The sequence below is a fragment of the Haliotis rubra genome, unplaced genomic scaffold (assembly GCF_003918875.1).
Source record: "Haliotis rubra isolate DU_JTF1 unplaced genomic scaffold, ASM391887v1 Scf598, whole genome shotgun sequence".
Classification (NCBI taxonomy): Eukaryota; Metazoa; Mollusca; class Gastropoda; order Lepetellida; family Haliotidae; genus Haliotis; species Haliotis rubra.
The window spans coordinates 112,593-227,733 of NW_025767299.1; the positions used below are offsets into that span (position 1 = coordinate 112,593).

Consider the following 115,141-nt stretch of genomic DNA (forward strand, 5'->3'; position numbering starts at 1 on the left):
AAGAAAGTTGATCTAATAGACACGTTGTTAACTGTGACTGACGAATCATTGTGTCCATCTGAAGGAAGTTGATCTAATAGACACGTTGTTAACTTTGACTGACGAATCATTGTGTCCATCTGAAGAGACTAGACAAATACATCTGTCAAGAAAATGATTCAGATGATGGGCTGTATTTAGCAGACCCTATGGCCTCGTGAATCCAGTAAAATATTCTCAAAAGTCTGTTGCACAGTCAGTACAAATCGAGTACAACCTGATTTTTTTAATTGCTTGTAAATTGGATGAATCTCTAAGCGTGACTTTAGCCAGGTTTTGAGCCACACATTGTCTTGCCTTGGCCTCTAAAACATCAAAGGAAAATCAATTTGGACAATATCTCTGTGAAACACCACCAACCATCAACAGATCTCTAGATATCCGGTTTAAAACGGTCGCTCGATGATACCCTTTATCAGGTGATCTGGAGATATCTGGTTTATGGCGGTTTATTCAGGCTCTTCGCCAACAGACCTGGAGATATCTGGTTTATGACAGATGCTCGATGATGTTCTTCACCAACAGACCTGGAGATATCTGGTTTATGACAGATGCTCGATGATGTTCTTTACCAACAGACCTGGAGATATCTGGTTTATGACAGATGCTCGATGATGTTCTTCACCAACAGACCTGGAGATATCTGGTTTATGACAGATGCTCGATGATGTTCTTTACCAACAGACTTGGAGATATCTGGTTTATGACAGATGCTCGATGATGTTCTTTACCAACAGACTTGGAGATATCTGGTTTATGACAGATGCTCGATGATGCTTTACCAACGATGATGTTCTGGTTTTACCAACAGACCTGATGATGTTCTTCACCAACAGACCTGGAGATATCTGGTTTTATGACAGATGCTCGATGATGTTCTTCACCAACAGATATCTGGTTTATGACAGATGCTCCTGTTTATGACAGATTCTCGATGATGACAGATGATGATGTTCTTCACCAACGATGATGATTCTGGTTTATGACAGATGCTCGATGATGATGTTCTGACAGATGCTCGATGATGTTCTTCACCAACAGACCTGGAGATATCTGGTTTTATGACAGATGCTCGATGATGTTCTTTACCAACAGACCTGGAGATATCTGGTTTATGACAGATGCTCGATGATGTTCTTCACCAACAGACCTGGAGATATCTGGTTTATGACAGATGCTCGATGATGTTCTTTACCAACAGACCTGGAGATATCTGGTTTATGACAGATGCTCGATGATGTTCTTCACCAACAGACTTGGAGATATCTGGTTTATGACAGATGCTCGATGATGTTCTTTACCAACAGACATGGAGATATCTGGTTTATGACAGATGCTCGATGATGTTCTTCACCAACAGACCTGGAGATATCTGGTTTATGACAGATGCTCGATGATGTTCTTCACCAACAGACCTGGAGATATCTGGTTTATGACAGATGCTCGATGATGTTCTTCACCAACAGACTTGGAGATATCTGGTTTATGACAGATGCTCGATGATGTTCTTTCCAACAGACCTGGAGATATCTGGTTTATGACAGATGCTCGATGATGTTCACCAACAGACCTGGAGATATCTGGTTTTGACAGATGCTCGATGACCAACAGACCTCTGGTTTTATGACAGATGCTCGATGATGTTCTTCACCAACAGATGCTCGATGATGTTCTTCACCAACAGACTTGGAGATATCTGGTTTATGACAGATGCTCGATGATGTTCTTTCCAACAGACCTGGAGATATCTGGTTTATGACAGATGCTCGATGATGTTCTTCACCAACAGACCTGGAGATATCAGATGCTCGATGATGTTCTTCACCAACAGACCTGACAGATGCTCGATGATGTTCTTTACCAACAGAGATATCTGGTTTATGACAGATGCTCGATGATGTTCTTCACCAACAGACCTGGAGATATCTGGTTTATGACAGATGCTCGATGATGTTCTTCACCAACAGACCTGGAGATATCTGGTTTATGACAGATGCTCGATGATGTTCTTCACCAACAGACCTGGAGATATCTGGTTTATGACAGATGCTCGATGATGTTCTTCACCAACAGACCTGGAGATATCTGGTTTATGACAGATGCTCGATGATGTTCTTCACCAACAGACCTGGAGATATCTGGTTTATGACAGATGCACGATGATGTTCTTCACCAACAGACCTATAGATATCCGGTTGATAACGGACACTAGATTATGTTCTTCGCCAACGGACCTGGAGATATTCGGTTTATGTAGGTTTATGCAGACCCTTCATTAACAGATCATGAGATATCTGGTTCATAGTGGATGCTAGATTATGCCCTTCGCCAACAGACTTGGAGATACCTGGTTTATGACGGACGCTCGATGATGTTCTTTACCAACAGATCTGGAAACATCTGGTTCATACCGGATACCAGATTACGCCCTTCACCAACACATCAGGAGATATCCGGTGTAAAACGGACACTGCATGATACCTCAGCAGTACCATGTAGCGATCTAGCTGAGTTAATAACACATTATCACAGAGATAATACCACTGGCCATCAAACCCGTGTCAGATACATGTCAGCTAGCTAGACCTTCCTTGTTGTACATGGAGGATCGATTCCGTACACTATAACTGTGGTATAGACATGGGATGTTAATCCTGCCGCTCACTGGACGGTGGGCAGGCTCTAATCAAGAAATCTCTGCCGGCAGGGATATTTGTTATGTTGTCTGAGTTGAGATTTGAGGATTGTTTGGAAAATTCTGGGCAGGGAGAATGCCTCCTGAATTAATGGGAATCACAGTGCCCGCTGTGTTGCTCAGCATGGGAACTAGCCGTCGATGTGGACAATTGATGAATGGAATAGCCTGGACATAGAGAAGGACTAATGACGCTGTCACTGTACTTTCACTAGCCGTTTTGCTCGATCGTTTATTATACAAACATTGTTTAGATATGATCAGGAGTTCACAACGAAAAAGTAAAATATGTCCGTAAAAAACTAGCATGGAACCAACAAACAAAGAAATGTAGTGTAATATATTCTTTATTCTAATATTAACTAACTTCATAAATCAGTACAAATTAATACAAATTTATTTAGGTGATAAAATACAAGAACAATGATAGCAGCAATGATGGTGATAATAATGAGCAATAGTATCCGAACTTGGACGAAAGGGCTAGGCACAGTGTCCAGGGTATACTGATCATGACATAGAATGCTGATCTTCTTCTGGCTTGGCATGTATTGTGACACAAGAGGCAATAACTCTCTCTCCTTGTATACAAAAGAAAAAGGCTACTTTCTGAGCCTGAATAAGTACCTTGCAGTACATTCCTGATCCCTCTAATATACTATTAACACTTTACTAAGGATCAAATAATTGTTCAACAGAACACATTGATGTGGGGTCTAATTTGGTTTAAATATCTAAGCTTATTGTAAGCATGGATCCTAGGTTTCAGTATGTCACTGCATCTTGTGGATCCCATACCTGCTATTAACAGGTGTTGTGTACTTAAATAATAATAAGTCATCTTTTATAGCGCACAGTCTCCAAACACCAAGTGGTTGCTCGCGGCGCTTAATCAGAATCTGATGATTATTACCCCGGATAACCCAAGCTTGTCAATAATAAGGGCATTTATAAGTGCATGTATAATGCGCTAAACTCCATCCACTAGGTGATTGCTCATAGCGCTGACAAAGTCCACTGGTATTTACAAAGTTTGTAATTTGTAGATTAGGCAGTGCTGTAAAACTGTTTAAACAGGTAGGTCTTTAAAGCCCTTTTAAAAGTGCTGAGATTTTCAATTCTTTTCAAGTCACAAGGCAGTTTATTCCACAATGTTGCTGCGTTGAAGGAAAAGGATCTTTTCCCAAACCATCTAAGCTTTGACTTTGGCACACAGGGGAGACAAAGGTCTGCAGATCGTAATTGTCGTGGTGGTTCATTGCGTTTTGTGAGTTCTGACAGATAGGCAGGAGCAAAATGGTGATAGCATTGATAAGCTAAGGACAGTATCTTGTACTCATTTCTTGCATGAACAGGAAGCCAGTGAAGCTGGATCAGAGTTGGAATTATGTGGGATGATTTCTTGCACCTCATCACAATCCTTGCTGCTGTGTTTTCAACACGTTGCAACCTTTGGAGTTGCTCGTTTGATACGTTGGCCAAGAGACTGTTGCAATAATCCAGTCGTGATAACACAAAGAGCGCACAAGAGCATGGGCCGCATTTGTGGGAAGGTGTCTGATAGCCCCGATGCTTCGTAGCTGATAGTGACAGGACCTGATCGTCTGACTGATATTAGCTTCCCAGCAGAGTTCCTGGTCAAATAGGTCTCCGAGGTTCTTGACTTTGTCTGAAAACTGAATGTCAGACTTCCCCATACGTATCTGAGTTTCCCTCACTTTGGTACGATTGCTACGAGTGCCCACTAGTAAAGCTTCTGTCTTGCTGGCATTCAGTTTGAGCATGTTTGAGTTCATCCATCGCTTTATGTCATCAATGCAGATCTCCATGTTTAGAAGATTCGACTGAGAGTGTAGGGCACGAAACATCTTCATCAGTTGAGTGTCATCTGCATACAAGTGATGACCTACTTCATTGACAGATATCAGTTGACCTAGCTCACACGTATACAGAGTAAATAGAATAGGGCCCAGAACTGACCCCTGTGGAACACCATACTTGAGAACAGTCTGATCTGATGTGTGACCCCTGACAATCACAGATTGTGTTCGGTTGGACAGATAGGATTCAATCCAGCTGAGGGCGGTCCCAGTCACACCAATGTTAGTCTCCAGAGTTCTGGTGTCTTTCGTGGTCTATCGTGTCAAACGCTGAAGACAGGTCCAGGAGTATGAGTAGTCCAACTTGCCCATTATCAACAGCAACTTGCAGATCATTGAGAACACGGAGTAGTGCAGTTTCACAGCTATGACCCTTTTTGATGCAGACTGAAATTTGTCCAACAGGTCATACTGACATAGATGTGCAGACAGATGGACCTTAACAGAACGTTCCGGGACTTTCGATATAAACGTCAAGTTAGACACAGGTCTGTAGTTTCTGAATTCTGATGAATCCACGTCATGCTTCTTTATGAGGGGCTTGACAATGGCTTGCTTCATGGTGGTAGGGACAGATCCTGAACTCAGATGTTCATTGACGATTCTTGGGATAACCGGAATCAAAACGTCAATATACTTTAAAAGAATCTTGGTTGGAATGGGATCAAGATCACAAGATGTTGGTTTGCTTTCAGAGATAAGTTTGCATATCTCCTGGTATGAAAAGACCCGAAAACAGTTAAAGACGTCACCTTCAAAACGACGAAAGGTAGAGTGTAGTTTTGGTGCTTCATTAGAGTTCTCAGATGCAAGGTAGGTGCGGATATTTTCAATCTTATCCAAAAAATAAGTGTTGAACAAATTTGCCAGCTCCTTGTCATCATCTATATCCGGCAGAACTGTTCCTACTTTCTTACCCATCAACGAATAGACAAAGTGATACAGGGCATTGGCTTCACTTGTACACTCATTTATCCTCAAATGACAGAAGTCAGACTTGGATTTCCTTATTTGCATAGTAGCAGCGTTCCTTGCATGCTTTGTATATTTGCCGATGTACTTCTAACTTCGACTTTCTCCGCTGACGTTCAGCTTTACGTCTCTGGTTCTTAGCACAGACGACATCCTCGTTTTACCAGGGAGACCCCGATCTCTGGGACATCTTTTTCATGGCTCACGGGGCATGTTTGTCCAACAGTCCAGTTAATGTCTCGTCATATGCCTGACACAACTCATCTAGATTAGAGGGTGGGTCTGTTATAAGCACAGAATTCATAAGGTCCTTCCTAAGCGCAACATGATCAATGTTCTTCAAATTACGACACTTCACTTCTATTTTTCTAGGTTTCAGTTTTGAAATAGACATCCTAAATAGAATGAAGAAATGGTCAGACATTTGTCTATCCAAGACAGACAAGTCCGTGATAAGACTACTTTTGCTTCTCACAATAATCCAATCTATAATGTGTCCATAAATAGGGGTAGGGTCCTTTACGTGCTGGGTCAAGTCATGGTTATCAACAACTTCACCAGCTTTTTCACTTCTGGGAGATCAGGTTTATCAAACTGCACATTGTAGTCTCCCAAGACAAGTAAGTTTTGATGTGAGGCAGTTTCTAAAAACAATGAAAGTTCATCATAGAACTGAGAGTAGCTCTAACCATTAGCTTTTGATGGAGGTGGTCTGTATAAGCACACAGCATGAACAGTGACACTTGATGTAGATATCTGTATCTCCATTCTCTCAAACGAATGATAGTGAATTTTCACAGGACACACTTTAAGCTTAACAGAGTTTCTAAAGATTATGGCAATTCCCCCACTGACAGAATGTTTGCGAATATATATCCAACTGGTACCATTTCTGCAATAACAGAATCGTCTCCAACTTCTTTAAGCCAAGATTCTGCGATAAAGAGAATATCAAGATCATCATCAATGATGGTATCATGCATGTCAATAGCTTTATTGCGTGAGGACTGGGCATTCCATAAGGCAGCCTTGAACACATCACATGGTTTCCTTGGATGAACTTGAATTAGGTTAGCAAAGTTTACATGGCTAGGTTTGGGTATGACCTGAGTTTGTATTAATCCAGACTTTGATACAATAACCTTAATCTTCCTTTGTCTTTTCCTACCACCACGACAGCCTCTTTGTCTTCTTGATTGATCTGACTGGGACACCAGTCTCGATAAGCCAGTGATGTAATGGGGGGGGGGGCTGAATTTTTTACAGAAGCTGAGGTTGATCTGTCTCCGTTCTGATGGTAAATAACTCATAGGTCGCTGATTGGTCTCCATTGTATGCCGTGAGTTGCTCCAGCTTGGGTCATCAAGCATAGGTGAACTGATTTCAGTGAAGGTACACAAATGTAAAGAAAATATGAACAAAGTCCACATTTCCAAACATGAGATCTATCAAATGTGGATAAGTGTCCAGATTCCTCTTACAATTCTGTAGTAGTAGATGCAATTTTCTCATCCGTTGAAAGTGAATAACACAGTGAAAATGCATGAAGTTTGCAGAGCTCAGTACACTTGCTGCCTCTCATTGCAGGCACACTCTCTCTACAATACGTTTGTCTCAATGACTCGTTCCATGATTTGCAAAATGGTTGATTGGTGCCATGAAAACCATTTTTATGGTTACTCATGTATCAAGTGCATAACGTAAGGTTAAAGTGTATGTTCACCTAAAGAGGGGTTACCATATCATTATTTATCCAGTTTAAATGAATACAATTTCAAATTATACATCTATGTTTAAGTAAAGTTGGGAATATTTGTGATCCTTAGCAAAGTGTGAGTAGTATATTCTGTGGGTCAGAACACGGCAGAAACCACAACCTAATATAGCACAAGTCTAAATATAGAGCACACCAATGTCCACAATAGAATGTCAACAGATTACCTGAATAACACTGTCACATAACAACACGTATACACACACATACACACACTAGTACACGTAGTACATAGATGTATACAACACACGTTCACACACACACATATACACACTCGTACACGTAGTACATAGATGTATAAACACACGTTCACACATGGATACACACATATATACACACTCGTACACGTAGTACATAGATGTATAAACACACGTTCACATATGGATACACACACATATACACACTCGTACACGTAGTACATAGATGTATAAACACACGTAACGAACACACATGCAGACAGACAGACAGACAGTACGCGTAGTACACACACATACAAACACACGTAACGATCACACATGGACACACACACAGACACACACACACACACACACACACACACACACACACACAAAAGCCGGGTTGTGTTCAGGTCGAGTTGACAATCTGAAGGAGATGGAGGTGGCAATCTATACTGCACGGACACACTGATTCATATTCAATATCACCTGAATTTATCTTTAGTTTCTTATCCTCGTACAAATACTGGCCTATTGATTTGGTAGCGGAGAGAACAATGTATCTATATACCACGTGTGTTCAAATTACACATGACCGTTTTGACTGATAGGTGCGGAGGACGTGCCATGTGTCGTGACACCGTGTTGTTTCGGGGTGATTAGGTGTTGTGGGAATGAAAGCCACCATCGGCAACGCCGTTCCAGAACATGATGTAGCACTCGGTACATTACCAATGGGCAGAACACCTCTTCCAACGTTACAGACACATCGGCGAGTTGACACCACACCCATACAGGAGGAATGCTGAGTATCACCAGGGAATGTGTAATTCCTCCGAGAAGCACATCCTGCTCGCGTTCGTGCGCACACATGCCGGAGAAGCAGACCAAGTCAAGATGTACATGAAGATAAACAGTCTGTACTTATACACTCACGCGGACACGCAGACGTATAACTGACAACTGTTCTTTAACGGACGTCGATTAAGAAGACATGTGATGCGGATTAAGCTGGAGATCGTGAGAAGTCCCACTATAGGCTGGAGCCGACGGAGGACTTGGGTTGATTCCCAATGGAGGTCAACCACAGACTATAGTTTACACGAATGAGCTGGGTTTAACGCCGCTTTCTACAATATTTCAGGTATCTTTTTCGGGAAGAAGATCCGAAGTGAAGCAGGTCTCTAATGTTTACCGCAAAGATGACACCCACAAGCACAGCCACGCTGCAGATCAAACTGGACACGTGATTGTGAGCGATTTGCTCACCATTACGGAAGCACTGTATAAAGCGGCATTAAGCCACTCACTTCCCTACTAGACGTGAAATATTGTCCAACGCGGTCACACAAACACCCAGTTTGTGGGTTTGTGAGCTATGGACAGAAGAACTTCTCGTTGGGATCTATGCCTTATCTCGAAGTAGCGTGTGGTGACAGTGTTCTATGCCACACTTATCTCGAAGTAGCGTGTGGTGACAGTGTTCTATGCCAAAGTTATCTCGAAGTAGCGTGTGGTGACAGTGTTCTATGCCACACTTATCTCGAAGTAGCGTGTGGTGGCAGTGTTCTATGCCACACTTATCTCGAAGTAGCGTGTGGTGACAGTGTTCTATGCCACACTTATCTCGAAGTAGCGTGTGGTGACAGTGTTCTATGCCACACTTATCTCGAAGTAGCGTGTGGTGACAGTGTTCTATGCCACACTTATCTCGAAGTAGCGTGTGGTGACAGTGTTCTATGCCACACTTATCTCGAAGTAGCGTGTGGTGACAGTGTTCTATGCTAAGTAGCGTGTGGTGACTTATCTCGAAGTAGCGTGTGGTGACAGTGTTCTATGCCACACTTATCTCGAAGTAGCGTGTGGTGACAGTGTTCTATGCCACACTTATCTCGAAGTAGCGTGTGGTGACAGTGTTCTATGCCACACTTATCTCGAAGTAGCGTGTGGTGACAGTGTTCTATGCCACACTTATCTCGAAGTAGCGTGTGGTGACAGTGTTCTATGCCACACTTATCTCGAAGTAGCGTGTGGTGACAGTGTTCTATGCCACACTTATCTCGAAGTAGCGTGTGGTGACAGTGTTCTATGCCACACTTATCTCGAAGTAGCGTGTGGTGAATGCCACACTTATCTCTGAAGTAGCGTGTGGTGACAGTGTTCTATGCCACACTTATCTCGAAGTAGCGTGTGGTGACAGTGTTCTATGCCACACTTATCTCGAAGTAGCGTGTGGTGACAGTGTTATATGCCACACTTATCTCGAAGTAGCGTGTGGTGACAGTGTTATATGCCACACTTATCTCGAAGTAGCGTGTGGTGACAGTGTTCTATGCCACACTTATCTCGAAGTAGCGTGTGGTGACAGTGTTCTATGCCACACTTATCTCGAAGTAGCGTGTGGTGACAGTGCTCAAGAGTGTTCAGAAGAGATGCTTCTCTTGTCGCATGTATTCACAACAGCAAAATGGATTTACCGAATTAGAACTGGCTGTACCCACCGCGCTCGTAGAAGCTCGTGTTAAAGCACTCTCACTCATATGCAGTATGAAGTGATTGAAGCTGTTCTATTATCTCATGAAATCTCTTTATTAATAAAACTTAGAATAATCGATTATTCAGAGCCGTGTTGTCTACATGAAGCTGAAATATAAATAAACACATATGACTTTTATCAGATCCTCCGGTATCTCGAGCATGATAAAAAGGTTTGTTGTTCCAGACAATATTAATCCAACATAGGGTTGGTATTGATCTATGTGTTGTAACAGAGCTGTACCAAACGTATGGTACACATGCCCAGTGTTCTATGGCTTGCCATACGGTCTTCTTACATGGCATTATCCATAAAGGTTTCAAATCAACCGCTGCATCACGTTAGAATATATAACATGTATTTTGTAAATATAAGAAAAGGCATAGTAAACAGAGGAAATAAACAACAGAGCACAATTTGTCGCGTGATTAAAACAGGTAAAAAATAAAGTCAACGCATGTCTAATTAAACAAACCCGGCGATCTTTACATTATTAAAAACATGTGATATTTAACCAAGATTATCAATCTCTGTATCAGATCTCGGGCATGTTTACAGGGCTCGGGCGAACATATAACCTGTTAGATGAACAAATATTAATCACCCTCCTACCCATCTCTGTCGAGATGAAAGCTCAGTGCTTTTTACGTAATGATTGCAAGCTGGGATTGAAGCAAGGCATTCTAAGTTTGCTGGTCTCAGCGGCTGAAAGATGAGCCATGCTTTATGAGATCATACTCACAACGTTACTATGTTTAGCCAAAGAAATCAATATGAAAAGCCTGTTGAGATGTCCCCTATGGGAACAGCGAGGGCTGCTATGGCGAGAGTCAGCTATGGTTGTATAAATGTGTATCTATCACGAGTTTACATACATGTTGACGTGGGTAATCCCGACTGACAATCGATAATAGATAAATATTTCATCACGGCAGACTCGCGGGGTATCGTACAGATAGCACTGCTGTATGTGGGACTATCTGGGCTGAAATGCTTGCAGAATGAATTGAGATGCGAGGCTGGGTTAAGCGGCACAGTGCACTTCCGGGCATGTTTGAGGACTTCTAAACCAGATTTAATCTGGAAATATTGGGGGTTTCGATCCGGCTCATTTTTTAGGGGATTTATTACGTTTAAACTGTTAGGTGCTACAGTGTAGTGAAAATCAATTTCATGTGTGTAAATGTAACATTTCTTTCGTTTAGGAAATATTGACAGAATTATGGTCTCATGGCCAGGCAATTATCGATATAGAACGCATATTCAGCCTATTTCTGTGGGCGTATCTATGTGCATTTGCGCAAAAAAAGGGAAGACGCTTATGCATAGTTTAAACATGGGTAATGACTCCAATGGAACATTGTGTTACTGATGTACTACACTGTGTGAGTGATGTGGTACATTGTGCTATTGATGTACTACACTATGTGTGTGAGTGATGTGGTACATTGTGCTATTGATGTACTACACTATGTGAGTGATGTGATACATTGTGCTACTGATGTACTACACTGTGTGAGTGATGTGGTACATTGTGCTATTGATGTACTACACTGTGTGAGTGATGTGATACATTGTGCTATTGATGTACTACACTGTGTGAGTGATGTGGTACATTGTGCTATTGATGTACTACACTGTGTGAGTGATGTGGTACATTGTGCTATTGATGTACTACACTGTGTGAGTGATGTGGTACATTGTGCTATTGATGTACTACACTGTGTGAGTGATGTGGTACATTGTGCTATTGATGTACTACACTGTGTGAGTGATGTGGTACATTGTGCTATTGATGTACTACACTGATGTGATGATGGATACATTGTGGTGATGTGCTACATTGTGCTATTGATGTACTACACTGTGTGAGTGATGTGGTACATTGTGCTATTGATGTACTACACTGTGTGGAGTGATGTGAGTGATGCCATTGGTACATTGTGCTATTGATGTACTACACTATGTGAGTGATGTGATACATTGTGCTATTGATGTACTACACTGTGTGAGTGATGTGGTACATTGTGCTATTGATGTACTACACTGTGTGAGTGATGTGGTACATTGTGCTATTGATGTACTACACTATGTGAGTGATGTGGTACATTGTGCTATTGATGTACTACACTGTGTGAGTGATGTGGTACATTGTGCTATTGATGTACTACACTGTGTGAGTGATGTGGTACATTGTGCTATTGATGTACTACACTGTGTGAGTGATGTGGTACATTGTGCTATTGATGTACTACACTGATGTGAGTGATGTGGTACATTGTGCTATTGATGTACTACACTATGTGAGTGATGTGATACATTGTGCTATTGATGTACTACACTATGTGAGTGATGTGGTACATTGTGCTATTGATGATGTACTACACTGATGTGAGTGATGTGGTACATTGTGCTATTGATGTACTACACTGTGTGAGTGATGTGGTACATTGTGCTATTGATGTACTGACATGTGATGTACATGTGATGTGAGTGTGGTACATTGTGCTATTGATGTACTACACTGATGTGAGTGATGTGATGTATACATTGTGCTATTGATGTACTACTATGTAAGTGATGTGGTACATTGTGAGTGATGTGATACATTGTGCTACTGTGTGAGTGATACTTGGTACATGATGTATGTGATGTACATTTGCTATTGTTGTACTACACTGTGTGAGTGATGTGGTACATTGTGCTATTGATGTACTACACTGTGTGAGTGATGTGGTACATTGTGCTATTGATGTACTACACTATGTGAGTGATGTGATACATTGTGCTATTGATGTACTACACTATGTGAGTGATGTGGTATATTCTTTTATTGATGTACTACACTATGTGAGTGATGTGATACATTGTGTTTTTCATTTAATACAGTATATGAGTTATGGTGGACATTGTGTTATTGACGTTATTGTTGTCATACACTATGTCATACTTATTGAAGTAATACATGAATTGAGTGCTATGGCATATAGCATGATCAATGCAATACAATATCGAGGTAGTGTGATACAATGTGTTATTAATATAACACAGTACCTGAGTGATGTGGAACACACTATGTGATCGAAATGGAATATTGTATGTTGGTTCAATCAGAAAAGAAAATCAGAAATGAGTTACACACATCGTACCCATGAGGGGAATCGAACCCGGGTTTTCGGTGTGACGAGCGCTGATATGTGGGGAAGACAGGTACACCATGTACTGACATATTAATGAACAGTGTTCCTAGACTTCACTGGGTCACGATTTGTTTGTTTGTACTGTATGATGGAATCCTGGTATATCAGTGGTTCCCAGACTCATGCCCGTGATTTAGTCGGACTCGTACATCGGATTATGCTTTTGAGAATTCTTATAATTATGGACAGGTTTTGTCGCTTTTATTGATTGTCTAGCGCAGCACATGCAGACAGACGTTGATAACCAGCACCGTATTTCCAATGAGAATTAACGTGGATGTAATGGATTTCATATTGTTCGGCATGCAACCTGAACAATGAGTTTTCGCGTTCAAATTAATCTCAATACCAGAGTATATAATCTGATATTTATACGATTATACGCTTTGGCTGTGTCAAATTTAAAACATAAATAACAGACTCAGGAGAATATTGACAATGCATGGTGTCTAGAGCATGACATTATCTGCAGCACGTTTCTCTATCGTATAGCACTCAACGTGACGGCAGTGAAATAACTATTTGATATGTTCATGTTAGACCTGTGCGCCATTTCCCATCTCTATCCTTGTCCACATAGAGCATGAGTGAAGAAGCTTATAGTTGAGTGTAGGTAGAAGCCACAGTATTGATTGAACTACAGCGGATCGGAGAGCCGGCTCGGCTTGGAAACATGTGTAAAGGTTCCTCCACAGAAGGAGTTTCCTTGTTAACGATTAACATGAGATAAAACACAACCAAAGGTTTTGAGAAACGGGTTTATGTTATGTACTCATTCAAGTCGCGACATGAAACACCGAGCACCAGATTTGACAAACGAGGTATTGAATATGTCGGAAATATGGATGTTGTGATCATAATCGACACAAGACATTATGGAAGGTGGGGGTAAATAGGATTGCAACAATCATTGCACTGATGTAGCCACGTGTGTGTGTGTGTGCGCGCGTGTGTGTGTGCGTGTGTGTGTGAATGATATTTTAAAGTGCAAGAGTACTGAGATAACATGCCACAGTCGGTTTCCAAGGTTTCCAAGACAAAACTTTGAGACATAAAGAGCGCCAGTATACATATAGCACGAACACCAGTACATTGTAAAAATGTGTGAAAATGTCAAAAGACCTAAATATTGGTATGTTCTATCTAGACACGTTGAGGGTCTATCGTCTCACAGCCTAAATGCCTCCTGAACACAGAATCCCAAAGATCTACACGACGAGAGACCTATGTTGTATTACCCTGGTGCTGTAAACATGTTTGGATATAGTGTATATTACTGGGCATTAAGTCACACAAAGAGAACATGTATAATGTATTGAAACCAGATCAGCAAATGCTATTTGCAGGTACTTCCATGGCAGGTTTCTTGAAGACACCCCCGGCATTGCAGAATATGATGGCCATAACATGTCCAACTGACATGGCAGCCTTTATATATATATATATATGAACATCCTTCACGGGTGTTATATCTTCATGGCTGGGTTTTCGTTTACCCTTTTTCTGCAAGTACTCGGTCTCTGCCCATTTCTCGGTTTTATCCATTTCCAAAGTCTACAGATCCCTGCATGTTTATCTGTCATAGAGAAGCCATTAGCAGAACTGACTCAACTTTCTGAGGGATGTGCACCATGTAACGCCCACAACAAAGATTCCATCATTACGAAATCCCTTCCATGTTCGACTTACAACGTTCCAATCTGCCCTCGTTTATGTTTCCACGGTATTCAGTAGCAGAGATGAGCGTGGTTGGAGAATATTATGTTGACGGCAACAGTCATGAAACTCTCGTTTTTATAAGAATTAATGGGAGTTAATATAAGATCCGTTATTTCAAGGAAGAGATAGTCACGAGGACATCCATCCCCTATCTGCAAAACAAGACAATGCATTTTTTTTGACGTACTGAAAATGTCATCCCGATTTAATCTGCCTCTATTTCCTCACAATATTCGAGTCATGAGAATGATAGAAAGGCGTCCTTTTGTTATCTGGCCTCGAATGTCCTAAAGCATGTTGATCACGCTGGTGTTCCGAACACTTAGTTCTAAAGGTCATTCATCCTCATTTCGTAAAGTAATGACAGCATCGTGCTCTGAACACCGACAGAATGTCTTCTACAAGAACAGGTGACAACACTAACATTGTTTTATAATAGCCCTGAGAGGCCACTTCCTGTAGACTGTTATTTGAAAGTGGAGGCTATGAAAGTCACTATTCCAGCAGTTTTATGTCTGTTTAATGATAGTGGCAATAAAGAACACTTTTACAGTAAATTTACACCAGTGTGAAACTGTTTTCTGCAGTCATGATAGATAATTCACCTTTGCAGTTATTCACATGTTAACAGGAAGAAAACATCCACATAAATTTAAATTTAATCACGTCTCTCGCAAGCATCGTTTGTTTGCCAGAGGGATATTTACTGCACCAGAAAACACAACATGGCCTGAACGCGGACCGGACAGATCAAAGGCTACTTCCCATAATAGAACACCACCGAGTATACTTCACAACTGCTCCCTGCAACTCTAACCTATAATTTATTTTGCTTGTGAAAACTGAAGAGAAAAAACCCTGAGATATGACTCACGTGACAGATATGTCAGTGTGACCTGGAGTTGCCTGGAAGTGGAAAGCTTACCCACGACGTTCGCCAGTGTTCTACTGTGTTTGTAGTAGGATTAGTAACCAGAGCAGTCGCAAAGCTTAGACCGTCAGTTTTATAAAAGCTGCACATTAAGATGAACCGCTTATACAGCTGGAATGGTTGTGACTACCAAGTACTGGCATATTTATGTACATTATTATAATTATCCTTATGTTTCCATATTGCGTATGATTTCATATTCACGAAATAGGAATTCTTAATTGCCATTCGGTATGTGCAGGGGCGAATGTTGTATACATATCTTTAACACCAGCCTATATTTCCTTGTCATTATTGTGCCTTAAGTATATCTACAATATCAATTTACGAATATCAATGAAGTATATGAAACTATGTACGCATCAAACACTATTTTTCTCAACATATTCGTACAGTACTAGTTTTATACGTGTTATATGTGCCTAAAGGTCGTGGACGTTGGAGTCACGTGGTCTGACTAGAAACACCGGTCCACTTCATCCTGGTACACTGTATTGCTACAAGTGAGTGAGTGAGTTTAGTTTTACGCCGCACTCAGCGATATTCCAGCTATATGGTGGAGGTCTGTAAATAATCGAGTCTGGACCAGACAATCCAGTGATCAACAGCATGAGCATCGATCTGCGCAATTGGGAACCGATGACATGTGTCAACCAAGTCAGCGAGCCTGACCACCCGATCCCGTTAGTCGCCTTTTACGACAAGCATAGTCTCCTTTTATGACAAGAATGGGTTGCTGAAGACCTATTCTACCCCGGATCTTCACGGGTCGTATTGCTAAAAGTAATCCGGATTGCCCAGATCGCATAGTTGAAGAGTTTAAAGTAGTGACCTGTGGCGAACTTATACGTTCTTCCACGTTCACCTCTTCCAAAAGTAACTTGACCCTGGAGTTGATACAGTGACCTACCTTACAGTTGACCCATGTTACGTTAGACTACAGTGTTACCTTTCACTTTAGTTGATTTATCTGGCATTAGTGAGGGTGTTTAGTTTTACGCCGCTTTTGTCAATGTTCCAGCAATATAACGGCGGGGGACACCGGACACAACCCATGTGGGGAATCGAACCCGGACCTTCAGAGTGACGGGCGAACGCTTTAACCACTAGGCTACTCCACCGCCCAATCTGACATTAAACAGTTATTTTACACTTGTGTTTATCCATCGGGCTTTTCACAATAGTGTTACTTTACACTTTAGTTGATCCATCTGACATTATATTTAATGAATAACATCAAGCAATATCTGACTCTTTGTGTTTGAAACTGTACCTGCCAACACCCATATCTACAACGAAGGAAACGACGTTTCCTTCTCAATGGCCAACATCACAGACAACAACCCCATGCAGTTTACACTTCACAGGAGTCGAGGTGTTTGAGGGCAGGTTTCTCTTTCACCGACTTCAACCAACGTCACATCTTGCTCGTTAGAAAACTAGTCAGTCAAGTACATAACATCACGAGGCTCATTAACGAAGTAAAATGCATAATTGTAAACACTCTGGCCTAGCCTGAGACCGGTGTCCCGTGACATGACCCGCGGTGACGTCAGGAATGAGTTACACTGCCATCTTGACAGGTGTGTGCATGGCCTGTTTCTACAAGAACACTTTCCACTATAACACAAGTTCTCAATGCTTTATTTTAAGACACCCGTGAAGATCCGGGTTAGAAGTGATCTTCAGTGTCCCATGCTTGTCGTAAGAGGCGGGGCGGTGGGGTAGCCTGGTGGTTAAAGTGTTGATTCGTCACGTCGAAGATCCGGGTTCGATTCCTCACATGGGTACAATGTGTGAAGCCCATTTCTGGTGTGCCCCGATGTTGCTGGAATATTGCTAAAAGCGGCGTAATACCAAACTCAGTCAGTCGTAAGAGGCGACTAACGGGATCTGGTGGTCAGCTTCTCTGACTTGGTTGACACATGTCATCGTGTCCCAATTGAGTAGATCGATGCCCATACTGTTGATCACTGGATTGTCTGGTCCAGACTCGATTATTTACACACCGCCGCCATATAGCTGGAATTTTGCTGAAACTAAATTCACTCACTCACTCTGGAATGAGTTATATTTGCGTGCATAGCCTATTTTTAAAAAGAACACTTTCCGCTATAACACAAGTCATAAATGCTCTGTTTAGAAGAAATAGCCTAGTGGTTAAAGCGTCTCCTCAAAGCAGGTTCAAATCCCCAGATAGAAAGTATGTGTGACGCCCGCTGTGGGTTCCTGTCGTCAGAAACTTAGCCCCGTAATCGGAGAGTAACTGGATGCACACACAAAGACACATGTTTCTCATTATTGTCAGTGAGCAGTTAAATGCCGATTGAGCAAACCTACGAAACCAAGAGAAGCGGATCCTGGCATGGTCGCAGTACAAGGTCTCTCAACGGAGCATTAAACTACTGGCTACACCCGACTGATGAAGGCGGGGTGTAAGCTTCATCGGTCACTTCATGTGTGGGGTGGTGGGATAGCCTAGTGGTTAAAGCGTTCGCTCGTCACGCTGAAGATCCGGGTTCGATTCCCCACATGGTTAAAATGTGTGAAGGCCATTTCTGATGTCCCTCGCCGTAATATTGCTGGAATATTGATGAACGCGGCCTAGAACCATCACTTCAAGTGTGTCACATACATCTTACCGTTCTGTCGCAATATCTCAGCCATCAGTGAAAAATGCCTGTGTTGTTCTCCATTAAAGCCCTGTTCATCACAATGCATTACGAATGCATGCATGTATATGGTTGTATTCACACCGTGTGATATATGTGCCAGATAAGTCAACAGCAGTGAACCCGCCACCTGTCCTACACGCCATGTCTGTACATAAAGGACAACATATACCTATGCAAATTGAGTGTATACGTCAAACAATCCCTCTACGAATGACACGCGCGGTATCGACGCTGCTATTTACCGCCTGAGATAAAACAAACCGCGACGCTGAAGCAAATATCCCATTGACGTTTGCGTACTCCGCTTCAACACTGTTTGAATACCGTCACACTACACGTCTCGGCCACGTTTGTCAAACGAGCGTTATAGTTGAAAACAAATTTACTGCCATTAATATTTCATATAAAAATCAATTGTCAAGAAGTACAGTAGCTATTTTGTGATTGAGAATTGTTAAAACGATGTAGAGATTCCGAGGCCCCTACGCCTGCAGTTAAGGGATAACTGATCCAACATCAGGTGATAAAAACGCACTATCTTCTTTATGGGTCGATCTGTGGTGTCAGTTTCTAGCCCACTGCTCCAGTGATTGAGCTGGATTTAACAACACTTGGAGCTATATTGCGGCAGCTGAGTGATGGAGGGGTGATGTCAGCTGACGATGGCGTCACGCAGATTGGTCATGTGCCGCACTCTGCTGGTGGTGGTGTGTGTGTGTGGTGGTGGTGATGTGTGTGTGTGTGTGTGTGCGCGCGCGCTGTGTGTGTGTGGTTAGTGGTGTGTGTGTGTGTGTGTGGTGGTGGTGGTGGTGGTGGTTGTGCTGCTGCTGCTGCTGCTGCTGCTTCTTCATCAGAATGATTATGGACTCGAACTACAACGGGTGGCACAGTGGTCGATGACGAAGCTGTTATGTGTACTGGGTTGCATCCCTTAGCCGTGAAAGGATCTGTTAACCATTGCTTTGAGTCCCAGATTTACCTGGCTATGGTACTTGATTTGTCTTATTTTCCGTTTGACCCCGCATTCAACAATACTGCTACAATATGACCGAGGTCTTTATATATTACATTCTGGACCAGACAAACATGTGATTGGAATGGCTATCAAACCATGCCGTAGAAATGTACTGACATTCAATTCGGTTCTCACCAAGAGAAAAGGTTGCTGGTGACATATATTCTTACCTGAATCCCAACGAGGAGACAAGCATGTGTTACAGGAGAATACTATAATATCACTCACGGGAAGACAAGCATGTGTTACAGGAGAATACTGTAATATCACCCTCGGGAAGACAAGCATGTGTTACAGGAGAATACTATAATATCACCCACGAGAAGACAAGCATGTGTTACAGGAGAAGCTATGTGTTACAGGAGAATACTATAATATCACCCACGGGGAGACAAGCATGTGTTACAGGAGAATACTATAATATCACCCACGGGAAGACAAGCATGTGTTACAGGAGAATACTATAATATCACCCACGGGAAGACAAGCATGTGTTACAGGGAGACAAGCAGACAAGCATGTGTTACAGGAGAATACTATAATATCACCCACGGGAAGACAAGCATGTGTTACAGGAGAATACTATAATATCACCCACGGGAAGACAAGCATGTGTTACAGGAGAATACTATAATATCACCCACGGGAAGACAAGCATGTGTTACAGGAGAATACTATAATATCACCCACGGGAAGACAAGCATGTGTTACAGGAGAATACTATAATATCACCCACGGGAAGACAAGCATGTGTTACAGGAGAATACTATAATATCACCCACGGGAAGAGGATAATACATCACCCACGGGAAGACAAGCATGTGTTACAGGAGAATACTATAATATCACCCACGGGAGGACAAGCATGTGTTACAGGAGAATACTATATCACCCACGGGAAGACAAGCATGTGTTACAGGAGAATACTATAATATCACCCACGGGAAGACAAGCATGTGTTACAGGAGAATACTATAATATCACCCACGATGGAAGACAAGCATGTGTTACAGGAGAATACTATAATATCACACCCACGTGGAAGACAAGCATGTGTTACAGGAGAATACTATAATATCACCCACGGGAAGACAAGCATGTGTTACAGGAGAATACTATAATATCACCCACGGGAAGACAAGCATGTGTTACAGGAGAATACTATAATATCACCCACGAGAAGACAAGCATGTGTTACAGGAGAATACTATAATATCACCCACGGGAAGACAAGCATGTGTTACAGGAAGACAAGCATGTGTTACAGGAGAATACTCATAATATCACCCACGGGAAGACAAGCATGTGTGTTACAGGAAGACGGGAAGACAAGCATGTGTTACAGGAGAATACTATAATATCACCCACGGGAAGACAAGCATGTGTTACAGGAGAATACTATATAATATCACCCACGGAAGACAAGCATGTGTTACAGGAGAATACTATAATATCACCCACGGGAAGACAAGCATGTGTTACAGGAGAATACTATAATATCACCCACGGAAGAAGACAAGCATGTGTTACAGGAGAATACTATAATATCACCCATGTGTTACGGGAAGACAAGCATGTGTTACAGGAGAATACTATAATATCACCCACGGGAAGACAAGCATCACCCACGGGAAGACAAGTGTTACAGGAGAATACTATAATATTACAGGAGACAAATGTGTTACAGGAGAATACTATAATATCACCCACGGGGGAAGACAAGCATGTGTTACAGGAGAATACTATAATATCACCCACGGGAAGACAAGCATGTGTTACATGTGTTACAGGAGAATACTATAATATCACCCACGGGAAGACAAGCATGTGTTACAGGAGAATACTATAATATCACCCACGGGAAGACAAGCATGTGTTACAGGAGAATACTATAATATCACCCACGGAAGACAAGCATGTGTTACAGGAGAATACTATAATATCACCCACGGGAAGACAAGCATGTGTTACAGGAGAATACTATAATATCACCCACGGGGGAAGACAAGCATGTGTTACAGGAGAATACTATAATATCACCCACGGGAAGACAAGCATGTGTTACAGGAGGAGAATACTATAATATCACTCACGGGAAGACAAGCATGTGTTACAGGAGAATACTATAATATCACCCACGGGAAGACAAGCATGTGTTACAGGAGAATACTATAATATCACCCACGGGAAGACAAGCATGTGTTACAGGAGAATACTATAATATCACCCACGGGAAGACAAGCATGTGTTACAGGAGAATACTATAATATCACCCAGACAAGCATGTGTTACAGGAGAATACTATAATATCACCCACGGGAAGACAAGCATGTGTTACAGGAGAATACTATAATATCACCCATGGGAAGACAGTTTAAAGAAACAAGTGTCCAACAAGAATTCTGCACCATTGAGGTATTCTGGTCACAACACTGCTCAGGGTAAAGAAACAAGTGTCCAACAAGGATTCTGCACCAATGAGTTATTCTGGCCACAACACTGCTCAGTGTAAAGAAACAAGTGTCCAACAAGGATTCCACACCAATGAGTTATTCTGGCCACAACACTGCTCAGTGTAAAGAAACAAGTGTAAAGAAACAAGTGTCAACAAGGATTCTGCACCAATGAGGTATTCTGGCCACAACACTGCTCTAAAGAAACAAGTGTCCAACAAGGATTCCAACAATGAGTTATTCTGGTCACAACACTGCTCAGTGTAAAGAAACAAGTGTCCAACAAGGATTCCACACCAATGAGTTATTCTGGTCACAACACTGCTCAGTGTAAAGAAACAAGTGTCCAACAAGGATTCCACACCAATGAGGTATTCTGGCCACAACACTGCTCAGTGTAAAGAAACAAGTGTCCAACAAGGATTCTGCACCAATGAGGTAGGACTTCAGTGTAAAGAAACAAGTGTCAAACAATGAGGTATTCAACACTGCTCAGTGTAAAGAAACAAGTGTCCAACAAGGATTCTGCACCAATGAGGTATTCTGGTCACAACACTGCTCAGTGTAAAGAAACAAGTGTCCAACAAGGATTCTGCACCATTGAGGTATTCTGGTCACAACACTGCTCAGTGTAAAGAAACAAGTGTCCAACAAGGATTCTGCACCATTGAGGTATTCTGGTCACAACACTGCTCAGTGTAAAGAAACAAGTGTCCAACAAGGATTCTGCACCATTGAGGTATTCTGGTCACAACACTGCTCAGTGTAAAGAAACAAGTGTCCAACAAGGATTCTGCACCAATGAGGTATTCTGGCCGCAACACTGCTCAGTGTAAAGAAACAAGTGTCCAACAAGGATTCTGCACCATTGAGGTATTCTGGTCACAACACTGCTCAGTGTAAAGAAACAAGTGTCCAACAAGGATTCCACACCAATGAGGTATTCTGGATTCCACACCAATGAGGTACAACACTGCTCAGTGTGTCCAAAAGAAACAAGTGTCCAACAAGGATTCCACACCAATGAGGTTATTCTGGCCACAACACTGCTCAGTGTAAAGAAACAAGTGTCCAACAAGGATTCCACACCAATGAGGTATTCTGGTCACAACACTGCTCAGTGTAAAGAAACAAGTGTCCAACAAGGATTCCACACCAATGAGGTATTCTGGGTACAACACTGCTCAGTGTAAAGAAACAAGTGTCCAACAAGGATTCTGCACCAATGAGGTATTCTGGGTACAACACTGCTCAGTGTAAAGAAACAAGTGTCCAACAAGGATTCTGCACCAATGAGGTATTCTGGTACAACACTGCTCAGTGTAAAGAAACAAGTGTCCAACAAGGATTCTGCACCATTGAGGTATTCTGGCCACAACACTGCTCAGTGTAAAGAAACAAGTGTCCAACAAGGATTCCACACCAATGAGGTATTCTGGTCTCAACACTGCTCAGTGTAAAGAAACAAGTGTCCAACAAGGATTCTGCACCATTGAGGTATTCTGGTCAGACCACTCATGGTAATGGCACAAATGCAGAACAAAATGTTTTTGATAACGACCCCCATGCACAGGTCAAGGCAGAAGTCTACAATATCAGAACAAGTACAGTATCTGTCCAACAAACGCCGTCCTTGAATATGTCACGATATGAGATGTTTGGTCCTAATTCGGTCAAGATGCTGACAGGCATCGCTTTATTAAGGGGATGGTCCACGAGCTGCAAATGTGACATCTTGTGCCCATTAAATGCACAACGAAGCCCCTCGAAGTGTGCGAAGCCATTTCCTCACCCCTGTGAAGAATCCCTAAAGTAGACCCAATCATCCTCTGTATCCATGGGAACGGAGAACCACAACGAGGCTCTAACGACATTAAGAGACAAAAACTCAGCAACCTAGATATAGGGCTTACAACTTCCTGCTCCTGTCATTTTTTTTCCTTTTCTTAGGACTACACTTCTGTCATGTAGGAAACTCGGGCGACATCTTGGACAGGTGAACGTATACATGATGTAGATCAAGTAGAAGACTCGACATCCCGTCTTAGGGCACAAGTGTGGGTAATTAAAAACAGAAGTATACACATTGATAATAGTGTACGTAGACCCACACTACAATATCTAGTTTAACACTGTACACCGACACTACAAGACCTAGATTACCATTGTACACCGACACTACAAGACCTACATTACCATTGTACACCGACACTACAAGATCTAGAATACCATTGTACACCGACACTACAAGATCTAGATTAACACTGTACACCGACACTACAAGACCTAGATTACCATTGTACACCGACACTACAAGACCTAGATTACCATTGTACACCGACACTACAAGATCTAGATTACCATTGTACACCGACACTACAAGATCTAGATTAACACTGAACACAGACACTACAAGATCTAAATTAACATTGTACACCGACACTACAAGATCTAGATTAACACTGAACACAGACACTACAAGATCTAGATTAACACTGAACACAGACACTACAAGATCTAGATTAACACTGTACACAGACACTACAAGATCTAGATTAACATTGTACACAGACACTACAAAATCTAGATAAACACTGTACACCGACACTACAAGATCTAAGTTAACACTGTACACAGACACTACAAAATCTAGATTAACACTGAACACAGACACTACAAGATCTAGATTAACACTGAACACAGACACTACAAGATCTAGATTAACTCTGAACACAGAAACTACAAGATCTGGATTAACACTGTACACAGACACTACAAGACCTAGATTACCATTGTACACCTACACTACAAGACCTAGATTAACACTGTACACCGACACTACAAGATCTAGATTAACACTGAACACAGACACTACAAGATCTGGATTAACACTGTACACAGACACTACAAGATCTATATTAACACTGTACACCGACACTACAAGATCTACATTAACATTGTACACAGACACTACAAGATCTAGATTAAAACTGAACACAGACACTACAAGATCTAGAAAAACATTGTACACCGACACTACAAGATCTATATTAACACTGAACACCGACACTACAAGATCTGGATTAACACTGTACACCGACACTACAAGATCTAGATTAACACTGTACACAGACACTACAAGATCTAGATTAACACTGTACACCGACGCTACAAAATCTAGATTAATACTGTACACAGACACTACAAGATCTATATTAACACTGTACACAGACACTACAAGATCTATATTAACACTGTACACCGACACTACAAGATCTAGATTAACAATGTACGCAGACACTACAAGATCTATATTAACACTGTACACAGACACTACAAGATCTATATTAACACTGTACACCGACACGACAAGATCTATATTTACACTGTACACCGACACTTCAAGATCTATATTAACACTGTACACCTACACTACAAGATCTATATTAACACTGTACACCGACACTACAAAATCTATATTAACACTGTACACCGACATTACAACATCTAGATTATCATTGTACACCGACACTACAAGATCTAGATTAACACTGAACACAGACACTACAAGATCTAGATTAACACTGTACACAGACACTACAAGATCTAGATTAACACTGTACACAGACACTACAAGATCTAGATTAACATTGTACACAGACACTACAAAATCTAGATAAACACTGTACACCGACACTTCAAGATCTAGATTAACACTGAACACAGACACTACAAGATCTAGATTAACACTGAACACAGACACTACAAGATCTAGATTAACACTGAACACAGACACTACAAGATCTAGATTAACATTGTACACCAACACTACAAGATCTAGATTAACACTGTACACAGACACTACAAGATCTAGATTAACATTGTACACAATATACATAATTTCTTCCATTGTGCCTTTGAATATTTGCATCAAATCCATAATTGAAATTCATGTCATTACTCGAATTTGGAAACAGACTCGATCAGAAGAATGAGTGAGAGAGTAAGGGTGCTAGTGCTGTCGCCATTTAGCCGTTATCGCGGTTCCACTGGGTAGCAGACAACATTGACTCGGCAAATGCTTATTCTGATTAATCAAAAAACGATGCTTATTTGAGTGTGATACTTAAACGTCACAGGATATCTGTACACATCAATCCTAACCTGGTAGTTATGAGTGGTTGCTGAAACTATGCCGGACTATGATGGACTGAGTTGATGAGGTAATAATAATTGGCTTGTATAAGGCCTATAGTTTCCGTCACAGGTGCTCAACGGTGCTGCACACATCGTTAAAAACAGAGTAAGTGTAAAAAGAGTTCTATTCAAAAGCCATCTTGAAGAAGTAGGTTTTCAGCAAGTTCTTGTAAAATGACTGAGACTCAGTTCGTCTGAGGGTGACTGGGAGATTGTTCCATAGAGCTGGTGCTGCTACAGAAATACATGCAGTACATGCAGATGTACAAGCTGGCGAAGGTAGTCACAGGACTGATCATCGTAGAGGCAGCTATGCGTCAGTAGCAGAATCTTGAAGTAAATCCTGTACTTCACTGGAAGCCAGAGAAGGGATTTCAGAACTGGCGATATATGCTCATGGCGATGGGTTTGAGAGACCACACGAACTGTTGCGTTTGGATTTTCTGCAATTTAGAAAGTGTTGAAGATGACATGTTGCAAAAGAGCAAGTTGCAATAGTCCAGCTTTGAGATTACAAGTGTTTGCATTAGGAGCTTTGTTGTCTCGGTATCTAGGAAGTTGCGGATCTTGCCGATGTTTTACATGTAAGTGGTTACTAATAATTTCGCGACAAAATCTCCACCGAGGTCTAGGAACTTCTGCCACTTGTGTAGGAGGCTTCCTCTTGGTGTGCGTAATAAGCCCTCCCGACGTCTTCGTCATTTGTATTGTGTACATCCTTTATGTTCTGGGAGAGGTGGAAATCAGACTGCGCCAAATCTGGAGACTATTCAAGTACTTGAAAGTCACAATCATGCACTGCAACCATGGCGTCAAGAGACGCACACGTGCACAGGTGCATCGTCCTGGTGGAAGAGCACACCTTTTGTGAGCTTCGCACGACGTTTATAACCACAGACAGCTACCTAAGCAGATTAGTAAAATATTTGTGTCAGTAAGTGTCTGACCTTTCAGGAGAATGACCACCAATAGGATTCCGAACACTGATGCAATCACCTTGCTAGCACATGTAGGGGACTTTGTCTTCTTCTTCAGAGGAGGGGGGTGCGCCAGATAGTCCCACTGTTTTACTGTTGTTTCTGGGTGGTAATAGTGAACTGAAGACTAATCTGTGGGTACAAATCTCACAACAAAATCAGTTTTCTGCTACAAAGCTATGTAAAATCTCTTGAGAGAAGATGAACCTGGAACGTTTCAAATCAGAAGTCGGAAGTCTGAAGCCCCTGTCATGGACAGTTCTTTTTCATGGGTTTCCTTCGTTCTCAAGTCCGTCCATTTGCCACAATACATGCTGACTTCTGCTTAAATACTTGAGATATATCCTGTCGAAGAATTCCCACAGGGAGACAAACATGGATACATGAGATATATCCTGTCGAAGAATTCTCACAGGGAGACAAACACGGACACTTGAGACTTATCCCGTCGAAGAATTCCCACAGGGAGAGAAACATGGATACTTGAGATATATCCTGTCAAGGAATTCCCACAGTGAGATAACCAAGAATACTTGAGATATATCCCGTCGAAGAATTCCCACAGGGAGACAAACATGGATACTTGAGATATATCCTGTCAAGGAATTCCCACAGGGAGACAAACATAGATACTTGAGATATATCCTGTCAAGGAATTCCCACAGGGAGACAAACATAGATACTTGAGATATATCCTGTCAAGGAATTCCCACAGGGAGACAAACAAGGATACTTGAGATATATCCGTCGAAGAATTCCCACAGGGAGACAAACATGGATACTTGAGATATATCCTGTCAAGGAATTCCCACAGGGAGACAAACATGGATACTTGAGATATATCCTGTCCAAGAATTCCCACAGGGAGACAAACATGGATACTTGAGATATATCCTGTCCAAGAATTCCCACAGGGAGACAAACATGGATACTTGAGATATATCCTGTACAAGGAATTCCCACAGGGAGACAAACATGGATACTTGAGATATATCCTGTCCAAGAATTCCCACAGGGAGACAAACATGGATACTTGAGATATATCCTGTCAAGGAATTCCACAGGAGAGAAACACAAGATACTTGAGATATATCCTGTCAAGTTATTCCCACAGGGAGACAAACATGGATACATGAGATATATCCCGTCCAAGAATTCCCACAGGGAGACAAACATGGATACTTGAGATATATCCTGTCGAAGAATTCCCACAGGGAGACAAACATGCATACTTGAGATATATCCTGTCAAGGAATTTCCACAGGGAGAAAAACAAGGATACTTGAGATATATCCCGGCCAAGAATTCCCACAGGGAGACAAACATTGATACATGAGATATATCCCGTCCAAGAATTCCCACAGGGAGACAAACATGGATACTTGAGATATATCCTGTCCAAGAATTCCCACGGGGAGACAAACATGGATACTTGAGATATATCCCGTCCAAGAATTCCCACAGGGAGACAAACATGGATACTTGAGATATATCCCGTCAAGTTATTCCCACAGGGAGACAAACATGGATACTTGAGATATATCCCGTCAAGTTATTCCCACAGGAGGCAAACATGGATACTTGAGATATATCCCGTCAAGTTATTCCCACAGGGAGGCAAACATGGATACTTGAGATATATCCCGTCAAGTTATTCCCACAGGAGGCAAACATGGATACTTGAGATATATCCCGTCAAGTTATTCCCACAGGAGGCAAACATGGATACTTGAGATATATCCCGTCAAGTTATTCCCACAGGGAGGCAAACATGGATACTTGAGATATATATCCCCGTCAAGTTATTCCCACAGGGAGGCAAACATGGATACTTGAGATATATCCCGTCAAGTTATTCCCACAGGGAGGCAAACATGGATACTTGAGATATATCCCGTCAAGTTATTCCCACAGGGAGGCAAACATGGATACTTGAGATATATCCCGTCAAGTTATTCCCACAGGGAGGCAAACATGGATACTTGAGATATATCCCGTCAAGTTATTCCCACAGGAGGCAAACATGGATACTTGAGATATATCCCGTCAAGTTATTCCCACAGGAGGCAAACATGGATACTTGAGATATATCCCGTCAAGTTATTCCCACAGGGAGGCAAACATGGATACATGAGATATATCCCGTCAAGTTATTCCCACAGGGAGGCAAACATGGATACTTGAGATATATCCCGTCAAGTTATTCCCACAGGGAGGCAAACATGGATACTTGAGATATATCCCGTCAAGTTATTCCCACAGGAGGCAAACATGGATACTTGAGATATATCCCGTCAAGTTATTCCCACAGGGAGGCAAACATGGATACTTGAGATATATCCCGTCAAGTTATTCCCAACAGGGAGGCAAACATGGATACTTGAGATATATCCCGTCAAGTTATTCCCACAGGGAGGCAAACATGGATACTTGAGATATATCCCGTCAAGTTATTCCCACAGGAGGCAAACATGGATACTTGAGATATATCCCGTCAAGTTATTCCCACAGGGAGGCAAACATGGATACTTGAGATATATCCCGTCAAGTTATTCCCACAGGGAGGCAAACATGGATACTTGAGATATATCCCGTCAAGTTATTCCCACAGGGAGGCAAACATGGATACTTGAGATATATCCCGTCAAGTTATTCCCACAGGGAGGCAAACATGGATACTTGAGATATATCCCGTCAAGTTATTCCCACAGGGAGGCAAACATGGATACTTGAGATATATCCCGTCAAGTTATTCCCACAGGGAGGCAAACATGGATACTTGAGATATATCCCGTCAAGTTATTCCCACAGGGAGGCAAACATGGATACTTGAGATATATCCCGTCAAGTTATTCCCACAGGGAGGCAAACATGGATACTTGAGATATATCCCGTCAAGTTATTCCCACAGGGAGACAAACATGGATACTTGAGATATATCCCGTCAAGTTATTCCCACAGGGAGGCAAACATGGATACTTGAGATATATCCCGTCAAGTTATTCCCACAGGGAGACATGTTTGATGCAATACATGTGATATAGTCTATCCCGGAATTTCGACAGATATAATGTAATTAAGCCGGTTCTATAATCTGCCTTGTCGTATATCTGGCACAACCGCATGTTTTCGTTGTGAGTGACTGTCCATCTTGATAGCCAGCCCACCCGCCTACCCAACTTCACGGATAACAGCTAAGTCACCGACTCCGTCTGGTCTGGTGACAGACTGTCTAATATATTGTGTGTGCGTGCGTGCATGCGTGTGTGTGCGTGTGTGTAGTCTCTTCACACATCTGGTACGTAAGGTGTTAATGTTAAGCTTTCACTGAATAATCACTACTTTGAGATTGTTGCAAACTGAAATAAACAAATGCGTCTATGTTAAACTACGTCATTGTTGTAATGAACTATTTCATGTGCTGCCATGTGCGGAGGGGTGGATTCTTCGAGCATAACGTTGTGATGTCGTTGTCTGAATGAACCATCCCTAAGTTCAGTCCCTCGTCTACAAATACAATACCAAATACAGAAGGAGAGTAAATTCACTGTCATTAAAACACACCGTTAAGTCCAACAAATTACATACACTATTATTAAGCAACATCTTACATGTCAAAATAGTTATATGAAAAGCGCTGCGAATCCTAGCAGCTCTGCTGCATCACCGAGAACAAGAGCCGACTGTCCTGCCTGCCGACTGTCCCAAACACCGTGGCACACTTTCAGCACCACGTGTTTACAAACCAGGCTACCGGCACTGTATGAATGTGTGTGCATCAGTCGATCTAGGTCAGCCGTACTCCAATCTTACTATACAGTCGCGGGAGTAAGTGAGAGAGAGAGGGAGACTCGGCTGGTAGTCACAGGCATCAAGTTTGTCAATGAACACAGGCAGAATCACCAACTGTGACGTCACTGGCATGTTCCCAACACGGGAGCGCAGCTGATTGGTCAGTTGGATGAGGAATGCAAGAAGGGGCGTGGCTAACTACGTTTCGACATATTAGCTGATGACACGATTCCTGCCAGGTGTGAGTTTCTTCTGAACACGTGAAAGGAGGGGACAACTGATGAAAACTGAAATAATGAACAGAAGGCAGATGCAACCTATATTAGAAAACTGTATCATTTCGTTTGTTTGATTTAATATGGTACTTAGATAATGACTGACTGACTGAGTTTGGTTTTACGCCGCTTTTAGCAATATTCCAGCAACATCACGGCTGGGGACACCAGAAATGGGCTTCACACATTGTACCCATGTGGGGATTCGAACCCGGGTCTTCGGCATGGCGAGCCAACGTTTTAACCACTATGCTACCCCACCGCCCCACTTAGATAATGTGTGTTATGGGTACCACCGTATAATGCTTCTTGTTGGCCAGTAATAAGAAACAATCGTGACAATAATATGTCATCACTTACTGTTTTGAAATAACCAAAATAGTTTATCTGGTTCGACAGCTGCATCACATCATCATCATCATCATCATCACCACCACCATCATCATCATGAACATCACCTACTCACAAAACATCATCCACCCGTGCACAAGATAAAATGGTAAATGTTACTCTGGATACATCTTCAGGCATTTGGACTTAACATACAGTTCATGGTTTGTTTATAACACAACCCATTTCTCTCTCAAAAACAATTGGCTAGGCTTGCCTATTTATGTGGGGTTTTTTTGTTAAATGGCGGTATTTGGTCAAATAAATAAATGCACCTTCTACCTCCTTTCCGTAAGTGTCCAGTAACACGTCTACTTTCACCAGTGTTAGGAGTGTTAATTGTTTCTATGTGGGTAGGATCCCAGTGTATTAACCATGTATTCCATCATAACCAACAGATGAGACTGGGGTGGTGAGACATCCTGCTCCAACTGTATATTGTTGCTGGTGCTGTTCTCCCTTTGTTAGCCCGGAGACTCGTATACTTACAGATGCATGTGACTCTGCTTGAATACAACTGGCTGCGGTGCAAAATAACATTCACAAACCAAAGGCATATGTGTATTCAGGCAGAAAAACCTGAAGAATCTCTATTTGGCGAACAACATCAACCGATCCAAATACTAGCAGGAGCAACATCAACAACAACCACTCCACTAAATAAACAGCTTGTACTGCAGCAAAATCCATGGAACGAACAAATGCATGGAGTTTACAATAAGATGTTTTTGTTTTAGAAATGGTGTTTAAAGTGTCAGCGATTCAATGTTGTTTTGACTTAAGAGCACACACAAGACTAGATCGTCACACTAGTAATTAAACTATGCCAAATAAGACAAAGGCAATTGTGAAACGAGCCTGGAAACATTCATATTGTCTGGAGATGATGTAAATGTCAGTAAAGTCATTTCACTGTCTGTTACGAATATCTTCATCAACCTTGGGATGCAACTTGCCATGATTGACGGTCGATTGCTGATGTCAATGACCAGTGTATTGTATGATTCCCCTTCCCATACACATACATCGGTCGTCCAGGTACAACCCCGCCTGCCGGTGAACTGAGTTTGTGAATAGTGTACACCTTAGCCAGTTATCCCTAGTGCAGCTAAACTATCTATATGTGGTTGGTAGCGCTGGAGTATGTATGTTGGGAGCGTGGGAGAGGAACTTCGGCGGCCTCATTCACACATCACGTGGTCACGTGCCATCGATTACGTTTCAGTGAGTGCGCGGCCGAGAGGAACTACGATCTCTACTACCGTACTGCCGGCAATACTACGACGTTACTCGCTATCATTGATTTTATCTGTGCTTATTTATAGAGGCACCGGCCCACTGTATTCTTCTACAGGGGCTATCCTCGTGCTATTTATAGAGTATTTAACCGCATTATCTAATATTCGTTGGTGTAAACAGATGTTGACACTGTGGGATAGAAACACAAAAAGTTTTGAGTTGCAGCAGAAAGTTACAGCTGCGCCGTTTACAGCCCCCCGAGTTGTACACTGTTCGTTGAACTTCTTACCTGTCTCTCATACACAGAGACGGAACCGTACTCCGAGGAATGGTGGACCATTCTTATTTCATTGAATACCTCCTTATCGAAATAATTTTACGTTTTACGTATACAATTGCTTGTCATACGATGATTACAACTTCAATAAATATTGTTTACCGAAAGAAACCATAAACTAGTCGATCTAATTTATTATATTCCATGAAGTATTATTTTTATCATTTCCTTTAGCAATAGATTAGGGTGTGTACAGAATGAGTAACCTTGTGGGAAGTATAAAGAATACATTTACATGTAGTATTAATAAACGAAGACGTATTCAATGTTTCTACTGCATTGGGTATAAAACTTGCAATTCGTGAACAGTTTGTGCGTCATTTCACATATATTTCTCGGAATTAAAACACAACATCTGTGAACAAATAAGTAATGAAACAAAGTAAAATAAATTATTAAAAGTTTACCAAACGTATCAGTAAGCCACAATAAACAAAACTAATGTAACCCCTGGTAATTATGAAGGGGTGGGGCTGTTTTGATTGGCAAGAGTTGTCGTTCTTAGCGCACTCTGGTCACTCGCTTCGCCAGCAAGGCAGGTGCCTTTGTTTGCAAAGAAAGTGATGTCATAGTGGAGCATCGCGTGCACAGATCTAATTGAGCACATGTCTTTAATGCACTAAAATATATCAATTTTGCAACTGTAGTTCCTATAAACTTTAATTGTCTAAGGTGATGCATCTCGCTTGTCGCGGAAGCACCTCATGGACTCCGCCATATTGGCTAACGGCTTCGAGGCAATGAGCAATAGCAGGGACCCCTCTAGTGAACAATCGCATTTCGGCATGTTCATTATGTTTTTTGTTAGGATTTTTGTTGAATTTAGACGCGTATGGACAACGATGATGGCTCAAGGTTAAACCAATTAACTAATATCCAGGTATATTAGGATCTGGATAACCTTCTAGGTCTGAAATTAGGCCTAGATCGCCCGGATTTGTGCTCATTTTGGACTGAGTTTGTGCACAGGGACTGGTCAGCGTAGTCGCGAGTTCAGCCTCAGCCAGCAAGGATATGTGGAATCCCCAAAATATTGAGGATTTACCCCGCAGTTCGGTGTAATATTATCGATGTCGCCCACGTTGCAGGCTGATCGTACTCTTTGAGGTGCTTGGGGAAACAATAAGTGTATATTATTGTGGATTATTCAGTTTCAAAATGGCTAACCTTTTGAACAAAGACCCTTTCACGTATGAAGAGGAACGCCGCAGCTTTTTGCAAGATTTGCAAGGTTTTCACCAAAACAGAGGGTGCGTATTTGATTCATTTTGTTTTCATGTTATCGTTATTGTATTCTGACTTCAGTTTAGGACAATAATTTGCAAAATATGGTTGTCGTGTCTCGTTTCAGAACACCGTATGATCGCATTCCCCAAATAGGAGGAAGAGAGGTTGATCTGTATCGCTTGTACCGACGTGTGATAGAACTTGGGGGATTCCAGAAGGTAATCTTAGTTTGAATTTACCTCCGTGGTCTAAAATAGTATATCAATTGCTTCTATTTTCTCTCCATCGTGTTTCTAATCGAAATGTCTGTATTCAATATTCAGGCGATCGCGTTGCAGTGAGCGTTTGGCTCGAGAGGTCGTCATCATTCGCCTTCGTTAGAATGTGTTTCTTCCGATCTGTGGTGCACGTTGTCCTTTGTTTATGTTCAGGTAGATTCAGTGTCAACACGTGCACTTATCGGATGTAAACATCATTGACTGGAGCGTCGCGCTTGGCCAAATTTGTTATTATTCGTCTTTTGCTAGATTACGCAATCAATTAATGTTGTTAATTCCTTCAATTTGTGCTTATCTAAATGATCTGGAGTAGCTTTTCTGACAGGTCTTGTTTGCCTCTTGTCATTCTATGTTCTTGTTCATTTTCACATTTTTGTCATGGAAGCAACTGTTAGTGACCTACTTTCTTGTTGATGATGCTTTACTAGATTTGTGTACTGCTTCAAATTGTATTAATCATGTTTGCAATTTTATGAAATGTAAGTGCAAATTACATCTTCATTTCGTTTGAATATACATAATAAATGTTCTAGAAATAAATGAATTGAATAGTGTCAGGAAGCTCCATCAACCACTACATCAAGGAACCGCTGCGTGAAAATTTGGTTGCAAAGTTTGATGTTTCTACTGTCCTCTGGTGACATACAGTATTTTTGAGATTATCTTCACTGTGAACCATCAAAAGTTTAAAGAAATAAAGTGAACCATCTTTGCATGAGAGTACTGGATCACTGAATCATCTTGGAAGAGAGAACCATCGGAAGTATGGTTCTAAAACTTTAGACATTTCAGGGTACATACAATAAGTTGTTGGGGTTTTAGACTTAATAGAAGTATAATGCATCAATATGTTGTTATCCCTGACCACAGATTGTTGTCAGTGTTTGAAATTAAGCAATGACAACAGTATCACCCTTTCATTTCAAACATGACAAATTCACAAGATGTGAAAACTTATTTACTTTGAAAAACGTGTGACATCAAGATTTGTGTTGTACCTTTCATGTGGACAATCAGTATGTTCTCATGCAAAGATCCCCAGATAGGAGATACCATCCATTACACTACTATGCTTGCCATCCCTTAATTATGTGTTTTGACATTTTTCAAACCGATGTTTAAAATGACTAGAATATGACAAAAGATCAAAATGTATGCTTGGTTCACGTATGTTTCGGCCAAATATAAAAATTGAAGAGAAAACCCACTTCATAGTAATGTTAACATAAAGCTTTTTCTCAGGAAATTGCTGTTTTCTCTCTTCCACTGATAACTCCAAAGCTCTCATCTGTATGAGAGTCAACCAACCTCCTGCCAACTCACACACACGCTTGAGCACTTTTTCGAAGTTAACTTAAATTAATGGGTATACTTATGAAAATCTTTTTAATTGATCATTTGGTGATGTTTTCAATAACATTGACACAACTACCAGAATAAGGAAATATCAAAATTGTGAATTTGTCACTGGGTAAGTGTTCAGCAAAATTTCACTTGTCAGAAGACAGAGTCTGCTTGTCCAGATATTTGACTAACTATAATGTTTTTGGCATAAAATTGGTCTTTACTAACCATGGTATTTGTTTTGACAGTAATATACAAGTTTCCATATTTTGGTGGCTTTCCCAATGTGGATGATGAATGCATCCACTGCAAGGCTATAATCAACTGAAACCATAACTTGTGTATTGGTGTTATGAGGTGATTCCAAGTCGAAACACAAAGGTTAAGACAGAAAATGGTATGTACAGAGCTAAATTGAACAATAAGTAACCACACAAGATCTATTGATAATTAACAAAAAGATATTGCAATACACCTGATTAGGTCTGCAAACACAATAGATTTTTACAATGGGTGAAATATGTGGCTGCAGCAATAAGTAGCAGGTCCTATAACAAATGTCAGTGTACTTATAAATGTCCAGAATAATATCACTGTTGAATTTCTTCATGTTGCACATGATTTTCTTAACTTAAGAATGATATTGAGAGCTGGCAAATTGTCCATGTTTTCAGATACTTGTCCGTGCCTACATCAACATGTAGGTAAAGTAGGTGGGAGTCTTTAAAGATAAAGTGTTCCCCGATATGTCCAGTTTCACAGTATGTTGACTTCAATGTAATACAATGCCAGGAATAGAAACAAGTCCAAATTCATTGACAGCTTTGATGACTTGATTGATGTCATTGATTTTGTTAAGTGTTATTAAATGTGAATGCAATAATACTCTTTAATCAACAAGCTTTAATCAATGTTAAACCAGTCATCCGCACCTTTACTGGTCATAACTAGTCTGAAATGCAGGTTTAGTAACACATGTAGTAAGATCAGGTTATAAATGTCATGTGATAACAGTTAGATTTGTTGAATATGATGCTAAGTGCCAAGTTGGTCTAGTGGACTCAAGAGTTTTCTTGCAGACTGTTAACCACAAACGGGCTGAAAGCTGACCAAATAAAATAAAAAAAGTTTCACACAAAGACGGTAAAAGTTGTGTTTCTCAATATGTGTTGTATCATGATTGATGTCATAATGGCATCAACTCACGAAGGAGGTGTATGATGACAACTTATTTGATGTGAGTATCAATGCTTGGTGCCAACATGAGCAGACACGATCGACCAGGCCCAACCTACAATTAGATGCAGAATCTCATTCAAATTGGATCTTAATGCTCGCAACTGTTGCACAAAGATCTGCTGATATCCCATTACTGGTCACGTCATAGTGACCTTTCATCCTTCCAATCAGAGGGTCGCTTACGAAATCATGAATGTGAAAGATGAAATGTGTTTTCGTATCATGCAGCCTCAAGAATAACAAAGCACTGTGAACTACAGTTAAGGGCCGTGTCACTGATTCCAACTGCTAGTATTGTCTATGTTTTGGTCAATGAGATAATATTTGAACTGGAAGACTTTCCATTTGGAACAAGGGATATAGTTCTGTGGATATACAAATTCTTTCATTACAATATGTGCAGTACCTGTAAAGATTCGGGTTAGAATTGGTCTTCAGCAACCCATGCTTATCGTAAAAGTGACTAACAGGATTGGGTGGTCAGACTCGATGACTTGACTGACACGTGTCATCACATCTGAGTGTGGCGTTTAACAAACAATATATGCAAGGCTTCAGTGTAGATGCTAGAATCGTCATCAAGCGAGTAATGGCACTGAAAAGAAGTTTTCTATCTAGAAGTGCTACCACACTTTCTCTATTTGTCATTCCAGAATATTTTTCTATTCAGTTTATAAACTTTGAATTCAGATTTTGTCAAACTATTTTGTCATGTGTAGTCTTGATTGGATGTCGCCATTTTAAAACTAGTGTTGTGAAGTTTGGATAGCTGTTTTTGATTGGTTAATGTTGACTGTTAGTCATTTTATTGGTTGGTTAATGTTTGCAAAAGGTTGTTCTGGCAAGATGTTAATGGGATGTCCTCAGATCTTTCGTGTTGTGGTATTTGCAATCACATTTGCAGCTGAGACTATTTCTCTCTAATTAATGCCAATATTAAAACAAAACGCCAGGATTCCAGGTCCCTGCGAAGCCTGTGTTGGTTAGTAAAGGTGGCCAAATAGATCAAGTGATCAGGCTGAGTGACTTTCTTGGTTGGATGTACAAAACCACTCAAATCTTTTTCAGCCATGCATGCTCTTGTGCAGAACTTTTATCGCCTGATGAAGAAAGAAGTCAATGTTTGCTTGGATTTCTTGTACATTTTTATGTGTGTGGTGTAGATGTACTCTCAAACCTGCTGGTCCTACAACCCAAATAAACCAAGAGTATAGCTGCCAGTGACAAAAATATGTGTGTTCAGTGCGGGGCAACTAAGTTGTTAATAGATATGGAAAGAATATCCCACTTTGTAAGGAAAAGCAGATATTTTGTGAAATTTGTGCTTCAATTATTATTTTACATAGTGTTATATTATAACAATGTTATACTTTAACAGAAGTTATATCATGTTCATACCTTTTACAACAGCATTATTCCTGGTCCCAGGGACCAACAGCATATATAATCCTCAATCCAAGTTAATTTTCCCTGTCAAAAATGGAATCAGCAATAAATGGAAACCCTGCCACTATATCCACATCTCAACTCACCATGAAGATGTGTTTTGTTACATTTTACACATTTTAAAACCTTTTTACCCTAGGGGATTCCAAAACATGGTGACTCTCCAATGCAAACCGACACTTTACTAAAACTAGGACTCAAGGGATTCTCTGTGGGTACAATATATCACGAGACAAAGTGCTGGTACACCAGCATTGAGATCATCCATTGGTTCAAAATCGTACACAGGGAAATGTATATGAAGTTATGTAAGATGATTTCATAATTGCTTGTGAAATACTGAACACTATGAACACAAACTCTCAAGCCATTGTAAATTTTGATCTCCAGTCACTAGTCCAAAGCTAGTTATAGTATTAAATTGAACTTGACTGAAAATGATACAGAGGTACAGATAAGCTGCGTATCTGCGTAAATTACGAAAATATTTATGTGAAAACTCAATTCCTATTAAGTCTATTGCTTGAATTTTTGAAAATACTCAATACATTTGATCTTACATGTGTACACACAAAAATGTCAAATCTTAGCTTGTGTACCGGTGGATAGATAAAATAACAGGTATACTGAGAGCCTCTATTTTAGCACATGAACTTGGCGACTTGCAGTCTTTCTTATCATTTCTCATTTTACAGATCAATATAAATAACAAATACGTAAACCAACATTTAAATTTTATTATATTTTTACAATTAATGGCAAAATACCCAATTGTGTTTGAGTAAGGTGGGTACAATTTGTTTGGTTACTCAAAGGAAAATTAGGATACCCAGTTTAGATGAACACAAGCGAGTATATAACTCAATGACCCAAAAAGTTATCTGTAGCTCTGTGATAACCAAGTTCAGGCTAGTAGTCTCAAAAGGTTTTGCCACGGACTGTGATTGCCAAGTGATTACAGTGTGTGAAAGTACACTGTCACCATCCTAAATAGTAGGACTGCATGATGTTACTGGTATATCGCAATACGCTTTTCAAACAATTCTTATTGCAATAGTTTTTCTGGGTATATCAAGTTTTGTCAATATCTGTATGGTTTAAGTTAAAATCCAGGGTTTTACCTCGACTTAGACTCGATTATTAGTTTCTGGGACCCCCAATTATTAGTTTTAGGGGTCCTTGTAGGCAGAGTGAAGGTCCTGTGAAGTAACGGTGTAGAGAACTGTACGTTATGATCATTTATTTAGAGCCTGGAATGAATCATTGATCATATGGGCTGGTAGATGAAATGATACACGTAACTGCTCTGAAAGAAACAACCAAACACTTAGCAAAGTCATAGATGTATTGTCGGTAGAATGAATTATTATTTTGTGCGTCGATCCTCTACATTTGTGTGTATTGGACGCACATTTGCATGTCGCGTAAAACCCTGAAGTCTATATAGACTTTCATATCACCCTGATATTTCCCAGTGATAAACAGCATACTTTATATGCTATGAATTTGTATAAAAAGGAAAGTATCATTAAGTATCCAACCTATATTTTAGATGGATGTTAAAAGAACCATATCATTTTTTTTAGGCCTTAGTAGGTAGAAAATAAGATCTTCATGTACAATCAGTGCCAGGAAGTCTAAAACACTCCCGTTGCATGGCAATATGTATTGTAATACGTATACCAGTATCGCAAAATATTGCAGTGCAATTTATTTGGCTGGTGCGTTAATCCTTAATATATGCAAATAACATTAACATTATTGAGTGACCTTGCACTTTTATTCAGGGCAATGGGGTAGCCTCATCTTTAAAGAGTTAGCTTGTTGTGCTAAACACCCGGGTTCGATTCCCTACATAGGTTCAATGAAATGTGAGGCCCGTTTCTGCACTTTTATTCACTCAGCTGTGTGTTTCTTATTAATATTATGATAATTATTATGGCAAGCATGTGAATCTGCCTATTTGTATAAATCGAGATATACTAGGATTGTTGTAAGGTACCTACCATATTTCCCTTTTTGGGCTAATCAAAAAGTGATATTTATAAACACCCCCTGTTTGTACTCGCCATTGCAGTCTGTATTGTTTTTGGACTCTACATTGCAGTCTGTATTGTCTTGTGTTTATAACTGACTTCTTACAGAAAGCAACAGGGTAGGATAATGTAATTGTAATAATGTTTACAAGCACTGAAATTATCCTAGGCACTGCAGTCTTCTAGCCAGAATAATGATCACAGATAGCAATACCCTCCAAAATGTTTGAAATTCCACAAGCCCTCAGGACACCTATAATAGTAAACAAAACTGATCCTGGCTAGGGATTGGTTCTAATTTCTGTCAATGTATTAGCTGAAAGTATAAGCTTCATTGACTTCAGAACTCAGTTTGTTTTAAGAAGTGTGCCTCCTAAGTACATGGGAACCGAGGGTTGCTCTCTGATTGAGCCACCTATTTGCCACCACACAAAATCAGCCACCATTTTTTTAATGGTATTGTGTATTCAATGTAAAGTGCATTTGAGTGATCTTCTGTAAATTTCACCTGAGAGAAAGAACTTACAAGTACTAATATGTTGATGGAATAAGTTTAAAAACTAATAAGCAGAAGATGGTGTTGAAGTGTAGTGAAAGGACACTGTGCTTTGGCCTTGTTGGTCTGCATTGTGTTATCCTGTACTTGTGGGTATGGATGAAAGTTTGTACTAGACAAAATGGGTTATCAGCCATTGCATGCACATTGTCAGAACTATAACCATCAAAAGTGCAGAATATTCCACAACTCTACAGATGGCACATTGACTATTTCTTAATATGTCTGACTACTGGGAATGATGAGATGTTTTAGCACAAATGTAAGTACTATTTTTAGTCTACTTGTCCTTAAAATGATAGCAAAAACCCTAAAAAAGGCAAGTTTCTACTTGTCCATATGATACCTTAACCATTAGAAAAATTCACGACGACAAGGGCTGTTTGATATTGCTGTATGCAAAACTCAAATAATTTGTTGATTGTGTAGTAAGTTGCTTCAGCAATTACTTTCTAATGTCCATATATTATGCAGGAACAAGTCTGCAGGAAAGAGAACATGCTTACAGCCCAATGCGTCAAATTAGTGTTTTAACAGTGTATAGTGTAGGCAGGAACACTGACACTTTGGACAGACACAAAGGAAACTTTCACAATGGAATCAAGGGCAGTCCTTGACTGTTGAACTAATTACTGTTCTCCTGAAACTATTTACAGGTTTTTTATGTAAGTGTAGTTGTACGTGATGTTATTCGATATAATGACAACTAGACTATTGAGGAAATACACATGTGTTCAGTTCAAGAACAGGTTCCAGGATACTAGGAGTTAATTTCACATTAGAAGTAATTTCGTTACAATACCATTGGTGTTATGTTTAGATAAGAAATCTAAGTAAAGCTTGTGGCAACTCCAGAGTATATTTATTCCCTAGCAACCCATGCTGGTCGTAAGAGGTAAAAACATGGATTGGGTGGTCAGGCTTGGTGACTTGGTTGATTGCGTGTCATCACACCCCAACAGTGTGGATCGTTGCTTAAGGAATTCAATTGCTGGATTGTCGGGTTCAGACTTCAGAGTAAATTAAAACATTCTTTACATTAGTTTATGTACCAAATTATGGATGACACAATCTTCATATTAAAGTAAGGACCACCATATAGGTTGAATAATGCTGAGTGCATCGTTGTGTATGTGTGGGTATATTTTTTTTTTTGTATTCTGTTCTAAAGCTAAAGATTGTTCCCTTGTGCTAGGTTCACACTGTCATGCGATCCATTACAAACACCAGTAATGGCCATTCGTGATCATGGAATCTCTCTGAAATTTCAGGTCTGGATACGAGGTGATGCGAGTCTATACGTTCTGATATGATTTGTTGCGTTTGGATGAGATATTATTCCGATTGGTCAGTTTAAGGTGACACAATCTGTCACGATCTGGTCTCATGTTCAGATACGATCACATACCTTGTGATCGGATTGTCCAGATTGAGTCCACGAAGGATCATGATCATGGTCCCCGATTTGGGACGATCTGGTACATGTAGGTATCAGGGACCGATGTGCTCTGTTGTGATAGGATACGATTGTGGTCGCAATGTCTTTCACGATCACGATCAAGGGTGACCACAATTCGATCTACGATTGGACCCCAACGGGTATATATACAGACCGACTGAACATGGACTTCATTGTTGCTTGAACTTCTACAGAGTGAACGCTATAACCCACAATCATTGATGATGGCAGTAGTTGAGGATGATGACGTGTCATTTGCAGTATTACTGTGTGCTTACATTATCACCAAAGGTGAAGGAGACGAGCAGCAGCCAGGCCAGCTACAACCACAAAGGGCCAGGAGAGTTGCAGTCAGGCACTTCTGGGTGCAACCACGGCTCACAGAGGAGAGGAGACAACAGTTTGTCTCCTAGACACCCATTTGATGCTGGAGGATCAAGTAGTGTTCCAATACTACACAAGGTTAACACGACAGCTCTTCAATGAAGTCTTACAGAGGGTGGCCCCAGCAATCAATAGGGAAGTCACCAGTTTCAGGCAACCCCTCTCACCTGGACTGAAATTGGTGGTGACACTGAGACACCTTGCCACTGGAGACAACAATCGGTCCCTTGTGTATGCCTTCAGGTGTGGAGTGTCCAACATCTCAGAGATGGTTCCAGAAGTGTGCCAGGCAATTGTGCAAGGGTACAATGATGTGGTGTTTAGCCTACATGTGAACCCTGTAGCCTGGACAGCTGTAGCTAACCAGTTTGAGCAGAGATGGAATATCCTCCACACCATTGTGGCCCTGGGTGGCAAACACATTGCTATTCAGGTTCAGAGGGTGGGGCAGCCTTGCCCTTTCCCTTCTTACCTTGGGTACCATTGGGTGGTATCTTTCAAACACTCCAAAAATTACTAACAAAAGCTAACGATGTGCTCTCTTCAAGGGTACATAGCTGAATGAGGCGCATGAATTCTGATTTCCGGTACATATATGGACGCCAGAATTCGTAACAGATCATAAGCGTCCGTGAAAAAAGCGTCAATATAGGTCATTTGTAATGCGCTTGAGTCCACATCACTTGACCATGCTCTAAGCGCAAACACAAGACAGTCAGTAGGGAAAATAGAGGAATGTCTTTAGGTGAGATTTTAAGCTTGAGAGAGTTGGAGCAGATTTAATGTCTGTAGGGAGAGAGTTCCACAGGAAAGTAGCTGAATGTTTGAAGGATCTATGACTGAAAGCTTTGAGTTTATCTGGAGGCACAACAAGAAGTGATTGGTCGCCAGATCTGAAAATCCTCGATGGGAGTAGGGTGAGACAAGGGCATGGAGGTAGAGTTGAGCAGTTCCATAATGCTTGGTAGGTTAGAGTTGAAATCTTAAACTCTATTCTTTCACTGATTCTCAGCCAGTGGAAGAACTTCAGTGTAGGCTGGATATGACTTGTTAGTTTTGTGCGGGTGATCATCCTGATGGAAGTGTACTGCAGTTGGTTGTTGGTAATACCAATCAAGAGACTATTGCAGTAGTCTAACCGCAACAACACTAAGGATCTCATCAGTGTAGCTGTGGTGTACCCGGGGAGAAGGTGATGGATAGAACCAATGTTCCTCAGGTGGTGGTGGCAGATCTTCGATAGGTGGTTAATATGCTGTTCCATGGATCAATTCTCTTCTAAAAACACACCTAGGTTTTTAACACGATGAGACTCAGGAATCAATTTGGAGATGATCAATACCACATTTCTGGATTTAGAAGTGATAGTCATGAGTTCAGTTTTTGCGCTATTTTGTTAAAGTATGTTCAAAGACATCCCGCATTTAACACCTTTCACTCACAAATCTCAGTCTGACTGGGGGTCACTGGTGAAGTTATCCATGAGCTGAGTGTCGTCAGTGTAAAAGTGATGGGCAATACGCTGGTCACTGATGAGAGAGTCGCGTGGTTTGGTTTAAAAGGTAAACCGGAGTGACCTAAGGACAGAGCCTTGGAGTACTCCACACTTCAATACAGTAGCAGGTGACATGGTGTTCTGTACACATACAGACTGGGTTCTGTCCTGTAGATAGGAAACACAGCACTTGAGGGCCGTCCCGTGGATACCGTAAACTTTTTCCAACTAATCTGCCAGAAGTTGATGATCCACAGTATCAGAGGTGGAAGACTAAAAGAATTCGTATCTACTTGCATCTACTGAGTCATTAGTGTCAGGTCGTGAGCAATGGGGCCCGACAGCATGACAAATCGTGGGAGATCGCAACACATCTCAACAGAGCGTGGTGGTGTTTTTTGGTCCACGATTGATTCTGATTACCACGATTTGAAAGCACGATTAGATGTCACTTTGGTGTTTTTGAAACTTTTGAAAGTTTTCGATGATCAACACGAGTGCCAAGACTCAAGACTTGATAAAATCTGATAGTCTCACCATGATTAGTCCACGATTAAGACCATGATTTCAATCGTGGCACGAATTTTGATAGTGTCAACATAGCATTAGCTTTTTCTGTGAATATGTATCTTGGAAGGATTTTATTTTGGTGTAATCTAGGGGTATACCACAGTAATTTGCCTTGGGTTCAGTATACCGTCATGCAATCCAAAATTTGGTATTTTCGGTTTTTGTACCGTCATTTCTATCTAGTCATAAAATGCCAGTTTTGTTCATTCAAAAAAAACAAAGATTATAGTTGTCTTTTTTCCATGTTATTAAACAATGTAATGTTTGGCTGTTCTTGTCAATGTTTTGCATTGTGATCATATCTCATACACCGAACTGAAGGCCTTGTACTGCAATACGAACCATCCCGTGGTAGGAGTGTACTGTTTCACCCCTAGTTTAATGTGAGTTCCTGTTCATTTTGATTGGGGCGGTGGGGTAGCCTAATGGGTAAAGCGTTGGCTCGTCACGCCGAAGACCCGGGTTCGAATCCCCACATGGGTACAATGTGTGAAGCCCATTTCTGGTGTCCCCTGCCGTGATGTTGCTGGAATATTGCTAAAAGCGGCGTAAAACCAAACTCAGTCAGTCATTTTGATTGGGATGGATTTTGTCACTGTTGATCCTCTATCATAATGTTTGCAGTTTCTTGGTAAAACATGCTGAAACTGATACTTTTCTCACTTGTATAAATCTCCTCATCAGCATCACAACTAGATCAGTTCACCAGATTGTCAGGTCACACAACTGATTTTTACACATTAGTGACACATGGAATTCCAGTACAAATAGGTCCCCAGTACATCCTCAAGTTTGTTGATGATGAGACAATTCAGTGACTTGTTTGTCTGGTCGCTACACTGATCTGGACTTTGATGTAGCTACAATATTGCTGACAGTGGCATTACTTAAGTGGATGTCCAAGTGAAATGAACAGATTCCTATAGAATGATAAGGTCACACTGATCCAATGAACTATTTTAGCTGATGGAATGGATCAGTGATCCCACTTACTGATCTTGGTTACATCAAGTGGGAGGCAATGGGCAAGCAGGTGTTTTGCTGCCTGATGTTCAACAGGATCACTTGATGTTTTGTGTGTGAAAACTCTTGACTTTTTATCCCCCGCAAAACACATGGTATTAAAATGGACTCCATCCGTGTGTGCGCCCGTGCACATTTGTCTTTTCCGGAGCAGAACTTTAAAACCGTTCACTATTTCTTCACCAAACTTGACGCATAGATTGGTCTAGTGGTGTACTGGTGCCTTTTGGTAGTTGGGGTATTCTGAATTAAATGTTTTTGGTGTTCCCTTGGCAACAAGTTTGACTTAGACTAAAATTGGTGGTAGTGCTCTTCTCCGGAGCAGAACTCTAAAACCGTTCAATGTTTCTTCACCAAACTTTGCAAATACATACATCTGGTGGTGTACTGGTGCCTTTTGGTAGTTCTGGAATTCTGAATAAAATATCTTTGCATTTCCATGCCAACAAGTTTGACTTAGACTGAAACTGGTGATAGTGCTCCTTTTTTGTAGCAGAACTTTTAAAATCTTTCAATACTCTCTTCTACGTTTCTATATACACACCAAAACATTTGACAGTCATAACTCGTAGACATATTCATGGAGAGTATTTTGCAGTTGCGGGGGATATTGATGACTTTGTCTTCTTGTTCACCAAGTTTCAGTTATTGGTACAGTTTGAGAGAGGACTGGCATGTTGTCAACAAATAAATGTAAAAATGGAGCTATTCTGTAAAGTAAGAACATCTGGATATGTATCTTCGATAACATTCTTCTTGTTCTTTTATACGACTCTTTGCATATAGATATTATATTGTCGCTGTGAAAAGGCAAGCATAGCCTGGTTATCTTTAATCGGAGAGTACAGAGTTGTCAGGAAACTACATTATTCTGAAGATTAATTTGTTGATTCAATTTTCGTGGGATATCTAATAGTCTCCCAGTGGTAATCGCTGATGCAAGCAAGATCTATCGGTTGACTGATTTTTTTATCACTTTCTCGTTTTTTTCAAGAAGTATATGTATAACCAGTTCCCTCCCATTTAGTGAACACAATACAGTATACATCAGTTGTCACCTGAATAACTCAGCTTCAGGTTGTGCGTTCTGTTCTACTGACCAGGAAACCAGCATGTCAATAGCACAGGTAATAGCTGTTGCTTATGCGACCGCTGTCTAGAGTGTCTATTTATAGCTTCCCAGCTTCTGACCTCCATATCAAGGCCACAATGATCTATCAAGAGACATGGATCCATTGAGAACCTGCCTTGCTCTGTTCATGTCTATTGATTATATGGGACAGACACGTCCTGTGTTCAGCATTGCATGGCCAGGAATTCCCCACAGTGTTGTTACTGTCCCAGTGCTGTATGAAGCAATAGGTGGTGGCTGGCTGATGTCTTCATCCAGAGGAGTGATGTCTCATCAAAACAATGTGAACTCATGACAGCATTCTTCAGGTATGACATGAGAACTTTTAAAGTTTTTGTGATTGCAGCATAATGTTAAAGATGATTATGATTCATATTTTTTAATGCTATGGTATTGCGGGAGAAATATCATTGTTGTTATTTGGTGGTGTGTTTACTCATCATGCTGAAGGCTTAGAACACTACAGTACCTTGGGACACAGACATGTAACGTTGTACGTAAACTGGGCACCCTCATTTATATACAAAAAGCCTACATAACTGTTGAAAACGAGTACCACTAGTTCTTTCAGATTTGCTGCCAGAGTATTGACTGTGTGTGACTTATGACACTTGTAGAGCTAAGATCAGTTTGTGGAACAGGGTCTTGAACCAGTCCTTTAGTGCTTCAATTTAGCCACAAACTGGAACTGCATGGAACTGACAGAAGATGTAAACATACTGAACATTTGTGTCTTATTCAAGCAGTTCCAGCTACAAACTGTGACAGCTAACAAGTTCTCTGGACTCGTCTTAAGAAGTAAAAGAAAATAGAAATATCTAAGGCTGACCCTAGTCTGCAGGTCCTGAAGCTCACTCGCAATCATTTCACAAATCATTATTGGACATATTTGTTTGCTGGGTTTATTAATCTCGTTATGTTCACCACAAGAGCTTGGTGCTGTAGTGGCATTGCTACATATATAAATCATTAGCCATCCGGTTATAACACAGCAGTGTTGGGTGTTTTCTCTTCTATTAAAAATATATGTTGACAGTTTAGTAAAGGGTATTGTGTTTCTGAGGTGAACTAGTCTTTCTTCCAAGGAAGACATCAAAGAAGGCAGACTGTATGATGAGACCCCTATAATCCAGTTGGACAGTTTACATCACACAAGGGGAGATTGGAGCTGAAAGCGTGGTTGAAATCAATTTTGATGCACTTTGATCGTACCACCTCCGTGATCAATCTGCAAGCCAAGTTACCACCAGACCTTGGATAGAGACATCAAACAGCCACTTGCTTGGTGCTGGCTACAAATACGACACTGTGACAATGATGGATGTCAATATATTTACAGTGGCTGCACTTTCACTTCTTTTATCACATCCTTCATGTTTATAGTATCTGTCTGTACAAAGACTTTTTGAGTTGTATCATAATGGAGTGGAAACATCCCTGCAGATGTATGGTATATAGTTGCCAGGTTACAAATGAGCAAGACTCTAAATGTGATCTTGATTTTTCATCCAATTTTATTGCCTGATGCATGTACGTATTTGTGAGTCACATCCTAATTACAAGAAATCCATCAGCCTCTAGACACAGTTAATGTGGGTGCGGTCTGGTGCTCGCAGAGTAGGGAGCTTACATTATTTGATATTCATTTTCCAAAATGCTATTAGCATTATCTGTATACTTAATTACTGGCTATTAAATGCAGTTTGTTATTTTGATCTTTCAGTGAAGAATATTCAGATCTATAGTGTCTGTTATTTCTAGATTTCCATTTACAAAGCCGAGCTCAATATGTCCTGTGTTAAACTGTTAGGGTAAAATTCAGTGTGTTTTTTTAATTCAGTGAAGGATAACAGATGTGACTAAGGGTATTGAATGAGTTGTTGACAGTGTGTCCATGTTCCTACCCCCTGGTTCATTAGCAGTATCGTGTGGCGCACCAGATGACACACCCGCTGTAGTGGTGGAGTAGTCAGCTATGAAATTAATTTGGTGTGTTGGATGGAAGTGGCAGCGATCAAGCTGTGGCCTAACCATAGTCCGCATGGTAATGAGGGACAAGATATTCACCCTCAGCTTGGTTCTATTGATTTTTTTTCTTGCTGTTTATTGTTAATACAACTGAATGTGACAACAAGTTTCACCCTGTGCAATTTAGGCTAGTTCCAGATGTTTTTTATGGGATGTTGGAAGTTCAGCGAGATGCATGCAAAATGCCTGGCAACACCTAATGGCGTGGGCTCTATGGTTTTTTGTATTGTGTGTATGTGGCAGGAGACGCTTGTTTGACCTGTAAGCTTTGTATGATAAGCTAGTGTAGGCGAACGACCTACTCGAAGCCCCTTGCCACCACTGGGCCAGCATAGCAAGCTTCAACATGAAAAGGATTAGTCTAGGCTGGAATGGAGTTCGTGATAGTGTTAGGGAGGAACAGATTTAATTCTGTAGTTGTATATCCTCTTTAGATGGCTTCACCGAATACTCGCCAAGATCTATGCAAGGCTGACCTGAAATAAAAAAGGAAGTTTGATTGATTTTCATGGCAGAGTGAAATATTTTGGAATGTTTCACGAGATGATGAAGGATGATGTGAGGAAGTACTTCAGCTGTGTGTACTTAATGCATACTTAACTCACCATGGTGTTATTGATGTGCAAGAGGAAGTGTGTGATGAAGAATTACTAAAAGTGCATCGTGGGCATATCTGAACATGTAGACTTGAAGCTGTTGATTTCTGGATACATGTACCATGATGAATTTACTTCATTGTACTTGATGAGGAGCTTTCTCTTAAGAAACAGAAGGGTGATTTGTGTGACGACTTTTGTACATTATCTACAACATATTTCAAATAGATTTTAGGTTAAGACATATTTATGAGATAAAGTTCTTTTCAGAATTATATTTAAATTTTCAGAACTCAAGGAGTTGAAAGGTCATGTTAAATTTGCAATGTTTATATATATTTTTGTCTGATATCATTCGATCATGTTTAACAGTATGTCTCTGACAACTTCCTGAAGCTTGTGTAAAGTAGTATTTCGGCAAGTATAGCTGGGTAATTATATCAAATGCAGTTTCTTAAGAGAGACATAAAAGTTTGTCGTTCTGGCTAAACCTGGTCTGAGAAACTGTTTTTCTATAACAATAAGCAGTTCAAGTGCCACTTTTGCTGACTAATGGCTGTCAAGTTATGAACATGCTCTGTGTCCTCCAGACAACCTGCTTGTTCTGTATCCAAATGAATCTAATCGTGCACTTTTTCCACCTGCTGAGCATTGGTTTGAATCCTGATTGTGATACTTGATCTGTCAGCACCATCAGACCATGAGAATTTTCTGTGGATTTCTGGGATGTTTGTTTCATTTTTAACGTTTTTGAGATCAATGTAAATCTGCAGTAAATGACCACCAAGAACCCCGGCTAAATTTTTCAATGTTTCTTGTGCGTTGCCGTTCTCATGTCTGCACCATACATGTGTCAGTGAGTTTCACCAAAATAGTAAAATTCTGTCAGTTCAGGCTCTCCTTCCAGTGTTTGGGCTGATAACTCAGTGGGGCTCCTTTTCAATTGCCAAAATTACGTATAATTTCAGATACAAAGTCTTAGACTAGGTGCACAGAAACATCAAAACAAGCTGATAAATTTTACATCAATATTCAGACCAAGTGCATGATTGAAGATACAAATCACTGTTGACCAAATAAGGCATTCACTGATACACACTTGCATCTTCTATGGAATAACATGCCTATATTTGTTGATTTGTGTAATTTCAAAAAACATCTCATGTTCCATACAGATGGGCTCAAATCGTTTCTGATTCATCGTGGTTCGTGATGGCGTACATAATAATGTAAAAAGTGTAATTGAATTTTGCTGGTGAATGTATTAATAGCGTCTGGAGCAGATATTCTGCATAATGATGTTAGGTTTGATGTGGAGTTGCCTGGTACAGCTCATCATGCTGAAGTCCGGGGGCTCCCCATGGTTTACACACTCCCAGCTTCATGCTTGGTATATCCTGTCTTACTCAAGTAGTTCACTTTCTAAGTGTGCCTGTAGCGTGAATATGATAAGATCCTTGTGAAGCTGTTAGCTGTAAGTTGATCTGTTTCTTCTCTTCCCCTTCACAGGTGAACAATGAAGAGAAGTGGGAGGACATCCAGGGAGAGTTCAGGGTGCCCAGGAGCTGCACAAATGGAGCCCAGGCACTCAAGTTTGTCTATGTCAGGTGAGTACGCAGCCTGCATTGAGGGCATTTAATGAGGCTGCTTTTAGAAAAACTAAATTCAGCTTCTGTTCAAAGTTGGTTGAAGATTTGCATATGCTTCTGATGTGTGTTGCCTGGTATTACATCAATGTTTAGTGGATAGAAAACTGGTTATGAAGCCTTGTCAATGATAGGTTGACTTACGTATAATGGCAGTGTGTAAATTGTGAAATAACCACATGCTATGTGTAATATTGATAATAATTTCAATATTCAGGAATAGTTTGTCTCAGTTTCACAGGATACTTTCTTGATGTGCTATGACTTAAAAACACTAGATAGTTTCAGAATTTCCTTTAACTTATTTAATGTACAAGTATTACATTTGATTCAAATGTTAACAGCTATATATTTTCTGAGAAAACTTGTAAAAAAAAATAAGTAAAGATATATACTGTGAGAGTATTGAAAAGTCATTGTAATATTCAGTCAGATCTATGCTACACAGAACAGGTTAAGGTGACCCAATTCTTTTGTGTTACTATATGTAATCTGTCAAAGGAAAGAATCAAGTGTTCTTTGAATTTGAATATTATTTTACAGCAATCAAATTTTTGTGTGACAGTCATGTGGCAGTCAAACAGCTAGATGATCCACAGAAACAAATTAATCCCTCGGTAAACGCTAGATAATCCCCCTTGGTCAAGACAACGTAGTCTACAGATCATTACAGAATCGAAGTATAAGTAAAATAGGTAGTTTTAGGAACACTCACTAGTCCCTCCACATGTTCACAAATCCAGCACAAATGGTTTTGTGGCCATGTCTCTCCATGCACTCCCATGGAATCACCACAGAATATGTGCAGAGATCTTGGTTGGATATCCTGTTATGTAAATTTTGTGAGAACGATATATGGTGTCCCCTGCAGAGACGATGTTTCAATATTGGTAAAACTATGTTAAACACTCCTCACTTGTTTGGAAAGATATGTTGTGGGGCTGGATTTGACTTGAGTGATCCTGTCCCCTGCATGCCTGCCTCCCTCCCTCACATTGACCCAGTGACAGTGTTGCTATAACTGGTGCTCAGCTAATCAGGTCAGGGTCTACCAGCCTGCTATATATAGAAGTTCTCACTCCCACTGCTATGTTGTGGCTGAGAATCATTGACCCACAATCAATGATCAGGCTGTACTCACAACAACACAGCAAGCTGAAGCCACAAGTATGTCGTGGGGCTGTGCAGTGGAAGGCAAGGGTACTGTAGCTCACTTGCTTCACTGTACAAATGCATATGTAAGACTACGGAAATGGCAGCAATGTAAAACAAAGTAAGTTTTTCTTGTACCGGTTTCTATTGGTATCACAGGATGCTGGTCTTTTGATGTTGTATAGGTCGAGTTTAAACCTATTTTGAGGAAGTCAGTTTGTTTATCAGCTTGATGATTTGGATTTTAAATATATCCTGAACAAAACATGTTAGAAGATAAGTTTTAGAAATTGTGTGTACTCGGTATCCTATCCACTGTAACAGTATCCTCACACGTATTTGTGATCCCAAAACTTGTTTGTTCTGTATACTTGACAGTAGAGTATCCTGTCAACTTCATGAAAATGTAGGCACTACAATGACCTTTTGTGTAATGGCAGTTGTTGTCATATCCTGATGATATTGGATGTTACTCAAAATACAGTCACTGGTTTGTCTGGCTGGTCAGTCAGCATATTCTGTGGTCATTAGAATGGAATATTATTGAATGTGACATTATACTAAAAATAAGCAAGTCAACCACTTTCTTGGATGAGGCTGGATATTTATGGCCTGGCTGGAATATTTGTGAATGTATCTAAAGAATGGCCATTTACTTTTCCTTAGTCATCTGCTGATAAGTGTTAGTACTTTAGGTTTGCTCTATCCATGCTTGCATCAAATGTCAAATGTTTACTTCCTTAGTGGTGTGTCTCCCATGATGCTGACACTCTGATATAAATGAAATGTGTTTAATATATCGTTAAATCCCCCCATACGTCATTTCAAGTGGTATTTTCCTGATGCTTGTCACAGCTTTTGGATTTAATTTTCTCACTATTTTATGCCTGAATCTTGTCATGCACAAATTTTCTGTAACTGGAAGGAAGTTTTTTAGTGATAACATGTGAAACCCCTATTCAGCATTTTGTGTAAACACTAAGGCTGTGTTGGGTCTTGACAGAGGTATTATCAGTTCTGTGTACTTGCCAATAAGTTTCTTACATTAAGGCTGTCTGGACACTTAACAACAGAGTGAGTAATGCTGTGTAGTATGGTTGTTAAATGTAATGTCAGAAGAAATGTCCTCACTAAATGTCAATGTGTGCCATATTTTCACAGACATGCGCTGCAAGAGGTATATTTTGTACATTCCACTGTGAATAGTCACACACTCCTCCTGACAGTTTCCGTCAAGTGAACATCATTCTGAATAACTCTGCATTTTATAAACATTGATTTTGTTTAGATGCCAGACAAGATGGGGCATGAGTGTGCTGCCATTATATTTCCATGCTTTACAATGTTTAACTAAAGTACAAACACTTTTCATGCTGTTGTCAGTGGTTGGCAGCATAAATTTCACATGTACCTTTCATTGGGGATAGGTTGAGTGCAGTTGTTGACCTAGTCACACCCCAGTGAGTTGGATGTTGTGTCTTACTCGTTCAAACCTGGTATCAACCATGACTATGACATCTGTGTCATCTGTTCAGTGATTAGTACAATATTTGTTGTGTCCCCTTCCCTAAATAAAGTAGCGATATTACTGCTAGCAATAGCAATGTAGCACCTTACTCCATGCTTCAGATTGCATGCATCCACAGTCTAAATGATCACAGGACCCCTGATTTCAAAGTTAACAGTGGATCATTCAAGTCAGTCTACTTACCACTTTGCGACAGGATCTTAAAATGAGTTTAACATGTTCATTGCAGTTAGTTTGTAACTTTACTTTGTGTCTGTAGGTACCTACACATTTACGAGAAAATCCACTTCCTTGGCCAAGATCCCGACCGGAATGATGAAGACGATGGTCACCCAGCACGGAAAAAGCTGTGTACACCAACATTTGGGGTTCCCCTCACCTACAACTATCATCATCATCAGCTTACAGGTAAATATAAAGTGGAGAAACACCAACTCCTATATGCATGTATTGTTACACAACAACCATCCTTGCTATGGTGATTTGTTCCAACAGCAGGAGTTTGGTTAATATTTATGTCTGAACCCCGTCTGGATGGGCAAACATGTGAATAATGTCGTGTTATGTGCACTTAAGTTGCAGTTTGAGCAAATGTTACAAACTTTTTTGCTCTTGATTTGAGATGATCTGTTCTTGGGTTCTTGTGGAAGTGCGTTTCTAAATGTCAACTTTAGGTCAAACTATTTTGGGTTTTATATCAAAAACAGAGATGCTCATCAATAATGTGCTGTGTCCACTTGTATGTTCTGGGGCTATCTAGATAAGATCAATATGCTGCATGTGATAACGAAGCACATACAAATTGGTATTATCAAAAATGTGTATTTACTGAAAACATTTACCGACTATTTATAGCCAGAAATTGTTTGGCATGGAGTCAGGCCAGTGGGAAAATTCCAGAAATTCTCTGAATGAAGAATAAAGACTAGAGACTGTTTTGATTGTAGTTAAAATTCAGCATATTTTATTCAGTGTCACATGAACTGGGCGCATGGTATCACATAGAACTTCTTTACTTCATTAGAGTATGTCAATAATGATACAAGTTCTCCAAGTTATTACAAGAAGGGAAGCTAGGATCACAACAAGAGCCTGTAAAGGGAAGCTGGGATCACAAAATATGTCAACGAAGGGAAGTTATGTCTGACAATATAAGACAATGAAGGAAGCTATGATCACAAAATACACCAGTTAGGAAAGCTAGGATCACAAAGTGAAAAACCAATTATGGGAAACTAGGATCACAAAATATGCCAATTAAGGGAAACTAGGATCACAACATGTGATATTTTTTCATACAATACAAATAATGTGATTGAGCATTGTCATTGTCCCTTAGACCTTGAGAAGAAATCAAGAGTCTTCATATGGATGGTAAAAAAATGAAAGAAACACTGTGATAGACAGCACCCTTGATTTCTGTGATTACCAAATTGTATCAGCTGTTTTACAATTACCAAATGTGATTGTCTTTTAAGATGAACCGGAAATAGCAATAAGCAATGACAGTTTTCCCCCAATGATTCAGTTAAAAACTACGAATTTGATAAATTTCAATGCTACGGTTTGGAGAAATTACTACGATATGTATTTCAATTAATTAGAATCATGACATATATATTTACTCTGTTTTTTTACCAGTTGTGTTTTAGGAATGGAACTATTACATTAGATCCTGTTTGATATAAACTACTATCAGTTTGGTTGTAAAATCAAACCCTATTGCCTGCTTGTAGAATGCGCACCCCGCATGTGTTTTCTGGGAATATAGAGCATTATGCTGTAGAAAACATGTTAAATCTAACTCAGTTGTTTGAGGTTCCGAACAGTAGGTAAATGTGACTTGGTATTAAGTAAATTGTTTAACATAATAAGATAGACTCAGTTTGCCTGAGGGAGCAGATTTAACCTCCCTCACTGGTGACATTTTGTGGGATGGGTTTTGCTCTTTAATATGCTCTCTGTTTAATACTACAACCTTATCTTTCAGATGCGGTGCGGCAAACATATAGCCTGTCTCAAGATCTCTTGAAACCAAGTGAATATGATAAACTGGAAAAATCATTATTATCGGGATTACCAAATGAAGTTGACTTTGTTGTGAATGTGTGTACATTATTATCCAATGAAAGCAGACATGTGTTAACGCTCAAGAAATCTCACCAACTTGTCGATTTACTCTTGGCGCATATAGGAATATTTTCAGAGGGTGAGTACTTTATCATGTTTGATTGAATTTTTTTCATGCAAAGATGTCATGTATTGTTAGCAACCAAATATTATTCCATCCTGTCTTCTGCTTATTTCTGGTGGATTGTTGAGGTAGCCACTACATTTCGGTATGTCACAAGTAGTCATATTGAGGCAGTGGGGTAGATTAGTGTAGTGATTAAAGCACTTGATTGTTGAACCAAAAGGGCACAATTCTCTACACAGGGTACAATTTGTGTGAAGCCCATTTCTGGTGTCGCTTGCAGATTGTTTGCAGGAATATTGCTAACAGTGATGTAAAACTAATTTGCAATCACGCACTTGTCTTTAAAGGTCCTGAATCCTTTTGTAATACCACTCTGCTTCATTTATTTAGTTTTAATGAAAACCAGGACATTGATTCTCATTTGAGATGGTTAACTTGTCTGAGCCTCTGTTTAACCCAGTAGAAGATGTTTTGTATTCTCCTATTAGTGTGGATGCCAGTCTCAGTACCAGTGTTTGAATGATTGCTTTTAATGGAGTTGACTGATGAAATCTGTCCTGAGTTTTCAGATTTGTATTAGTTTAAACATGAGATAGAGATGTCTATTCGTTACTTGGGACAACCCCAGGCTGATGTTTCCAGGCGTATTTGTTATTACTTCATGTTGTGTATCATGAACTGCAGCACAAGATGTTAGATTTTTCTCTCCGTTTGCTTTCACACATGTAATAATGTTAAGTAGGTTTGTGTGGTTCAGTTTTTGTTTTCCCCATGCTAGGAAATTTGATAGCGTTGCTGTTATTTAAATAGCTCAGCGTAATAGTCAACATCCAACACCTGTTGAACACCTGTTCAGTGTTATCTGCATCCAGTAGGCATCAGTCTCACTAGGATTACTGTGAATGTGTCAAAATAGGTCTGCTGTCGATTGAGCCCTGATGTTAGAGTCGTGTATCTTGCAGTTGTCATATTTAACATGCATGTACACCCAAGCCGTCTAACTGCTCTGTAATATTGGCCAGCCATCTGAGGATCGGTCATATTTAACATGCATGTACACCCAAGCCATTCAACTGCTCTGTAATATTGGCCAGCCATCTGAGGATCGGTCATATTTAACATGCATGTACACCCAAGCCGTCCAACTGCTCTGTAATATTGGCCAGTCATCCCAGGGTCGGTCAAATTTAACATGCATGTACACCCAAGCCGTCCAACTGCTCTGTAATATTGGCCAGCCATCTGAGGATCGGTCATATTTAACATGCATGTACACCCAAGCCGTCCAACTGCTCTGTAATATTGGCCAGTCATCCCAGTGTCAGTTATCTATCTTACAACTTGTGAAAATGGTATGCCTGAGACAAGGAATGAAAAAGCAGATCTCAGAATATATCTTTACCATGACCCAGGATTCACCCTAGGAAATACAGTCTTCACTCAACAAGATCTATATCAAATCTGTGTTGACATTCCTCCGATTCATCAGACTGCAACACCAGATTCACCAAACAAGAAAATGTTTATGAGAAAGCTGCTAAAACATAATGGAGCTGGAATAGGAATCGTGACGCACTATAAACTTGAGCCAATAGTCTGAGGGCTGAGTCTTCTCATGAATGTTTGGACTTGTATGCACAGAGAATAGTAGCCCATGTACTGACACTTAAATCTGCTGCAAGTTATCACAAGAGACAGTTTTGGACTGGAGATGTTTTTGAACAGTCTGGTTTGTAGTTGGTGTTTCGTGTTGAATACAAATAAATCTAACATTAATCACACTCTTTGAAATTCATCAGATGTGGCTCATGATTGAGTAATAGCTCCTCACCCTTGAGTCTTCATGCTGCACAAGTGATAGACATGCAACACATGAACAAGAAGTTAGTCATGCCTTGAGACATTTGTCATTTCCAAAAGCTCATTTTATGTTTTCAAGCTTTATGCCTTCCGTAATGCAAAGTTATGTGTATATCTAGATGGATTTTGTCAGCAGGAAAATATTTCACTTTTATGGATGGAATTACTTTTCTCCAGTCAGGTTTTACTTCACATACATGATCTGTCATCATGATTGATGGAGTTCTGGTCCTAATTTATCCTCAATTTATCCTGTATTCTGAGAAGAAACAAATAATGTTTGTTACAAGTGAACGCTACCACATTTCAGGCATTTCAGCATGTAATGAGAAAGCACTGCCAAATTCTTTGAGCAAAATGCTGTAGAATGTGGAGTTCTTTCTGTAAACATGTGACACTCGGGGCAGCCTGAACATGTTGTTACAGTGCGTGGCATATCTCAACATTAGTCACATAACTTGTCTACAAGTACTGCACACAACTGGAGGCCGAGTGCACCGTGGTCACTCTTATTCTAGCAGCTAAATGTCTATAAATAGGACTCAACGAAAGTTGTGTATTCAAGGGGGTGGACAAGGTAATCCATAGTTTTCTGTAACCTTGCTGTTCATTCTTAGTTATAGATTTATCAAAGTGTCCCAATTCATTAGATATTACCAGTTATGACATACGTGTACCCTAGAGCACCATTCCAAGCCCTGTCAAACACTCTCAGATATGCTGATTAATGTTCTAATGTACATCAACGCTATTAACTTGAATTTTTAAAGTGCATTGTTCTCAGTCCCTAATATGGCTAGTACATATTTTAAAGCAGCATCAGTCCCTTACCATCCAAATGTTTGGTATAAATGGTTACTGAAACACTGAAAATAATACCTCAGGTTCAATGTGTAACATGGCCCTTTATGTGACATGCTCAACAAAGTCGATTGTTGTTCCTGCTATCAACCACAGGCGGGCCCTGACTCTTTTGTTTACAGGCTGCAAAGATGTGGCTGGAATATCAATAGCTGCTGCAGCATACAATGATATTCTCTGGCTTAGTCATCCCCGTAACAGATTGGAATGTAGAGATGTTTGATATTGTCAGCTGGTATCCGGGACTTGTTGCGATGGATGTTATTGTATAAGTATGTTTTTATAAACTGGAATCTAAAAGAAAATGTTCTACAACATTACCCTACCAACACTATTTTCAGGAGCAGTCAACCCTAACTTTTTCATCCGGTGTGCTGACTGTTTGTGACAAGACAAAGATCACATATGATAATAGACTCCAAACACTGCCAACTTTGCAGTAGTATTCCAACACAGCTGCAGAGTTTTTGAATTCTTATTTAATAAAATACTACAAACCTTCAAGCTGATCTTAACTGGAACCACATTATTTTTAATAGGCCTCTTTACTGTTACAGCTCTGTGTTAACATTGGAATGTAATGTGCAGTCTTCTGTAAACATGGTCAAACTATAATTTTGTAGATCGCTTTCCCCCTTTAGGTACAGATTATAGAACCGTGTCACAAGCAAACTCAGAAGTCTGCTTTTGGCTTCATTTACTGTAAGTGCTTTCTTTAAGTGTTTTCCAAATGCAACTCTTAAAGCATATGACATTCCTTTCTCCATTTTAAAGACATCTAACCCAAAACAAGAAGTAGATTGTATGGTTCAGACTATCTCAGGAGCATTTGAATCACAATCACATTGTGATGATGCCAGATGTTCACGAAAATTTGAGGAAATCCTGCGTCACTGATGGCAGATACCAGTAATAACATGCTACCAGGCCATTGTTGAATATATTTATGGTAGGCTGAATGTCCATTAAAGTTGTTGTGATCATGGTGGTGCATATGTCTGAATTTTAAGTACCAATAGGTAGAAGTTAAAGTCAGAAGAAAATAGTCTTTGGCATGCATATAATATTATGAAGGATAGTGCACATTATATCGTTAAAAAGAAAACTGAGGGAGTATTTAGAAAGAAAAGTGCATGAAACTTAAGTGTCAGTGATATATTCACTGGCAGAATTGCAGATGCAGGGCAAAACACACGCAGGGCTAAACACGCTCACTCACTCACAATGTGGCATGTTGGGGTGGTGGATTTCAAACATCTGGGCTTGGGCTGTTTCTGTTTTTTCATGTGATGCATGTAGTATACAAGTCAACTGTTTCAAATCTTTTACAGCAGACTTTTTCCATATGTACTGATATGTACCATCACTAGCAAAACGTTTTGCAAAACCCTGGAAGTGTTTTACTGTCTACAGGCCTTGGGCTTGGGACAAATGATTTAGTGAGAGAAATGAAGTGGAGTACCGGTAGTACTTGACAACCTCTGTATGGTATTAGATGATGATAGACCCACTGTGTTTAAAGTGTTGAGCATGCAGGATGTGGCTTGATTAATAGACACACAAACAATGCATTCTATATGTTTGTTTGTTTATATTGATATACATTATTTCTGTATGTTTTTATGACTACCAGTATGTCACTACTATCAGTTACAGTGACTGACCTGTCTCATACTTACCAACCAATTCCCATTGATTTTCCCACCTTTGGAGAATGGAATGAAAGTATGCTGAGATGCTTGGTTCCAGGAAGGTAGTGGAGATGTTGATACACAATTAATCAGCTGGGAACATGTCTCCCTGCTTAATTTAGCCCAAGCCTCTACCTCGGTGAAGTTATGTCAGATGTAACCAAGTTAGGTAACTTGGAGTCAAATTTTATGCTTTCTGCAAGGTTCTTTGTTGTTGTTTAATGCCTCGCTCGGCAGTTTTCCAGAAATATGTTAGTTCATCTATAAATAAGGACCAGACAATCCAGTAATTGACACCATGATGTTCGGTCTACATAGCTGGGATATGGAGACATTCATCCCTCAAGTCTGATTACCAGATCCTGTTAGTTTCCTCTTATGACAAATATATTCATCTCCTACAACATGGGTTTTATCTTGCAACAAAATAATGTATAAAATATGTTTAGCTGTTTACATTCTACTTTGTAATTTCCTGTGTGTACATTTGTATTTATGTGTTATATTGATTCATAATAAATTTCTTCCCCTTTTTGCATGTTTAGATTGAATTCAAAATTGTATCTCAAATTTAATTAAGATTCAACAAATAAGGCTTTGCTTGTATACATTTAACTGGAAATGATATCTAAGATTCAATGGCATTTAAGGAAACGTAAGTTTTGATCAAGAACTTAGCTGTATGTTTCTTTATACCTGCCCGAGGAAGGCACTAGTGCATGGATTTGTTGGTCAGAATGATTATGTTGGTTTTTGTTTAGTACTTGTAACATTGCTTGAGGGTTAGTCACAATAATTTGAAAACAGAAATGTCAAGTCTAATTTTGTATGAGGGATGACTTATTACCATGTCCATGTTTGATTGATGTAGAAGATGGTTTGTAGTTGGTTTTCATCATGTGTTTGCATACATTTCAAGATTGATACATTGTTAGAATATAGCAATGGACACAAAGAAATTTGATTGAGGTTAGTGTCTGTTACTCAAGCATTACTCTGTTATTGTACATTCATTGACTTGACACCTTGTTGTCTCCCCCGGTCATGGTGTCCTATCACGAACTAGCCTGGTAGTATCCATGGTAAGCACACATGTGCTGGTGACTTTCTCTAAACTGATATGTACAAATACTTCACTATCTTGACAAAGTGACATGCTTAGATGTAACTGAGACAATTATACAAGGGCTGTTAGAACCCAGCCTATACTCTTCATTATCCACAGATATGTTCACACAAAACATATCTGCAGGCTATCCTTTTTTACTTCAATTACCAAGCTGTGACGATTTGTGTCCCTTGACCAAACATTTGAAAGAACATATCCTATTCTCATCAGGGTTTTACATCATACATAATTCCTGAGTGTTTGTTCCAACAATTTTGTAAACTACTCCCAATATATTTTCATATAAGTCGTAGCTGATGCAATAAAAAAATTCAAGTAAGTGAACCGGGAAGCCAAATAGCTCCAATAGATACAATAAGCAATTTCATACTGCAAACAGGAAATCAGAAAAACAATGTGCTATTTCTTCAGGTCTTGCTACTTTAAGAATTAATATTAGAATTGTTTTACTGACAAAATATTTTCATGACTCAAAAAATTAGAAAATGACTTCCAAAAACAATTTCTGTGAGTCTGTGTGTCTCCTATTTTTCAAATTCTATGTAAATCCCTGTCCTCGTGATGAGTATCATTGCCCATGTTGTTAACTGGCTTCCTATCCACATGCTGTAATATACTGGCTTCCTATCCACATGCTGTAATATACTGGTTTCCTATCCACATGCTGTAATATACTGGCTTCCTATCCACATGCTGTAATATACTGGTTTCCTATCCACATGCTGTAATATACTGGCTTCCTATCCACATGCTGTAATATACTGGCTTCCTATCCACATGCTGTAATATACTGGTTTCCTATCCACATGCTGTAATATACTGGTTTCCTATCCACATGTGTAATGCTGTAATATACTGGTTTCCTATCCACATGCTGTAATATACTGGCTTCCTATCCACATGCTGTAATATACTGGCTTCCTATCCACATGCTGTAATATACTGGTTTCCTATCCACATGCTGTAATATACTGGTTTCCTATCCACATGCTGTAATATACATGCTGGTTTCCTATCCACATGCTGTAATATATGCTGGTTTCCTATCCACATGCTGTAATATACTGGTTTCCTATCCACATGCTGTAATATACTGGTTTCCTATCCACATGCTGTAATATACTGGTTTCCTATCCACATGCTGTAATATACTGGTTTCCTATCCACATGCTGTAATATACTGGTTTCCTATCCACATGCTGTAATATACTGGTTTCCTATCCACATGCTGTAATATACTGGTTTCCTATCCACATGCTGTAATATACTGGTTTCCTATCCACATGCTGTAATATGCTGGGTTTTCCTATCCACATGCTGTAATATACTGGTTTCCTATCCACATGCTGTAATATACTGGTTTCCTATCCACATACTGTAATATACTGGTTTTCCTATCCACATGCATTATGTATATATGCTGGTTTCCTATCCACATGCTGTAATATACTGGTTTCCTATCCACATGCTGTATTATACATGCTGGTTTTCCTTCCTCAAACTGCAATATACTGGTTTCCTATCCACATGCTGCAATATACTGGTTTCCTATCCAAGTGCTGTAATATACTGGCTTCCTATCCACATGCTGTAATATACTGGCTTCCTATCCATATGCTGTATTATACATGCTGGTTTTCCTTCCTAGTACTGCAATATACTGGTTTCCTATCCACATGCTGTAATATACTGGCTTCCTATTCACATGCAGCAATGTACTGGGTTCCTATCCACATGCTGTAATATACTGGCTTCCTATTCACATGCAGTAATGTACTGGTTTCAATCCTCATGTTGTAATATACATGCTGGTTTTCCTTCCTCATACTGCAATGTACTGGTTTCCTATCCACATGCTGTTATATACTGGCTTCCTATTGACATGCAGTAATGTACTGGTTTTCTATCCACATGCTGGTTTTCCTTCCTCATACAGCAATATACTGGTTTCCTATCCACATGCTGTAATATACTGGTTTCCTATCCACATGCAGTAATGTACTTCCACATGCTGCAATGTACTGGTTTCCTATCCACATGCTGTTATATACTGGCTTCCTATTGACATGCAGTAATGTACTGGTTTTCTATCCACATGCTGTAATATACCTGCTGGTTTTCCTTCCTCATACAGCAATATACTGGTTTCCTATTCACATGTTGCAATGTACTGGTTTCCTATCCACATGCTTTCCTATCCTGTAATATACTGGTTTCCTATCCACATGCTGCAACATACTGGTTTCCTATCCACATACTGTAATATACTGGTTTCCTATCCACATGCTGCAACATACTGGTTTCCTATCCACATACTGCAATATACTGGTTTCCTATCCACATGCTGTAATATACTGGTTTCTCATCAACATACTGGTTTCCTATCTCATGCTGTAACATACTGGTTTCCTATCCACATGCTGCAACATACTGGTTTCCTATCCACATACTGCAATATACTGGTTTCTCATATCAACATACTGGTTTCCTATCCACATACTGTAATATACTGGTTTCTCATCAACATACTGGTTTCCTATCCACATATGCTGCAACATACTGGTTTCCTATGCACATACTGTAATATACTGGTTTCCTATCCACATGCTGCAACATACTGGTTTCCTATCCACATACTGCAATATACTGGTTTCCTTTCCACATGCTGTAATATACTGGTTTCTTGACCACATGCTCTAATATTCTGTCCACACTGGTTTCCTATCTACATCATGCAATATACTGACCTCTTGGGAGCAGACTGAATATTACTGGAAGCAAGTATCTTGAGATGAAATTTCATTATGACTTCATATATAAATAGATATTCTTCCACTTCAATATTTAAAATTCCATGTACAAGTGAAAAATAGAAAATTGAAATTATTCCCGAGTAAAATATGACTTTCAGTGGAGTCAGTCTGAAGGGTTAACAGAGCCACCATGTGGTATCGTCGATGAGCGATGGATCTGCATTTTAAGTGTGATAATGTTATGGTGTTCTTTCCTAGCTGTTAGTGTTCAGCACATAAACATTTCGGGAAGGCCATGAGGTCTTTTCTCCCTGTGCGAGGGAATACAGTATGAATATTTAAGGAATCCAGAACTGAAGCAATTAGTTTGTATTACAGTTGAAGTGAATGCTTCCAAACTCATGCTTCATGTTTCAAGAACAATTCTTCAAAACACTTTTACCATCCCTTAGAATTATCACGTTTTGTGGATGTAGCTCCTGCAAAGCTCATCCTCTCCTTTCAACTAATCATTGGGAACATACAGAATCAGGTTTTGCATGCTATTTGTGTTGGCAGAATATTTGGTAGTTCACATCACAAGTAAGACCTCGTATCTATCCCAGTAGGAAGATGCGAGAGTCAGTAAGACTGGGGCTTGTGCATCTAAGGGATAAGAGATCCCTGGTGTCATGGAGGTGGTATACTACCTATTGAATATTTTAACTCCTCACCAACACTGGGGCATATGTCATGGATGAGTGAATTAGAATGGTGGGTATTATGCAGAAGCGACACAGATTGAAATCTTTCACCATTTTGTGGTAGTGTTCACTGATCCAGATCTAGGATGGAGGTTGATTATATAGCTTGTCATATGTCCTGTTGTGTCTTTCAATAACTGAGATGACTTCCCATGAAGCTCAGTTTCCACCACAATTAATGGAACAATTCCACAACAAAAGTTTTGACAGATGCGATAGAGAATTCATTTGAAAAGGAAGGTTAGGAATACTGCATATAGTTTGGGCAGTGTGTACATATTAGGCTTTGCATTACATGTCCATGAGCAAAGTCGTTGTTGACAAATCCCAAGTCGTTGGTGCTAAAAAGGCAACTCTTATCATATTTTTATCGCATTTTGTCACCATAGACCAGTAGAGTTTATGTTCATCCTCTGGTTTGACATATGGCCTTCATTTGTCAGTGTCCACTGTCAGATATGTACTCTAGAAGGACCGTTGGACAGAAAGGTCAAGTTCAACAGGTGGGCAAGTGGGTCAATAGTAAGTAGGTCAAAGATGATATGAACCTCTTAGTCTGGCTTGCTTAAGATAACTTCAATAGATGTGAGTAAACAAGTTCTGTCTTCTCTCACATGGAGTAGTCTTCTCAGAAGCCAGACTTAGACAATTCATCAGTTCCTCATGAGGAAACACGTTTGGTTCCAACCTGGTCAGAGTAGGCCAACTTGGTCAATATCAAGGCAGTCACTGGGATGGGTTTTGCTTAAGCTAGGGTGATACTGAGTGGAGATATTCTTCAACATGATTTTGATTCTGGATGCTGACTGGGACAATTATTGATGGCTTTAGGTTACAAATCCATCAAAGGGCACTGAATAGAACAATCATGTCACTATCAAGATCAGGTGTCACAGATTCCCACAACTAACCTGAAACCTGAAAGGATATTCTTATAACTCAGTTGGTCCCAACTCCAATCTATGTTTATTCTCTCTCACTGACAGTTTTGTGTTCTTATTGTACATCTGTTACCCCAACTAATTCGTGTTAATATATTGTGCAACTGTCCAGTTCCATTGTAAATATAAGGCGGTGGGGTAGCCTAATGGTTAAAGTGTTCGCTCGCTCACCACGCCAAGACCCGGGTTCGAATCCCCACATGGGCACAATGTGTGAAGCCCATTTCTGGTGTCCCCTGACGTGATGTTGCTGGAATATTGCTAAAAGCGGCGTAAAACCAAACTCAGTCAGTCAGTCAGTCATTGTAAATACATTGGTGATATTTCTTTTTCAGATACCTGTTGTTTAGAAGACCTTTATAAGTATGGATGGACAAAACATTGTAAAAGAGATTACCTTAGGGTAGGTTGTGTCCTTCTTAGTCTTTCTCAGGGGAACTAAACTCAAATCACATTATGTCTGTGGTTAAAATGACAAACACAATCTTCTGTAAGATACTAACAGTAGTTTTATTCTTTCATTATTCATGAATTATATTTGAACTCAATAACTGTAATCCATCTATTTCATGAAGTCTGTAGCAGCTAACTTTAATAGGATGTGACATATTTATTTAATAATGAAATGTGTATATTCTGTAATCCCAGGAATTGAACAGTTTTCTTATGATATTTCGATCCATCAGAGTAAATTGTATTAGCAGGCATGAATATCAGTTGTGGACGATCTTTTGAGACTTGTATGTAATTTCTATTTTTTCAGTTTTGGTATGAATCTGTGCATGAAGAAACTGTGAGAGAACTTCTATTATCAAATGGTGCAGTATATGATAGAGGTGAGTTGGCATGTTAGAGGTGAGTTTACTTGTTAAAGGTTATGTTATGTTTTCAGTGCAACAAACTGATAGTAACTGATTCAAGTATATATTGTTGCAGGAAGATTCCAAGCCCTAATGTTAGGTGTTTTCAATGTTTGGCATGAGAATGCTTTGAAAAGAAGGCTCTCTTTTGAGTGAAATGATATATCTTTCAATAGTATGATCGCTATATAAACTTTTATTCGTTGATTGAGTGACTACAACCAGACATGGACTTTATGGACTTTGTTCTTCATATCAGAATAGAAACACAAGATTAATCCCGCATATAACTGAATTAGTTGCAGTTGATTTCAAACATACATTTTCCTTGCATCATGTATCTTATGATTTTTACAAGTTAGGTTGGAAATACTTCTTCCCTTTAATTATGATGTTTTGATGTGTGTTTTATTTTCCATTATTCCTTCCTCAGCAGAGAGGACATTGTTTCAGCCCCATTTTGTCTTCAGTCACATGCTTGTATTAGACGTGTTGGACCTCATCAGTGTATAAAATAAGGCCCGTCCGACCGCCCGAGACGTGTTAGATTTCAGACGGGTAAAAAATTGAGATGTTATATACATCTGAGTCCTATCTTGGTGTCTGGACTGGTTAAATAGATTTTGGACTGGAAACATTTTGAAGTTACCAGCCCTGATGTCCTGCTGGTTTTCTGGCTTATTTCATACACTGACCTCATTGACATCCATTTTTCACATTTTGACCAGACCCTGATTATTAATTTCTTCTTTGCAGACAAACTATGTGGGTCTGAGATATTAAACATAGGTCGAGATCTGGGCATTTATGACAAGGAAGGTCAGCGAATCACACAGGTAGGTACAGACAGCAGGGTCACAGATATACCCCCACCTTCTGTAACAGTCAACATTTGCATGAACTTCTTGCTACATAGTAACACCATGTGTGCTTGTGTTGCAGCTGGCAGTGCTGTTCAGGAACCTCTCCTTTGAACAGGCAAATCAGGAGTACCTGGCTGGACATACGGTAATCTTCAGGTCAGTTCACAACCCAGTCAGTGTTGCATAGGACGTAAACACAAGATAAGCACCTCTGACCTCTTGCTTGAATTGTGTCGTATGATAAGGAAATGAAGAATAAGTTATGACCAAAGTTGCATGTAACTTAAGTTTAATAACTTGGGATAGTTTGTTGTGGGTTGTTGCTTTTCTTTGTGCAGGCTGAGTGAAGGTTCCTCATATTTATTGTCTTGATGAAAGATGTGAGTTCCAGTATGTGTCATATAGCAGTGTGTCTGTCTGTATGGTCAAATAGGAGGGCAGGATGTATGTGTTAAGGAAAATATGTTTGATTGTGAAGTATTTACTTAATTTTGGCTTGTTTCAGATTTCTGATGCTGTGTATCCATAGTTCATATGGAAGTTTGGCACAGCTGGCTCTGGACACACTCGGCAATGTAGCAGGAAAGGTAAGTACTGACACTGGTCATACAGCCTGGATATATGTTAACCCTGTAAACACTGTGAAGAGAGACACAGTCAACACTGTCTCTACATTCCATCAACCCCATGTAACAATACCAGGCTCACTAAGTGGTAGTTCTGAAAACACCATGTCCGCAAATTCATGCAGAAGTGCTTCTCTGAGAAAGCCTGAGTGTACAGTTTTGTTCCATTAAAATATTTTGGGTTGATACCCTGTTTTTTTATTATTTCTGGGCTTATTTGCGTTATTTACCTGTTGATGGACTATTGATGACTACTTGAGATTGACTCACTCACTCTGACATGAATTTTCTTTGTTGCAGATGAAGCTAAAGGCAATGGCTGAGATAAATTCCAAGGCACTTTTGGATCTGATAACGAAAGGCTTACATTCAGAGGACAAATTCTTTGTTGTGAGAGGTAAAAACATGTACAGATGCTGATGGACAAAATTTATATTAAGGACTTTTGAAGGTTCATTATTTCTATGAGACTAGTTTCATATGATGCATTGAACAAATGTAGATGCATTTAGAAAGAAATTGAAGAAGCTAGTGAGTGAAATGGATCAAGACATTAGATATGAGGACTGTTATTGCAGCTGAAGTAGCTTCTTGAAAGTGTCTCCTGTTAACATGGGTTCATGTTTTGGCCATAACTTACTCATGTCTTGTCCTTTAGCTTTGACCCCTGATGTGTTTCAGCTCTGGAGATCCTTGGCAAACTGTGTCAGCTGGAGGAGAACGAAGTGATAGTGTCCGATCGTCTACAGAGCAGCACATACGAGGATGTTTGTCGCCTCCTTACAATCCACGACATCCAGTTAATTGTACACACTCTGGAGACTCTGTACCAGCTGTCTGAACTGGGGGGAACAGACCACAACTCGTATTGCTGCAGTCAAGAGTGCTGTCGGTAAGTGCTGCTCGTTTCAACCTGGTTTTGGACAATGATGGCCGTGTGGTTGTTCATTGTTTTTGTTTAGAGTCTGTCAGGATCTGGTGTCAGTATTGTGAAATCTCAGATTCAGATGGTTGTAATCTGGTCAGTGTCCAACCTATGTTCCTTTGTTTCACAAATCATCTGTGACCTGCATTGCTTTCAGCTTTCCTTGACATTAGTCTCTATATGCTGTAATATCACTGAAATGCTGTTCAAAGTGGATCTAGGTGGTTATACACTAACTTTGAGGATTTATTTTAGTGTGATTCTGTGATTCTCTTCTCATGCTACAAGTAGTCTATTTGTTAGGGAGAAATTTGTGTTAGTGGTAACTTTATATCAGATCGATGGTGGAGAGGAAGGGTGCCATTGTTGACGTCAAATGGAGATTAGTCTGTCATGTGTATCGATAAATGCTCTTAAGTTAACTTCTTATACTTCATTCTGTTTTTTTGCCCCACAGATTTGCTGATAGGTTTGATTACTGTGGAAGCTCAGTCATACGGACCTAATTCACTGATCGGCATCAAGGTGGTAGAATATGTCCCTCCACCTGACACCTCAAACAAAGTGCCGTCCGGAGAGTGCTCATCTGTTTCCATTGTTATGCAGCCTCCAGGGACACCTGTGTCAAGTAAGTTGACCTGTGGACCTATCACAAATACATTTACACTCCACTTGGTACAGTAGTATATGTGTTTATGGATAAGTGGATAAAACCACACCCTCAAATGTCCTCAATGTAGGTAACATTTTACAGCTTAATCAGTGTTGATCTGTAAATGTGATTTCTCTTCTTGTCAAGCCATCTTCTCTGGAAACTATTTGACCTATGCTCTGCTCTATTGACAGAATCAACGGCAGTAGCTCACAGTACACCTCCCCGACCTCCACCACCACCTGCAGAGTCTAAACAAATCAACCCCTGCTCAGACAATGAGTCCACCACTTGCAACTGGTGAGTAGCATTCCTCAGGGGCCTTTCCCTCTCTCTCTGTGAATAACACTCTACCCACCAGTTGGAATCAGATAGAGTTTGTGTTGCTGTGCCAAGTCAAATCTAGCAGGGCTGTGTTTGTTTGTTCTGAATGATAATATTAGTTGATGTGGCTATTTGTCTGTTGATAGCTGTATGAATCACTGATTGTGGTAATTTATAATGACATTTATCTTTCTACAATTTCAGGTTACAAGCCACTTACGAGACCGTCGAAGTGGGAAAGTGATTCAAATGGATCTGTTGGCAGAGTACCTTCAATTCTGTCGCAAGTACTCAGTACCTGAAGTTCTCACCTCAACAGACTTCATGCATCTTGTCAAGTACGTTTAGATGTACCTCCTTAACTATTACATACATGACCTGTCTGTATTATTCATGATCTCAGTGAATCATAACACTATAGAGATGTGAAGGGGACATATGTGCTAGTCTCTGCGGAATTGCTGAAATTCATGGGAAAAAAAACTTTTGTCTTCATTCCATCACAAAAACAATATTGTTTAGCTCAAGTAACGAATAATGACCAATAATGTTTCAGTGTTATAGACGATTAGCTTATGGCAAAAGGGGTTTTGTCAGGATATGGTCTAGTTGTGTCGGGGTAGCCACAACCTATATGGAACACCCTGACACAAGATGTAATTGTATCTGTTAATTGCTTTTGTTATGAACCACAATGTCCTTTTCTATATTTTCAGGGTTGTGTTTCCCCAGGCTGAGCTCACCAGTAAAGATAAACCAAATGGAGAGAAAGAAATCTGTTTTATTGGTTTGGCTAAGAGGACCAACCAAAAACCATTTGCCATTACTCATTCAGGTAAGAAGCATATATCAGACAGCACTGTGCTGGGTCTCTATAAGACTGAAGACCCTAGTTGTGTTGTTAAGTTCGTCAGCACCATATACCCAGGTGTGGGGGTTTCACGTGCAGCACTTAGAGCTGTCCTCCAAAACCAGCCTGACACGCCGTGGTTTAACCGGAATGCTGTTAAAAGCAGTGTTAAACACTGTTCACTCACATCAATCCTACATAAGAGCCAAAGATCACATCTGTAATTATGATTTGAATGAAGATCTGAAGACGTCTATTATTTCAGTCCCCATCATTAGAATGTTGTAATGTGGTTATCACACATTTCACCAAGGTATGGTCCCTGTTGTATTTCCTACAGCCCTCTCTTTTATGAGGCGACTACGTGGATTGGATGGTCAGGCTCGGTGACTTGGTTGATTATGTTACTTTGCTCAGCATGTCATTGACTTGTTTTCTGGTTCAGCCTTGATTTTGTCACATAGCTGGAATATTGCTGACCATTGATTCGTTAAGAAGCAAACAAACCTCATAATGTCAGTCTGTTAATGTACCTTCAACCTAATTGTTTGAAAAAAGTAACAATATTTGGAAAGTGTTTTATCTTGTGAAATGTGGGCAACTTGTTCACAACAAAGCCTTGTGTATTATTATCTAGTTCCATATTAGATCCAGGTTTAAGCTTCTGGCTATTGATTCTCATTTTGCTTTGAATTATGCATTATTCTAGTTTTCAGTATTTCAGTTCCGTCTCATAGATTATTTAAAACATTTTAACAAAAGACACAGTTACTGTTCAAATTCTGGCCTCCAAATGCCAGCTGTGTTGTTAGCATTGAGCAGAAGAAGTTGACCACCACACTACACTTGCATGGTTAAGTTGCTTCACTCAACCACTATGTGTTCTTTTACTAACACGGGTAGTGGGAGGGGCTGTTTGGGAGGAAGAATGTGTGTGTTACTCATTTTGTCACGATGTATGTGTGAGAACCAGCTATATCATTGTTGCATGGTTTTGGTAAACATCACGTCTAGTAACCTATGTCTTTGAAGATTCTCAGTAACTTTGGCTGTGTACAAGCTCTAGATGAACATGTAATTAACTTGTTCACATTTCATGAACATTAGACTAGTATTAGAGTCGTTTGAAACAATTCAGACTTATTGGGCTTCAGTGATGTTGTAAAGATACCTGATGTAATGCAACAGAAACTTGACACAGCTATCTCAGCAGCCATATTTTATCAGCAATATTTAGTAAATTAAGTCATTTGAACAGACCTGGCTTTAGACCTGTTCTTGCAGAAAATTATGTACAATCCATTTTGAAGGATGTAACTGTCTTTTATGCATATGGTGCAAGTATTTTGATTATGATATTACATCCCAGTTTTCTAAAATTTGTAAGATGATCTGCCCCTCATGTATAACCCTTTTCAACATTTAAGGGACGATGTGTTAATCTATTGTTGTTCATTGACAATAATGAGGCTGATGCCTGCAACTAGTACATTGATGTCATTGTGGGTCAGTGGTTGTGGTACTAGTGGTCACAGTTTGCAAGCTGCACAGTACTCAACTGGTACACTAACTGTTCAAGTGTTCATGTTGCATGTTGGATGTTGTACACTGTTATGTCATGTGCTATTAATGCATGTATCAAATTCCAAGGCTTTTTCACTACTTCCATCATAACAAAATGATTGTAGTCATATTGTTTGGCAGAAATTTCTGTAAATAATATGCACTCTGAGCCAAATTGAGCCAAAAGTTGATTGAGGAGTCAATAAGATGACTAACCGGGTTCCATTTCAAGTTTCTACCTCACCACATTTGCATGCTGTTTTCTTAAATTGTGTTGTACCGTGAACTAATCATTTCTAGATTTCTTATTTTTAGTCACATTTTAGTGTTTGTGTGTTGTGTAGCACTTTTCTTTTGTTTCTTGCTTTCAGTTCCTAAATCCCGTAGTGTGACTGTCAACTCACTTCATGGCTCGCCAACAAGTGCTAACACATCTCAGGTAGACTTAACTCAAACTCCCACGCTCCGACAGCGTCTGATGGAGCCCCCTCGGATAGCTTTACATCAGCAACTTGTTAATGCAGGTACTCGCACACCAGGACAGAAGGATGCAGGCAAGGCTCAGACACCTACAGCAAAGAGTAAAAGCAAAGCCGCCATGAAGACATTAACAGCTGCAGCTGGTGCTCAGACACTTGAAGCTCCACTTCCAGTGGGGGCCCTACCCCAACCCAACTTGCCAACACTCAAGCCCAAATCAGTCCTTCAACAACAGCTGCAGTCACCTCTTTCTGGTAAAGGCATAGCACCCAAGCCTGGAGATCAGGTTGTTCTAGTTTCAGGAGTGGTTCCCGGGGTGCCACAAGCTCCTCAGAACTTCCCCACTATTCACAATGCCTTGCAGGCTGATGGAAAGTCTTTGTCAAATCTGAGTGATTTGCCATTAGAGGTCTTACAAAAATCATCAGATACTAATCTAATCAAAAGTTTGCTGGCAAGAAAGCTTAGTCAGAATATGGTCGGCCGTAACCCTCAGCCAGTACCTAGTCAAGATCCTTCATCTGGCAGTGCCAATCCCTGTGTTGATCTGCAGGGGCCCAGCCCTCTACCTACCACTGACATTTGTGTCGGGCAGCAACAACAGTTTGACACTCCTCAGACTGCACCAGAAGTGGTCACACATCATGAGTTTGTACAGCATAATAATCATAATCCAATTTCACCACAGCCACAACCACAACCACAACCAGAATCTCCCCAGCCTACATCAATTCACCAAGTGCCACTCGCCCCAGCATCCCCAGCCGCACAACAACCTAGTCAGTCACAAAAGACTCCTACAACAAATTCAAAAACAGCCAAGAGCAAAAAAGGTCCTGGTAGTCCTCACCCATCTTCCCCAAAAGCCAAATCCCAGACCTCCTCCTCTGGTTCCCGCCCCTGCTCACCACGTGCTGCCTCCCCACGGTCGCAGCAGGCTTACGAGCTGGAGGTGTGTGGTGAAGTGGAGAGAGCCAAGGATATTGTAAAGTCAGGTGCTGAAGCTTTCATAGAACGTGTTGAGAACCGAAACCTGCAGCAGTGGCAGAAAGTTCAGAAGTCTTTGCCTAAACCGTCCGCAATCTTGATGCCTCCCGAAAACACGGACTCTCAATCTGCTGAATTAAATTCTGTTGCAGTTGATCAGACTGAAGTGAATTCCAATAGGGCAGTAGCCAATGATATTGTCAGTACTTCTTCCAATGTTGTGGCCCCGAAAGATGTGTCAGATTCCATACCCTCCCAAGAAGACATTCACAGTAAAGCTGAATATGTTTCAAATAACCAGAACATACCAAGTGATAATATTAACAGTGATACTACAGCAAACTCTTACACATTAGAAACAGTGGGGAATCATTGTTCAAAGGAAGATATGCTGAAAACAATCTCTGACAGTAAAACTGTGTGTGGTGTGGTGAAGCAGACTACTGCTCCACAACCAGTGATGAATGGCGATCTGAGCTCCCCCTTCAACCGGGACTCGGACTTGCCGCCATCTCCAGTTGACACACACAAGGAGGCAGTAGATCAAGACAAGGTTTTTCTAAATGGTGTGAATGATGTAAAGGATGAAATCATTGATGATTCCATACAAAAGACCTTAACAAAGGATCAGTTGTTAAAAATTGTGGAAAAAACTGGAAAGTTGAATGGAATTGTCCATCATGTTGGGAATGGAGACCATATCCGTGAGGAAGAAGATATGGAGGTGGGGGGTAATGTGGGTGTGCAATCCAAGACTGGGGGTGGGGATGAACAGAGGGTACCGCTCCCTGGGGAGCAGGTTAGGTTACAAGCCCCTGGGGTTCAAGGGGATTCCATCTCTCAGGGCATGAACGGCAACAGTGCATATATACCTGTGACAGGTGATGCAACACACATTCAGACTACTGTGAATGAAAACAATGTTTGTGTTTCTGTGACTGTCACAAAGACTGAACTTGATAGCTCTTCACAAACACGTTCAGATCAAAACTCAGACGTTAAGTTGTGTAAACAAAACCATGAGAAAGTTGAAATTCCCATGGAAAAACTGGAACAAAAAATTTGTGATACTCGTCATGTCCCGACTCCGGAAACTTCTCGGGATAGTGAACTGAGCTCTGATAGCTTTGCTTCCTCCACAGCAGAGTCTGTGGGTGACAAACATTCCACTATAAACATGACAAGCGGTGTCATCATCACCACCACGAAAGACACTGCACTTAAGGCAGCAGCTGTACCATTTACAGCAACATCTACCACTGCCTCCATCAATACCAAGGCTACAGGGAAGCCCAAGCCACGCAAGCGCAGTCGCAGCAATGCTAGCAACACCAGCACCAGCAGCCAGGAATCTCGAACCTCCGTTGTCATGGTCCCTCTCACTCCAGAGTATATGTGCGAATGGAATAGCTGTAAAAAGTAAGGATTCTGTTTGAATTCACAACTCTGATGTCTTCTTTATGGTAAACTAACTAAATTTTAAGAAAAATGCTTTTAGAGTTCTTCTGATAGTAAACACTTGAAGGGGGAGGTGGGATTGTGAATTTGTCTGATTGCCTCTCTTGGCCATGCCAGGATTTGCTGATGTGAATCACAAGTTCACTGTGATGATAATTCTTAGTGTGTCAGCGCCAAATCTGTGCTGTTGGGTTCCACTTAAGGGGTTAAATAGCTCTTGAATTGTCACTACCTGTGATATTACTGTTACACTGTTCAAATTGACAGTAAACCCGACTGAATCATTTCACTGTGTGCCAGTTAGAAGTGTGATGTTAGGATTTGCTGGGAAAACATCCTAAGATGTTTCTACTTAAGTTCTTTTACAACAATCTCAGCATATATTCTTTATTTGACATCATTCATCAGCATTTATCATTTATCATTCAAAATGTCACATATGTCTTGTTGGTCTCTTGAACAGGTGCTTTGATAGTGCTCGAAGTGTGTTTATTCATGTGAGTCGCACACACATTGATTCTGACACTGATGGCATCTGTCGCTGGCTTGGCTGTGAAAAATTAAAGAGGAAAAGATGGTCGCTTGTCACACACTGTCAGGTGAGTTCATCACTGCTTCATCCACTCACCCAAACTAGCATAGTGATAATGTCAGGCATGACAAACATCAGAGTTTGTGTCCTGGGCAGAAGGTTAACAGATTCTCTTGACTCTTTGTGTACACATCTGTAAGGAAACATTTATGTAAATGTAGGTTGTACACTGCAATATGAGGGAGTGTTATAGAATGTCTCAACTGTACCTTTGTTGGCAGAAGGGAGAGTCATCACATATGATTTTAGCAAGAGAGACTATGACCCAAGATTTCAGGTCACATGCAGCACATTTTCAAGAATTTACCATTTCAGTTTACATTCAAGCAAATGTTGAAATGTTTAATTATGCTCAGACACAAACTTTATTCCAAAAGTATTAAATGGAGAGCTCCAGATAAGATTTAGCTCATGTGGGTACTGTACCCACTGTATTTTTTTGGAGTGGGTATTATGAATGTTGAGTGGGTATTTCATTTTCCGTTACCCACCACTTTCAAATATGTGAGTATGTTAGTGATTTTACTCACCTAAGTATATGTCATTGAGTAAGTTTTCTAAGCAGTTATGTTCTGCCTTATGTCATGCCTAATCAAAACCAAGTTAAATATAATGGAAATGATTTCATAAAAAATCACTCATCCTGTACTGACAGTACAACACTAGTCCTGTACTAACAGTACAACTTGATAGCAATCGATGTGTTTTCCATTACGCAAGCGATTTTTATAAATATATTCCGTACGCATTTGTTTTAAACTTTATGCGTATCTAACATTTTAAATGCGTAGTTGGTACGCAACAATTATTTTTCAATGCGTAATTGGAAATTTTCTGTGCAGCTTATCTGGGCCTCTGGAGTGGTCTATCCATTCACCAAAAACTTCCGAACTAAATCCATATGAAGCGAAATGAAAAGCAAACATATGGATTATTGTTGACTGATGTGGCAAACAGCTAACTGCATGTGCCTGTAGATAAGCTGAATGTTTAAGACCAGAAGAAATATCCTGTAGAAAAGGGTCAGCCTATGTAAATGTTACTTTCACTAAATCATTTTTCTGTTGGTGAAAAAACTACATCATATCACTTACGGTGAACAAACATGAAAAAGGTGAAAAAGACTTTGTCAATGAAGATGTGAAATTTGCCTTTGAACATCACTAGACTTTATGATTGATCATTTCAGTGGTACTTGTTTATGTGCTAGGCATTGTTTTAGTTTCAGGGATTAAGAAATTATTCGCATTCAGTTATATAATGGAAATGAATTTTGATGCAGTGATATAAAATAGTATAGTATATGACTTTGATGAGTCTTAGTATGTCATGCTATAGGTGTATCTGTATTCTCTGTCAACTACAGTTTGTTACAAGGCAGTAATTGCAATATGATTGTGGTTCCTGTGAATATCGTGGTACTTGGTAAGCAAATCCTTTGGCATGGTGTATACAAAATTTGTTGGTATCAAAGGGTCGCACAATTTCACCACAATGTTTGTTAACATTGGGGAATTTAAAAAAAAAATTTTTGATGAAATAAATGAAATATTTTAATTTGCCTGATTCAATACAAATTTGTTGATATTCTATTTCTAATGATTGATCATGATGAGAAAATGTTCGTAGTTATGTAGTCCGGCTTATGTACCAGACATATGTTTTTCATACAGAAGGATCAACTTAGGACCACAGTTTAACTAGGAGATCAGCTTACCATTTAGCTAGTCATTTTATTGATCAACATGACAGAGTTGAAGGTAAATATTTCAGTTTCTGAATTCTTGCATGAAAGATGTGTAGTACATATTAAAATTGTTTCTAATTCGTTCGTGTATCTGTATTGTCATGATCCAGGACCACCACTGTTCTGAGCATGCTTTGCGAGCAGCGCATCAACGTCGCATCACTGCAGCACAGACCGGTCAGCCCTCCCCAGCCATTACAACACCCACAACCATGGTCTACCCCAATGATGCAGCCATGCAAGCAATCAAACGATTCACTCCAAAACCACCCTTCCCAGAGTTCAGTGTAAGTGCTTGTCTTTAATTTGTTCATATTTCGTATTACTCTTGAGTTGAGAATCAGTCTGTTGACGGAGTGTAAAGTGATTCCAGTTGCAACAACATATCCATACTCTGTGCATTGACACAGGTTTAACTCTTGTCATACAATGTGATGCATGTGTATGGATACTCTGCACACCTATTGCAGGATTGCTTGTTCTTCCCAACATATTTCACAGGAATATTACAATGATGTCTTACTTTTCAAACTGTCCCAAGTGACCAACCAAGTGCAATACATCGGCTTTTCCCCATTTGTTGGGAACAATCATGTAGTTGACAGGCTGTTTGGGCATATTGTTCATAGTAACACTTCATCATGGGAGTAACACAGTTACAAACAGCACCATTTACTTGATATATTGTTGTGTCAGTCTCTCTGATTACTGATACCAAGATGGATTTCAAAGATGAATAAACTGCCATTACAGTCCATTTGATTTCATTTGAGACCGATGAATTGCTCACTAACACAAAATCTAACAATTGCAACAAAACCAAATTTTGCACAATCACATGAAATCAACAGACCAACTCTGATGATTTGCCTCATAAGTTTGGACACCCGAATAAAAAAAGTTGCGTAACAAACGATTATTATTTTGTTGTCACTGTTCGCTGTTTTTTACGAGGGAGAGACCACTTGCTGGTAGAACAGCCAGTCGTGCGAGTTGCATGTGTGAAATTGAAATTTCACACATTTGTTGATTACCTGGCTGTTCTACCAGCAAGTGTCCCCCTCGTAAGAAATAGTGGAAAGTGACAACAAAATAATGATTGTTTGTTAAACAACCTTTTTATTCAGGTGTCCAAAATTATGAGACAAATCATCAGAGTTGGTCTGTCGATTTCATGTGACTGTGCAAAGTTTGATTTTATTGCATTTATTAGATAATGTATTAGTGAGCAATTCATCGGTCTCAAATGAAGTCAAACGGACTAGAAGTTAGTTGTAACCTCTCTGTGTAACACTGATCTTCTTAATATAATATGCAAAGTCAAGTTGACTGGTCCATGACAGAATCCTGTTCTTTACAGGAACCCCGAGAAGGCCCAGTGACAAAACACATCCGCCTGACTGCAGCTCTCATTTTGAGGAACCTGGCCAGATACTCAGCCCTTGGACGAAGGTAAGCTTCCACTTGGTACACTTTGTAGCTCTAATGATGAGGTGTATAGATTCTGTATACAGCTTTGTGTCCCATAGGCATGTGTTGATCAGGTTCCTATCCAACACACACTGCAGCAACATGTCAAGGCATGGGTGATAGGTGTCTCAGATATCTGTGCAGAGTTGTGTCCCTTTGTAATGAAAGGCCATGTTTGTTATTGGTTTGAATCACAGATTCATCATGATCCTGAATAAAGGCCTCTTTTGTGATTGGGTGGTCAGGTGGATTCATGATATAGTGTAGTCTGAAGGCTGAAGATCTAGGTTGACATAATATTCGATTATTTTCAAACAGTTTTTGCTGTTGATGAAATGATGTTGAAAAAAAATTAAACAAGAAAATGATTCACCCATCAGTTTTGAGGATACATGTACATCTAATTGCTCTTTTCATTTCTTTCAGCCTAATCAAAAGGCGAGAACGTCACTTGAGCTACCAAACAATGAGTGCTGTTGAGGCATCTAATGCTCTGGCCAACTGCCTGTGGGAGATCCTCCATGACACCTAGGGGGGCGCTGTTAGCCTGCCTGCTTGCCTGCAACCAGTCCGCAGCCTGCAGCTGTAGAGCTGTACATGTCTCAATCAACTGCCATGGCTGTTAGCCACCCACACGTGGCTGCCGCAAATCCATCTTTCCACCCTGCGACCTCCTCATCCCTCAACATCATCAACCACGCTGATTCATCATCATCTTACAATGAAATTAATGTTTGGTGCAGAATCAACCCTTGTTGCATATTATACATTAATTTAATTCTATAATACTACTTGCTACATATAGACTGCTGCTATGGCTGCTGCAGCTATCATTTGTTATTATTCATTGACCATCGTCATGTCATTCTCAGGTCATGTGATAGGCATCAGATCCTATGGTTTCTACATAATCATTTTTCATTGGTCACTTTACAATTCATTATTTTCATGTTTGACAGTATTTGTAATTTATGTTTAGAAGCTAGCTGCTGGCGACTGGAAAAGTCTAGGTACTGTTAATATCTCCCTGTTATTCCTTGTCTTTGTATTTATCTCAGAGCAAAAAATCTCCATTTTTTTCACATGTCAATTGTTGTAGTAAAATTTGCACAATGGGATCTTTCAAGTTGTGTCATTGTTCATCAACATTAATTTTAATAAATACTTTTTGTGAATTTGGATTTATTGTTTTCCATTTCTGAAGTTGTTGGAGATGACCTAAATAGAACCATGTGGCACATTTTTTAACATATTCATCAGATAAATGGTTCTCTTCTTCACATGTGGGCTACACAAGTCAAAGAGACATACCTTGGGGCATCCGTGTTTATCAATGGAGAATATCATCAATTCTATTTGAGGCCAAATCTCTACCAAACATTTGTTTTGATTCTGGTACAAGTGGCATGATGCCTTGAACAGCAACCGAATCAAATGAATGTTTTGGTCATATGATTGAAACAAGTGGTGATATTGTAATATACTGTCTCAAATACTTCATCATCTTGTCCCTGCCCCTTGTATGTAATACTATGATGTGTTTGGCAGTGCCTGCTATCGGCCAGGATGAAGCTTTGAATGTAGATCTATATCCAACTTGTTTAGAAGAGATAATTTTATTGGTTATAGATATAATGATTTCATGCACTAAAGAAATTTTCTGATATGTTAGTGATGAGAGAGCTGGTGACATCACTTTGATGTAATGGTGAATGGATCCAGTGTGTTTGTCATGGCATATACCCTGTGTACAGTGCACAGGTCACAAAACGCATGTTAACATGTTCAAGAGCAGCTTTGTCCTACACTAAAACACTTGTAGCACTGTGTTACACTGATATAGTGACATGTTACTTTGAATCATACCACTATTCAATCAGAAACAAAGGTTTGCTTTTTGCACTGAAGACATGGATTTGATTCCCGACATTAGTCAAATGCATAATTCCCATTTTGGCAAGTCCCAAGCCAAGACGTGATATTGCTGGAATAATAGTATTATATGAGTGGCTGCACCATATTCACTTTGAAGTGCACATATTCACAAAGGAAAATGTTAACACTTAAATATGACTAGACATGCAGTATGTTTTACTGAACTCTTCATTTCATAAGTAAATTCCATTATGTATTTCTGCAAAAACTAAACTCAAAGATGGGTTCAAGTGTTCAGGGATGGTGGGGTAGCCTAGTGGTTAAAGTGTTTGCTTGTCACGCCGAAGACCTGGGATCGATTCCCCACATGGGTACAATGTGTGAAGCCCATTTCTGGTGTCACCTGTTATATTGCTGTAATATTGCTAAAAGCTCATTCCAGTGGCTATCCAGGCCTTACAATGTATTGGGACACAATGTAATGTCCCATGACATCAAACTGAGTACAGTTGACCAAGTGGGTCAAGCCGTGTCATTTTCTGGGCACATGTGCACCAGGTTCAAACAACTGGAATCGGACTGATGAACATCCCAGGGATTACACTCAATACACAAAAGTACTACATCACTATGGGTTTTTCTCACAACAAAAACATGCCATGATATAGCTGAAATACTTTTCAAAGTGGCCTAAACACAGAGCTAACACCTGGTTATGTGAACAGGGTGTGCATGCTTGTTACACATCATTCTTGGTGTGCTGTTGCAGGCTCCCAAGCTAAAAGTAACAACTAAGTCTTAATCTTAATATTCTGCACAAGACTAAAAGGTGACAAAAACAAGTTTGAACATCTTGTTAGCTGTACCCTGAAGACATATTCTGCAGATGCTCTTTAGAAGACCATGTGTACTGTTCAATACAGAACCTGCGGAGTCATGTCCGCAAAGAGATGAGTCAACATTGTCAGAGAGAACCATCCTCTCATGTGTGCAGAACAGATAATCCTCATGCCAGTAAAGACTACCCAGAGGTGATCTTAATGTTCGTAAGTACAAGGTGATCAAGGTATAAGGTGCCTCTCACATGAGTGAAGATTTTCCAGAGAGGTTTTTTTTTTTCATATGACTTTAAATATAAAAGCTTTCTCTGCGTAGGTGATGCTCATTTTAGTAAAGTGTTGACATTCAGACATGAAAAACATACCCAAAAGTGGTGATGTTCATTCAGGTGCAAGTATATTGATCAGTCCCCCGCCCACTTAAAACATATCCAAAATCATCCTCATTCTATATAAACAACTAATCCTTTTGTAAGAAATGCAAAATGAGGTGCAACATAGGTTACAAAACAAGATGTAGTAATTAGCATATCCATATCTCTCTGGGTTAGACTAAAGCTTAGTCTCTGAATATTTATATTTTTGATAGCAACAAATAATCCCATTTAACTTTAAAAGGAGCCCGATTGAGATTATTATTATTATTGGATATTTATATAGCGAACATATCCACGCACTAGTGCATACTCAAGGCGCTGGTATTTACAAGAAACCTTATTTTAAGCACAAAAATATCGAAATGACCCTTCATGATATGTTATGGTCATGAATGACTTGATTCGAACCCATCAGGACTGTCAGCTGTCTGTCAGCAACCCCTTTTCAGAAGTACAGTATCAATATTTTAGTTCATATTTGAATAAACTCATATATATATGGAATTCCAGCCAAGGCCTACACCTTGGTATAGCGCAAAGACGTCTAGTTATATGATGGCCTACATCAATTTGGGCATTCCTCTCAACAAAAACATGCCATGATATATCTGAAATGTTTTGCCAACCACACGAGTTCAAGCATCACGACTTCCACTGATTTTGTTTCACCTAAGCTACAATAAAGAAATGGATATTCACGAACAACAACACGATATTAGTCCTTTACTAGTTATAAGTTCTTATCAAGTTCTATAAAATGGCACTTATACATCGGTCGGTGCTATTGTCTATAATATGCATAGATACTGGTTCGAACACAAAATCTGTCGGTCTCTTGTTCTAATTGACGGGTTGTCGCCCTTAGTATACAGGAACGATAACTTCGTTTAACATCCGGTTTGTCCACATGGCGAAGTTTGGGTTTGTTTATAAATTTTAACTACGATTCCAAAACATATCGACAATGAATGTAGTTCCCTGTCTTGCGTGGGTGAAAAGAGGTGCTGCAGAAAAAAATCCACACAAGGTAAGGTTTTGTAAATCAGTCGATTTTCATTTACTAACAACATCGCCGTGTCATCGGCAGAGCTGTTAAACTGTAATGATAGATTCTCAGAGAAAGAGACAGATTTGAAACTCTCTAACTAATATTCAGTTTGTTATGTTAAAAACTAACATTAGCAGATAAGTGATATTATTTGGCTTTTTCCAGTGGGACGTATTTTCTGAGACACTTCGTGTCAACAAAATATTTAAATAATAATGTGTGGAAGATATTTCTACTTAAAACCAGGAACATTTTGGGTGTGTGAATACAAACAATGTTTAGCTGATCGTATGCTCCATGGATTCATCATGTATCTTGTAACACAAGAAAGTCTTTGCTGTACGTGCTTTAAAGTCTTTAAATTTAATTGTCATTTAGAAGTCATTTACGGAAATGGTCAAAATCTTTGTTTATTGCTGTGAGCTCATTTTGTTTTTAATTTTATTTCAACATCATTTCATCAACAGCATCATATGTCGTCAGTCACAAGATAAGTGAAACCACAACAAAGTGATTTGCAATCCAATCTCTGTAAAGTGAATAAATATTTTATGTGTATCATGAATGAATTTTGGAAAATTAATAGTGCTATGAATATATTGCCATCAAAGTACAGGTCAGAATTTTTAAGATTGTAGTGCTGTTGAAAACATTTATTTTATTTTGTCATTTTTAGGCCTATACTGTTAAAAGCAATCTGGTTTCGGATAACAATATGGTTCATGTGTTATCCAAATTTGGGATAAAGATAAATTGAAATCATCCAAAGTTGGATACAGGTCTCCAGTTTTTGGTTACAGATCAGTTAAACTTTAGTTACTGGTAGTCATGTTTGTCAGCACTGTTAAGTAATGGTGTTTGTTTACATGTGAGTAAGGTAAATGCTTGCTGGACATACAGATGGGAACTGAGAACTGGGTTACCCAACCAATATACTGCATGATCTGTACAATATATCCACATTGGTAGCATCCTACAACCAACGTAGGTTGCTGGAGATCTATCTTGCCTAGAATTTCGACCATGGAGCAAGATGTTAAGCAATTTGAGGATAATTGTGTGTATCTGCATATTTTTTTCAGGTTGAACTTGACAGACAGGATTTGGAGAGAGTCATTGAGGCGACTAGAGAGTATGTAACCCATCCGACATATTTCATCGCATCCCTAAAGTTATGAATACACAATGCCATTTTTGAAAGTGGTCAAATGTAACATATGTTGTATTTGGGATTTCACTTTCTCGGTAAAGTACAGAATATGTGTAAAAGTGATGTAAACAGTATACTGACTGACTCAAATTACCTCACCTCACATACCAACATGTTAGTAAAGCTGTGCTTTTTCATTGTCACAATGCCTTGTTTGTCCAGTGATTTAGATGAACTGGAAGATGAAGATGAGCCGGAAAATGATGAGCTGCAAGCCGTGGGTGGACATGTAAAAATAAAACAAGAAGAGGATGCAAGTCAAAAACCAAAAAAGAAGAAGAAAGCCAAAAAACGGAAACATGAAGAGGTGAAAGAAGAAGAAGAAGAAGAGGAGGACATTGTATCCAAATATGGCCTGGATGATTATGATGATGAGAACGATGGTATTAGTGTTTGTCCCGTTTGTCCCGGATCATGCTGTTAGGCAACACAGTGCTATAATATACTTCACCATTAGCATGATTATGTCATTAAAATGTAATAATTTGTAATTATTCCTTGTCATGTAGCAAATGTCGCCAACATCACCTACATGGTGAAGTCAGCCTGGATACCACTCAAATTACCAGACACACAAACAATTTTGTTTTTATTTGATTAGCATGATTAGGATATATACATTACTAGCATTACCATTAAAGGCTGGTAAAACTTGTGGATTATTGACATTTAGGTGACCTTATTTATGCATCTTTTCAGTGGGTAGTTTCTTTAACTCCATGTTTAGGTCTTTTCAGTTCCTGTACATGACATTTTAGGCCTTTGTAAACTCACTTCAGGAAGACATGAGTGGTTTTGCATATCAGTAGTTATTGAATGTAATATTGTGGCCAGAAATTATGCCATCAGTATGCAAGGTGGATTTGTTATTTTGTTTTGTCTATTTTGTTAGCGACTAGTATTGACTTTTTGTGTCATTATCTCCCTTACAATCACTTGCGGTTTGTCTGTGCATCTCATGGGGGCATGTCTGTGAGAAAGCCAGATATGGGAATTGTATCATATAACAATTTTCTTGGATGACATCAAACGAAGATTGTAGGTGCAATACACATTGAATACTTCATGACATCAGGTTGTTGGAAGTGCACTAACACAGGACATGCAGGTACACAATGGGCCTTTCCATGACTTGCCCTAAGTATGGGAGAAAATGGGTTTTGTAGTTATAATTAGAAATCCCCAATTTTCAAGAGTCCCCTGAGAATTGAATGCCACCAATATCTATTTTCAAGTGTTTTATCGTTGTCCAAGACAAACGGAAGACAATTGTCCATACATATTGATGATGGAAGTTACAACGTTCCTTGTATTTCCAGAGGATGTCCTCATCAGTGGTGTGGGGGGCCTGTCATTCTATGCCAGTAATGACGATGACCCATACGTGACAGTGCCGAAAGATGTGAGTCGATAATAAAACAATGGAAACTCTCCATTGAGCTTGTCACAGGTTGTGTTGTCATTGGTTCACTGTGAACATTGTACTCTTCTCACATCTACTCCAGAGAACTTTTGTAGCTGGATCTGTTTGTGGATGGATCAATTGGTGCATACTGATGAACAGTTTAATACACAAAATAATGATTTCAATATCCTTCATGGACATCACAAATCTGGAAATATTCTATGGTTAATTATGACAGGAAATGGCAATCTTTGCCAAGGTTTGTAACCATGGTAACTCTCCTATGCCATCTGTCTGCGGTAATGATGGATGCTGTAAATAACAGTGTGTTAGTGCATCTATTGATATTTCAAACATAATTGTGATTGAAATTAGAAATATCATGTCAACAAAATCTTTACTCAAGTATGCAAATTAATCTCATTACTGAACTATCTGATAATATATGTTCATTATATATCTTGACTTTTGTTATCTGTTTCAGCCATTTTATTCAAAATTTCATTCAATAGTAAAAACATTAATGTTACATTATGTGTGTATTATATATGACACACCCCTATCTACACAGATGGGACAGAAACATGCACACTACACATGGGAAACTCCGTGTTCACTGAGTTTAGACTTATCAGTAGTCCTGACATTAGTTCAAGTGAAACTAGTCCCTACTGAGATTCATGATAATTGACCAGTCACATGCTAACAGCATTCCAGGCAGCCAATCAGACCCCAGATACTACACCTCCCTGTAGAGTTTGAAGCAACAGTCTACTGTATGTATCAACTGTGGGAACAGTTATTGGAGAATCACTGTACATGAACTCTAGAGTTTGAAGCAACAGTCTACTGTGTATATCTCCTGTGGAACAGTTATTGGAGAATCACCATATGTGAACTCTACTTCCAGGTTGACAGTGACGAGGAAGACTTTGAGATCAAACCCTTGGACAACTTGGTACTTGCCTGCAGAGCACACAAGGACCACAGCTTCCTCGAGGTGTATGGTGAGTTAAGTCTCTGTGGGTAGCACTCAGGAGTAATTATGTATCCTAGTTCAGTAATCTACATTTCTTTATTATAGGACATTTATATAGCGCACATATCCACGCAGTAGTGCATGCTCAAGACGCTGGCTCATCATATTATCAATCTCAACTCCCTGTAGAGAGTACTCTTCGAGTATACAACTCTTGCAGCCACTCGGCGCACCGAGTTATTGTGGCTTTTTCATCCTAACGAGGTACCCATTCACAGCTGGGTGGACTGGGACACATAGTCACAGTACTTTGTCCAAGTTTACTGCACATTGCTGTACCCGAAACTAGGTGTTTGCACGTATTCACGTGGCTACCATCTGGACATATACCAGCGGATTCGTGGGTTCTTTTAAGGGCTCAGGGTTGTGTACTGTACACTAGGGGTTGTGACAACACTGAAAGAGTCTGCACACAAAGTTGACTCCAAGGTATTTTACACCCGGTCACAGGTGGGGTCGATCCCGACGCCTCAACCTCGCTGGATCACTAGCCTGGCGTCTTATCCAGCTCGCCCACCGCGCCCCATTACATTTGTAATGAACATGCTTATACCAAACTGACAGATACAAACAACTGTTTTTTAATCACGGCCACAAGCTGTATTTTTAGTCAACATGCATATCACGAACTACAGTTATTACAAATTAAAATCAGTTATTCGTTTGAGTTAGTTATGATCATAGTTTGGTGTATGTTGTTATTTACAATGCTGCATTTATGGTATTTGTTGTTTTCACTTTGGTACGTTACCCTATATATTTCATGTCTGGAACAGTTTAATGAGACATGTTTTGATAACTGTCATGCAGCTGTTGTAACATGGACATGTCCCATGGCTGTGCTATTTCATTGCAAAAACAATATACTGACATGCAGTATTCTAAAAACAAATCTGAACTTTAAAATACCCTCTTGCCCTTCTGCCTAAGGTGGGCTGTATTGATGTCACATTTGCTGTGCATTGCTTGCTATAGCCAGTATCTTCTGAGTGTATGTATGTGTGTCTGTATGGCTCGGGGTGTCCGAGATTATTGTGAATCTTGGTTTGTGAGCAGTTTACCATATGTGGGTTACACAAAATTTGATATAAATACACATATGTATATAACTGAAATAATGCTTAAAGCTGTGTTAAAAAGCTTGTTGCTGTGGTATATATCATGTTTTATCCACCAGTGTACAACGAGATGCTGGGCAACCTGTTTGTTCACCATGACTACCTGCTGTCGTCCTTCCCCCTGGCGGTTGAGTGGCTCAGCTTCAGCCCCACAGATGCCTCAACAGGTAACACTGCTCACCACAGTTTCCTCCCAACTCTCACTGGTATCCAATGGTTTCAATTCATGGTATCCTCAAAACACTCCATCATATCCAACAATTAGCCTGATTCCTCTTATGGCAATTATCTATATTTAACAAGGTCCTTTCTGATACTGGGTAGAAAACCATGGCAACTAGAGCTATGTAATAACTTCCTCTCCTATACTAGCCAGGTAACCATGGCAACTAGAGATATGTAATAACCTCCTCTCTGATACAGAACAGGTATCCATGGCAACTAGAGATATGTAATAACTTCCTCTCTGATGATACTGAGCAGGTAACTATGCCGCTGTGGCCACCATGGAGCCTGTGATAGAGATATGGAATCTTGATGTGGTGGATTGTCTGGAACCAGCAGCTGTACTTGGCTCAAAAAAGTCCAAAAAGAAGAAAAAACGTGTAAGTACTTGTGATGGTTGAAGGACTGGACCAAAAGTATCACTTGTGATGGTTGAAGGACTGGACCAAAAGTATCACTTGTGATGGTTGAAGGACTGGACCAAAAGTATCACTTGTGAGAGTTGGTCTGTGATGCATGTAGATAAGTATGATGTTGATGATGTGTATGATGAAGTGTACATTGAAGTGTATGATGAAGTGTATGCTGAAGTGAATTATGAAGTGTACAGAGACTTGTACCTTTCATTGTATGAATTGTGTATGACGACATGTATTATGATCTGTGAGAGAATGAGCATGGTAGTGTATACCAGTATTTACATTCCATTTCAGCCAGGAGCTGCACAAAGTCATACAGACTCGGTGCTGGACTTGTCCTGGAATTCCGTTGTTGGGTGAGTTGCCAGCAGATCAACACATCATTGTTTGATATCAGTTAAGCAGAATGTACGTCATGGTATCAACATGAGGCAATAGATAATTATACTCAAGAACCACAGTTAAATGTATGAATTGGTTCCAGTTCTTATAGAGGAAGGAAGGTTAATGACTGTTTCAATATGGGACTATGATCATATTATAAATATTGCACACAAAATATGTGATAATTTTTGTATTTGAGATTAAAATAGTGCACTAGACTGGTACTTAGGTTATTTTGTTACGCCCAGAGGCACTCTTTGTAATTTAAAACATCTGTTTCATTTTAAATGTATGATGACTCAAAAACAATGGTTATCATCCTCACATTTATGCTACAAGTAATTGTATCACTTGTTCTGCTTCAGTAACGTCCTTGCCAGTGCATCAGCAGACAACACTATTGCATTGTGGGATTTAGCTGAGCAGAAGGTTGTCACGTCAATCAGACAACACACAGATAAGGTGAACAACCCATTTATCTAGGTATATATCAAATGTCAACATCGGAGAATAAGCTGTTGTACTTATCCTCCAAACATTCAACAGTGATGACACCAGGTGTTCAGGGAAAGGGAAGCTTGTTCTGTCTTACCTGTAGCCTGTCTCATGCAATCTGCATAAAAAATGTAAATAGTTGGATTTTTTTCCTGACAGCACTCTGCAGTACTCTAAAGAAACAAGTAGCAACTATACACCTATATGTATATAGTACCTGGATAACTTTATATAGTTGTTATTGTGTGGTTGTATTCTCTACATGGGTACAATGTCCCTTCCCACTGTGTCAAATGTGTGACAGCAGAAAACAAGCAGTGGAAGTGAACTCACTAATCAGAGTCTTGTCACTGTCAAATGTCTTCACACAGGACCGGGGGGCCTAGTGGTTAAAGCGTTCGCTCGTCACGCCAAAGACCCGGGTTCGATTCCCCACATGGGTAAAATGTGTGAAGCTCATTTCAGGTGTCCTCCACCGTGATATTGCTGGAATGTTGCTAAAAGCGGTGTAAAACTAAAACTCACTCACTCACACAGGACCGTCTCTGTCCTTGAATGCAGAACTGTCCTGGCAGCTGGTAGGAATTTGTTGTGAACCAACTTGGTGTCCCGTCTGGCATATATGACTTGAGTTGATTCTCCCTCTTGTCACTACATTGTCACAACTGTTCCATTGCCAAACCTTTCAAATGATCAAGCAAAAATGTAACTGTAAATTCCAGTCTAAGTAAACTTAGGCTCAGTATTATTCTTTACACTGCTATACTGAACAAACCCTAGTAGAAGGTCGCGTCAGCTAACCTTTTCAATTGACCAATCAGAAAGCCCTAAGAGTAAATATACTGCAGGTCAAATATCTGTGTTTTATGCAGATTATCGTTTGTTCAGAGATCAATGTCAGTGACCGGAGAATTTTGTAAGTCCCGTCGAACCCTAAACAGTATCCGTGTCTGATTGGTTAAATCCTTTTGGCCGTCCCGCATTTGATTGGACGGTCATAGGTCGCTCAAAGGTTAGCTGGCGGAACCTTTTACTAGGTTTTGTTAGACTCAGTATAGCAGTGTAACGAATAATACTCAGCCTAAGTTTACTTAGACTGCTGTAAATTCCACTTGCTACCCCCAACAGGACTCAACAATCCACTAGCTTTTCAGTCATTTGCTGTCACAGAAACTACTACAAATACTTTTACAACAGTTTGTATTGCCACATAATGAGACAAACTGACGTCTGTGTTCCAGGTACAAGCGATACATTGGCATCCTCTGGAGGCACAGACCCTCCTGTCGGGGGGCTTCGACCAGTGAGTATACACCCTACACCTGGCTCAAATGTCTTCAAATGATCCGGGTTAGAATTTATCTTCAGTAACCCATGCTTGTCATAGATGCGACTAACGGGATCGGGTGGTCAGGCTCGCTGACATGGTTGGCACGTCATCGTATCCCAAATCCATAGATCGATGCTCATGCTCATGATCACTGGCTTGTCTGGTCCAGACTCAATTATTTACAGACTGCCACCTTAAAGCTAACTCACTCACTCAATTGTCTTGAATAACCTGATCAGCTTTAAAAGATAATATTAAGTATGGGGATGAAAGAGCTGATTTTAACTTTGTATTACAGCATAACCATATGTTTATAGGATGTGCTTCCTCAATCACTGTGGATGGGCGTTCATGTCAACAACAGAGTTTAGGGACAGCAGCAGGCTTCATCTTTGTGCTGTCTATCTACAGCTGTGATATTTATTGATTCATACTGACATCATAACAGTAGCATGTGGTTATGTTTGCTTTCATTGTGCTGGATTGATATCTATGAGCAAATTGTATGAATGTAGAATCAATGTTTGAATTAGCCGTGGTAAACCTATCATGTGCTGCTCCTTATGAGGATTTTTAGTTTGACCCATCAATACTCGGAGCTACAGATTGTCCCATTTTCCTAACAACTCCCAAATCCAAATCTTCATCACACTCAATATGCCTCAGCTAAGTGCTTGGATCTAACACCAGATACAGCATGGTTCACTTCCCAGACACTTGCCTTCAAATATGTGTGTCAATGTTCTAGATAGTTCAACAATATGTCTACTTATAAAGTTGGAAACAAGACTGGTAAAGATTTATGTAAGGCATTGCACTCACTGATGGCAACTACAAATCTATATCCTCTTGATGATTCAAACCCCATAAGTACAGAGAAAGCTCCGAAAATGGGAATCGTGTTGCAGATTTTTGGGATTACAAGCCATTTACATTATGGCAGTGTTGTTAGTGAGGGATCTGTCAAAAGGGAATCTCTTAGTAGAAGCAGTCAATGTCAAAACTGGTTATTAGGAGCAGCAGAGAGCAGCAGCATGGTTACAACAGCCATGTTTGAATATATACAGCAACAGTCATTGCATAAAGCCAATATATAGACATCCAGACTGTCCACCTACTCAACCCATTCAGCTTCATTCATTCCTTCTATAGCATTTGAATCTTGGGACCCCCTCATGATACTCAATCTTCATTTTCTGACATTAGAGTTATGGCAAGGCCCCATGATTTTCATGAAGAGGTATCATTCTGTCCATGATGTATTCTATTGATTTTAAATTTAAGACCTCTAATATTGTCTTTTGATATTAGAGGCAGTGGGGTAGCCTAGTGGCTAAAGTGTTCGCTTGTGACACCGAAGATCTGGGCTCGATTCCTCACTTTAGATATCAGGGTTATGATCCAGTTACAGTCTTATATAATTGCATGGCTCTGGATCCAGGCAATTTGTACAAACAAAGGTTGGCATGAACAGTAGTGTCTGAGGACAGGGCAGGTTGGCATGAACAGTAGTGTCTGAGGACAGGGCAGGTTGGCATGAACAGTAGTGTTTGAGGACAGGGCAGGTTGGCATGAACAGTAGTGTCTGAGGACTCAAATGAGCACACAGCATCACATGGCACAAGCATACATGGACACAAACACACACACACGTCTATGATCTGATGATTATTTGTGTGTGTTGTGTATTAGGACTGCCCGTGTGTACGACTGTCGGAGTCCGGAGGAGAATCACAAGGCCTGGACAGTACAGGGCGAGGCAGAGAAGGTGTTATGGAACAACCAGTCCCCAGTCAACTTCTTTGTGAGTGCCTCATGTGCTATTTGTTAGAAATGCAATTTGTCACTAAATGGAGAAGTGTAACAATATTCAGTTTTCCCAACACAAATGCTAATGTTTTTTAAAAGTTTGAAAGTGTCTGTATTATAATGTTGTTGTTGACAGGTAACAACAGATCAAGGCACCATCTACTACATGGACATCCGTCACGACAGTAAGCCGGTGTTCACGCTGTCAGCACACTCCCAGGCTGTCACAGGTTGGTTATCTCCCCTGTCTCAAGGACGTCTACAGCCTTTTCTTGTGATGAAATGTGAAAAGTTGCTTGCTGCAGCAGGGACATGATCTGCCTGGTTGTTACGTACCTGTGCCTGTAACTCAATGTGCAATCGGGGCGGTGGGGTAGCCTAGTGGTTAAAGCGTTCGCTCGTCACGCCGAAGGCCCGGGTTCGATTCCCCACATGGGTACAACTTGTGAAGCCAATTTCTGGTGTCCCCCGCCGTGATATTGCTGGAATATTGCTAAAAACGGCGTAAAACCATACTCAGCCAGCCAGCCAATGTGCAATCCCTGATCCATGTCGGAGTCATGTGATCCTGCCCCTAACCCCCGTCATTGTATTAGGTTCACATTTATTCTACAGTCTACCCTTGAAGATCCAGGTTAGAACTGGTCTTCTGTAACCCATGCTTGTCGTAAGAGGTGACTAACGGGATAGGTGGTCAGACTTGCTGACTTGGTTGACACATGTCATCGAATCACAATTCCATAGATCGATGCTCATGCTGTTGACCACTGGATTGTATGGTCCAGACTCGATTATTTACAGACTGTTGCCATATAGCTGGAATGTTGCTGAGTGTGGTGTTAAACAACAACCAACTAACCCAGTGATTGGGACATAAAGCAAGTGAGGTTAAACAAAGAGTGGGGAGTTGGTGGAAGGGTGGCCCATGTTTGGTAGCCTGCTACAGTACTGGCCTGCCACTGAATCATGTTGCATGTGGTGTCTCCTTACACAAGTCAGTTGGTCTTCATCTTGCAGTGACATCCAGCAGTTGCCCTGTTTATAACATGTGCATTATGGATTTCCAGGTAGCTACCTGTGTGTCAACCCCCTCACTGAGATTAAGCTTCCAGGACCCCTTGCAAAGAGCAATCGCAGTATTGTAGCAGTGTTGATTTGTGAATCCCAAATATAACACATGTTACGAATACAGAATGCCTTATAGAAAGTGGGTTTTATAGTGATAATCTATGTTCCAGTATTGGAGTTCCACATGTGATGGGTCCAACTATTGTCCAGCCAGCATGTATCATCACGCTGTTGTTGCAGGTATTAGCTTGAGCAGTGCTACAAAGGGGCTGTTGGTGACGACGTCGTCCGACAAGATGATGAAGGTTTGGGACATTGCGTCAGGCAAGCCATCAATGGTGTTGGAGCGGAACTTAAAATGGTAATTATCATTCAAGGGCACTCTTTTAGTCTTGTAGACTTTGGGAGGAGTTTGATGGTGTATAAAATCATTCTCTATGAAGTCTGGTCTTTGCTTAGTTTCATCTGCTATTCATGATTTATCAGCGGAAATTGTAATTTAACACCAGTTGTTTATAGAAATGTGTTTGTGCTGCAGAATGAGCTGTATTGTGTCAGCAGCTGCCCTGACGCCCCGTTTGTGTTCGCGTTTGGCGGGGAGAAGGAGATGAAGGTCTGGGACATCCGGGAAAGTGCAACAGGTGGGTGCTGACCACTGTGCGAAATAGTTTCCAAATTTTGCTAGCCAGACGGGCTAGCTATGCCTGAAAATTACTAGCCCACAAAATTATTCACTGGCCCGAAATTTAAGTGTAGGCACAGGTTTCATCATAAAGCTGCTAATATGATGAACATTTTTATCAGGCCATAATCTTGCATGATTTAAAGGTGTATTATAACATTATACATGTGTTTACAAAATGATCCCATGAAACTTCACTAGCCAGTCGGGCCAGTGACTGTGGAGATTTACTGCCCGAACTGGATTTTTACTAGCCACGGGCTAGCGGGCCAGTGGCTATTTCGAACACTGGTGCTGACATTGGGATGGGTGGGGGGTAGGGGTGCTAACCACATAGGGGCTGTGTTGCTGGTCACAGGGGGATGGGGGATTGTGACCAATGTTTAATGAGGTACTGACCACAGAAGGAAGGGGGATGGGGGAAGGTGACCAATGGTAAACGAGGTACTGACCACAGAAGGAAGGGGGATGATCACTGGGGGTGTATCCACAGAGAAATGCCGCAAGACGATGGTAATGTGACTGTTAAACGTTTCTACTTCCTAACGAGAATGAAAATTAAGTGAACTTTGACCATGGTGATAATGATGCAAAAGTAGCCATGAGTATCCCAGCAACACCTCAGCTCTACATGAATCTGTTATAACTAATGTCATTATTGGTATTATTTCCATTGTAAGTGAGGAGACACTTCCACAGTCGGATGTCGGCCACTCTACAGGCGGAGTGTAAAGGCGATGAAAAGGATCTCCCTGATGCACTGGAGGAGGATATGATTGCCATGGCAACACCAGACATGGCTGCAGATAACGAGGAAGAAGAATTGATGAAGGAAATGGGGGAGACAACAGGCGTTAAGGGGAAGAAGAAAAAAAGGAAAAAGAAGAAACCCAAAAAAGGGATACTTGAACATTGATTGTACATTATGTAATAAAGCTAACATGTAATTATGTGTAAGTCCAAATGTTATTTGTAATCACAAAACCAGGAGAACTGGAGAATATGTTTTAAACTTTGAGATAAGGTTTAATGCCATGAAGAAATCCATGTCAAGAGAGGGTCATGTGGAAACCAGAACACATTCATGAAGTACAATGTGGAGGCAGTCTCCTATATTTCTTTGTCAACCAGGGGCGTGGGGTAGTCTAATGGTTAAAGCAGCCACTCGTCACAGTGAAGACCCGGGTTCAATTCCCCACATGGGTACAATGTGTGAAGCCCATTTCTGGTGTCCCCGCCAGAATATTGCTAAAAGTGGCGTAAAACTAAACTCACTCACTCACACCTTGTCAACCAATTATCGAGGAATTGAAGAAGCTGCTCATGAATGTGAGTGAATGTTCCTGGCAAATATCAAGCTAGCACCAATATTACATCTGGCACCGATTCATCATTTGGTACCCAATTAAAAATCAAAATGTGGGAACCAAGACCTAACAAGTCAGGGAACACTAAGAAGCATATGATCGATGCAGATGAAACATCATGACCGGGATGCCAAGGATCTATACTAGGCACATAAAGAAACTGTGCATACAAAAATTTAAAATCTAAATTTATCACACCTGTGTAGACACAGTAGGATTTAAACTCAGAGATTAGTGACATGTATCCAACATGCATGCACATGCCACGTTCCGTGACGTCAGTGGGTTCGTCCTTGAGACCTGCAATACGTTGTTGCACGTGCATTCCGGGAAAGAGAAACAGAGCAAATGAATGCCACACAATACTGTCACTTTGGAAAGCTCAACCCCTGCCCTTGCTATCGTTCGGCTATTGAAACGCATAGCATGGCAAGAGCTCACTTCTGCACAACGTCATGAGGCCATTGGGATGGTCCGTGGGATCCGTGGGGGATGCCTCAACGACAAGTGGCTGCACATTTCCACTGCCACCGGAACACCATTTCTGCACTGGTGAGACGCTACCAGAACACAAATGACGTCATCGATCAGCCACGTCCTGGACGTCCACGTATAACAACGCCAAGACAGGACAGATGGATAAGGGTGACCCATTTTCGCCACAGGTTTCAGACTGCAGTGGTGACTGCCCGAACCATCCCAGGACTACGCCGTATTCACCCAAACACATTTTCGACAACGTTAACGTTATCACGGGATCAGACCACGACGTCCCGCCATACGGCCTATCCTGACACAAGGTCATCGACAAGCTCGCCGAATGTGGTGCCGAAATCATGTCCGCAGACCCTTGTTTTGGTGGAGAAATATTGTTTTTACAGATGAGTCCAGGTTTAACATTTCCCATAGTGATGGACGTCAACGTGCCTATAGACGCGTGGGAGAACGTTATGCACAGGCCTGTGTCTTGGAGAGGAATCGCTTTGGTGGTGGTTCCGTGATGATTTGGGGTGGAATAACAGCACGCCAAAGAACTCCTTTGGTGATTGATCAGGGCAACTTAACTGGTGTGGGCTACAGGGATCAGATTCTTCGACCTGTGGCAATTCCATTTCTGCAACGTCATGGCCCTGGGTTAACATTCCAACAGGACAATGCCCGCCCTCATACGGCAAGGGTTGCTATGGATTTCTTGCGACACCACAACGTTGACTTAAACTGCCTTGGCCTGCAAATTCGCCGGATCTCTCCCCGATAGAGCATGAGATGGATCGACGTCTACGCCGTCTTCCTCATCCGCCAGATAACGTCCTTGACCTTGCAACAGAACTTGAGAGAATCTGGCGTGACATCCCACAAGCCTTCCTTGCACGTTTGATAGGCTCTATGCGTCGTCGATGCACTGCTGTTCTCAATGCCGATGGTGGGCATACCCGTTATTGAGCTTGTGACATGGTCGGTTGACCCCTGTCCCGCTTGTGGACTCGTGACGTCATTGTGATTGACTTTTCAATTGAAACTCTCCCGACTAGTTATGGTCTCATGATCCCTCCATTAAAGTTTATATGTACCTTTGACATTGTTATCGTACTTATCAACTGGGATAATTTTTGACAATGCACAGTTTCTTTATGTGGCTAGTATATATATGTACTTACCTGGAATCCCAACAGGTGTAACCAGGGGCGCAGCTACCATTATGAAAAAGCCTGGGCATATACATGATTGTTGCTCAAAAGGTTGGGCAAGCCCTCAATACTATCTAAATATAAAGCTTTGCAACTGATCGGGGCTTACATGAATAAAATGGCTTGCTATGCACCTGGTAAGAAATCAATCACTGATACTAATATACCACCTTGACCCAGAAACAAATATGTCCTTCCAAGAAAGCCTAAACTACAGCAAGTCTAGACTTTCTCATTTTAGAGACCACTGATAACTAACAAAACTTGTTAACTTTGAGAGAGAGTTTAAACATGCACAGAGATGCCAATCCATACGATTTTATCGTATTCGTTACGAAAAAACAACACAAAATACGCGACTACGATAGCAGTAAAAAGGAGTACGCTGTTAATAACAAGCTCTTAGAATATCTATATATTTTTTATTTAATATGAAAACCCCTTGGAAAAGTTTAATACTAATTTTGGCCAAAAAATATTAATTTTTGCATAAGTTTTTTGGCCAAAATATTAATTGGGCTAAATTAGGGTTGGCATCTCTGCATGCAGAATCCTGATCAAGTGTATAACTATATTATTACCTGTAGTAAGGTCAGTAGAGATTTTGTTAAAGAAATTAATTTGTTTACTGATTATTTTTAGTGTATGATAATTTAGAACATTTTGAGTGCTACTTGTTGATTCCCATTAGTTGAGGAATCTGTCCGTAAGAGATCTGTGTGTGAAACCAAGAAACAACAAGGAAAGGAAGTGTGATTTAATTTACAATTGTACGGTATTCCAAAATTACCTAATTTCACAAATCAATACAAGTGTCTACAAAGGTATCACTATGGCAGTACAAAATAGAGTAGTGATACAAGTACAGAGGCAGTATAATATACAAGGGCCAGGCGTGTAGCAAGCCAATTATTTTCGTGTAAGCCCGATAGGTTGCCAAGTTTTTTATTTAGATAGTATTGAGGACTTGCCCAACCTTTTTAGCAACAATCATGTGTAAGGCCGGGCTTTTTTTCATGATGATAGCTACGCCCCTGAGGGCAGTAATAACAGCAGTAAAGACAGTGATGGTACTATTCTCCACTCAGCTTGAAACCAACTTGTAACTAGGGCTAGGCAGGGTAATGATCATTACACACACTGCTAGTCTCCTGGTGACTTGAGATAAGAGAACTTGCTTCTCTTATATACCCAAGAAAATGCCAAAAACGATTCCACAATAGTCTCAAAGGCAGATGATTCTAGACTAGGCTTTCAAGATCGTTCTACCTCTTTCTCAGCACCACTGGAGATACCTATGAAGTTATAGGACATGTCTAAATATATAGCACACCACTGCCCACACAGACTTTACAGGTACAATGTATAACAGATGAAACATTGTTGTACAATGTATATATGCTGCCCCATAACAGGAGTAAGCTATATATATATATATATATATATATATATATCTATATATATATCTATCTATCTATCTATCTATCTATTTATCTATATATCTATCTATCTATCTATCTATATATATATAAGAACAAAAGGGAGCCCTGCCTTCATAAAGGGGAGCATGACAAGACTGTAGTACATGCATCAACTGTTTATGGAAGAAAACCCAATTATTTCCCTCAAAATGTAGGAGTGAATTTATTGGCAAAAAGAACTGTCTTAAAAGAATGCATGAAAAAAATTGTAAAGGAACTGTCAAGCTGCATGAAAGAATATACATCCTCTTTGGGGTATTCGAGAAATGCTGAATTGAAGAACATTTTTACATTTCTAGGGAATTCTGGGATGTTACAGACATTTGAACACAAGCAAGATTGACCATTGATGCGAATCAGCATTGATGTAGATAAATGTTATTCCGCGTACATTAAGAATAAAATAAATATGTAATGGGGGTTATACTGCCATGTGTCTCAAGTTAATGATATAGTTGATGCGCGTCCGGTGCACTTAAGAACTATTTTAAGCGGTTTCCAATATTTTAGTTATTGTAGAAATTACCTCCCTTGTATACCTCTTGTTCGAGTAAATTATCTTTGTACTCCTGTTCCGGTTCCATTCGGAAAACGATGTCTGTGGTACTTGAAACGTCGCTCGGCGACGTAACTATTGACTTATACACCGACGAACGACCGAGAAGTAAGATATAATTCCGTTTATCACTGCTGTAAACTTACATCATAAGCTTGATCTTTGCTTATAATGTCGACATGATTGCAACACATCCAAGTGTAAGACGCCCGGTTTTCGTGCATAACTCGCTCTCACGATCATGCTTATCATGAACAGCTATCCCGAGGAACTATGAATATGAGATGATGATATGACAAACCATTAGCGGACGGAAAGACTTCCGCCCGTATCCCCCCTGAAATTTCATTCTAATCAAATCATATGACCTGCATATATATTTAACATGTTTTTTAATTGTATCTGAACATACTGAAAGACATATCCAACTTCTAAGAATGCCACTCAAAGAAATGTTCCTCGTCGTTAAAATCTAGGGGGGATACGGGCGGAAGCTGATAAAAATATGTTTACATTTCAGCTTGTCTCAATTTCCTGAAGCTATGCAAAGTGAAGTATTACAACTTTTCACTCTTTCACTCAGTTCAGGTGAGTTCTCAAAGTTTGTGTTATTTCAGCTGTGAATTTTTGCGCTTTTGTCAATCTGATTATGTAACTACAGTGTGTTTAAATACGGTACATTTAGTTATATAAATAAACTGAATCTTTTTCAACAGAAACAACTAGTTGCCCAGACTGGAGATCCAACTGGTACTGGAAAAGGTGGAGAATCCATCTTCACGTATGTGTCTTTTCCTATTCCTCTTGGGCAACTTAAACTGTGTAATTCTTCATGTAATTTTCCTTTACCGGAATGAACTCAAGGGGTTTGTTTTAAACCTATGAAGTAAATTACAATAAAGATAATTGACAACATTTTGGGCCTGGTAACTGAGGCAAGGGTACCATGTGAATGAATGTTTAATAAATTGATAGGTATTGATTGTGTTTCTGATTATTTACCTTATTTATTGTCTCATGACTAACAGTGTAACACTTGTTTCACAAGATTGTAAATTTGCCATTGTGAGTGTTGTAAGAAGCAGCTGATGTGTTGTATCAAGCCTCAAGCATGAAATTCCAACTAGATATTAAGTGATCTTATCATATGCTCTCAGTCGACTCTATGGAGATCAAGCCCGCTACTTTGACATTGAGTCAAATCCCAGGATAAAACATAGGACCAAGGGGACCGTGTCCATGGTCAACAATGGCAACAACATGCATGGCTCACAGGTACGTTATCATACAGAAAGGTTGAACATATATCAAACCATAAATCATGAGATTGATGTGAAAAATCCGGGTGTTCCATGCTTGCATTAATAAAGTGACATCTACTTTTCTGTACATACTGTTCATTGTCATGTCAGCTGGGTGGAAGCAAGGACACGACGAAACTCAGAATAAGTTAAATGAGCGCGCTAGATATAATGATCTGCTCTAGATCAAGTGTAGTTTGTTTGTTCACACAACTGTTTGATTGACCACATTAGAAACTGGAGAGTAAATTAGAAAACTTTAGAGATTCCACTTTATGGTCCATTGAATTAGTCTGCTAGATTTTGCACCGCTATCAAACTGGAATTTTCCTAACATAATCAACCAGTCATGAAAATTGCCAAGGTTATATCATGTATGTAACAGGTTTGTTTTGTCATAGGTAACCTTGTCAAATAATCTTTTAACTTCTTTGAGTGGCATTTTAGAAGTTGTGAGGTACAATATTGACAAACTTTATGGATTACAACTTCTATTATTTTGTGAGTGCAAAGTCTCGATACAGATTCTGCTTGTCAACAGTACAAGAACCTGTATCAAAATGTCGCACTCACGAAATAAAAGAAGTTGTTATTCACAGATTGTCAATAATTATATTAAAATAATTTTTATATTACTACTCTGTAAAACGGCAGATTAGATTGGTCAGGGCAGTATGTCTGAGTTGAGGAATACCACGTGTGTAAACCTGTTTACAGTTCTTCATCACTCTTGCTGATGAGTTGGACTACCTGGATGGTCAGCACACAGTGTTTGGTCAGGTGGCCGAGGGCTTCGAGGTGCTGGACAAACTGAATGAAGCTTACTGTGATGAGGAACACAGGCCGTACATAGACGTCAGGTAAGCAGCCGAGTTGACAGGAGAATGCACATTGACGACGTAGGATTCATATTGTCTAGGGGATTCAGATTCAGATTGTGTTTTGGGTTCACATTGTCATGAGGATTGAAGTTGCCATGAATGTTCTGATTGTCATAGAAGTTCAGATTGCCCTAGTGATTCAGATAGCCCTAGTGATTCAGATTGCTGTGTGGCATCATGTTGCCATGAATGTTCTGATTGTCATAGAAGTTCAGATAGCCCTAGTGATTCAGATAGCCCTAGTGATTCAGATAGCCCTAGTGATTCAGATTGCTGTGTGGCATCATGTTGCCATGAATGTTCTGATTGTCATAGAAGTTCAGATAGCCCTAGTGATTCAGATAGCCCTAGTGATTCAGATAGCCCTAGTGATTCAGATAGCCCTAGTGATTCAGATTGCTGTGTGGCATCATGTTGCCATGAATGTTCTGATTGTCATAGAAGTTCAGATAGCCCTAGTGATTCAGATAGCCCTAGTGATTCAGATTGCTGTGTGGCATCATGTTGCCATGAATGTTCTGATTGTCATAGAAGTTCAGATAGCCCTAGTGATTCAGATAGCCCTAGTGATTCAGATTGCCCTAGTGATTCAGATTGCTGTGTGGCATCATGTTGCCATGAATTTTCTGATTGTCATAGAAGTTGAGATAGCCCTAGTGATTCAGATTGCTGTGTGGCATCATGTTGCCATTTGGATCTGTTGGGAAATCAGATTGTGGATTCATATCTCCGCTGGGGATTTAAATAGTAATAGTGTTTCACAGTATCATGGAGATTGTTCTGTCGACTGCCAGCCTTCTTTCCTCACCCATAGAGCTGACATGTCACGCTATGGCTAAAATACTGTTTAAGATGGCATTAAAGCATCGCTTAACTGACTAGGTACTTGCACAATGTAATGAGTTAGTGGTTCAACTTCAGAATCTACCACACTGTGATACTGGATGACCCCTACGATGACCCTCCTGACCTCAACATTCCCGACAGGTCTCCAGAACCAACTAAAGAGATGCTGGATGTGAGTACTGATGCTGTTTCTCCAGAGATAATATCTTGTTATTTATACGCACACTTTGTACATGTGTATGCTGCCGAAACATGCATATTGACCAATAACTGATGTAAAAGTCATCTGACAATGTTGTAGTGAGGACAACCGTTTCATTAGATGAAGATTCATTACCATGGTAACAATATTATTGTAATATTTTCACGGAAATTAAGTTGTTGTATCTCAATATTGTATTGTGTATCTGTGGGTGCATTGACTGGAAGTTGAAACTACCAGATGTTTTCAATATGATTATCAGAAGTTCAAGCTTGAAAAATGACCTTGTGACTTAATTCCATTTAGTTTCAGGCTGTTGTCATGAAGCAGTCATGTGATTGTGTAGCTTTGTTGTGATGTTACAGAGTGGGCGGATTCGTGCTGATGAGGAGATCGATGACACGAAGGGGTTGACGATGGAAGAGGTGAAAGAGAAGATTGAGGAGAAAGAGGCACAAGCTAATGCCCAGCTGCTAGAGATGGTGAGGACACAGTGATTCCTGAGGCCTGTGTGATTCTGAGTGATATGACTTGGATATATGTCAGTGATTCCACTGTGACCAGTATGTGTCACTGTAGTCAGTGTGACTGTGATTAATGTGGTTGTGACCTGTATGTGACTTTGACCTGTATGTGACTGTGACCTGTATATGTGACTGTGACCTGTATGTTACTCTGTGACTGTGACCTGTATATGTGACTGTGACCAGTATGTGTCACTGTAGTCAGTGTGACTGTGATTAATTTGGTTGTGACCTGTGACTGTATGTGTGACCTGCATGTGTGACTGTTACCTATGTATTACTCTGTGACCTGTATGTGACTGTGACCTGTATGTGACTGTGACCTGTATATGTGACTGTGACCTGTATGTGTCTGTGACCTGTATATGTGACTGTGACCTGTATGTGACTGTGACCTGTATGTGTGACTGTTACCTGTATGTGTCTGTGACCTGTATGTGACTGTGACCTGTATGTGACTGTGACCTGTATGTGTGACTGTGACCTGTATGTGTGACTGTGACCTGTATGTGTGACTGTGACCTGTATGTGTGACTGTGACCTGTATGTGACTGTGACCTGTATGTGACTGTGACCTGTATATGTGACTGTGACCTGTAATTGACTGTGACCTGTATGTGACTGTGACCTGTATGTGTGACTGTGACCTGTATGTGTGACTGTGACCTGTATGTGTTGACCTGTTTAACTGTTACCTGTATTACACTGTGACTGTGACCTGTATGTGGGACTCTGAACTGTATGACCTTGACCCACAGTGATCCATGATACTGACCTGAAGTATGTGTGTTTTGTTGACAGGTCGGTGATCTCCCCGAGGCAGATGTTCGACCTCCAGATGATGTGTTGTTTGTGTGTAAACTCAACCCAGTCACAACTTCAGAAGATCTGGAAATGATATTCTCTCGGTTTGGAGAAATAAAGAGGTAAAAATCAACATAACTATATGACAATGATAGATGCTGTAGAGCAACTCAGGCCTTGTTAAGACCAGCTTTCATCAATAGCATCAATATTTATGCCATTTAGAAAGTGGTCAAATGTACCATATGTTATAGCTGGGATTACACTTTCTTAAAGTACAGATTCTAGTACTTTTGTTGAGTTGGGTCCCATCCGGGATTCAAATCCACACCCTCAGAGTCAGGCACCTAATCGCCAGCACACAAAGTCAGTCGCCTAACCCGCTCAGCCATCGCGACTTCCACAAAAATGGAAGTCGGACAATTGGTAGTCTTGACTGCGGACTTTGTGTACCCCTCTGATAAGTGTAAATTGGCACAGCTCCCACGGCCGAAAGCTGTGATTACACAATGCCATTTAGAAAGTGTAATCCCAAATATAACATATGTTAGCATAAATATTATTAATAAGCAAGAACTTGGTAACACACAATGTTCTTAAACAACTCAGTTTTCTCAGACATCTTATTACAACGATCATCCATCATGGAATCAGAGGTGTCATGAAAGGAGCCAAATTTATTTATGTAATTTGTTTACAACCCTTGGCACACCAGAAACCTTTGCTCATGGGTTTGAAAACCACTTTGCCCCGATTATATTTGTAGGTTTTTCAGCACCATACTCATGCGTATGGGCTTTACCAAGGTGGTAGATGTCTGACACCTGCAACACTTCAGGCTTTATCACCCACTCTCCCTCTCACTCTCACTCACTCACTCACTCACTCACTCACTCACTCACTCACTCACTCACTCACTCACTCACTCACTCACTCACTCACTCACTCACTCACTCACTCACTCACTCACTCACTCCTCACTCACTCACTCACTCACTCACTCACTCACTCACTCACTCACTCACTCACTTCTGATGATTCCTTGCAGTTGTGAAGTCATAAAGGATCAGAAGACGGGGGAATCTCTACAATATGCATTTATTGAATTTGAAAAGGTAAGCTTGATGCATTGGGGAGAATTATTGGTTCGGTGCAAGAACAATTCTAAATTCAAATTCTAAAGCAAGTCATTATAATCGTGTTTGTGTAAGTATTTGATATGGACAAACTGTTAAACATTTGAAATAAATTTTGATATAAAATATACTCAAGGAAAGTAGGGGAGTTAAATGGCGCTGAGTAGAAGCCAACACTAACAGTTAAACAGTGTTGATAGGTGATGAACACTGGACAGTTGGCAGCCGGGATTGAATTATAGGGAATGAACAAAGGGCAGACGGGAAGCAGCGGGTAATACCACTAATAGATGATCACAATAGAGATTGACAAATTAAGGCCAGAACAAAATAATTAGCACTGACATTCATAAAACTAAGGTAACCTTAGTGCAATGTTAAAGAATGGGAATCAAGGTTAACCTTAGTAAAGGTTGCTTCGTGAAAGGAGGCCCTGATCTGTGTGATACCTGATGTCCTGTGTTGCCAGGAGGCTGACTGTGAGAATGCCTACTTCAAGATGGATAATGTCCTCATAGATGACCGCCGGATCCATGTAGACTTCAGCCAGTCCGTGTCCAAGCTCCAGTACAACAAGAAGGGCAAAGGTGACGGGCTTCATTCCTTGTTTAGTGGAGGGTTAGTGATCCATAGCAGAGTAAGAAGGAAAACAGGAAGATATGGGTTTCAAAAGTGATTACTTAACACACTGTCAATGAGGTTACATTTATAAAGAGTTACATGTTACAGGGAAAGTGAAACTGTTATTTAACTTCCAAACTTCTTTGTTGTTGTTTGTACTGAAAGTAGTTTAGATGAGTGGCGGAAAAAACTTGTCTTTAACATTCTCTTGGCTGCAAACACTCAAAATTTGATTTGTTATCATTTCATATGATTTTCCATTAGAGTGACATGAAATAGCTACCAGAACAGACCCAACTCACCGCATTCATTCTGTTTTTTCAGATTCTGACCAGTCAAAACCAGCATACACTCTCAAAGACACGTCAAGGAAAAACGAGTATCCTTTTCACTGTTACTTTTAACCTGCAAGTGTGTATATTTTGCATCCCCGGTATATAGGTTGTAATTGCTAATAATCTTAGTTTGTGATGGGTTGGGCAGACCAGTGTTGAAGGGATTTCTACAATGTTTGAATCCAGTGCAAGATATCCCAAGTTATATACCCAGGAATATTTAAGCACTCACATTTAAGATATATAGTATTATGTGGACTAGAATAATATTGCTTAATTAGCAATTATAAAGAAATACCACGCCAATTAATGGAGTAAAATGCCAGATTGGCAATTATATAAAGATGCGCCAATTGATAATTACGAAATGCATGAATTAATGATATATAAAGGAAATAAAACCAGTTAATGTTACATAAAAGAAATGCATGAATTAATGCTTATAAAGAAATGCGCTTGAATTAGCAATTACATAAAATACGCCAATTATTAATTACATAGAAATAAACCAGTTATTAGCACTTTATAAAAATAAGCAATTAGTAGTATATAAAATCATAATTAGCAATTACATAGCTTAGTTAATGAATACCACGAAATGTAATTAGCAGTATATAAGGTAAAACAAGTTATTAATTACCACAATGCTTAGTTAGCAGTATGAGTAAGCCAGTTATTAATTGCATAAGAAATAAGCAGTTATTAGCACAAAATGCTCAATTAGCAATTACATGGCTTAACAATTAATGCTTTATAAAGAAATGCACCAATTAGTAATTACATAAAATGCTCAATTATTAGCATATGAAATGCATGGTGTGCTGTAATCGCCAATTAGCAATTACATGAAATAAAACAATTATTAGTACATGAAATGCGCCAATTGATGCTTTATGCCAGTTGGTGGCATGAAATTAAGCCAGCTGATGGCATGAAGTGGAGTAGTTATTAGCATATGAAATCGCCAGGTAATGATTACATGAAAGTAGAAGCGGATTAATTAATACGAAATTAAGCCAATTGGTGGTGTATGAAGTAAAGCCAGTTAATAGATTACGCCGAAGTAAAAGCCAGTTGATAGATTACCACGAAGTAAGCCAGTTGGCGAGTAAACCAGTTGATGGTGCGGAAGTAAGCCAGTTGGCGGTGTATGAGGTAAGCCAGTTAGATTACGCGAAGTAAAAGCCAGTTGGCGGTGTATGAAGATGCAGTTGATGGTTACATGAAATGCAGCCAGTTGGTGGTGTATGAAATAAAACAGTTAATGGCACATGAAGATAAGCCAGTTGATGGTGCATGAAGCCAGTTGACGGTGCGAAATGCCAGTTGATAGATGCGAAGTAAGCCAGTTGGCGGTGTATGATTAAGCAGTTGATGGGTGCAGTAAGCCAGTTGGCGGTGTATGAGGATGCAGTTGGTGGTTACATGAAGTGGCCAGTTGATGGCATGAAGTAAACGGTTGTTGGTGTATGAGGTAAGCCAGTTGATGGCGCGAAATTAAGCCAGTTGGCGGTTACATGAGGAAGTAAAGCCAGTTGATGGTGCATGAGGTAAGCCAGTTGGTCGCACATGAGTAAGCCGGTTGGTGTATGAGGTAAGCCGTGATGGCGTAAGCCAGTTGATAGTGCGATGCGCCAGTTGGCGGTGTATGAGGTAAGCCAGTTGATGGTGCGAAATTAAGCCAGTTGGCGGTGCATGAGGTAAGCCAGTTGATGGTGCATAGAAATGCAGTTGATGGCATTAAGCCAGTTGGTGGTGTATGAGGAAGTAAACCAGTTGGCGGTGCATGAGGTAAGCCAGTTGGCGGTGCATGAGATTAAGCCAGCTGATGGTGCATGAATTAAGCCAGACGGCGGTGCATGAGAATTAAGCCAGTTGACGGTGCGCTGAGGTAAGCCAGCTGATGGTGCATGAGTAGCCAGTTGGTGCATGAGGTAAGCCAGTTGGCGGTTACGCGAGGGTAAAAGCCAGCTGATGGTGCATGAGAATTAAGCCAGTTGGCGGTATGAGAATTAAGCCAGTTATTGATTGCATGAGGTAAACCAGCTGATGGTGCATGAAATTAAGCCAGTTAATGATTGCATGAGGGTAAATATTGTGATTGCATGAGGTAAATAGCTGATGGTGCATGAAATAAGCGGATTGGCGGTGCATGAGGAAGTAAGCCAGTTAGCGGTGCATGAGAAGTAAGCCAGTTAGCGGTGCATGAGAATTAAGCCAGTTAATGATTGCATGAGTAAGCCAGTTGGCGGTGCATGAGAGTGGATGCTACATCCAGAGCGTTCAAACTTCTTTTTGTCACAGTCCAGCCCTCTGATCGACCTGTTTTGCGACTTCGGCTTCAACACACAGCTGCGTTATGCGTGTCTCCGATTCAGATCAGCGGCATGGGCGGTCGTACGCCATCATCGCTAATAGGTGGGAGGGTCTGGGCGTTAATGCGCCTTTCCACCACCAGTTCTGTTGCCGGTAATAGCAAAGGTCAGCCGGACAGACCGGCGATTAAGTCTGCTTTTAGGTGCGCCTTGGTAGCCAGCCAGAACCTGGTTCCCCAGATCTCGCCGTCTGCGCGCCGAAGAGTCGCCAACAGTTACCAGACTGGCCTCACCTGCTCAGGCATCCCACGGTACGACGGTGGCATCCCGATCCGACTCGGTTTCATCTGTCGCGGTTGGATCATCTACGCGAAAGCTGAAGGCCAAAGGAGGGCTTCTCCGCGGGTGTCGAAGGTTATTGCTGTCGTGCTCATACGAGTCTCCACAAGATCACTCTATGATGATGATAAGTGGGTTTCTTTTGAGAAGTTTGTGCACAGAAGTCCAAGGACCGTTCAGAAGGCTTCTCCTCAGTTTATAGCAGAGTTCCTTCTCTTTCTTGAGTCCAGTCTCAAAGGGCAACACTATAGGAACTTATTTATCGGCTCTTAACTCCGTTCTGGCGGTCAAGTCGCGACAAAAAGATTTCAAAGGTGCCAGAACTCATGCTGCTGTCCTCAAAGCGTTTAAGCTGGAGGACCAGAGAACAAAGCTCAGATCCTCCGGCTTGGGACCTAAGCGTCGTTCTTAGATCATCTGAGGAGGTCCCCCTTATGAGCCCTTGGACCGGCTTCTTTTGAGAACCTCTCCAGGAAGACAGCCTTTCTCTTGGCCCTGGCCACAGCAGCTAGGGTTAGTGAGATCCGCGCATTGGATGTATGTCACCAGGGTCGCGTTTTGAGCAGTCCGCGGCATGGTCTTGTTCATCTCCGGACTGCTTTGGGGATTTAAATGGCCAGAGAACCAGCTGCGGGACAACGGATAGGATCTTCTCCATCCCTCCTTTGTCTTCCATTCTAGGACCTCGGCTGAGGAACAGCTGCTTTGTCCCGTGAGGGGCACTTAAGATTTATATTGCCAAGTCATCTTCAGGAGGCAGTCTCGTAGAGACTGTTCATCCGTTATCTTCTGGCCAAGGTGAAGTTAATAAGAATAAACTAGCTTGCGCTCTGGCTCCGTACTACCATCCTGACGCCCTGATCGCTTGAGATCTGCCTCATCCTACAGCCAATAATCCGCATGAGATTAGGGCTCTGGCATCCCACCATGGCTCTCCACAGAAACTGCACCGTTCCAGCCATCATGGAGGGTTGTTTTGGAAGTCCTCTACTGTCTTAGCTAGTCATTACCTGCGGGATTTGGCGTTAGCGAGGGGCGTGGAAGGTCTTCAATCGTTTGGTCCACTGGTGGTTGCTCAGCAACTCACCCGTCCTACGCCCATTAGGTAACTTTACTTCTTCTTACCTTCTGGTCTTCAGGTTAACTTACACTTTGGGTGTATTTGTTTTCCTTAGGGTTGCCTTTAGTTACTATCTGTCTCCTGTTCCAGAAGCCTCCTCGCGACAGTCTGGCGATTCAGTAGTTTCTTCTGGTTTTTCCTTTGGCATGTGGGTTTTAGGTAAGGGCCGGTCCTCTGGAGCCGACACTGCCGTCCCTACTGTCGAATCCATATGCATAAGACCTATGGTAAGGTAAAGTTAAAAATTTATTAAAATCTAAATATTTTAGATATTTAAATGCCACCTTACCATAGAGGCGGTAACTCCCTCCCAGCTGGATGCTCCTCCCTCTCTGGGCTCTTCGGACCTGGTCAGTAAAAGTGATTTTGGATGGTCAGCTGCTTGTAGAGGGAAAATCGCGTCACTTCCGTTGCCTGTACACTTTCGTCGATACGAGGTGGCCGTTCTATAGAATTTTGTGATGGGTTGGGCAGACCAGTGTTGAAGGGATTTCTACAATGTTTGAATCCAGTGCAAGATATCCCAAGTTATATACCCAGGAATATTTAAGCACTCACATTTAAGATATATAGTATTATGTGGACTAGAATAATATTGGGGAGTACTATATAAATCAGTTTGAAGGAAACAGTTTTTGTATGCATATTGAAGATGCAGTCTGCACAGTTTTCTAGTTTGAGTAAGCCAAGCTAAGTTGATGCCGCAGTAAACCAGTTGACGGTGCATGAGAGTAAGCCAGTTGATGGTGCATGAGAGTAGGCCAGTTGATATTGCATGAGAGTAAAACCAGTTGATGGCACATGAGAGTAAGCCAGTTGGTGGTGTATGAGAGTAAGCCAGCTGATGGCACATGAGTTGATGGTGAGTAAGCCAGTTGATGGTGCATGAGAGTAAGCCAGTTGATGGTGCATGAGAGTAAGCCAGTTGATGGTGCATGAGAGTAAGCCAGTTGATGGCACATGAGAGTAAGCCAGTTGATGGTGCATGAGAGTAAGCCAGTTGATGGTGCATGAGAGTAAGCCAGTTGATGGTGCATGAGAGTAAGCCAGTTGATCGTGCATGAGAGTAAACCAGTTGGTGGTGCTTGAGAGTAAGCCAGTTGATGAGTGCTTGATGAGTAAGCCAGTTGATGGTGCCACGGTGCATGAGTAAGCCAGATTGATGGTGCTTGAGAGTAAGCCAGTTGATGGTGCATGAGAGTAGCCAGTAAGCCAGCTGTTGGCATGAGGGTAAGCCAGTTGATGGTGCATGAGAGTAAGCCAGTTGATGGTGCATGAGAGTAAGCCAGTTGATGGTGCATGAGAGTAAGCCAGTTGATGGTGCATTATGAGAGTAAGCCAGTTGATGGTGCATGAGAGTAAGCCAGTTGATGGTGCATGAGAGTAAGCCAGTTGATGGTGCATGAGAGTAAGCCAGTTGATGGTGCATGAGAGTAAGCCAGTTGATGGTGCATGAGAGTAAGCCAGTTAATGGTGCATGAGAGTAAGCCAGTTGATGGTGCATGAGAGTAAGCCAGTTGACGGTGCATGAGTAAGCCAGTTGATGGTGCATGAGAGTAAGCCAGTTGATGGTGCATGAGAGTAAGCCAGTTGATGGTGCATGAGAGTAAGCCAGTTGATGGTGCATGAGAGTAAGCCAGTTGATGGTGCATGAGAGTAAGCCAGTTGATGGTGCATGAGAGTAAGCCAGTTGATGGTGCATGAGAGTAAGCCAGTTGATGGTGCATGAGAGTAAGCCAGTTGACGGTGCATGAGAGTAAGCCAGTTGACGGTGCATGAGAGTAAGCCAGTTGACGGTGCATGAGAGTAAGCCAGTTGATGGTGCATGGTTACTTTCCTGACTGTAAAGTGGCTATGACCTTGTGTTTGACAACGATGACAACGGTGCATCATCAGAAAAGAGGAAAAAGGAGAAGAAAAAAGAGAAAAAGAAAAAGACCAAAAAACACAGGAGTGGGAGTACTGACAGTGACAGCTCTGATTATAAGGTGAGTACTTTTGTTTGTTTGAGCCCTGAGCTATATTCCAGCTATATGACACGGTCTGTAAATAATCTAGGCCAGACAATCCAGTGATCATGAGCATTGACATATGCATTTAGGATATGATGACACATGTCAACCAAGTTAGTGAGCCTGACCACCTGATCCCATTAGTCGCCTCTTATGACTCTTGATATATCTTATTGTAGAAGTCTTCAAAGAAACACAAAAAGAGGGCCAGAGAAAGAAGTGAAAGCCCACCAAGACGAAGGTCGAGGTCAAGGTCACGGTCACCTGACAGGAGGAAAAAGGACAGAAGGAGAAGCCGCGAGAGAGAAGAGGACAGGAGAGAGAGAAGTCCAGATAGGAGGCAGAAACAGAGAGACAGGTACCGAGATGATCGGGACTCTCGGCGAGACCGAGACAGGTATCGGTGACCAAGACTCTGGATGAACATACATTGTGATCTGTGTGATGTCATGACAAGTTAGGATTTTATGCCTGTTACTAATGATGACATGACAAGTTTACAGCAGGGCTGGGTGGACACATGGTGCTGTCATACCCAGGAAGATTAGGCAGCTGCTTGTCATGGAGTACCATGGAGTACCACGGACTTGGTCATATTCAGCAATGTCAGGATGAAATAGATTGGTAGGAGGGAACAGTTCAACACAAAGTGATTGACTCTGGTTGTAGATACTTTAGACCAATGACGTTCTGTCCAGTAGGTGTTTGAAAATGAGGTGGATGTTTCATAGTGAGATGGGAGGGGACGGAAACTAAGAATATATTATGACCAAAGAAGCAGAATAGTATTGTGAATAGGAATACCTTAGACTGTGCCTTAGGAAGACAAATTTTCATATCAAATACATTTTTGTTCAGTCTAAACTAAATTTACATCCCAACTGGTGTAAGCCAACAGCTCCAATGACAATATCCCTCCAAGAATGTTTTCCGAGAATCTGTTAATTCTTTTCCCCCCATCTTAAGAAAAAAATGTAAAATTCCACTGTATTTATGTCCAAATATTATTGTCATATTAAAAGATCTGTGAAATTTAAAAAGAAAAAATAATATTTTTGTATCAAATAAAATATCAGAAAGGATGGTTGAGTTTGTTTGTTTTGGGCAACCCCTGGTATGTTTCTTTTAGCCTGCGTGATCAGCCATGGATCATAGTATTGTTACAGGTGTGCCACAGGTAACTGTTGTATTCACCTGATGATACAGTTCGTCTTCACATGCATCAATTCATCTTTTGATTTTGTATGGATTGTCAAAAAGGGGATTTTCCAGGTAGTTCTTAGACAAAGACTAAGTTAATGGCAAGAAGGTACAATTAGTGGTGTCAATTTCTGAGCTTAATATAATAGGATATGCACCCATAACATTTTGCATGTAGTACAACCTATGAAGGGCATGGACAACCTAGGGGAATGATGCTCCTTCAGTTGCCTGTGTTATGAGGTGGGCAGCGAGTTCAGGGGATGAAATAAAACCTCTAGGACGATCCTGACATTTCATTGTGTGTATGTAAAGGGTCATGTTACAGAAAGTTCTCTAAATTAAGGTACTTCCAGTGAGCAACCACCTTTCATATAGCAGTGTTATACATTGTTAAACAGTGTTGTAATTGTATTAAGCTGTAAACATTCAAGAAACAGCATGGTGAGCTTGATGCTATATTTAGACTGGGAGAATAGTCTTGAAGTATTATAGACAAGAGGGAAGACACGTGACTCATCTGACATTACATTTCAAGAGCAGCAGTCTGTGAAGGTCGTTATGTTCATCCTTCATCCCAGTGGTGGCATATTTGGAAGGTTGACCATTATTTCTTCCAGGGGAATGTTATCATGACAAGTTTGATTGCATTTACAATTCCATTGAAATTAGGGACTTCTCCGGGAGTGAAGTTTGATATATCACACATAATTCCTGATCCTGACTCATGCTTATTGGCTTTCTCTTCCTTCCATGCGAATGGTAGTGGAACACTTAGAATTGTAGTTCCCAGAAGACGTAAAATTTCTCTGTCCCACGAGCAAACAGTCATATGACCTGCCATGCTTGTCACTCTCTCCTTCATCCCGGATGGCTGGGTGAGCACTGGAATACCGCACCATATCCTTAGTTTTTCTATGCCAAAATTTTGGAAAAATTATTCATATTTTTTGACATTTATTCATCATAATGTAGTTTGTTTACATTTGATGAAATCTTGCAGTGATTGCAGGTACCGGCTATCAGCCGCTGAGTCATCTCCCCAATATCCCTCATGCATTAATCCATGTTCTTCCAGCTTTTGCAGATACTGTATTAAATTATCAG

The 115,141-nt window shown here is 40.4% G+C and overlaps 3 protein-coding genes across 3 annotated transcripts; all 3 read left to right on the top strand.

The window, feature by feature from the left end:
• The first annotated feature begins 33,963 nt into the window (after window positions 1-33,963).
• On the top strand, window positions 33,964-81,158 carry LOC124255204 (AT-rich interactive domain-containing protein 2-like). Its single transcript, XM_046689042.1, is given in 23 exon segments — window positions 33,964-34,522; window positions 34,624-34,717; window positions 51,595-51,692; window positions 54,671-54,819; window positions 56,402-56,620; window positions 66,922-66,989; window positions 67,350-67,422; window positions 68,203-68,282; window positions 68,389-68,465; window positions 68,815-68,896; window positions 69,236-69,332; window positions 69,617-69,780; window positions 69,782-69,827; window positions 70,318-70,488; window positions 70,707-70,812; window positions 71,041-71,067; window positions 71,070-71,174; window positions 71,553-71,671; window positions 73,621-76,135; window positions 76,638-76,773; window positions 78,624-78,800; window positions 79,874-79,965; window positions 80,410-81,158. Coding segments are annotated over 23 exon segments (4,893 nt in total). The 5' UTR covers window positions 33,964-34,430; the 3' UTR covers window positions 80,516-81,158.
• Window positions 81,159-83,955: 2,797 nt separating this feature from the next.
• On the top strand, window positions 83,956-96,256 carry LOC124255215 (periodic tryptophan protein 1 homolog). The gene is given in 15 exon segments (XM_046689053.1): window positions 83,956-84,101; window positions 85,205-85,254; window positions 85,495-85,715; window positions 86,652-86,734; window positions 87,648-87,744; window positions 88,954-89,061; window positions 89,378-89,499; window positions 89,833-89,894; window positions 90,288-90,384; window positions 91,659-91,720; window positions 93,440-93,551; window positions 93,693-93,786; window positions 94,865-95,013; window positions 95,163-95,265; window positions 95,987-96,256. Coding segments are annotated over 15 exon segments (1,659 nt in total). The 5' UTR covers window positions 83,956-84,038; the 3' UTR covers window positions 96,223-96,256.
• Window positions 96,257-100,390: 4,134 nt separating this feature from the next.
• Window positions 100,391-113,868, top strand: LOC124255214 (peptidyl-prolyl cis-trans isomerase-like 4). Its single transcript, XM_046689052.1, has 13 exons — window positions 100,391-100,506; window positions 100,919-100,986; window positions 101,115-101,179; window positions 101,556-101,673; window positions 102,417-102,559; window positions 103,502-103,598; window positions 103,994-104,110; window positions 104,954-105,078; window positions 106,005-106,071; window positions 106,562-106,679; window positions 107,038-107,092; window positions 112,672-112,810; window positions 113,014-113,868. The coding sequence occupies exons 1-13, from the start codon at window positions 100,437-100,439 to the stop codon at window positions 113,239-113,241; spliced, it is 1,410 nt and encodes a 469-aa protein (XP_046545008.1). The 5' UTR covers window positions 100,391-100,436; the 3' UTR covers window positions 113,242-113,868.
• The last annotated feature ends 1,273 nt before the right edge of the window (window positions 113,869-115,141 follow it).

Bases quoted from the DNA above. Each gene is read 5' to 3' on its own strand.
- LOC124255214 (XM_046689052.1), top strand. From the start codon at position 100,437: ATGTCTGTGGTACTTGAAACGTCGCTCGGCGACGTAACTATTGACTTA. The intron at 101,674-102,416 runs GTACGTTATCAT...ACCTGTTTACAG, and splicing joins ACAACATGCATGGCTCACAG to TTCTTCATCACTCTTGCTGA. The intron at 103,599-103,993 runs GTGAGTACTGAT...GTGATGTTACAG, and splicing joins CAACTAAAGAGATGCTGGAT to AGTGGGCGGATTCGTGCTGA.